The sequence below is a fragment of the Hyperolius riggenbachi genome, chromosome 5 (genome assembly GCF_040937935.1).
Source record: "Hyperolius riggenbachi isolate aHypRig1 chromosome 5, aHypRig1.pri, whole genome shotgun sequence".
NCBI classification, from domain to species: Eukaryota; Metazoa; Chordata; class Amphibia; order Anura; family Hyperoliidae; genus Hyperolius; species Hyperolius riggenbachi.
Genome location: NC_090650.1, coordinates 292,843,303 through 292,987,481, shown reverse-complemented (window position 1 = coordinate 292,987,481; position 144,179 = coordinate 292,843,303). Strand labels below are relative to the sequence as shown.

General features: G+C 44.1%; 2 protein-coding genes across 5 annotated transcripts; both read left to right on the top strand.

The window, feature by feature from the left end:
• Positions 1–1,789: 1,789 nt before the first annotated feature.
• On the top strand, positions 1,790–45,112 carry CNDP2 (carnosine dipeptidase 2). The gene is made up of 11 exons (XM_068237079.1): positions 1,790–1,968; positions 6,441–6,584; positions 12,424–12,586; positions 20,378–20,466; positions 24,833–25,033; positions 25,277–25,361; positions 27,723–27,883; positions 28,643–28,807; positions 31,559–31,700; positions 39,429–39,576; positions 44,930–45,112. The coding sequence occupies exons 1-11, from the start codon at positions 1,906–1,908 to the stop codon at positions 44,994–44,996; spliced, it is 1,428 nt and encodes a 475-aa protein (XP_068093180.1). The 5' UTR covers positions 1,790–1,905; the 3' UTR covers positions 44,997–45,112.
• A 36,016-nt stretch (positions 45,113–81,128) lies between these two features.
• On the top strand, positions 81,129–143,347 carry CNDP1 (carnosine dipeptidase 1). 4 transcript variants are annotated; one of them, XM_068237075.1, is made up of 14 exons: positions 81,129–81,216; positions 98,240–98,381; positions 100,481–100,642; positions 118,104–118,211; positions 119,196–119,339; positions 121,524–121,686; positions 122,236–122,324; positions 128,328–128,522; positions 131,081–131,165; positions 131,762–131,922; positions 132,385–132,549; positions 134,869–135,010; positions 141,653–141,800; positions 142,157–143,347. In XM_068237075.1, exons 3-14 carry the CDS (start codon positions 100,550–100,552, stop codon positions 142,281–142,283), a joined length of 1,620 nt encoding a protein of 539 aa, XP_068093176.1. In that variant the 5' UTR covers positions 81,129–81,216; positions 98,240–98,381; positions 100,481–100,549; the 3' UTR covers positions 142,284–143,347. The 4 variants fall into 4 exon arrangements, with proteins under 4 accessions (XP_068093176.1, XP_068093177.1, XP_068093179.1 ...); XM_068237076.1 differs by having other exon boundaries at positions 81,149–81,216; positions 98,237–98,381; XM_068237078.1 differs by lacking the exons at positions 81,129–81,216; positions 98,240–98,381; positions 100,481–100,642 and adding an exon at positions 117,488–117,498.
• Positions 143,348–144,179: the final 832 nt, after the last annotated feature.

Here is a 144,179-nt window from a genome sequence, read left to right as displayed (position 1 = left end):
GCAACGTCCCACTGTGAAAGAGGCCTGAGCCAACAACAACGATAATTAAACACACTTAAAATCAAGGAAGATGGCCCCCAAGCCCATAAATCCCAGATAATATAGTATAATGTATAAAAGCCCACACCGTTCTCACACAATAGTCACAAACAACATATGCTGCAAACAATTTATATATGCAAAAATAACTTAGCACAAGGCAATGTGAAAAACTAGTGCAAAAAGACAGATTACCACCAGATCAAGAAATCAGTGAAATATAGAGACCAGCAAGTTCATAGTAGTATTATAGACCAAAAGACAGATTTATAGCCAGCCACAAGGATAAAAGTCCAAAGGTTAACAAGTAAGGGCCCGTTTCCACTAGCGCGGAAACCGGGCCAAATCCGCAGAGTTTCCCCGCAGGCAAATCGCTCGGGGAAACTCTGCCATAGGATATAATGGCGGTGCCGGGCGAATCGCCTGCCCTAGCGATTTGGCTGACATTGCCATCAGTTTTCGTGCAGGAGGCAGTGAATCCCAAAGCTGTGCATGGCACGGCTTCTGGGATTCGTCTGCGTACCCGCAGACCTGGAAGTGCCGCCGCGCATCTCTTAGCCATGCGCACCAGCTAGTGGGAACGGGCCCTAAAAGTCTAGGGAGACAAAACAGCAAGTCACAGTGAGCGGTGCAGCGCTTACCAGTATCAATAATAGTAGGGCCCAGGTGGTCAATCAATCCAATGGTAAGCACTGCACCGCTCACTGTGACTTGCCGTTTGGTCCATAACACTGACTATTGTGTGAGAACAGTGTGCGCTTTTTTACATTATACTACATTATATGGGATTTATGGGCTCGGGGCCATCGTCCTTGAATTTAAGTGTTTTTAATCATTGTTGCTATTGACTCAATAAAAATTGTTTATGGTTATGTTGAAGTATTAGTCCTTGATTTAATACTAGAAGGAACTACTTTCTCTATTTGTTTGTAAATCAGCACCCAAATTACTGTCTGAGCACCGCTATAGCTGTAAATCCACATTAGGCCTATATGGGCATACATTTGAAAGCGGCGCCTGTAGACTTGGGTGCAGGTCACAGCCGGTATATGGCTTATCCTGCTCTTGCCCAAGTCCCGGCCGTGTTAATTACTATTCCCGCTCCAGGCCGCCATGGATGGTGGGTAATGATATAATTTGGCTTCCAGCTATTGCTGAAGGCTGAATTATTGTGTTTTAAAAGCAACTTCAGCACCGTCTTCTGACGGCGCCAGCGTTACTCACTAAGTACCACTATAGTTATAATTCTTATTACAGTCTATTGTGGCGCCGGCTGCGTCCAAATCTTCCTGCGCTGAAGGGCACTGCTCCGCTATATGGTGGCGCCCAAACGTCCTCGGCCGTGCGGCCCTCTCTTTACCTCACTCGCTGCCAAGACACCATAAACTTTTGATAATGCCAAGCAAACTGCGCGTAACTAAGGCCGAAACAAACACAGTTTTCCACTCACTTTCAAAGTCAGTTGGAAACGAAAGAAAAACTGTTAAAAACTGGACTGGTTTGATTCACCCTGTCCAAGTCCAATGAATGGACATAAGAGAAAGGAAAAAGGTTATTTGATAGATCATGGCTGTGCATTGCAATATGGTAGACTGCATACAGTTATAGAGAATATTACTGAGGGATAAGTATCAGCAAATCACAGGCCGTTTGGAAGAGTTGCATAGACTATAGCATACTGTCTGGGAGAAGCAAGGAGCACGCACAGCTAAAGGGATGCCGAGATTCCTTCTATTACATTCTTAGCGGCTGTGGGCGGAGCCTCGGTCCAGCTTTAGAAGTGTCACTGGTAATATAGGCAGAGTACGGTACCGGCCGGCTGCACATAGGCTTCCTTCCTGCTGCACAGCCACACGTGGTTTCATCATGGGGGACGTTCTGCCTCAGCTGTTCGCTCACATTGACAAGAATCAGGACACCTATGTCAAGGTATTGCATAGGGCTACATGCCTGTGTATTTATGTATGTATGGTGTGAGCTCTTCCTAGTCTCTTGTGCTGGGAAGCTTTCTGCCTCATCACTGCCTCTGCCCTCTGATGAACAGATCTGGCACTTGTTTTGCATTAGGACAGCTGGTGCTTCTTATAAATCTCAGAACCTGTGTGTCATCAATGGAGTGAAGGCAAAACACAGAATGGCCTCTGGTCAGTTTTGAGTCGCCTTCAGTTAAAACACCAATGCTAGATACACATGATGCAATTTCCTGTCAGATTAAGTCAAATCAATCTCCGATCTGCTCCTGATCAATGACAGGACTGATTTTCAGATCACTGCTGCACAAAATTGATCCCATTATTAATTGAGCAGTTTGAATGTGTCAGAAATGATCGATTTGACCTGTCGATCTGCTGGGAAATTGCATTGTGTGTATTTAGCATTAGGCTACGTTCACAGTGATGTGACATTAACAGTGTGGCTGGTGCAGTTTAACGGAGTGTGGGATCACTGCAAAACATGCTTGTTAACAATGAGGGTGAAGCATACTTTTATTGACTGTATGCTTCACTGTGTATGATGCAACACGTGGATAATGTGGGGTTTGATTGTGTTGCGTTTCTGCTTTCGCAGGGAACACAACTGAAGTGAGATCTAAACTATTTGTCTGCAGTAGTGTCTGAATAACACAGGGAACAAGCATGCAGCTAACCTTGTCAGACAATAATGTTGGAAACTCCTGATCTGCAGCATGCTTGTTAAGGGTCTATGGCTGAAGGTAGTAGAGGCATAGGAGCAGCAGGATTGCCAGGCAACTGGTATTGGTTAAACAGAAATATGGCAGCCTCCAAATCCCTGTCCTTTCAGAGCTCTTTCACACTCACCTGCATTGCAGTTAGATCGCAAAGTAGCTGAAAATTTGCACTGGAAGTAACCACTGCAGTGTGAGGCATACAGTACAATGAAAGTATGCTTCACTGCCACTGAAAACGCATGTGGTTAACCCAGTCAATGCACAGCATGCGTTGAAACTCACTACACCCTGCTATATGGGGGGGGGGGGGGGGGGGAAATGGTTGTTTCGGATGATTTTCCATCCAATTGATTTCTGATGTAATTTTCTGATCAATATTTGATTCTGTTATCTTTTCTTATCTATTTCCATTCACTTCTATGAGAAATCGATCAGAAAAACGATCGAAAATAAAATCGGACGTGTCGGAAATTATCGAACCATCTATCTAACACAAAATTGTATGGTGTGTACCTAGCATTAGAGGCAGGGATAAGCAGGATAGCCAGGCAACTGGTATTGCTTATAAGGAAATATGTCAGCATCCATATCCCTCTCACTTCAGTTGTCCTTTAGGTGTGCTGGTGTCTTATCCTTCAACTATCCTGCTACTGATCATCATGTAGCAATTAATATAGGAATTTAATGGGTAAGGCCTCATTTCCACAAGTGCACTTCTGCCTGCTTTTCAGCAACATGTATCAATCTGTAACATTGATGTGCTGATAAAAAGCGGAGAGAAGTGCACTGTGAAAATCGGGCCTTTTAGTCTGGGTGCTTAAGGGCTGGTTCAGACGGACGTTTGGAGGCGTCGCGTTCGTTGGCGTTGCGTTCGTGATGCGTTCAGGCTTTCAGCAGCGTTCGCATTTCGTTCGGATGCGGTCGCGTTTTTTCTTCCCCTAGAGGGACATTACCCGTCGCGGTTAACCGCCCCTGGAAGCAACATGTAGCTTCCAGGGGCTCCTTGAACGCCAGTGAAAATCGGGACCCGAACGCCGCGTTTGTGCAAACGCGCGTAAAAGCTTGGTACAAACGCTCCCATTCACTTGAATGGGAGCGTTTAACGCCAAGCCCCGAACGCTGGCAGTAAACGCTCTGCAAACGTCCGTCTGAACCAGCCCTAAAGCCAATGGGTACCGGATTACAAAAGAAAAAGTCATATACTCACCTAAGGAGAGGGAAGGCTCGGTCCTAATGAGCCTTCCCTCTCCTCTCCCGATGCCCTCAGTGCTGCGCTGGCTCCCCCGTTCGCGGCCGCCGCCGCAGGGACTTCGGAGGTCTTCGGGAGCACTCGGGCTTCCGAAGACGGGCCGCTCCATACTACGTACGCGCGAGTGCGTCATAGAGGGCGTATGCGCATGCGTAGTATGGAGCGGCCGCGTCATTGGGAGCCCGAGTGCTCCCGAAGGCTTCCGAAAGCTCCCGAAGGCATGCGGAAGTGGCAGTATTTGACCGAGCTGGTCGAATACTGCCACGGGGGACCCTGCGTGGGACCGGGCACCGGGAGAGGAGGGGGAAGGCTCATTAGGACCGAGCCTTCCCTCTCCTTAGTTGAGTATCTGACTTTTTCTTTTTTAATTCGGTAAACATTCACTTTAAGGTGTTTCAGCCATGATCTACTACATAGTAGCAGTTTGGTAAACATAGTATCAATTACTAATCACAAAGTATCAGGGAGTAGCAATCATTAAACCATGTTGAACCACTTGACCTTAACGGGTACCTGAAGCGAGAAGTATATGGATACTGCCATATTTATTTACATTTATGCAACACCAGTTGCCTGGCAGCCCTGCTGATCCTCTGTGTAATACTTTTAGCCATAGACCCTGAACATGCATGCAGCAGATCTGGTGGTTCTAAAGGTGGCCATACACTTATAGATTCGACCATCAGATAGATTTCTGGCAGATGCCTGTCAAGTCCAATCTGACAGGAATCTACCTGATGTGTGCCACACGCTAGGAACAGATTTCCAATACATTTCATAATGAAATCTATTGGAAATCGATCTAAATGCATTATTGGACCATTAGATCCAATGCAACTCTATGGGCCATCAATCTGCTGCCAGCAGCAGATCGACCTAGATCTTCCATCCTGTCAGATCAAATCGATTGAAATTGGCCGCAAATCGATGGAATGGGGAATTTGATAGAATCGAATGATGGCTGAAATCGACCAGTGTATGGGCCCCTTAACAGCGCTGCGTAATATGTTGGCGCTATATAAATACAATAAATAATAATAATAATAGATCTGACAAGATTAGCTGCACACTTGTTTCTGGAGTTATTCAGACACTACTGCAGCCAAATAGACCATCAGGGCTGTCCGGCAACTGGTGTTGTTTAAAAGGAAATATAGCAGCCTCCATATACTTCTCTCTTCAGGTTCCCTTTAAAGCGAATATAAAGCCATTTTGACAAAAGTTAGATTACCTATGGTGAGGGAAGGTTCTGGAACCTTCCTGGCCAGTCCTCTCTCCATGCCCTCTGTGCACCCTATGGAATCCAGAACCATCCGTCTACATAGGTGAGTACTGTATTTAAAGGACAATTGAAGTGAAAGGATATATAGGCTGCCATATTTATTTCCTTTTCAGCAATACCAGTTGCCTGGCAACCCTACTGGTCTGTTTGGCTGCAGCAGGGTCTGAATCACACCAGTAACAAACATGCAGCTAATCTTGTCAAATCTGACAATAATGTCAGAAGCACCTGATCTGCTGCTGCAGCCAGGAGGGGGAGGGTCGGCCCCCAGGTCGGCGCCCCCCCCCCCCACCCACAGACAGAACTGGGGGCACGTTTTTTAAAAATGCAAACAGACCTGGAAACGTATGCTGCAAAAGGGCAGCACGGATCTATTTGCGTTCTATTTTTTTTGAAAACTGGAGCCCGGACCACGGATTGCGTTCTGCAATCGTACGTAGTGTGGACGATCCTTATGGTGCCCATACACGATACAATAAAAATGTTCGATTTTCCCGTTTATTCGATCTAAGTAATCGAATGAAAGTTGAAAATACTTTTTTTTTTTTGTTTTTTTGTTTTTGTTTCTGATCAAGAAATTTGAACGATTATCCTGTTTTTTTTTTTTTGTTTTGTTTTTCGAGAAAAATCTGATCGGACATGCTGGAAAAATCTTTATATTCGATCTAATGGAATAATCGAACTAAATTATCTAATCGCAAAAAATAAAAAATTGTACCATGTATGGGCACCTTAGAGTGGCAGTGTAACAGGAGGAATGAAGCTATGTTCACAGTGGGAAGTTATAAGACTTTATTAACACAGGATAATACCGCAGTTTACTGCACTGCAATGTTTACAGTGCAATGTTAAAGTCACGCTGTAAATGTTGCGTTATGGTAACGCACTTCTGCAGTGCATTGCCTCTAAACGCAGATGTTAACTGCTACAGAGAAGTATAAAAATGTCATTGCCTGTATGCGCCACTGTATCTACTGTATGCGCCAGTAACGCAGCGTTAAGCTGAGATGCAACAATTGTGTTGCGTTGTAATTTTGTGTTGCGACTTTAACATCGCTTTGCAACGCATCGTCCCACTGCAAACCTAGCCTGAAACTGTATTCACAATACCTTCGCAGCTGCAATTACAGTAGAGTTTTTTTGTGTGACACAACATCCTGATGCATTGAATGATCCTGCAGAGACTGGCAGAATGGGTCGCCATCCAAAGCGTGTCAGCCTGGCCCGAGAAAAGAGGGGAAATCAAGAGGATGATGGAGGTGGCCGCCAAGGAGATCGAGCGGCTGGGCGGCAGTGCTGAGCTGGTGGACATCGGAACACAAAAGGTAAACTACTGGAGACAAACTCCATTTCTTCTTGTGGCTAGGTTTTGAAATAGACTTGTTAGTTTTACGACCTGAAGACCTCCATATACACATATATACAGAGTTCTTATGTAGATTACAGCTGTATCTCCATAAAAAGGAAATCCATTTGAATGTTTTAAGAACCACTCAAGCAAAAAAAAAAAGTAAGCCGTTAAAATCTGACAGAACCAAATGGCTTTGGACTAGTCTATCTCCTCATGGGGGAATTCTCAGGGTTTTCTTTTTATTTCAAAAGCATTTCCTGAACGGCGGTTGCTAAGTCTAACTGACAAAACAGTGTACATGTGAGTAAGGAGGCTGGCTGGTATCTTACTATTTTGGCAGTTAAACTGCCGTTCAGGAATTGCTTTGGAAAACAAAGAAAACCCTGAGATTCCCCCCATGAGGAGATGGACTAGTCGAAAACTTGTCGGTTCTGTCAGATTTTTAGCTGGAAGCTTGTAAACCTGTTCATTTTGAAACTGACCTTCCAGCACTGAATAAGCAGTGTTTGAAGGACAGCCATAGAAACCAGATCACCCGATACAGCCAAACATGCAGGATTGTGCAACTGTCAACTGGAACTTTTTGAATGGAAATTATTGCCCAACTGTTCTGTGAATAAGCTGTTACCCTTCTTATCCATTGCAAATCCTCAGCTGTGAGTAATTTACAAGACCAAAGTTTTGCACAGACTTTTGATGGAATCTAGCATGTGTATAGTTGCCCCCAACACCAATCGATACATTGATTCGACCGTGGACATTGTTCTCTCCCTGCCTGCTCCCTCATACATGGCTCCTTCAGCCCTCCTCCATAGCAACAGAACACATCAGTATCCTGTAGGCTGGCGACACGTCTGTACAGAATTCGGCCCAAATTGTTGCCTGAGGAATCGCGTCCCAATCACTGCAGAGCGACATTCATTGTATGTGTGTACTCAGCAAAAAACAAAGTAGATTAAACTAAGCTGTGGAGGCTGATAAAGTCTGCCTAAAATCTAGCTTGAATCCAGCATGTGTACAGATGCCTTCTTAAGATCCGGCAGATTATTTTTCTTCTCCATGACCTACAACTTGCGTACATTTTTCTGATAGTTTTTGTTTCACTTTTGCAAATCTCTCCTGGAGACACAGGCCTTTGTGTATTGTATAATCCAAACTCATTGATCACATTTTTTATTCTTTTCAATGTTGATGTGTAACCTATTTATTTCGGCTGTGTGCCACGTAAAACCTGTTTAATGCTGGACATGCAACATAAGATTTTATATTCCCTTCTGAGTGTGTAATTATCACAGTAACCTAATTACAATGGGTTGTCATACATTTACTCACTTTTTATTTCATTATTTCTTCTTGTTAAAGGAAATGTTTACAATTACCCTATACTGTATAAGATGATGCTAATGATGCCAAAGTGAATCTTGACTCATGTTATTGCTGGGAGCCAAACTACTGGGAGAAACAACTAGTTTGTAAAACCTACAGGCAGGGCCACATTTATCATAAGGCACTGTAGGCATGTGCCTACAGGCGCCTGATGAAGGAAAGGAGGTGCACTCCCTGAATGCCTCCCTTCCTCCTTCCCTTTTGTAGAGTCCTGATAAGTGTAGATTAGAGGTTACTCACCCAGCTCTCGGCATTCCACTGATGAGATCTCAATTCAGCCAGGGGCACTCTACCTAATACTTGGAAGGCACCTCTAGCGTCTTTAATATTGAGGGTACTTCTGGCTACCTAATACTGAGCGACATCTGTAGCTACCTATGACAGGAAAGTGAAGTAAGGGAGAAGCCAGCACACTTGTGGGTGTTTGTAGCCTCATGGAGGGTGAAGTCTAAGGTGCCAGGACACCTGTGCCTATAGGCTCCTGTGATGTAAATCCAAGCCTGCCTACAGTTTATTTACAAATAAATAAATATATATATATTTTTTTTTTTATTTAGCTTGCTTACTCTGGGGTTACATTCAGTAAAAGTTGGTAAAGTGTGTGTGTAAAACACACACACACACACACACACACACACACACACACACACACACACACACACACACACACACACACACACACACACACACACACACACACACACACACACACACACACACACACACACACACACACACACACACACACACACACACACACACACACACACACACACACACACACACACACACACACACACACACACACACACACACACACGTGCAATTAGCACAACCCGCATTACCTGGGTAACACTCGCTTTTCTACAGTAATGTGCATAATGTAAGTAGAGCGATGTGAGTGCTACCCAGGTAATGTGGTTTGTGCTAATTATACAACATGCACTACTCTACCAGTAAGTATCAGAAAATTGTAGTGTGCTGTCTGCACACCGGCAGCTTGCTCTCTGTGCGTCAGAAAATAGAGAGCGAGATGCGGCTGCTAAAGGACAAAGGAGACCTAGTGCAGTGTCTGGATCAGGTGAGACTATTCTTGAATCACCTTTGCTGCCACTACTCTATTAGGGGATGCAGGGAGGGAAGGGACCACTAGATCTCATCGCTGGTATGAAGGAGGGAGGACTGCTAGACACTAGAAGCAGTGGAAGGGGGTGGGGTGGGTGACACTAGACACCAGGTAATGCTATATGGGGGAGTGGAGAGCAGTATACCACCAGGGAATTTATATGGGGGACAGAGGGGGAAATCACCAGAGTACCAGGAAAGTTATGATTTGGTTCAAATATTTTGGGGGGTTTCCTCCTCTAAGCCTACAGGGTTGCCACCTCATCCCTTTAAATACCGGCACATCTAAGTTATACAGGTTCTGGGGCTACTCACACATAATCAGTGCCTAAACTGCATCTAACTAGCCACAAGACAGGTATAATTCATATGTGCCGGTATTTAAAGGGATGAGGTGGCAACCCTCTGCATCTTCTGGTCAGGTGTCTTGTAGTGCAGAAAATATGGTATCATTTCTAAATTTTTATAACCAGATTGAAATGTACTTTTTAGTTGCAAGACTTGGTCGCCTTTATTTGGCAAGATGGGGTAGAACTACACTTTGGTGCACATAACAATCAAAGTCACGGCGTTAGAAAGATCAGTGTAGTCTGCCTTCTTAAAACAGAAGATATCTGTAATAATTCAGCTTTAAGTGAGTGACGGTGGCTTCCCACAATGCATCACTACTGAATATGCAAATCTTCTCTTTATGCCACTGAAGCCAGGCTTATATCCAGAACCAGTGGTGTATAGCAAGCCTATAAATTTAAAGTTACAGCGCCACATCAACCCAACATGCCGACAGCCTGCTGCAGACTGTTGGTCCTCCTCAGTGCATAGCAGGCATTACAGTATAGGGCTTGGACCAGAACAACAGAATACTATTGCATTAGAAAGCTAATTGTCATCAGATCAGTAAGGCCTGGGACCCACTGGAGCATTCAGGATAGTATCCGCATGGGGTTTGTGTGGTGCTCCTCTGAGTGTTCCTATTTCTTCCCACATCCCAAAACATAACTCAATGAGATGCAAATAATTGCAGCTTGCATGCAAATTATATGTGCCTCTGAAAAGCAACAGAAAGTGCATTAAATTGATCCAGTTCCAAGCTGCATTCAGTTTGCATGCAAACTGGAATGATTGGCGTTTCTGTAAAAAAAAAAAAAAAAAAAAAAAGTGTCCATAGAGTGGGGTACCATATAAATATACATTTGTAATGGTAATAATTAGTCTGCCAATATGTGAGAACCCTTTCCAGCCCTCACCTATGTCATATCAGTCCATAGTGAGGATTACCGCAAGGTTAGTGAATAAGCGATTTCCTGTCATCTACATGCTCTTGTCTTTATTAAACCTCCCTAAAAAGCACACACAAATAAAAGTAATAATAAAATAAGATCTGTCAGGCAAGCATTGAGAAAGCAGGAAACTGTGTGTACTGTTTCACAATCCTTTACTTTTTATTATGCTCCAAATAAGCAGTTCTGTTGCAATCCCAGACTCAGTGGTTTGAGTTTCACAATCTTACAGTTACATTGCAAACAGGAAAATGGATATTGTAGATAGAGCACAGATTTTTGGCACATTGTATATATTGTTTCCTCCATAGATTGTAATGCTTATTGGCACAGGTGCTAGGGCTAGGCAATGACTTGTTTTAACTTTTATACATCTAACGAATGTTAGACATACCCAATAAATCCTCCGTTTATAGATCTTGTCCAGTCTGACCACACCATTCCTATATAATATGTACAGGGAGTGCAGAATTATTAGGCAATTGAGTATTTTGACCACATCATCCTCTTTATGCATGTTGTCTTACTCCAAGCTGTATAGGCTCGAAAGCCTACTACCAATTAAGCATATTAGGTGATGTACATCTCTGTAATGAGAAGGGGTGTGGTCTAATGACATCAACACCCTATATCAGGTGTACATAATTATTAGGCAACTTCCTTTCCTTTGGCAAAATGGGTCAAAAGAAGGACTTGACAGGCTCAGAAAAGTCAAAAATAGTGAGATATCTTGCAAAGGGATGCAGCACTCTTAAAATTGCAAAGCTTCTGAAGCGTGATCATCGTACAATCAAGCGTTTCATTCAAAACGGTCAACCGGGTCGCAAGAAGCGTGTGAAAAAAACAAGGTGCAAAATAACTGCCCATGAACTGAGAAAAGTCAAGCGTGCAGCTGAGCTGCCAAGATGCCACTTGCCACCAGTTTGGCCATATTTCAGAGCTGCAACATCACTAGAGTGTCCAAAAGCACAAGGTGTGCAGTACTCGGAGACATGGCCAAGGTAAGAAAGGCTGAAAGACGACCACCACTAAACAAGACACACAAGCTGAAACGTCAAGACTGGGCCAAGAAATATCTCAAGACTGATTTTTCTAAGGTTTAATGGACTGATGAAATGAGAGTGAGTCTTGATGGGCCAGATGGATGCGCCCGTGGCTGGATTGGTAAAGGGCAGAGGTGGAGTACTGGTTTGGGCTGGTATCATCAAATATGAGCTTGTGGGGCCTTTTCGGGTTGAGGATGGAGTCAAGCTCAACTCCCAGTCCTACTGCCAGTTTCTGGAAGACACCTTCTTCAAGCAGTGGTACAGGAAGAAGTCTGCATCCTTCAAGAAAAACATGATTTTCGTGCAGGACAATGCTCCATCACACGCATCCAAGTACTCCACAGCGTGGCTGGCAAGAAAGGGTATAAAAGAAGAAAAACTAATGAAATGGCCTCCTTGTTCACCTGATCTGAACCCCATTGAAAACCTGTAGTCCATCATAAAATGTGAGATTTGCAAAGGAGGGAAAACAGTACACCTCTCTGAACAGTGTCTGGGAGGCTGTGGTTGCTGCGGCACGCAATGTTGATGGTGAACAGATCAAAACACTGACAGAATCCTAGGATGGCAGGCTTTTGAGTGTCCTTGCTATATTGGTCACTGATTTGTTTTTTCTTTTTGTTTTTGAATGTCAGAAATGTATATTTGTGAATGTTGAGATGTTATATTGGTTTCACTGGTAAAAATAAATAATTGAAATGGGTATATATTTGTTTTTTTGTTGCCTAATAATTATGCACAGTAATAGTCACCTGCACACACAGATATCCCCCCTAAAATAGCTAAAACTAAAAACTACTTTCAAAAATATTCAGCTTTGATATTAATGAGTTTTTTTGGGTTCATTGAGAACATGGTTGTTCAATAATAAAATTATTTCTCAAAAATACCACTTGCCTAATAATTCTGCACTCCTTGTATATAAGGAGTAAGGAGACTTTTCTGACCACTTTTTTTTTTTTTTTTTTTTTCTCAGCTCCCAGATGGTTCAGAGATTCCTCTTCCTCCCATTATTCTGGGTAAACTGGGCTCAGATCCTGGCAAGAAGACTGTGTGTGTTTATGGGCATCTGGATGTTCAGCCAGCAGCTCTGGAAGATGGATGGGACAGTGAGCCCTTTGTCCTGGAGGAAAGAGATGGTAAGTAGCCTAGCATGGGCATCAGTGGGGCATCACCTAGCCAGCAGCTAAAGATGCTTTCTCATATGTTGCCCTATATGTGTACCATGGAGGATAGTGTTGGCACTAGAGCAGAACATTGTGGTACCTATATCTGAGGATCAGTCTGCTCCAAAGCAATTATACAAACCAGCAGATCAGTGTGCAAGTGCACTGACCTGCTGGCAATGGCTCTATTCCTCTAAATGCCACAGAGGTTGGCTAGCTATCACCACAGAACAGTTTACTTTCCTTCTGACTAGAACTGTCGTGTGACTCTAGTTTCACTTTACTGGGTTGTTTGGTATGAAGTAAATTAGCTGCACAGGGACAACTAGGAGGGGAAGGAGACTGTGGTCCCTCACCCAGCTAGTGTTGTATGTTTACATCCTATCACACTAGAACAGATGTTTAAGGGCCCGTTTCCACTCTCGCGGAAACGGCCGCGAATCCGCAGAGTTTCCCCGCAGGCAAATCGCGCGGGGAAACTCTGCCATAGGGGACAACGGCGCCGCCGGCCGAATCGCTTGCAGTAGCGATTCGGCCGGAAACCCCCACAGAATTCGCGGCGGAGGCTGCGATTCCCATAGCCGTGCATGGCACGGCTGATGGGAATCGCCTGCGATCCCGCCCACCCGCTCAGTGCCGGCGTGCGTCTACGAGACGCACGCCGCACTAGTGGAAACGAGCCCTCAAGCACAGCTAAAAACCCAAATTGTTTGTTTTAATGGAGATGGGTTAGAACCCTTCTCAATGTGTTATTGCTACCAGAGTCTAGAAATTAAGCATTTTTTTTGTGTTGGTGGGGGGCGGGGGGTATTGGGGGTGATGTGCATCTTCAAAAACAGGGATAACAGAGAAGAGAGGAAAAAAGTACCATGTATCTTTTTTTTTTTTTTTTTTTTTTTTTTATAAAAGTTTACCTTATGTATAAGCCGATCCCATTATTTGACACTCCAGAAGCAATTATTGTCTATACTGCATGGAGTGTTGCAGTCATTAACCCCTCCTGGCCCCAAAGTACAGCTAATAACTCCTCCGGACCCCCACATACAGCTATTAACCATCTGATTTGTCCCCATCACCCCTCCCCAGAGTGAACGAGAGAAATCACAGCTGGGAGATTTGGGTGCAGGATACAGCCGATATACAGCTTACCCTGCTCCTGCACAAGCCCCAGCGGTGTTAATTACTATTCCCTCTCCAGGTCAGTGTGGATGGTGGGGAATGATGTAATTTGGCTTGCAGCTATTGCTGGCGGCTGAATTACAGTGTTTTAAAAGTAACTTCAGCTCTGTCTTCTGACTGCGCCGAAGTTACTCACTGTGTGCCGCTATAGCTGTAATTCCTATTACGGACTATGGGGGAGTTGGCTGCGCCCAAATCTCCTGCACTCTAATTGATGTGCTCGTTCCCAGGTAATGTGTGTGGCCAGTGTTTGTGTCACCCTACCCCAATAATCGGTGCGTCCAGTATCTGGCCCCCTGCTTTCCACCCCTAATTAGTGGGGCCAATATCTGTCCTGTTTCCACTCCCTAACGCAGGTAATTAGTGTGACCAGAATCTGCCCTCCCCTTTCAATGTGGTGATCAGTGTGCCCTCTGCCCAACCCCCCCGCTGTCCCAGGCCTTTCAGTGTGGCTAGTATCAGTGTCTTCCTCTTCCCCTTATCAGCAAACCTAGGAAAAGAAAACTTCATACCAATAATAATAATAATAATAATAATAATAGTGAATTTATTTGAAGGCTCCTCCCTCTGGATCCTGCTGTCTTTCTGTTCCGAGCAGTCAAGCTGAAATGCCATGGGGACTACTTTCCCTGACCACTCTACCCCGCCCACCCACCAGACTCTATTCACATCCTTCCCATTCATTCACTGGATATGGGCAGCACGGCCTACAACCCGGCAGCTTCCAAGTATACATGCAAACTCAGAGGGATGCATGGGGAGAGCGGCCGTGGGGGATCCCTGAAGGTAGGCAAATGGTGTAAGATAGCAGAGAGTAATAGGCTGCTCAGATGCCACCTTTATTGTTACTCAGGGGTGGTGGGATTAAAGGGGGGAGTGAGTACATTTAAATTGGAGCTGCATGTTACTAACGGGAAAAGCCGCATATAGAGTAAGTGCCTGTTTACTCCAAATGTGGTGCAGACTTCTTCTCTGTCTCTGTCCAGGCCATTAACTGCAGTGACAATATTGACACAACCAGTAGCTTAATGCAATGGCATGTAGAAAATTACTCCTGGTGAGTTTTTTTTTTTTTTTGTGGCAGAGATGAGGAAGCTTCAAGGATGTTGTAGAGATGTATTTTAGTCCAAGGTACAGAACACAAGCCAAAGAAGTCTAAGGTCCCTCCTCATATGCCTGAAAATGTCTAAATATTATTTGTAGACTTGTAGAATTTGCCAGTCAGATTACACAGTGCAATTTGGTGGGCAGTGTGTAACCCCTGGTAACTAGCTGCAGTATCCGTAGCAACCCCAGTTTGTGCAGTTATGCCTGAAATGTGCCCACCTAGGTGGAACCGAAAATATTCCTCTTTTTCTTCACCAGAGGCATAAACTTGCATATTCAGCTACGCTCAAATCAGCTGCATTCATTCTTCTATAGCTTTGCACCTTCCCCCCCCCCCCCCCCACCCTCTTTGACATGTTATATAGCAGTTCTCTTTTTCAGGATCTTTTTGATGATACAGTAATTGCAGAGATGCTGCTTCCTTATGATGCATTGCAGGGAGCACTTTGACACTAACGTGCACATAACATGTATGCTCAGCACTTTCTGCAGCCGCCACTTGAGCAATGACTGGTGTAAAACAAAGGTTAGCTAGAACTTATACCGCTATCTGAGCAGATAGCAGAAAGTGACTTCTTGCCCCGATTGTCTCATCGGAGGATGATTGTAGTTATTCTGCTGACACTTCTCAATTTTTGCTTGCCGTATTATGTTAAACTGCAACTTGGCTATTTCAAGGCAATGTTTATCTGCCCGGTCATATCTGTGTATGACTGATGGACTATTGAATGTGTAAGTTTATCTTAAGATACTCATAAGTAGGAGAGTTGTTAGTTCACTGATGAATAGGTAAGCTATTTACTGGCTACAGGTTCAGAGTGTCCCGTCAGCTCTACAACCTCTCCCGCTATCTAATAAGTAAACTACAAGCGGGGAAATGTCACATACAGAGGTCTTGCTCATTTCACACATGGAGTTAAGATGTTATCAGAAGTGAAGTCCTTGTTTCAGAGCTCTTTGTACACAAGCATTCAACGGTCCCTCTCGTCTCTCAAAAAAAGTCTTTCTTTTTGTTTTCTTTCCCTACTGCGCATTTCACGAACACAAGTGAGCTTTTAAAGAAAAAAACAATTTTTTTTTTTTTTTTTTTTTAATAAAACCCTTGAATTAATTGTAACTACATAGCAACTAAGAATGTGCATTGGGGTGATTAATCATTCGCCAAAGCAGGGGCTGAGGTGGCATTTTAGCCTTAAAGAGAACCTGACCGAGAATTTAAACTTCATCCCAATCTGTAGCGGATACTGCCCCCCCCCCCCCCCCCCTCTTTCCCATGAGAAATATTTTTTCCTTTTCACAAACTGATCATCCAGGGACTCTGTATGGCTGATATTGTGGTAAAACTCCTCCCACAGTGTGATGTCATGACCATGGTCCTGACAGTTTCCTGTCTGTGAACCTCATTGCATTGTGGGAGATAACAGCTGTTTAGAGCTGGGTCCAACTGCCAAAAAAGCAAGCAGCATCTCCTTCCACCGACATCACCTACCAGCAGTAAAAAAAAAGTCACCATGTGATAAATGTCAGAATGTAAATCAGGGAGAGGAAAGATTTTACAATCGGCAAACACTGACTTAATCATTTATACATAATAATTGTAAAAATTAAGCACTTTTTTTTTATTACATTTTCACCGGCGTTCCTCTTTAAGGCTGGTACACACTATGCAGTTTTACTTGAGATTCTATGTCCAGTCAAGAAAAGATAGGATCCGGCAAAAAATAATAATAAAATCTCTCTCCAGATATATAGGTTTCATAAGCTGTAAGCCATAATTGCCAAAATTAAGAGGAAGTCTCAGAATATCTTGGGCAGCATGGTGGCATAATGGTTAGCGCTCTCGCCTTGCAGCACTGGGTCCCTGGTTCGAATCCCAGCCAGGTCAACATCTGCAAGGAGTTTGTATGTTCTCCCTATGTCTGGGTTTCCTCCGGGCACTCAGATTTCCTCCCACATCCCAAAAAACATACAGATAAATTAACTGCCCCCCCCTCCCCCCCTCTAAAGTTTCCCTAGACTACAATACATACACTACTCAATATAGACATATGACTTTGGTACGGACTAGATTGTGAGCTCCTCCAAGGGACATTTGGCAACAAGACTATATACTCTGTACAGCAAAGAACAAAACTGAGCCAAGCAATAATACCAAAAAGTGCCATGGATGATTTAGATAAACTGTTCACAACAAGAAAAAGCCATCCATAAAGCAATAAATTAATACTCATGACAAAATGAAGTCCATGACATAAGGACAATTTATTAGGGACATATCCCTCTTAAAAAACAATTAAAACATGATAAGTGGTGTGGCTAGATGATAAAATGACATATACAATAATAGTCATAAATAACATATACAAAAATAGTACAAATAATTACATGATGGGTGCACTGGAGGTTTGTACAATAATACTAATATACAGCCAATGCGCTGATTCAAATCCACTAATCTAGCAAGCCTGTTACTGCATGGTTTTAGAGTAAAGCTGAGAAACAGCACCTGATAATAGAAAGCTAGATAAGGAAAGATGAAGCAATGCTTACCACCAAAGGCACCACCATAAATGTTCTAGCCAGCACCCCTCAGACCATCTCACATGTATCGCAGACCCCCTCTGCTTCCTCAGAGATCCCTGCTTGATCTCTGAGGAAGCAGAGGGGGTCTGCGATACATGTGAGATGGTCTGAGGGGTGCTGGCTAGAACATTTATGGTGGTGCCTTTGGTGGTAAGCATTGCTTCATCTTTCCTTATCTAGCTTTCTATTATCAGGTGCTGTTTCTCAGCTTTACTCTAAAACCATGCAGTAACAGGCTTGCTAGATTAGTGGATTTGAATCAGCGCATTGGCTGTATATTAGTATTATTGTACAAACCTCGAGTGCACCCATCATGTAATTATTTGTACTATTTTTGTATATGTTATTTATGACTATTATTGTATATGTCATTTTATCATCTAGCCACACCACTTATCATGTTTTAATTGTTTTTTAAGAGGGATATGTCCCTAATAAATTGTCTTTATTTCATGGACTTCATTTTGTCATGAGTATTAATTTATTGCTATATGGATGGCTTTTTCTTGTTGTGAACACTATATACTCTGTACAGCGCTACGGAAGATGTCGGCGCTATATAAATACATATCTTGCTTTGTATGTAATGAGTCTATTTCATATATTAGCGTCAACTTTTTAAGTTTGAATTACTGAAATAAATGGACTTTTGAGATATACACACTCACACATACATACTGCATTTACTGATCCCACAGGACATGCTAGAAATGATTAAAATACTGACTAACGTGTTTTTTGTTGTGTGTTTTTTTTTTATATATAGAACATCATTGCAGAAATATGATCAGTTTAAAAAAAATAGCATATGTATATATACTAGCAAGCTTTTTATATCCAATCCATGTCAGAACTGAATAACTATCTGATAAAAATCAGATCTGAAGTAAAAAATTGCATGGTGTGCACCAGCCTTGAGTTGATTAGCAGCATGCAGTCCTCATTTTTGGCACACTCCGTAGGGCTGGGGTAACATGGACAGCTTCCGGTTGCATCACGGCTACGACGCTTTCGGTGGCTTCCCAGCATGATCAGCATTTTTCGTCCCCACAGGAGGACATTAGACGTGGCGGTTAATTGACCCTGGACGCTACATGTAGTGTTCGAGGTCACCTGAAATGATGGGGAAAATCTGGATCGGAATGCGGTAAAAGCCTGGTACAAATGCTCCCATTCACTTGAATGTGAGCGTTTAACGAAGATTGCCGGATGCTGGTGGTAAACTCACCTCTTGGCATTACTCAGCTTATTTGCTGCTATTATGAAACCAAACAAGAGAGACTAAACCACATGGCGTGTATTTCTGCACATGAGGAACGGTTAATGACAAGACTATGTGCTCTGTAAAGAGGACAACATAATATAAATACAAAATAATATGTATTCACTTTGTTTCTTTCTGTCAGCGCTATGCAAACATACACAGTACAGTAGTATTAATACCAGTAGAGGGTAACTATGTATGACGGTTTCACGTTGGTGCCATTTACAGTGTTACAGCCACAGCTTTTGTATAGCAGCTTTTGATCTTCATGCATTGTGCACTTCTCTGCAACAGCCGGAAAGGCCGGTATTTCATGTTTCCTGGTAAAAGAAAACCTTGTCTGGTCGTGTCTGTTCCTCATGTGTAAATGAGCATTGCTGCTGTCTGCCCACACTTCCTTTCTTTCATATGTTATAGACCTATACTTGTACATGTAGGGAGTTTATACAACCGTTCGCTGTGCCTTGTAGTGGCTGCATCATGTTTTTATGCGACTCTTCCTCTTTCCTACACATCAGGATTGATTTTGTGTTGTAGACAGACTCACTGCCATAGGCCAGAATGCTTATGTGTCCATCTACCTTTGGAGAGTTCCTGGACAGATCATGAAAGGTGGAACCACCTCTTACAAAGGGCTATTATGTAAACAACCAGGTGAGGTCTTGATGTGCCTCTAACCTGCTCCCCACAAGTAGTAGTCAGGCTCAGGTAATCCTGGACTTGTATATGGCAGTTGTGGATATTTGTTTCAGGATCTAATAAATACAATTACTTGATAGGCTACTAGATTTCACATTACCCACATTGAAGATTGAATTTTCCCAACTGTGTGACTACAGTTGAGGTTCTAATAGATGTGGTAATTTGCTTGCTATTTTAGTGATCGTTTACAGTTGGAATGATTGTTTCCACAGCAGATAAAACTGCTAAGAATTTTTGGCCAAAAATATCAGGCCATAGGAGAGATTCTTTCAGCTGGGCATCAGCTTAGTGCTCAATATCTACGACTCATCCACCATGTCACTGAATGTTTGGCTGAAGTTTGATAAAACAATGCTGCTAGCTATTATGTCTGCAGTGCATAATGCCTGGTGCACACCATGCAATGTCCTGTCAGATAGACGGGTCGAATCGCTTATATCCGACAGGAACTGAGGATCGGTCCAGGACTGCAGTTAGGTTGGCTGCAGGGGGCTGGCAGAAGCCCCAGGTAAGTGAAACTCTTTATTTATTTATTTTTTAAATCCGTTTTCAGTTCCGCTTTACATCTGTACAATCTGTCATCAAGTGCCTATGGCTGGGATCATTGACCAGCCTGGATTTCCTTTCTGCTAGACCAGTTTATGAAATCACAGCTTCATACAGAAGTATCAGACTGGCCAACTTAAAATGCATGAGTGCTGCCAATATTAGCTGTGTAAAAATAAAATATTAGTGAATGCAACAAAGTGTTCTAGTAAGTGATGGTTTGATCTGTACCTTTGCACCTAGCTGGGTGCTGACGGCTCAGATCACACATCCCCAGATAACACATTTGCCGAATGAGTCTATTACACAATCATTACTACTGGACATAAGTGATTTTCTGCATCTGAGAACCTTATCTTAATTACTGCCTTGTTTATTTCTAGGTAAACTCTATGGGAGAGGCTCCACAGATGACAAAGGTCCCGTTCTTGCATGGCTTAATTGCATTGAAGCTTATCAGCAAACAAAGCAGGTAAAAATTACAGGTATATGGTTATCAAGCAGTGATCAAAGGTCATTTTGGTTTTCTTCTAGCATAAATACATCTTACTTTCATGGCTGACAATAAAAGGCATATTACATTACTGCTGTGCATTAATTTTAAGCAAATAACTAAGAGGATGCAATTGTGTTCAGGACATGCACTAATAGCTAAAACTAAACCTCATATCTACTTCACCAAACTATATAGATATTCACCATACAGAGAATGTTTACTACATACCATAACTTTGTTTATTATCTTCTACCAGCAACCATTACACACATTTGTGGATCTGATCTGATTGTAACCAGTCCTCTTTATTTTTCAAGGGGAATGGCCCTCCCTTTCTTCCTTGTATTGTTTCGAGTGGCTGCTCAGTTGATCTTCTGAAAGCTGTTGGCATGTTTTCAGCACTATGCTGACAGGTTGGACTTAGAGCCAAGCTAAACACAAACTGAATAGTGCAAATTCTCAAAGCAATCTTCCTGATTAGTGTAAATTATAAGTAATCTTTTTTTTTTTTTTTTTTAACTGATCTCTCCAAATACAGACACCTTGGGCCGTATGCAATTAACTTTTTCTCCTAGGTAATATTTTCACAACTTGACAATTAAATGTCTTTTTAAACCACCTTGCTGGTTTAAAGGGGACCTTAACTGAACAGGGGGTAAAGAGTTTCACTTACCTGGGGCTATTACCAGCCCCCTGCAGCAGTCTGTGCCCTCGGAGCCGCTCTGGAATCCTCTGGTCCCCCGCTGTCACTTAGTTTAGTTTTTGACGACTCACCTGTCGGCCGGCCGCCATGCCTATTATTGGATGCATTCCCTACTGCAATTAGCGCTGTTGCGGACCGCAATGCGTACAAAAATACGCATTGCCGCACATCTACGCTTGCGTAATGCGGTCCGCAACAGCGCTAATTGCAGTAGGACTGCTGCAGGGGGCTGGTAATAGCCCCAGGTAAGTGAAACTCTTTACCCCCCCCCCCCCCCCCCCCGTTCAGTTAAGGTTCCCTTTAAAAGGCATTTAATTGTCTCAAAAAAAATTAGTTCCATGGAACTTTTTCACTTAGGCTGTATTCACAGTGGTACGTTGCATTCTAATGCAACATTAAAGTCGCAACGTGTCTGCGTTAACAGGTAACGCACTGAAAGCAGTGAGTTACCACATTGCCACAACGCAACTTTTTTTTTTTTTTACTCGACTTTAACATCACACTGTGAACGGCTCATAGGTTTAGCATTGCATTGCTGTAAGCTGCGTTATAAGACTTTATAACGTGCGACCATAACATCCCACTGTGAATGCGACCTTAACCACTTAACAACCGCCTAACGCCGATAGGCGGCGGCTGGTCGTAAGTGGTTTTACATGGAGCCGGTTCCATGTCAGTTCACGGAGGGCTAAATGTAAACACGTGTGGAAGAAATCTCCGCTGTTTACATCAGATCGGCGATCCCCGGCCTCTGATAGGCTGAAGCCTATCCTAGATGGCGCAGGACTGATATCCGTCCTGCGCAGCCCATAGCCTGCGGGAGAAGCAGGTAAGGGCAGAGAGGGCGGAAATCGCTGAAGAGGGGGGCTTTGAAGAGCCCCCCCCCCCCGCAAATCACAGGCAGCCGGCGGCGATCAGACCCCCCCAGCAGGACATCCCCCTAGTGGGGAAAAAGATGACAGCCTGACGCGTATGCACGCACACACACACACTCCTTTTTAGCTGCATTAGAACCTGCATTGATGGAATGAGACAGTAATCAGAAATAATTACTGTATGTCTGGCATATGTTCTACTTAGGAAATACCTGTAAACCTAATTCTGTAATTAGCATGCCAATAGATCAGAGGGATGGAGAGCTGAAAATGTTCCTGCCACTATGGCAGGTTTAGTTTTGTCCTACCTTTTTGGCTTTAAAGTAAAAATTACAGAATAAATGATAATGGAACGGAGCAGAAAAACCCTGAGCAGGAGGACTGCTGTACTTGCATTAGATTTTTCTCCCTGAGATAATTGGGAATGAACATTTCAAGGGACAAATATGTAAACTGTGTACATAGCATAAAATGGCAGCACAAGTTGCATTAGCTGTTTATCCTTCATGCATACCTTGGCCACAATGAAGGCTCTTTTAAAGCTGGGTGTTGCAAAACATCTAAACACTGACTAGGAGCAATAGTTGAATCCATCTACAAATACTGGACTGTCATCTTGTGTAAGGGCTGGTTCAGACGGACGTCTGCGTAGCGTCGCGTCTGGGGGCGTTGCGGCGGCTGAGCGGTCAGGCTTTCAGTAGCCTTCGGTCGCGTCGTGATGCTGTTGCGGTTTTTTTTTCCCGTAGGGGAACATTAGCCGTCGCGGTTGGCCGCTCCCTGGAAGCTACATGTTGCTTCCAGGGGCAGCCCGAACGCTCGCGAAAATCGGGACCCGAACGCCGCGTTCGGGTAAAAGCGCGCAAAAGCTTGGTGTAAACGCTCTCATTCACTTGAATGGGAGCGTTTACCGCGACGGTCCGAACGCTTGCGGTAAACGCTCCGCAAGCGTCCGTCTGAACCAGCCCTAAAGCTGACATGGGGAATGTTTCAAGAACAAATACTGTACAAATAAACATATGAGATGTGTGCCTAGAAGTGCAACAAAGCTGTCTCATATGACAGTATAGAAAAAAAGCATTGCATCTCTGCATATGGAATTCAGTACTGTATTTATCAGTTCAGAGTGGTGAATGCCATAAGCTTGCATATTTGCTGTGAATGAATATTTATTTCCAACTACAAGAAATGTTACACATTAGCAACTCACATGAAAACCATAATAAACCTAATGGTGGAAAATGTTTGTCAGAGTGGTAAATGTGTCTATGAACTATGACCTGACAATGCAAGTTAGATAAATGATCTATCTGTAGTGAACCAGCTCTGAATCACACTCCCTTTGACTGAGGAAGTCAACGGAATTCGATGTCTCAGCCCCATTAAAAAAACTGCATCAGTTAACCTTGCATGTTAGAATTACAATCGTTTTTTCTCATTGTTACATTTGCAAAATCTGACCAATGTACCACAAACGTGTTTATTTTTTTTTATAATTAGGGAAAAATTGAAAACTCTACCCTACACCATTTAATTTTCAGAAAAATCCACCACTCTTGATCGACTTGTACAGAAAAAAAGGGAAATTTGATATTTTTCGAATGAATAAATAAAGCTTTCGATTTTTCTGTACAACCAATTGTTTTTTTTAATTGCGGTAAAATTGGATCATTTTATTGTATCATGTCTCGCTACCTTATGAGTGTGCCCAATCTTGACTGGTCAGTTTTACCACTTCCATTCCATGTAGTATAAGGGACAACAGATTATGAATTGTGTAGGTAAACTCTCCTACTACATAGAAGAGGTAATAATGGACAATAAAATCATTCTTTAGAGAAGATGTGAGACCCTACGTAAAGCAGTCTTCTGATCACAGTGCAGGGATTTTAATAGATATTAGTTACTGAGACCACGGGGAGCCCAGGTGAATTGGCCATACTTCTTTATTGATTTTTCTAAATGGATCTTGCATGTATTTTCCAGCATTTCCGATAATTACTTCACTTAGGCCTGGTGCACACCAGAGGAGTTTTTTCTGAGCGTTTTGAGGTTTTAAATCTGCTGCTAATGTTATCCTATGTGTCTGTGCACACTGGAGCAATGAGGTTTTGTAAAAAACCCCATAGCATTACATTGGGGAGAGCTTTTGAAACCTCTAAAAGCTCTTCCCAATGTAATGCTATGGGTTTTTTTACAAAACCTCATTGCTCCAGTGTGCACAGACACATAGGATAACATTAGCAGCAGATTTAAAAACTCAAAACGCTCAGAAAAACTCCTCTGGTGTGCACCAGGCCTTAGTGTGGACCAGTATGTAGAATGATTCATCTGCTAAAATCTTAATGCTTCCCTAACTCATTAGACAATCTCTATAGAGTCACTGTTGTCAGGCTACTTACACACTAAGACGTTGCGTTAGGTGCTACGTTAAGGTCGCATAACGTGCACCTAACGCAACGCATGGTGGTGGTGGCAGAGGACGTTAGCAAAGAGACGCGTTAAGCGGCAAAGCCTCTGTAAAGCTATAGCATGCTGCACTCTAAGATTGACGTGCAGCCTTACAATGTAACGCAACGTGGGCACTGTGAACAGCCCATTGCAGTTACATTGCTGTGCGTTGGGGAGCGTTACACTAACGTGCGCCTGTAACGTCTTACTGTGAAAGCAGCCTCAGTTATGGATGATGACTTTAGGTCTGCTTTAAGTTCTTGAAATTCCCGTTTTAGAATTGTTTTGCATACAATTGTCTGTTTTTTGTTTTAAGGAACTTCCTGTCAACCTGAAATTCTGCTTTGAGGGAATGGAAGAGTCGGGATCTGAGGGCCTGGATGACTTAATTATAAAAAAGAAAGACACATTTTTCAAAGACGTGGACTTTGTTTGCATTTCTGACAACTACTGGCTCGGGAAGAATAAGCCATGCATCACCTACGGGCTTCGCGGCATCTGCTACTTTTTTATTGAGGTAATGGAAGAATTAAACTTTCTTCTTTAAGGGTTGCCAAAAGTGCATACTTAATTGAATACCAGGTAAGACCACAATTGTTTGATTAAAAATTTACTAATATGTTGCTATATTCTGTAAACCTGCTTCTTAGTTTAATAAGAGTCGTTTTTTTCAAGTACTGCTGTACAAGAAGTGTGTTGGGAACTTATTTGGGCTATGAGGACATGCCTAAGTTGAAGTTCTTTTCTGGTCTATTTGCAGGTGGAATGCAGCAACAAAGATCTTCACTCGGGGGTATATGGAGGGTCTGTCCATGAAGCCATGACTGATCTTATTTTTCTAATGGGTAAGTAAAACAGTTTTCCCAGTTCAGGTGTCCTCTAGTCCCTTGCACTGCAGCTGTGGAAATGTGAGTAGGCCACCAGAGGCATCAAAAGTGAAGGTCCACCTGCTTGCTGATGTGGGGAATCCCTTTTTCAAGACATCATTCTTGTATTCTCATGTGTTATCCCCACCTCTTTGTTGGGTTTAAAGGTAGTTACCACAACATTTTTTTTCCCACTTTTTTTTTGTTTTGTAGTGTCACATTGGCGTTTAAATATTCTCTTGGGGCCTGAGCCCACTGCTGTGTTTTTAAAAACGCATAGAAATGCATGCGCTTTTCACGCGTTTTTGAAATGTGTTTTAGGATGTTTTAATGTATCAAAATGTGTTTAAACACATTTTAAACGTATTAAACTCGTTTCAAAAACACTTGAAAAAGCATGCGTTTTTATGTGTTTTGTGGGCTCAGGTCTTTACTTTGGAAATTCGAGACTACCTAGATCATATTAGTCACAAAACCTCTCATTTCAGTATGAACTATGGTGCCAAGGAAATGGTAGATGGTCAGCGTGTGCTTCCTTTTTTTTTTTACCATACCATGCAATTTTGCATTTAAAAATGGAGGTGAGAGGAGACAAAAAGCCCTCACCCATTGGCAGACAGGAGTATTCAGTTGTTACGAGTCGGCTATACCGAATTTGAACACTATTCTGCTCTACTCATTGTGCAGTAAAACTTTGCATACGTATTCTTAACGCAGTTTATTGCACACACCCATAGGGCTTAATTCCCTAAACCGTGATTACTCATATCACGGCCGCGCTATAGTTTTCACATTTTGCATGTGTTTTCATGCGCAATTGCGAATTTCAGCAAAAACGTGCACAAAACGCTAGCGCAGCTGTGATATGAGTTATCAAAGGTTTAGTGAATCAAGCCCATAGTGTGAAAGGAGCCTGAGGCAGGGAGCACACTTGACTATTTTTGTATGTGTTTTTTTGCACAGAAAAACTGAGCACTCATGTTTAATAAATGGGCTAGTTCACACTTAACCACTTTACCCCCATGCGTACGAATTTCTCCGTCCCTTTTTCCATCCTTTCACCCCCAGGGACGGAGAAATCCGTACTTTCCCCGCTGCCCGCGCTCCCGCTCGCTCTAGCGCGCGCTCACGGTGAACACGCCGCCCACCGCTCGCCCGGAGATCAATGAACGGGAAAATCCATTCCCGTTCGTTGATCTAAGCCCCGTAATGATCCACTGCTTCTCCGCTAAGCAGCGCGATCGTTGTGAAAAAAAACTTTCTCAGCCTCCTAGTACTTCCTGTAAGCGTCCGGAAGGGTGCATTAAACAAAAAGTTACTGTTACCATCTTGTGGCCAAATAGTAAAACTACACCCTAAAGCATTTTTTACATACAAATAAATTAGTTTTACACAAAAAATTAACTCCTTACCTCCCACACTCCCCAATTTTTTTTTATTTTTATATTTTTTTGTAATAAAAAAAAAAAATTACAATTAAAAAAAAATACATAAATAGTTACCTTAGGGACTGAACATTTTAAAATATTTATGTCAAGAGGGTATAACACTGTTACTTTATAAACTATGGGCTTGTAATTAGGGATGGACGCAAAACTGAAAAAAATGCACCTTTATTTCCAATTAAAACGCCAAACATTGTGATAGGGACCTAATTTAAACGGTTTTATAACCGGGACAAATGGGCAAATGCATTTCGTGGGTTAATTACAGTAGCATGCATTATTTGAAAACTCTAAAGGCCGAAAACTGAAAAAAAAATAAAAAAAAAATTCCCACATTTTTTCCTATTTTAAATACATTTAGAATAAAATAATTCTTGGCATAATGTCCCACCTAAAGAAAGCCTAATTGGTGGCAAAAAAAACAAGATATAGTTAATTTCATTGTGATAAGTAATGATAAAGTTATAGACTATTGAATGGAAGGAGCGCTGAAAGGTGAAAATTGCTTTGGTGGTCAAGGGGTAAAACCCCTCAGTTGGGAAGTGGTTAATGCATTTTTCGCACGCAAAAAAAAATGACATTCTGCATCATGATTCTGCACATTTTGTCAGGTTTCTGTATCACTTACTTTAGTTGCTGTGAAAAATGCGTGTGTTTTCCTGCATAGAAACACACTTGGTGTGCAGAAAACGTACGCAGAAAAACGCGCTCAGAAAACTGAAAGACAAGTGTGGGCCAGCAATGCAAATCCTATGAACTAATTGCATTGTACTGACCACTGTCTGACTTGGTGTAAAACTGTTTTGATTACACTTGTTTTTTGTAAGAGATGCTTCACTGAACTTGGTTCTTTTTTTTTTTTTTTTTTTTTTTTTTTTTTTTTTTTAACCTTTAGGCAGTTTGTTGGACAAGAAAGGTAAAATTCTCATTCCTGGAATAAATGAAGCTGTAGCGCCTCTCACAGATGAGGAGAAACAGATTTATGACAAAATCGACTTTGATCTTGAAGATTTTGCAAACGACATTGGCGCCAGTAAACTTCTGCACGATTCAAAGGTAATGGAGCGCTCCAGAAATGCAGCAAGCTCTCTTAGTGTTGAAGGATAACAAGTAGTGTAAAGGGCACTGTATTACACCGCTCCAGCACTTCCAATGCCAATGACATGCCTTACCATATCATTTAATGGTATTTAAAATAGTCTTTTCCCTTCAGTCTGCAGATAGTTATGCTTTTCTGGACACGCAAGTGATGCAAATTCTGCTTCTTTGCAGCCATGGTCGTGGCATTATTAGGTGAACAGAACAACCCCAAATGCCTTTTTTATTTTTTCTTTTCTTTGCCTAAAAGCTTGGCTCGGTTTTTACTGTCAGTAGCCAGGGATGTAACTAGAGGGGAGCAGCTCCTGTAACTGCAGGGGGACCCCAACTACTAACCTTCCCTTTCTCTGATACTCTAGATCAGGTGTTTTTGTGGCTACTCATATTATGGATGTGGAGATCCTGATGGCCACACTTGTTTTATGAGCCGTGAAAGATGGGCCCTCGGGCAGTGAGGGTCACCTAGAAGAGGAAAAAGGGTAGTGAAGATTAAGGGGCCCCTTTAAAGTTTTTTGCTGGGGGCCCTAGGATTTGTAGTGACAGCCCTGTCAGTAGCCAAAGGACTGCCGAGCAACTGGACTGGTTTATAAGGAAACAAATATGGCAGCCTCCATGTCCCCCTCAGTTCAGGCGACCTGTAAGCAATATTATCTGCTGTTACTTGTACATGTATGGAAGCCTTGAGGTAACCCTGCCTTACGGACCCCTGTCTTCCAGGACAAGATACTGATGAACAGGTGGAGATTCCCCTCCCTCTCTCTGCACGGCATCGAAGGAGCTTTCTCTGCAGGTGGAGCCAAAACTGTCATTCCCAGAAAAGTCATAGGGAAATTCTCCATAAGGCTGGTGCCAGACATGAATCCAGAAGATGTAAACAAACAGGTAGGTTTTGGTAAGACGGGGATAATAAAAGGGAAAACAGTATACATCATCAAGAAAACTATAGGAATAACTGTACCTAACTGCTTTTATTTTGAGTAGAATGTTTTGCCCACATTAGATTTGGGTCATATCAGAGCACAGTGGGGATTTAAAAAAAAAAAAAAAAAAAAAAAAAAAAAGTTAGTCAATTGGTAGTTGTGTGATTTATTTACATGAATGCACATGCATAAGTAACAGGTTGTATTGCATTATTAAAATCGTTCCTACTGTGGGTGTGTACATCTGACTGTAATAGTACCTATATGCCCATTTTCTAATATTGCAGCAGTTTTCAGGAAGGTTTAATATGGCCTATGGAGCAGCATGATGAAACAGTGTTCCTTTATTAAGATAGAAAAAACAAGTATACAACAATGCAACATTGCAGCTGCAGCAGCAGGTAAACACAACAACCACATTACAGGTAATGGAGCAAAACTGTGATCAGCTGAAACATCAACATAGCAAAGAGTAGTTAAGCCATAACATCTGTAGTTTGGAACAATATTAACCACCATTGAGAGTGAGAATCCTGATGAAGCATTTTACCCGAAATTAAATATCCTATTAATTACCATATCCCTATCAGGAAGACCAGGAGTGTCTTTTGCTCCTTAACCCTCTGGCTTTGTCTTATTCCTCAAGAACAATATGAAGTGTACATTGCATGAGAATTTCAATTGCCCAATTTACTCCTCCATACAGTAAGGGCAGGTGACATTTCACAAGAGCATCTGCCTGCATCTGATAGCCCCATGAAAGTATTGCCATGTGGCCCCATAATCTCTAGCTATGCCACTGGTGGGATGTGTTAGGGGTGGTTGCCTGGGTTCCTTTACTTTCTGCTATTTGTAGAGGTTATTGCATTGGTAAATTGTGTAAAGATATGCAGTATGCAACAGTGGTATTTCGTATTAAATGTAAATAGATCGCATTTGAGACCACAATATGGAACAAAGTGGCCTGTTTATATACCCTGCAGCAGGCTTGATGGAATTTTAAAGGAGCCACAGGAGGGCGCTAAGACACTACTTTTTGATCATAATGAAACATGTTGACCTAATTTGACTATTGGAGGCTTCCATCCACCTACCTAGGCAAGTATGGGTGGGCACTTGGTCTAGAGTTTGGATGGCTTGGCGGAAAACTTTGTGCATCACACAAGCGGTCAGTGTTAGATGGAGCCTTTGAACATTCTACCCAGGGATGCGAGTCAAAAGCTAGCCAGCTTTAAATATGTATGTAGTTTTATGGAAATACTGCATGTAAGGAATTACATCATCCGCATGTTGCCATTCGACGGTACATGAGTGGCTTATATCATCCATCATACTTTGTACAGCGCCACTGAATATTTTGGCGCTTTATAAATCCATAATAATCCATGTTGGATTGCTATATGACAGCAGGCATTAGCCTGCTGTCATATGGCAATCCAACATGGATTATGATTTATAAAGCGCCAAAATATTCAGTGGCGCTGTACAGTACCTATTATTATGATATCTCAACCACTTTGAGCACGTGGGTTTTTTTTTGTTTGTTTGTTTGTTTTTCCATCCCACTAGCAAGCATGGACTGTAATACATCTGTGCAGTCACTGTGGCATGGATACTGTGTGGGGCATCTCAGTCCTGGATCTGCAGCAGCTTATTGTGCTGAATGTTCTGGATGGAAGACGCTGTAATTTTATACACTTGTTTGTAATCAAACGCTTATTACATTATTTTCCCATTCCTGTCCTTTGCTGCGTTCACCCTTCACTCCCAACGCTATAACATAAACTTACGATCTGTCAGAGCGAGCGCTGTAAAAGCACAGGAGATTTGGCCACAGCCAGCGCCACCATAGGCTGTAATAGGTATTACGGCTATAGCGGCGCTCAGTGAGTAATTTGGGCGCCGTCAAGTCTGAGCACAAGTTACCATAAAAACAGCATAATTCGGCCGCCAGCAATAGCTGGAAGCCGGATTACATGTTTCCTTCACTATCCATGGCGGCCTGGAGGGGGAATAGTAATTAATACCGCCGGGACTTGTGCAGGAGCAGAGTGAGCCGTTTATCGGCTTTACCCTGCGCCCAAATCTCCCGGACGCATGTTCATAGGTACGCATGTCAGAGCTCCAGATAGCAAGAGAATGTAACACTGCTGGGTATTCAGCATTTCCAGTGTTTCTGAAGCACTTCAGATGTTATAAGCAACTGTTTGGAGCAGGTAGGCATTGAAATGCACACTGTAAATCTAGCTGAGATTTTGGTTGCATGTTCATCTTAACTTTTTTTTTTTTTCCCCATTTTGCGTATTTTTAGGTTCACGGTTCACAGTGAGATGTTTCTGTGTGACTTTATGGGGGCATCTTAATGCAGAAAGTCACACTGCAATGGGAAGTCTATGGAACATTCACATTCAGTGCATACGTTGGGTTGGGATCTAACGCACTATAGTATCCGAGCACACTACATACAGCGCATTACTGCATAACTTGTGCATTAAGAGGCAGTGAAGCATATTTTTTCATTGACTACGCTTCACTGTATGCCACCTAAAGGTCACATAATATTTGGTGCAACTTTTTCATCCCATTGCATTTCTGTTATACAGGCATCGCAATGTCCCACTGAGGACCTAGCCTAAAAGTAAAACCATTGTGGAGTCGTTTTTTGTTTTTGTTTTGATCTTCTAACTGTGCATATTATTGTAATATATTATAGGTGAATGACTACTTAACCAAGCAATTTGAATCCCTGGGCAGCCCCAATAAGTTCAAGGTGACCATGGGCCATGGAGGAAAACCCTGGGTCTCTGACTTCAATCACCCTCACTACCTTGCTGGAAGAAAAGCCATGAAAACTGGTAAGGAAGCCAAAAGCCTCTTTCTATGGTTGAGGCAGGGGTCACACTTCTGTCAGTTTGTATGCAGAAAAATGTTTGCTTTTTTTTTTTTTTAACAGCGAATGTAATTGATAGAGAAAATGCACACGGCTTCCAGAAATATGCGGCAGGATGACAGGTTTATTTATTTATTTTTTGCAAGCGAAAAGCGCATGCAAATGTGAACTAGCCCATTGATTAAGGCCCCATTTACACTTAGTCAGTTGCTCAGTTATAACTGAAAGGGCAACTGATTTTCAAAGTAATGCCCATGTTTTCCAATGGCTCAGTTTACACTATACCCGTTTTAACTGAAATATTTTCTTTTATAATGCACTGCTATGGAGTGAGGGGAAAAAAAAAAAAAAAAAAAAAAAAAAACCTGATTAAGTGTAAATGGGGCCTAACATGAGTTCTCAGTTTAAATGCGTTTTTGTGCAGAAAATACACACAAACATACAAGTTTGACCCCTGCCTGAAAGTTTTTAGGACACACAACAGTAATAATTATCTGACAGGAACAGCCAATTCCTTTGCTGTTTTCTGCATATAAGTGCATTGAAATGTATATTGCAAAATGTGAATTTTTACAACATAAAAATCCCTCCATCTTGTATCCCAAAGAAATCCTGTCTCCTCACTGAGTCATCCGCAGGGATGTTGTCTGCATTATTGGCTGTCTGTTACTATGGAGGCATGGTACACCAAAGATCACTGCCCCATCCCCATGTAAAAGGACAAGGTCACTGCTGTACCACATATGACTGCTAGGCCATTGCTGGATATTTTTTATTTTTAAGAATTGCTTTACCACAGGGACAAAATGAAGTGCTGACAATGCAATTTATGTACATCCACAGGCCTCCTCCCAACACTAGGGAGTCCCACACATCTGCATTGTTGATCCATTGGATCAATGTGCACATGCATGGTATTCTAAGTGATCAGCCTGAACCACATCTAGAACATTACATCCAAAAAGCAGATTAGAAAGCTATGCTAAATAGAATGTTGAAAGAAATATTTCCCAGAACGTCTCAGGACAGCAACCCTGAGACATGTCTCCCTCCACATTCACTGGACAGGAACTAGATTAAACAATTTGCATAATTAGGTAGGCAGGGCACACACATGTATATATATATCGTTATGTCCTTACCCCCTCAGTTGTTTTCCTGTCCAGCAGGATGCTAGATGTAGGGGGTAAGGCTGGCCACCCATGTGAGTCCACAGGAGCCGCGGCTGGTGTGATCCCCTTTGTCGGCGCTGGCTAGTTGTCTCAGCGCGGGGTCATGCTACACGCACTGGCCTCTCCCCCTGTGCTGTGTTCGGAGGACAAGCGGCGTCTGAATCCGGAAGTTGCCCGCCCCAGGGTCACGTGACAGGCGCCTCACGTGACCGGAAGTCGGAAAGCCGGAAGCAGGAAGTTCCTGACCCGGCGTGCGTTCCAGCGGCCATTGCAGCATGGAAGTCAGCGTCTGCTGACACATCACACTCAGCTGCAGGGGATTGCCTGGAGGAACGCTAAGGGGATTACTACAGCAGGTAGGAATTAACGTTTGCATAATGCAAGAAGGGTTGGGCATTAAGCAATTATTTAAATCAGCTATTAAGCTGATGTCCTAGTCTCACTTTGTGTTTGACTATGGAGGCTGCCGGTGGATCTTCCTCCCAGGGCTCTGTGGAGACAAGTTCCGTACCCTCTCTGGTATGTAACATTGTGGTAATTGTTTACATATCCCTTAGGAGGGTTATTAGGCTTGGCTGAGCTAATGGCTGGTATTTATTTGTTTTATTACAGCCTAAAATGGAAAGATCAGATTCCAAATCTGGGTCAAGACAAGACAAAGCTGATAAGCCTGACAAGCCTGATAAACCTGATAAAACTGACAAGACTACACCACATGCTGGTTCTAAAGCAACACATAAATCGGGGAAAAAATGTGCTATATGTGGAAATTATATGTCATCCTCTTCAAAAGTATTATGCCAAGATTGTACTAAAAAGGTGGTTAGAGAAGAAACCCCCACTATGTTAAAGGAATTAAAAGGATGGATTAGATCTGAAATTTCGTCTGCTGTGCAGACTATCAAGGTTCCAGAGGTTGCAGTATCTAATGTACAAATGCCTTCAGTGCCTGCAGCAGTCTCTGCAGCCCCGGCAGTATCAGATATCCCAGGTCCTTCAGGTTCAGTTCCTATAGGGGACCCTACTTTAAAAAGGAAAAGGAGAGATGACGATTCTGAAGATTCAGAAATGTCAGAAGGGGAATTGGATATTTCATCTCTGGAAGAGATACCCTCAGAGACTGAAAAATCTGCTGAAAAAACTGTAAAGAATCAGAAATTTGCTTTTTCCACTGACTTTATGAAGGAGTTATTGGCAGCCATGCATGAAGCCATGGGTATTACTATAGAGCAAAAGACTTTATCTCCATTAGATCAGATGTATGAAACATTGTCAGAACCCCAAGTGACTTTCATTCCAGTGCATAGTAGTCTTAAGGGGATTATCAGTAAAGAGTGGGATAATCCAGATAGGAGGGCTTTCTGGCCTAAATCACTAAATAAAAGATATCCTTATAGCCCTGAAGACCAAAGGTTTTGGGGGACTGCACCCAAACTAGACCCATCTCTTTCTAAAGTATCCAGGAGATCAGATCTTCAATTCGAAGATTTTGGTAGTTTAAAAGACCCTATCGATAAGAAAATGGACAATATTTTGCGGAGGGCATGGGAAGCAGCATCTTTAAATTTCAAACCCTCTATTGCATCTACAGCGGTAGCAAGATCTTTAAAAATTTGGTTAGTAGAAGTCCAGTCTCAGATAGCCTCAGGGGTATCTAGGGAGGAACTTTTGAATTTTTTCCCAAAAATTTTACATGCAACAAACTATCTATCAGATGCAGCTGATGATTCAGTCAGACTCACAGCAAGAACCACAGCCCTAGTTAATTCTGCCAGAAGAGGAATCTGGGTGAAAACATGGCAGGGAGATACCTCGTCTAAATCAAAATTGTGTAGTATTCCATGTGAAGGGGGCTTGTTATTTGGAACCAAGTTAGAAGAAACACTTGAGAGGTCCGCTGATAAAAAGAAAAATTTCCCATATAAAAGAAAGATTTTCCGCCCTAACCGTTCCTTTCGTGTTTCAGGGAAAAGCGAACAGGAAAACAAGGGGAACCAGAGAAGAAGATGGATTCCCAACAAGTCCCAGCGTTCCAAACCCAGTACTCCATATACCTCTACAGGTCAACCAACAAAACAATGACGCCAGAATTCCAGTGGGGGGCAGACTAGCTCATTTTTTCGAACAGTGGCAGTTAAAGTTCGAAAACAAGTGGTTACTGAACATTATTCTCCAGGGGTACAAGATAGAGTTTATAGCCCCACCACCATCTCAATTCTGGGTGACCCCTTCCCCAAGAGCTCCAGTTCAGGCCCAGGCCCTCCAGTCAGAAGTAAGCTTACTATTGGAAAAAAGAGTTATACGGAGAGTCCCAAAATGTCAAGAAACACTGGGGTTTTACTCCCCAGTCTTTCTAATAAAGAAACCTCAAGGGAGTTACAGGTTCATCTTAAACCTAAAAAGGCTAAACACCGCAGTAAGATACAGAAAGTTTCGGATGGACAACATCCGCTCAGTATTGAACCTACTACAAGACAGCTCCTATCTGACATCATTGGATCTAAAAGATGCGTATTTGCATGTGCCGATTCATCTGGAATCACAACAATTCCTGAGATTTGCGGTGGTGTTAGAAGGAGAGGTAAGACACTTTCAGTTTGTCGCCCTTCCCTTTGGGTTATCATCGGCTCCATGGCTATTCACAAAAATCATGGCAGAAGTCTTGGCAGGGCTTAGGCTTCAGTCTGTTCAAGTAATATCTTACCTGGATGATTTACTTATCTGGGGACCTTCTGCTGAGTTAGTGGGATCCCAGACTCAGTCCACCATAGACTTCCTTCAGACATTGGGGTGGTTAATTAATTGGGAAAAATCGTCTTTTCAGCCTCTCCAAAAGATGGAATTTTTGGGGTTTGAGATATGTACTACAAATAAGAGACTTTTTCTACCTGACAAAAAATCTTCCTTGTTGTTAAAGTCTGTTTTCTCTTTTCAGAGTCTGAAGACAATATCCTTGAGGAAAGCGATGGCCTTATTGGGCACAATAACCTCATCTTTCCCTGCAATACAGTGGGGTCAACTCCACTCCAGAAGTCTCCAGAGTTGGATCCTATCAAAGTGGGACAAGCATCTCTCCTCCCTGGACAAGAGAGTGATGATTCCTTGGAGTGTCAAGCAGTCACTACTGTGGTGGATGGAGCCACAACATCTGTCAACAGGGAATCTTTGGGAGTTTCCAACCCAGTGCATCATAACAACGGATGCGAGCTCTTGGGGATGGGGAGCGCATCTGGACTCTCTGACAGCTCAGGGACAATGGTCAAGCCGGATCAGCAACAGGTCTTCGAACAGCAGAGAGCTGCAAGCAGTCTGGGAAGCCATACTAGCATTCAAGATACAGATATGGAAAACCCACGTGACGATACGTACAGACAACAGTACAGTGGTGGCATACATAAATCACCAGGGAGGCACAAGAAGCAAGTCACTGCAACAACAGGCATCAAGAATTCTGCATTGGGCAGAGCGCAGTCTCAAGTCTATAAAAGCGGTTCACCTGAAGGGGACACTAAATTGCCTAGCAGATTACCTGAGCAGATGCAGTCTGTCCCAGGACGAATGGAGTCTCAACGACCGGGTGTTTCATCAGTTGACAGAACACTGGATTGTTCCTCAAGTGGACTTATTCGCCAGAAAGAGCAATGCGAAATGCCGGATGTTTTGCTCTCTTTGTCCCCAAGACGAACCATGGGTAGTAGATGCCTTCTCGATCAGCTGGAGCCATCACAGAATGTACATTTTTCCGCCTCTACATTTGATTTCCAGAGTACTGAACAAAATCTATCGAGACCAGGCGGAAGCAATCTTGATTGTCCCGTTTTGGCCAAAAAGACCGTGGTTTGCTCTGCTACAACGATTAGCTACGGATCATCTGATCCTTCCAGATCAAGAGGACCTGTTAACTCAGGGACCAGCGGTGCATCCCAATCTGAGCCTTCTTCATCTTTCAGCATGGAGCCTGAATGGCGAATACTGAAAAGTAAGGGATTTTCTAATAAGTTATCGGAAACACTGTTACAAAGCAGGAAGAAGGTGACGCGCCAAATATACTCTAAAGCCTGGAGGGTATACAACAATTGGTGTGAGGCGAATTCTAGAGATACTGGTCATTCCAATTCAGTTTTAGAATTTCTTCAAGATGGATTCCAGAAAGGTCTAAGTAGTAGTACATTGAAGGTACAAGTTTCAGCATTAACAGTCTTTCTTGACAGAAAATTGGCAGAGGAAGAAGATATCATCAGATTCTTCAAAGCACTCAGGAGGATTCGACCTACAATCCATAGTAGAGTGCCATCTTGGGATCTGAACACTGTGCTACAGGGGCTATGTGAGCCACCCTTTGAACCATTAGTGGATAGTTCTGATAAACTTTTAACTATCAAAACTGCTTTTCTTCTAGCAATAACGTCAGCCAGAAGAGTGGGGGAATTGCAGGCATTGTCAATTCTCGAACCATATTGTGTTATAAGTGACGACAGAATTACACTTCGTCTAGATACCTCCTTCCTACCTAAGGTTGTTTCGAAATTCCACAGATCTCAAGAAATTTTTCTGCCTTCCTTTTGTAATAACCCTTCCAATCAGAAGGAACAGAAGTTACATTGCCTAGATGTTAGAAGATGTGTTCTGGAGTATCTTCAGCGCACTAAGTCCTGGAGGACTTCCAATGCATTATTAGTATTATTTGCCGGAAAGTTCAGGGGTAAACAGGCCTCAAAATCAACCATAGCCAGATGGATCAAGCAGGCTATATCTCTATCTTATGCTCAACAAGGCAAACAGCTGACTTCGGCGGTCAGGGCTCATTCTACCAGAGCAGTATCAACTTCCTGGGCAGAGAGGGCAGGAGCATCAGTTGAGCAAATTTGCAAGGCAGCCACCTGGTCAAGTCAGAACACCTTTGTGAGGCATTATAGGCTAGATGTATTGTCTAGTGCCGACTTAACGTTCGGCAGAAAAGTGTTGCAGGCTGTAATCCCTCCCTAAATATTATTTCTTGTTTTTCATCTCAGGGTTGCTGTCCTGAGACGTTCTGGGAAAGCCCAAAATTACTTACGGTAATTTCTTTTCCAGAAGTCGGAAGGACAGCACCCTTACTACCCACCGCTATTCTTAGTAAAAGTTATTGGAAGCATCATTATGTGCGGAGTCTTTTTTATTAACTGAGGGGGTAAGGACATAACGATATATATATACATGTGTGTGCCCTGCCTACCTAATTATGCAAATTGTTTAATCTAGTTCCTGTCCAGTGAATGTGGAGGGAGACATGTCTCAGGGTTGCTGTCCTTCCGACTTCTGGAAAAGAAATTACCGTAAGTAATTTTGGGCTTTTTGCCACTAGGCAATGTGTCATATTGAAATGTGTGAATTTGCCACTTGAACCGGTTTAATGCTGGGAATACACAGTGCATTTTTGTGGCTCGATTCTGCCGCCCGATCGATTTTGCGCCCGATTCTTTCATCTTCCATTCGTTTTTCTTATCTTTTCCCATTGTTCCCTATGCGAAATCAAGCACTGAATCGATCGGGCGGGAGATCGGACATGTCGGAAATTATCAATCGAGCCATCTAAATGGCTCAAAAATGTACCGTGTATTCCCAGCATAAAGCACTGAGACCTCGTGCTACAGCAGCAGCAGAAGAATGAGGCAGTACCAAAGCATAATGTTAACAATGTGCTTTTGCTTTTTAGATACATTTTCCACTTTGGTCATTGGAATGTATACATATAATGGAATGTATGTTGGCTGATGGAGGTGATCTGACATTGCTGTGGAGAGCAGCTGCTTTGTAGACCAATGGAATTTAAGTGAGCCAAGCATCAGTTTCAGCACTCAGTACATCTCAATAGCACATTGAACTGCATGCAAACAATGTGGCTCATTGTTAAAAAAACACAACTTTAATTGTACCGCTTCTTTTTTACATTCAAAACTTTAGCAGAGGCCTTTATTACCCTACTTCCAAGGCCTGCCTGACCCGCAGAAATTTCAGGCAGATAGGAACTGATGTAGTTATTTTATTGCGCACACATTAGCAGAGAGCAAACAAAAGCTTTATTTGGGAGGGGGGATGGAGAGTAGATAGAGCACTATGCTTCTAAAGTAACATTGCCAAAGTCAGCACTACCCTGTACTATACCTTCCACTTGTAATCTACACGATTATTGAGAGCCAACCTTGGTGTGGGAAAAAATAGGAAAAGAAAAAGGAGCGATAGAAAAAGAGAGAAGCAAGAGAAAAGTATCTCAGGTCTACTCATATATGTGAAACCATACATCTATTGCCTTTAGCACCCTACTATGCAAGTAAGCATGGTTTTATTTTAACTGCCACTTTTTGGAGAGAAAAAAATCATTGCAGACTGAAATGCAGAGGCAAACTTTTAATAGACTTAAATTACAGAACAGCTTATGTAACATTTTTATTTGTGTTGCTGTTTGATCAAAGGCTTTCCTTTTTATATCAGAACCATTATAGGCCTCAGCTGTGGATTAACACTTCTTTTTTCCCTTACAGTCTTTAATGTTGAACCTGACCTAACCCGAGAAGGTGGAAGCATCCCTGTGACTCTTACCTTCCAAGAGGCTACAGGCAAGAATGTCATGCTGCTGCCTGTGGGCTCCTCAGATGATGGGGCACATTCCCAAAACGAGAAACTCAACAGGTAACCATGGGGATATCAGAGTGTCACATAGATTGACAGCTTGAGACTAAACTTCAGATCTGAGACTAAACTTCAGGTCTCATGAGAAAGGGTTCTCAGGAGATTGCCAGGCAAGTGTCTGCAGACCACACGCATTTATAAAAGAGGTGATCTGCTTAAATGATCATTCCGTTTAGAGGAGACCACTACTTTTAATATGATGCTCCACACATATGAGTGAAGATCATCATGCTTATAAAGGGGCAATCCTTTAGCCCGCTAGATGGCGTTTGCCACTTTCATAGTAGGCGTACTATAGGCTGCACTGGAGAACAGTGGTTTGTTTCAGTCACCCTCCCAATTTATCACAGATCACCACTTTGAGGTGGTGGTACACAGCCACTATGCAAGTCAATGGGACATGTACTGCTACTTTTTCTGGCTAGAAGCTATGGTCATGGCTGGCAGAGCTGGGACAAGGTCCTCCAGCACCCAAGGCTGAGACCCCAAAGTGCGCCCATCCATCCCTGCCACCCCAGCCATCACACACTGATTGCTACTAGACTAAGAGGCGCCACAGGGCCCACAACCTCCCCAACACCTTAATATCTAGTTATCTGGCTTGCCGTCACTGCCATGTATCCCCTTTTCTTATTTCTTTCTGCTTCAAACACAATTAGGAATGAAAGCTGAATGAATTGTGCGCCCCCTCCTACACTGCGCCCTGAGGCTGGAGCCTCTCCAGCCTATGCCTCGGCCCGGCCCTGATGGCTGGTCACCATTATTAAAGTGAAAGGAGCTGCCAATTGCCACTTTAGTAAAATTATTATTATGATCTAAGCACTGATCGGCACATGAAAAGATAAAAATGTATTGGAAGGGGGGGGGGGGGTGTTGTAGGAAAGAAGCTAGTGGCTGCTGCCTAATCCATTATCCAAGAACAGATTTAAAGTGGACCCAAATTAAAAATACAAGATTTCAGAAATAAAATCTATTTTCTAAATTATAATAATAAATAGCAGCCTTTTTTCAGCTGCATGATGACCAATATAAAATATTTTACAGTTATTGGAGGAACCCCTCCCTTCCTTTCAAATTGCCGGGATTTTTCCGGCAAACTGGTGGAGTAGATGGTGTCCGGCAATGGAGGAATTGCTAATGGCTGCCCCCAGTATAACCCTAGCTATGAAAAGAGAAGGGTAAAAAGCATGCACTGAAATGCTCATGAGCTTGAAGGAGTGTTTATTTATCTTTGTATGTGTCAGAGTGGTGCAACTAAATATTTTTAATTAAAAAAATGTTTGGTTTGGGTCCGCTTTAAAGAGAATCTGTATTGTTAAAATCGCACAAAAGTAAACATACCAGTGCGTTAGGGGACATCTCCTATTACCCTCTGACACAATTTCGCCGCTCCCCGCCGCATTAAAAGTGGTTAAAAACAGTTTTAAAAAGTTTGTTTATAAACAAACAAAATGGCCACCAAAACAGGAAGTAGGTTGATGTACAGTATGTCCACACATAGAAAATACATCCATACACAAGCAGGCTGTATACAGCCTTCCTTTTGAATCTCAAGAGATCATTTGTGTGTTTCTTTCCCCCTGTTCTCATGCACTGAAGTTTCAGGCTGCTCGTTTCTTCCTGCAAACAGCTTTGCCCTTGTCTGTAATTCTTCAGTATGTGAAAGCCCAGCCAGCTCAGAGGACGATTTATCCAGCTTGTAAAAGATAAGAGAGAAGAGAGAAGCTGCTCTAATCCTAAATAACACACAGGCAGTGTGCATAGAGGGGCCTGGAAGGGGGAGATCATAGCAGAACCACAACACTGAAGAACTTGGCAGCCTTCCAGACACAGGCCGACAAGTCTGACAGGGGAAAGATACATTGATTTATTACAGAGACAGTGATAGTATAAAGTGCTGCAAGAAGCCAGAACACATTAGAATAGCTTTTTGAACTTGTAGGATGATAAAAAACAGGATGCAATTTTTGTTACGGAGTCTCTTTAAGCCTGCCATGCACTGGTAGACTTTTTTTCCCCGACGTGCCAAAAAGATAGATCCCTCTCCAATTGACATTAGAGGGGGATCTATTGCTGCCACACACTGCACATCAAAGTGATTTTTAATAGATATCATGCTGAAATCTATTTTTTAAAAAAATTTGTTTCCTTAGGTGCCCCCCACCCCATTTTATAATTCTGCTCTCCAGGGCCCCTGCAGAGTATTAGCGGAGCTAAGCCACACTCTCCTCTCCTGTAGGCGCACTCCTTCCTGTGTGCTTCTGTCATCTCCCGGTGCCTGTATCCCATAACCTGACATCATGTACGGGTCACTGGAAGTTGAAAGCAAGCGGGCTGGCCAAATAGGCGAGTGTGACTTTACTCTGCTGTGCAAATACTCTACACGGGCACTCGGGAGCGGAGCAGTGCTTTTGAGCGCTGCTAGATTTGGGAGCAGCTAGCGCCGCCATAGACTGTAATCAGTCTATAGCGGCGCTCAGTGAGTAACTTCGGCTCCGTCAGAAGACGGAGCTGAAGTTGCTTAAATAATAATTCGGCCTCCAGCAATCGCTGGAAGCCGAATTATTTCAATCCCCCACTATCCATGGCGGCCTGGAGGGGGGAATAGTAATTAATATGGGCCAGACTTGTGCAGAAGCAGGATCAGCCATATACCGGCACCTATTTCAAATGTACGCCCCAGGAGAGCAGCATGAGCAGGGGTGACGCCTGGAGATCACTGGCTCTAGTGCCCCTGCATGGATACCGACACGCCCCAGCACACCTCCTTTTTATCACCACAAAAACTGTCCTGTCTGATTTGTGATGTTGGTCAATTTCAGCCAGAACTTGATTGAAATTATGATCAGGCGACATGGTGGGGCATCAGTTCTCGACAGATTTGATCAGTGGTCAAACCTGCTGCAGAATATGGCACAGTGTATGCACCCCTTTACAGTCATATGCCTGTACCCAGTCTGCTGATGCTTATACGCTGCAGGACATTCTCCAATATTTACCAAAATGGAACCAAGAAGATGATTGTGAAAACACATGCAAATCTGTTACATTCCATAGACCACTTGTAGCTTGTTTGTCATGATGTAAGTTTCGCTTCCGTGTTTGGTCTACTGTAATGACCTAAGATGATCTTTAGCTGCTACAGTAATAGGCTTATATCACAAGGCAGTGCAAAGCCCGGTGATGCATGGAAACAAACAATCTATCGTTGAAAGATTTAGTACTTGTGTTTTTATATGTATTTGTCTCACATTTTATTCTATTATTACCTTTGGTTTAAAAATGTCTTGACAATTTCATTGTTAGGATGCATGCATAAAAGCATGACAAAAGCATGATATGTAAGCAGGGCTGTGGAGTACAAAAATCATCTGACTCCTCAGTTGTATGAAACATCTGTCTCCAGGTACCCACAATTGTTCAGACTCCACAGCCCTGTATATGATACAGAGGGTTTTTTTTGTTTGTGTTAAAATGTCATGAACTGCCATTCACTTGTGTAAGACGCAGAAAAATTACTCGTGAACAAATCAGAGAGATTCATATATTATAGGGGGAATAGCAGGAGCTCAAATCATTAGTACATTGTGTAGAACTGCAGGGAAGGGCAAATCAGTAATTGAAAACCAGTATGCTTTTTAAAATAAGAGACCCTGCTGTGCAAAGGCTGACACTTTTGCAAGTTGGCAGCCCTTCCAGAAATTGAAAAGTACCGGGTTATATTAAAGTGAACCTGAGATGGTTCACTAGTCCCTATTTATACTTACCTGGGGCTTCCGCCTGCCCCATGAGCACTGGCCTCCCTTGCGGTCCTCTACAGGCCCTCCGTTCTACCGATATGACTCCCGGTAATCCGGGCAGTTGCGGGCTTCTGCGCATGCGCATCTTGGCCACACGCACATGCCTCATTGTACTCAGCAGCCTGGAGCATTCTGAACCTGTGCAGTAGTACTGTGCAGGTGCAGGATGCTCCAGGAGACGGAAGCACGGTGCAGGCGCGCAGCCGATCATGCGCAGAAGCCCACAACTGCCGGCGACTAACCGGGAGTCGTAGCGCCAGAACAGAGAGGCCAAAGGGAGGAGGAAGCCCCAGGTTAAGTATAATTATCCTCTCAGGTTCACTTGAAGGGATCTGAACAGCTCTTGGATGACTACAGAAATGCTTTTGTTTTGACTGGAATCTAAAACTAGTTTCAGTACAGGTAGCTACAGCTACTCGAAATAGGTTGATGACAGAAGATTATCCAAAATTAAAATACAGTTCATTTCATAGCCCAGTGCAGCCTTGTATTCTGATTACATTTCAGCCAAAATCTGATCAGAATCAAACTGCCACTCTGCAGAGTTGTATTATTCGTATTGTGGAAACCATGTACCTTATGCCTGACAGCCCATCATTGAATAATTCCCTTCTCTTTTCATGACCATGACTCATTCCACAGCTCAAAAAAAAAAAAAAAAAAAAAAAGTGGCATCAAACTGATGGATCTTGGTGACATTGGTTATTTCAAGTGTTTTTGGCCAGCTTACATTGTGACTTCTATTAGTAGTTATGGCTTGGCATGTGAATAGCAATCCCTCAGAAGGGACCCAGAGGAACCATGTTCAGTTAATGTTAGGAAACTCCCCATAGATGCACAGCAAATAATGAGCTGTAATGGATACAAGATGATACAATGATAAAAGATACCACTGGTAACCTGGCTGCATCCATCCATAAGTCATACTGCTAACGTAACTGCAGCTGGAGGGGTTTCAATGCTCCTCTCTGTTGGTGACAAATCTTCCCTCTGTTGGTGAGCAATCTTCAGCCTCGCTGAGGTTTGAGACTGCTTACTGCAGCCAAGAGCGGTAATCCTGACCTCTGCTCGGGGTAATCGACAGAGGCTGTGTGCAGAGTATAGCACGCAGTGGGTTTCTACATACCTCCCAGGGGATCCCGACGTCTGCAGCCATTTCTTCTTCCTCTCCTCTGGGGCCCAGCTTCCTGCTGGTGAGTTCGCTGGCTGTTATCATGACAGCCGGCAATTTCACTTTAGAGTTGGAGCGCCACCAGGAGGATGGAAGCATAACTGCAGTGCTGGAGCAAGGGAGGTGAGTAATTGAAAAACTGCTGCAGATCTCCCTGGCAGCATGATTTTTTTTCCAGGTTTTAGGGTCTGAAATGGTGCAAAAAAATTTGCACCGCTTTTAGACCCTAAAATCCGGAAATAATCAATGCCAAGGGGGTTAAGTGACTGTTAAATAAACTTGCAGATGTATTTGTATATCCTTTTTTTTATTTTTTTTTTTTATTTTTATTTTTTTTATTATGAAAAAAAGTGCCATATCTAATCTCTATGCTTTTTTCCAGGTATAATTATGTCCAGGGTGTGAAGCTTCTGGGGGCTTACCTGTATGAGGTGTCTCAACTGAAATAATCAGTCCAACAACCCATTGCCAATGTAACTGCACAAACAGAATGAGTGACTTTTTATACATCTAAGTACATCAAAAATTGGAAGAAACAAAATAAAAGTAAAAAAGAAATTGAAAAGCTGTGTTTGAGCCTTTTATGCTTTTTTTTTTTTTTGCAAGGATTTAAACACAAACTGCATAGTCCCATAGGCTTCTCCGATCCACTTGAAGCCCACTGTTCCAGTGCTAGGTCCCTCCAATTCCACTTTTCCCATCTGTTTTTTGTTGTTATCCTGCTTTTGCTGGTTGTGTAATGCAATGCCCTAGTGTGAAAGTAGCAAACTGATCAGCCATACTAATTGAATCCATAAATGACAGAGTAAAGCTCATTTCACACTGCCTTGTTGCTTTCCATCCCAGTGAATTATATTTATATGGTAGGTTCACATTGGTGCATTTGTGGCAGGTTCCATCAGAATAAAGTGCAGTATGCTGTGTGTGTTTATAGTGGCAGTGAAGGATGCTTTCAATGTACTGCATGCATTGCATCACACTCCTCATGCGCGATGCAACTTTTCAGCACCGTTGTCATCCTATCAAAGTACATGTATAGTGTGAAAGTAGCCTAAGTAATCCCCTTCAAAGTATCATACAGTAAAGGAATGTAACAACACTTGCTTCTGGCTGTTGGAGCCCTTTCACACTGTGTGGTAATCCAATCACAACGCAATGGAGCCGATAAATCGCACCTTGCAGTGCCACCATACATAGAAACATACAGTACAAGACGAGTGGGCCGCACCCCACTGTAAAACATACGCATTGCTCTGTTAACGCACAGCATGCTGCACATACCCAGTTAAATAAAACACTGCAGGGCCCACCTCATGCCTGGATATCATATGTCTCATCTTTCCGACAAGCTGGATGACCTGCCCCATCTTCCAGCCTTCTGTTCCCACTTTTTGTTGTGTTGTGTTGTGCTGTGCAGTTACAGAGAAAGGACTGCTTCCTGAAGTCCCTTCTCTGCCCCATGCTGCTCCTGCAGAGTCCAGGTGCATGTAGCATCCGTGCAACAGCAACTCCACAATGAAAGGATGCAGTGTGTGTGTATGTGCTCTCACCATTAGTTAGCGCCTTAGGCAATTGCCTGGAGGTCTATGCCAAGAAACCGTCCTGCTCTTGGAAATCAACCTGTCTACCCACCCTACTTCAAACAGTTCAATGTAATATTTATATCTCTTCTCCCCCGCACCCCCCCCCCTCAAAAAAAAAAATCACTACCCCATCCCACTCAGTAATTCACACTCCCTTCCTGCAGTAATCTGTATAAAGTGTTATACTAAATATGATATTACAAAAAGACAACAAACAATGTTCAAAGCAAGTGGCGGGGTTCACACTACTACATATTGCTGGCCAGCATAGCTGGATGTCAACAATCCCACATACACACTCCAGTCACACTACACATGCATCTAATTAGACATCTGGCTATGCTGGCCAGCAATACGTAGTAGTGTGAACCCCGCCACTTGCTTTTAACATTGTTGTCTCCTTTTTGTAATATTAAAATCATATTTAGTATAACACTTTATACAGATTACTGCAGGAAGGGAGTGTGAATTACTGAGTGGGATGGGGTAGTGATTTTTTTTTTTTTGGGGGGGGGGGGGCAAGCGTAGAGATTCTAATCAATAGTTCTAGCAGCAGCAATAGTAATTCACTGGGGCCCTTTAGATACAAGATAGTTCATACTCCTGAAGCAGATATTTGATTATCATGTCCATCCAGGATCTGAATAGCAGCGATGTTGTGCAGCATGGTTTGAAATACAGTGAACAGACTGAGACCAGAGATTGGTGGCACGGCTCCCGGGAATGTGACATATGTGCAGTCACCCTCCAATTCCTGTTCCCTTTGCCACAGTTTACCATTCAGCCTCAGACCCTGAGGGAATCCTGAAGGCCATCAGCACTGCATTCAAAGTAACCTTTTGGATGGGAGTCCACACACAGTCCAATTTCGATTGTATATACAATCGATATTGTCACACGCCCCCTAGTGGCCAGACTGCACAATGCCTTCCAATTGGTTTCAGCACACAGATCACCCAATCTCGGGGATGCAATCGGTGTGCAGAAATCGCTGGAATTCGGCTGCAGACAGACCAGAGGGAGGCGTGTGATCTATTAAACACAAAATACTAGGCTGCCACCAGCTCTGTTCAAATGGGACAGAGGAGCCCACCGACTGGCTGATTCTAGACCTGCAAACTAAACGGTTAAACACACTATTTTATCTAGCTAACAGTAGAAGCGACTCTTCAGAAGCTAGGGTCTTTCTGTGTGTGGCTGATTAGCAGGGTTAGCTGAACAAGTAAATGACTTTTAGAAGTCTTTTATTATGAATGCAATATAAATCATTAATATCTACAGAAAATCATTAAAATAGCGCAGTATGAAAATAAAAAGGGAAGAAAAATACGTATACTTAAAGTGGATCCGAGATGAACTTTTACTCATTGCATAACTGTTTCTTTCCTATTGTTTATAGGGCATTCCTCAAGCCAAATACTTTGTTTTTGTTTTAATACTTTAATTCCCTATAAACTAAACAAGCCACACCTACAGGTTTTCAGAGAGCCTTGGCACTTTCAGACAGTAGCAAGGGCTCATGGGAGCTTAGTCTGGGCAGGAGGAGGGGGAGGTATTACTAGCCAGAGATTTGAGAGGGAGGAGGAGGGGGGATATGTTTTTTTTTTTGCTCAAGATGCAGATAAGCCTGCCTCTGTGTAATGTTTACAAACAACATGGCCGCTGTCATTGTATCACAGGAAGAAACAATCATCTATTAAAGCTGTGTGCAGCTAGATTTGCTGTGTAAACTTATCTAAACTTTAGATAAGATATATAGACAAGTTACTTGTTATAGTAAGTTTTTCATCTCGGATCCGCTGGTCTGAGTTGTGACAGGTACGGGTGAAAGGGGCTTCTGGGTTCCCTGCATTTCTAAAGTGCGGTAGGCCAAATGGTACTGAAACACACTCAGCTGTAAGTTTCTTTTGAACAAGTTAATTACACAAACATTAACTTCACTGGTTAACAAACATACTTCATGACAAGTTCTGCTAATGGCTATGAAGAAGACAGAGACACCCCAAGCTGACTGCAGGGACCTATACATAAGATTTTGATCTGTCACGTCAACGACAATCGGTGAAGCAAGCCGATTGCGTTCTCACGGCTCCTCCGTGACAGATATAATCAGTGATCTCGTGTAGAGACCAGGTTGCTGCCACCAATCTGCAATAAAGCGTGCGAATAAGTCTAACTAGCTAAATCCTGTAGGAAAAAGGGTTAATACACAACCTTTCTAGAGATATTAATATTGATATTTTTCTATCAAAACGGTGTCTCAGGAAACGTGAACTCTTTGCACAGATTTTTCAGAACAGCACTTAGACGAACGATTTTTAATTCTTTATTTAAAGAAATAATGCAGAACTAAATATAACAATAGAAACAAATCGATACAGTAAAAATAAGGATTAAATGTGAAAATAACTATTGATAGTATGCGCAATGTGTCAAGTTTGTGGTAAGTCCAACAGAAGATATGAAGTCCAGTTATGAAAAGTCCTGTGGAATGGATAGAAGTCCATTGATAACAAACCAATCCTAGATGTTGTATAGATGGCTTGGCTCTCCAACTCCTATCTTGTGTGCATTTTTGCACGATTGCGCAGATGGCATGTTTCTGCCGGTGAACCTGACCGTCACACCCCCTATCTATGAACGGGCATAATTTACACTTTCCAAACCTATGGGTCCCATTGGGAATCCACTTATTTAACCAAGTAGTATTGTCCTTTTAGTATTCACTATGCACTAGTTTATCTTTTAAATTTTGCAGTCAACAAAGGCTTTGGTCCCACAATCTTTAAAATGTCTGGTGAGGCCGTTAATATGCCCCAATTTTTTTGTTAAAATTTGTTGAAAATCTGGGGGCGTGACTTCCACTCAAGTAAGACTGACGCCTGACAACAGAGCTCTGTAGCCAGTACCTTCAAACCTGCCTTCACAAATGTCACCACTGCTACAACCCACCTCCAATATGTAGGACATGAACATGACGTGAAAGCCGACTCCACCAAACAAAGAAAGAAGAAACCGCAAAGATTGCAGAAACTCACAGATTACTTCTGCGAGAAGACATCCCGCTTTGCATCCTTCTTCACAGATGGTGCCCGCTCAGCAGAAAAGGACATACCGCTGCCTCCCGCTGACCCAAATACAGCTACTGTAAACCTTCAGCCCTGCTCCAAAGGCTCCTCATCTTTTCCAGAAGGCTTCCCCTCCGCACACCATGGAGCCCATTAAAAACAAAACCTGCACAATTCTAACGTGGGAGACCACAGGCCTCAGCACACGTGGGGCAGCAATATCTGACACTATTTCAGGCTCCATATCCCACAGTACACACATTGGGCTTGATTTACTAAGACAAATAGCACACTTTATCAAATGTAACACGCCTTATCAGAGTAGCATAGCAAACGTATGGCTGCTAATTGGCAATGACGAGAGCTCCATTCATCCTGCCCTGAGCCCCTGCGGGTTCGTAGCGCTCGCTATGCTACTCTGATATGGCGCGTTAACTTTGATAAGGCAATGGGCAGGACATGATACATGATACAACTTTGAAAAGGCATGCTATTTGTCTTATGCCTAGTACATACCATACAATTTTCTGTTAGATTTTTCTTTTAGATTTTCTATAACATTTTCTGTAATTAGATTATTTTCTGTAACATGCTGGTAGAGACTGGTCATTATCTCTGGTGCATTGTCTTCTGGTTATCTCCTGATAAGAACAATGCTTAATTGCTAGGCAGATACTGTAGATAATTTCCAACATGGAAATTATCTATCTGGCAGGTAAATCTAAAGACAGCCTACACTGGTCGATTGCCACCAGAAAAATCGTATGGTGTGTACTAGGCATTATGCTTAGTATACACCATGCAATTTGCTAAGTAACAGTTCCACACTTTTGCTCACCTTTATGGTCAAGGAAGCTTAGACCAGTTGCCGGTGCCTGAACTCCTGCAGGTACACCACTCCTGCACACACATGTACAATTAAGGCCCATACACACGTCGGATTTCCGCGAACGACTTGTCGTTTGAACGTCCCGTCGTTCCGTCGTTCGCCCGCTAAATCGGGCGTGTGTACAGGCTGTCGTTCGCTTGATAAGGGCGAGTTTGAGCGATCCGCCAGGAAGTGACATCACTGCCTAAAGGGGCTCCCTGGCACTCACTGACTGCCTATAGGGGCTCCCTGGCACTCACTCACTCCCTAAAGGGGCTCCCTGGCACTCACTCCCTAAAGGGGCTCCCTGGCACTCACTCATTCCCTAAAGGGGCTCCCTGGCACTCACTCACTGCCTGAAGGGGCTCCCTGGCACTCACTCACTCCCTAAAGGGGCTCCCTGTCACTCACTATCGGGGTCCCTGTCACTACCTAACTGGAGGCGCCTGTCACTCACTAGCTAACCTGGGGGTCCCTGTCACTCACTACCTAACTTGGGGGGCTACCATATTAAGGGGGCATTCTGCCTATTTATGTGAAATGCTGTCTATTTATGTGCCTCATGACTGCTGAATTTGTCTTGTTGGGAGCCTTATGATTTGTTGGGGGCCTCGATTGCTGAATTTGTCTTGTTGGGGGCCTCATGATTTGTTGGGGGCCTCATGATTGCTGAATTTGTCTTGTTGGAGGCCTCATGATTTGTTGGAGGCCTCATGATTGCTGAATTTGTCTTGTTGGGGGCCTCATGATTGCTGAAATTGTCTTGTTGGGGGTCACATGATTGCTAACTGCGAGACTATGGGAAAAGCTGAATCCTTATCATATGAGACAATAGCATTAAACCTACTTTTTTAGCTTTTTAAAACCGAAAATAAAACTGGGAGGTTCTAAAAAATTGAATACATTTTTCAGGAGTAGGATGGATGAAATTGTTTATCTTCACAGTTTATTTTCAACTTGGATTTTCCATAATGTTCATGTATGAGTTAAAACGTTTGTACAGTATTTAGTTTAAATTGCTGTTGCCACTTTGCGATAGATAAGTGACTTTTGGGATGCAGTTTGGGCACTCGGCCTCCAAAAGGTTAGCCACCACTGTCATGATCTGATGTCCCACCATTGCTAGGTTCATGTAAATTTGTCTCCACCCGTTACCACACCTATATTCTGGTCCATGGCCCACCCATTTTTCGGTGCGGCGCGATAAGCACGCCGCACAACGTGATCCTCATATTTTTGGCACGCTAGCTGCAGTGTGCTGAATTCTGCTGCCTACAGTATGTACAGTATACGCTGTTCTCTAGTGCCTGCATTGTGTGCTGATTTACCTCCAGTGTGTACAGTGTAAGGCGTTACTCTGTGCCTTTACTGATTGTAAACCAGCTATATTGTATGCTGATCCCTGCTACTTTCAGTATGTACAGTATTAGCTGTAAAGCCTGGTACACACATACAATTTTGATTAGCCAATTTTAGCTCTGTTCATAAAATTCATTGTCTGTTGGCCCACTTACTGCACGGGGGTGGTAAAATTGGGGGTCAGTGATTGACCAATCAAAATTGTATGTGCGTATACATCTTTGATCTATGCCTATACTGATTGTAAATTATCTAAATAAAGGACAGGGGGCTCCATCCAATATTTCGATGGGCAGGCCCGTTATCTGTAGCTTACACCGCTGCTAAGTTCATGTACATTTGGCCCCACCCATGGCCACGCCCTCTCACCTCATAGCCACGCCCATTTTTGACGTACCTCCCCGCCTGGTGCCCACAGGTGCCCCCGATCTCCAAGGACTCTAGAAACGCCCCTGGCCGTCACCATACAATTTGCTGTAAGATTTTCTGTAAGATTTACCTGCCAGATAGATAATTTCCAACATGTTGGAAATTATCTGTTTAACCATCTACAGTATCTGCCTAGCAATTAAGCATTGTTCTACTCAGCAGGAGATAACCAAAAGACAATGCACCAGAGATAATGACCAGCCTCTACCAGTACTTTACAGATAATAATCTAGTTACAGAAAATCTTACAGAAAATCTAACAGAAAAATCTTACAGAAAATTGTATGGTGTGTACTAGGCATTAGTGAATCAAGCCCCTTATCAGTTATGCTAACAAGGACAAGCAACAAGTAGCCGTAACCCTCCATAGAGCAGCCACAGCCACTTGTCTCTACCCCCTATATTTCTCTATGACACCAGCCTGCACATTTCACTTCACAACACCTGCCTGAATAGCTTCTCCCCCCTTCCCCCAAGTATATCACTTTACTATATGACCCTAGTCTACACACTCACACGCCCCCCCCCCCCCCCCTTCCCCAAATATTTCTCTTCACTAAATGAACCCCAGAACCTATGTTTAATTCCATGGCTGCAGAAATCCGTATTAGGCAGTCTTTGTCGTCGTCCCCATTTTCTTGATAGCGGCATCAGGCAGACTGTGGAGCCAGATGAATGTGCAGCCTCACCTATCATGACTGTGACCTCTGTCCCTCTTGACCAGCACCCAGATGATGCTAAACAGTAGTGGGTTCCATGTGAATGCTAATTGGTGTAGGGTGTCATGCGTGTGCTGGGTACAGGCCAAGGATCGGTACTGAGTGCATGTAGGTGCAACGAGCAGGACATGAGTGGGTAGTGAGTGCCATGTGGGTTCTGGATGTGTGCCATGGGTGGATAAGGGGTGTCATATGAATGCAGGCAATGAAAGGGTACTAGGTGCATATAATGGCTAGGTACTGGGTACCATGTGGTTACAGACCCTGGTTGGGTACTGGGTCTGGGCCACGAAGGGCATTTGATGTCATGTGACTGCCAGCATAGGTGGGTACTGAGTGCCATGTGCTGGCTATGGGGGGGAACTTAGTGCTGTGTTAGTACTGGATGCCATGGGTGCACATGCTGGTTACGGGGGTATTGGGTCCTAGGTGCAAGTATTGGGTGCCCAGTGGTTATTAGGAGTGATTACAGGGTGCCATGTGGGTGATGGGTGCTGGCTAAGGAGGTTTTGTTTGTCACGTGGGTGCTAAGTGGGGATGAGCTTCGCAGAGCTCCAGCATTACGATTCCAAATTCAGATTAAAACTACCCTCTATGTCTCGCTCTATGTCTCTCCACAACTTCCACCTTCTGGCACGATGGAATACGAAGTGGAGCGCATCGACTATATGCGGCAGCAAGAATAATTTAACTGTCCTCCTGCTGTGGTCCATAAGTTTTAATCAGAATTTGGAATCTGAATCCCGGGGCCCTGCAGAGCTCATACCTGGTGCTGAGTGCAGATACTCTGTGCTATGTGGATTCTGAGTGCAGGTACAAGGTGTCATGCGGGTGCTGGCTATGGGTGGGTATTAGGTGTCATATGGGTGTTGAGTGCATGTACAAATGTGTGTACAGCTGTCATGTGGGTGCTAGTTATGGATACTGGGTGAGGTCACTAAAGGTGCTGCTGGGGACAGGAGAGTAGTGATGACACCAACTGTTCGCTAGCGAACAGTTCACTATCTGGCTACTTCTGGATGGGCCAGCTGTAGCAGTAGCATGCAGGCATTTACAAACTAGCTACTTCCAGTCCTGGAATGCGAGTTGCGGCAGTAGTGTGCAGGCGCTGGCCTGGTGGTGCTTGTCCTTGATCAGAAGCCTACGGCTGGGAGTGCTCTGTGCATGTGCACTATGTAGTTGTAGTGCGACTGCAGAACGCTCCCAGATGCGTGATCAAGGAGGTGTGCCGCTGGGCCAGTGCCTGCACACTACTGCCGCAACTCGCTCGCCTGGAAGTAGCTAGTTTGTAGATGCCTGCACACTACTGCTACAGCTCACCCCTACAGGAGTAGCTAAATGGTGAACAGTTTACTGGGGGACAGTTTGTGCCATCACTACAGGAGAGGTGCTGTTGGAGGAGTAAAATATGAGGTCAGTATGGGTGCTGGAGAAGGGAGCCCATTCCAAATCGTCCAGGGGCAGAGCTTCAGGGTGGTGGGTGGAGCTTAGCATGAACAGAAGTGGGGCGCTGAAAGTGCACTTTTATTGAAATAAAAAGGAGGGTGTCTGGAGCCCCCCCATCTCTGCATGTGCCTGCCAGCCTGCAAATCAATATCAATCACATACACACACTGGCAGGGGGCAGGCAGAAAAGAGAATGTTTCATGAATCCCCACAGTCCAGAAGTTCTCACCCAGTGAAAGTCCTCCCTCTGTCATCCCAGGCAGGCTGAGCCAGGCTCTCTGTAGATATTTCCTCCAGCCTCCTTTACTCTCAGTTGTCCTCAGCGTGGTCTCCTCTGTGCATCCGCTGCAGTGCAGGAAGAAGGCTCCTAGTTGGGGGGTGAAGCTGGTGCTCAGTGTGCACTGTGTGTGGCAGCCAGAGCCAGCTGTGTGGATCATTCATGATAGCCAGGAGACTGGGGGCGGGGCTTAGATTCAGGTGGCCACGGACATCTATTGCACAGGCTGACACGCTAGAGCTCCCACCCTGAATCGTGCAGGAGAGGCGGCCCGGGGTAAATATCCCCCCTTCCCCCAGCCAAGTCTGTGCCTGTCTCCAAATTAGACACATCCACTAAGAACATTAGATCCATCCCTCTTCTTCAATCCCTTCTTAGTTAGAATGACCTTTATGATCTATGGAGGACTACTTATAGCTCTCAATGTGATTATACATTTTTTTCAGTGGTCCATGATTCCTAGTCAAGAATAGATTTCTTTCTAGTGGACGGAGATTTACTAAGGAGGGGCGTAGCAATAGAGGGTGCAAAGGTAGCGACCGCATCAAGGCCCTTGGGCCAGAGGGGCCCTGAGGGGCCCTCCCTCAACTTCAGTATTAGCTCTCTATTGGTCCTGTGCTCATAATAATCACTTCTATAGATAATTTGAATAGTGGTAATCATTGCCAAAGTGCTCCCCATCCCCTTCTTGCACCTCTGACACTGTAGTTGCCTTTGGCAGGTTTTGCGCCGTATCAAAGGTTCTGTATATAGTGCATGGGGGGCCCATTGTAACACTTGCATCGGGGCCCACAGCTCCTTAGCTACGCCACTGTTACTAAGAATGATCGTAATGTCTGGCATCGGATCCATTACGTGGTCAGACCATGCACCGATACAAATCAAAATTGCCTCCTCTATCCCTAGAGCTCCCTTCCATCAATGGAAACTTAAAGAGAACCTGAACTGAAAATTAAAAGACAAAATAAACATACACACGTCATACTTACCTCCTGTGTAGTCTACTCATTAATCTATTTCTCCTCTCCTGTGTCCTGTTTGTCCACTGTGATCAATGGAATTCTCTGTCCTCTATTTTGAAAACGGCCATTACCCCATAACAGCTTCCTGGCCAGCACACTGGTAAACTGTAATATCGCCCTCTTGAGTCATAGGGAAACATGGATATTACCGTGCACATTCAGTTGTAACTGACAGCAACTGGTATATTTCAGTTCTGACAAAATATTGTCAATAAAAGCCAATAAAAATAGCACTTTTTATTTACCACTCCTCTTCTGAAATATCAGCTAAGATGATTCGTCGCCTTCCCGCAACATAACGAGGTCTTTAGCCCCCTATAATCCCCGGGGCAAAAATCACCCGTTACTTCCTGGAGGAGGCAGAGCTTTTTGCTGTAGCTTTGCCTCCAGTTTAGTCAATCAGCACTGATCTTTGCCTCTCCCTGCCCCTCTCAGTGAAAGAAGACTGAGAGGGGCGGGGAGAGGCGGCGATCAGCGCTGATTGTACTGGAGGCAGAGTTACAGCCCAGAGCTCTGTAGAAGAGGTGAGGAGGCACCCAATGCGTGTGCACAGTTAGGATCAGTTCTATATACTGTACTATATGGTGTATTTGGAGGTAAGTAGTAGATGGTCCTACCTGAAAGAAGTAGTCCATCCGTAAATGTTTTAAAATTAGGTACTTTATTTGACACTTAACTGACAACGCCTCTCGCAGTTAGAACCGCAAAACGCGTTGTCAGTTAAGTTTCATATAAAGTACCTACTTTTAAAACCTTTACGGATGGACTACTTCTTTCAGGTAGGACCATCTACTACTTACCTCCAAACATACCATATCTAAGTATACAGAACAGATCCTAACTGTGCACACGCATCGGGCGCCTCCTCACCTCTTCTATGGACGTTTCACCCCTATTTTGGGGTTACCACTGTGTGGACCTTTTGAAGGAGCTGCGACCACCAGGCGACAAGGCCGAGTGGGGACGGTACTTCCCCACATGCGATTTCAATGGTTGCTTATCTTGCAACCCACTTTTGTGAGTATAACAGCTTTTATATATTTTAGAAGCCCATCTATACTCACAGTACTACACCAAATTTGGCTCCCGGCCTCCCTCCTGCCCTTTTTTTCTGCCCTCCCAAACCCCAGCCCAAAGCTCTGCCTCCCCAAGCAGCAAAATATTTGCCCCGGGAGTTCGGGGGGTTACAGACCTCGTTTTGTTGTGGGAATGCGGCGATTCATCTTAGCTGATATTGCAGAAGTGGAATGGTAAATAAGAAGCGCTTTTTTTATTGGCTTCAGAGTCTCTTTAATGAATGAACTAACTTCTTTAAAATCAATAACACCCAAAACATTAAAACCACTACATTATGGACTTCTCACAAAACTTTCATCAGAGGTCTTCTCATTAAATTAAATGTTACCCATAAGTGGAAAAACACTGTCTGTCTACAACTATCTTCTTGATAGCATCAACAAACTAGAAAAATTCATAACCAATATCCCAATTATGATATAGGTAAAAATCTTTCTCCTCAAACAAAAACTGAAAAATTTGCTCTCTCAAGATTATGATGAGTTATTACATAAAGCCAAACAGTCGCATTACTCACAATGTATTAAAGCAGGGAAAAAATAGCCAATGAAATAAAACACAAAATCATTAACTCCAGAATCCCCTCAATTATAAATCCATTCACCAAAGGAAGACTAACGGACCCAATGAAAATCGCAAATGCTTTTAAAGATTTTTATAGTCAGTTATACAACTTAAAAGAAGATGCACAAACCACTCAACCTAGCTCCCAATTGATATCCTCCTTCCTAGATTCAATTAACTTACCAACATTGACTCCTTCCCAACTAGATGATCTAAATAAACCATTCCTCATTGAAGAAATTACTAAAACTATTTTGAATCTCAAAAACAACAAAGCCCTGGGCCCAGGTGGCTTCAACAACGAGTACTTTAAAACTTTCTCCACGACATTAGCTTCAATACTGTCTGACCTTTTTAACAGCTTCTCAGATAACACCCCAATCCCCTCTGAATTCTTGTCAGCCAACATCACAATTGTACCGAAATTTTAGCCACCAGAATCATGAAAATCTCACCCACATTATTAGAAAGTGACCAAGTAGGCTTCACTATTGGATGTCAAGGCCCTAGGGCATAATTATCCTGGGGGCCCCCCAACAGACACCCCTGCAACCAAAAAGCGTCATTAGGGGCCCTTTGTTGCAGCCACATTTCCCTCCTGGGCCCCTGAGCTGGCTGCTGACCCAATCACCTCCCAACTTAACTGTGCTCCCTAGGACCTCTGCAATGTCAATGTCAGTGTAGTGTCTCACCTGCCCGCCAGCAGAGATGAGACGCTACTCTGCCAAAGACTGCAGAGTCCCTGGGGAGCAACAGTTAAGATGGGGGGAGGGACACCTTGGGGGCCCCTACAGGCTCTGGGGCCCTGGGGCAATTGCCCATTTTTTTCTATGGTAGCTCCGGCCCTGCCCCGGATGGCACTCGAAGGATGATCAATATAATAAAACATGCAGAACTCTCAAAAAGTCCTTCTCTGCTTCTTTCTTTAGATGCAGAAAAGGCCTTTGACAGAGTTCACTGGGGCTTCTTAAAAGCAGTTGTATCAAAATTCGTTTTTACAGGAAGAATTAAACAAGCTATTATAGCCCTGTACACTATCCCTTCTGCCAGAGTCATCATAACAGGTTTTTCCTCTGAAAGTTTCATTATAACAAATGGCACCCGCCAAGGGTGCCCTTTGTCACTGGTTATATTTACTTTGCTTATGGAAACAATGGCAGAAAAATTCAGAAAAGATCCTGTAATAATATGCTTATCAATAGGAAAAGCTTTATTAACAATAAACATGTTTGCTGATGATGTAATTCTTTCCCTTGAAAATCCAGTAAAATCTTTACATGGTACAATGGATACTCTCCAAGAATTTTCGGCAGCCTCCCTATACAAACTGAACAAATCCAAATCAAATATTATGGGTATAAATGTATCTCAATCTATTATTAATGACATTGTCAGCAAACATTATTTTGCCTGTACTGACAAGGCACTGCAGTTCTTAGGAATTCAACTTCCCCCTAAAACAGTCAATCTTTTTTTGATGCAACTATCTTCCATTACTTTCCAAAATCAAAGATGATTGCTCCAATTTAGCCAACACAACTCTATCATGGACAGGCAGAATAGCCCCCTTAAAATGTTTATCATCCCCTCAACCTTATATTTATTTAGGAAAGTCCAGATCCGTATAAAAAAAGCTTCTTCATTGAACTAACAAAAATAATAAACTAATATATATGGCAAAAGAAAAAAAAAGGATCTCTTATAAAATGATGATCTTACCCAGAAAAAAGGTGGTTTAGGCGTTCCCTGCCTTAGATCCTATTACTTAGCTGCAAACCTAGAACCGCTCAAATTTTTGGGGAATAATGACCAACAAAAAACATGGGTTAAAAGTGAAACAGAACATTTAAAGACTCATCCAAAATACATTTTACTAGCTATTTTGTTAGGATATAAACCCTCACCCTATCCCACCACCAACGCCATGTTAATAGCTTGGGAACATTTTCTGAAATTTCCCTCCAACTCAGCTAGACTATCTTTACCCAGATTCCCAATATCTTTACTGTCATTATTTAGTAAGGATCTAAATACTCACTCATGGAGCACTAAAGGAATCTCCTGGCTCAATGACTTATTTCAGGGGAAAAAAAATGATGTGGTTCGAGCAACTGCAACTCAAATATAATATTCCAAATTCTCACCTTTTTCTACATTACAGTATTAAGCACATTATATCTCATTCTATATCCACATGGACTAAAATCCCTGATCAGATTTTAACTTACCTAAATAGTAAAATGTCATATAAAGAAGCAATATCCTTATTCTATAACGAATTGCTTCCAGACCAAAACAAAATACTCAACAAATACGCCCTAACCTGGACATGTGATCTTAAAATTAGCATAAGCTCTAAGTTGTCCCAGACCACTAGGTGCTTATTAAAATACTCTAGGTGTAATTCGCACTGGGAAACATTAACAAATCATCACTAGGTGGTATATTACCCCGAGACAAATGGCAGCGTTCCCCTAACATATCCCCAACCTGCTGGAGATGTAACAGCCAAATTGGCACCCTGCTCCACATGTTGTAGGAATGCCAGATAGTAAGACAGCTTTGGAAGAAAGTAAACAATATGCCGAAATCTTTATTAAACTCGCAATTCGACCTATCCCATCAACTAGCCCTCCTACTCTATGGTGTTGACAACCTGGTACTTCCAATCAAACTCCTTGTTTGCCATATTTTAATCTCTGCTCTCCAACTCATCACAAACTTATGGCAATCCACAACTACCGGTATGATCTCTTTCAATTAACTTCTTTCTACGATCTCCAACAATCTATCTAGAAAAGTGTATAAGAGGTAGATCCCTTCAAAATGCTGAGGCTTACAATATCTCCCATGATTGGATAAAGAATTTTATAGAGGCCTCCACATAAAAACATAATTACATAACCAAACCAAGAAAAATCAATACAAAACAAAATAGATTCATTTACACCCCCTCTTAAATACCTTGCTCCCTATTATGCCCACTCCTCGCCAAATGTTAATACTCAACTTTCCTCACCCTACTCACTCCCCACCTGATGTACAAGAGCTCAATGTCTTTGGTCTGCCCATTACATTTTTAACTATGTCTTTCCCTACATTATCCTCAGATTTGCTTAAACTTGTAATGCCTTGTTCTACTTTCCTTAGGGTATTTCTGCTGCTCTACCCCCAAGCCCAGAGTGGCCATGAAAATTGGGAATTGAGAACAGAAAGGACCTTGATCCATTTTTCTTGTTGATCTGGTTGTTTGTTTCTTAACACATTCTGCGCGTATGTTCTTAGTTTTAGTGTATTTAGAGACATTTTGCTAAAACCTTATACTGGCAAACGGAGGGGGCTATTCCGGGTGTCTGGAACACCCCCCCTGCACTGAGCTGTGTATTCAGCCAGGGAAGCCCGCATATAAACAGCCTCATTCTCCCTCCCTTCTTACTTCTGGTGCCTCCCTCCAGCTAATAGAATGAGAGAGGCAGCCGAGCTTCCCCCACAAGAAGATGCAGCCTGCAGTGAGAGAATGTTGATTCTGGAGTCCCGGACTCTCCACAGCACAGAAGTGTCAGACATGATGCAATTAGAGGGCAGGCAAGCTGGTAAATATGCACAGCATGATGCAGAGCTTGCCTTGCTTGACTCAGGGTCCGTGGGCAAACATCTGTCTGGTCTCTCCCCATTGTTATAATGACTGCATGTGTGGATAAGGTGTTAAACAAGTTGAAAAGTTTTTGACAGTCCCTAGACTCCAGGAGGGCTTCTTTCGGACTTGTGTGGGAGACTGGCAGGGACAGGAGTCCGATTACAGGCAAGTATCCTGTCTGATGTGGGACTGCAATACAGATAAGTTCTCTGCTCCATCTCAGGCTATTCTCAATTTGTCCACTCCTATCTCTGGGCTAGTGCAACGCCAAAATGACAATAGCAATCGCTAGCAATTTGTGAGTGTGATTTTGTGAAGCGATTTTCAGAGCGATTTTTGAATGAATCGCTCAAAAACATGCTACATGCAGTATACATGCGATTTTGAAAAAGTCACAATGCTGCTGTGGGAACACTGTCATAGGGTAACATTAGCCAAGCGCTTATCAAATCACTGTTGATTTGAAAAACGCTCAGAAGCACTCTTGGTGTGCAGCAGCCTCCTTCATTCACCTTTGTTTCCCTCTTCCCCTAGAGCTGGCTGTGTCTTCTTGTCATACAGGAAAGCTAAATAAAAGTGCAATTCTGGTGAGGCAAAATATTATTATTTAGTATTTATATAGCGCCGCCATCTTCCGCAGATGCATATATTCCTGCATCATATGGGTATCGCTTGCGCTATGTGACACTAAGTGGCATATTCCACTGAATTGTCCAAACTAAGTCTATCTCCCGTTCCTCTCTCGGGGAGTTGTTCCAGCGCTGTCCCCTGTTCAAATTTGCTGCTACCAGAAGCCCTCAGAAACACTCGTGTCCTTGAGTACTTCCAAAGATAGGCAGCTCCGTAATACGCCAGCGCACTTTTGTGCATGGGCAGTATGGAGCCACTTGTATTCGGAAGCACTCGAGGACATAAGTGCTTCTGGACCTTTCAGGAATCCCCCCCTTAAAAATCCTGCATTTGCCCCTGCCTTACCACGTTAATAGCTAATGACGTACACCTGGATCTATTGAGAAAACAATATTTTTCATCAGATTTTCCTCAGATTACAAGCCTATGATCACTCCATGATGGATCTATGACTTTTTTGTATGTCTTTCTTGCATTACTACAACATGTTGGATGTACTATAGTGTATCGGACATGACTGTCTTTTATTGTTCTCTATTTGACAATAAAAAAAACGATTGAAATAAAAGAACGTGCAATAAAAAAAAAGAATGGTTGAAAATCTTCCCAATGGGACCCATACCTGGAAATCAACCGTACATGTTGCTCTTCCATATTTATTGTATCTGTAGTAGCATTAATTTGCTCAAGAGTCTGCATAGATATAAGGCCTGAGTGATTTAAACTCCAGGCCTTTTTAAGGGCTCAACACAATACCCCGTGTGAATACCCCCTGGCAACGAATGTTTCATACATTTCACAAGCTTCTTGCAAAATTTTTGGTCTGAAGAACAATTGCTGCGAAGGTAAACAAACTGGCTATACGGTATTCCCCTAATCAATGAGGGGGGGAAGGGTGATGACTGGAAGCATGAAGCAAGCTATTGCCAGCTGTAGGTTCACGGTATGTTGAACTTATTAAAGCACTTCTTTTAATATCTAACTGTAAATCTAAAAAGGTCTGAATCTCACTTTTTTCTCCCTGCAAAGGAGGCCTTGCAATGGCTAGATCTTAACGAACAGCATATAAAGTAAAGTCCTGTTCAAGATTCGCAAGACCGATTTGCTTTGATATACGCTGTAATAGTTAACCTGACCCCACCAGCTAACTTTCTGCATTAAGGGCATCCAAACGGTTCTCAAATCCTTTCTTTAAAAAATGAAACGTTCTATTTTTTTCTGGAGCTACTTTATCCTATTTTTACATAAGCATCCTTTTTATTGCCACAAGAGGGAGACGTAAATCTAAAAAGGTCAGTGTTGTAGGACTGACTGTATAGGTCAATTTTATATTTCTTGTATTGTTGTTTAGCTCGCCAATAAAAGAATGCAGTTCTAACTCAGTACCAGTCCAGACCAGGAGCACGTCATCTATGTAACAAAGCCAGAGCCGCGTGCGCCTGGAAACCAACATTGCGATATACCTCCTCATACTCCCAAAACTCGAGATGGAGGCATGCATAAGCCGGTGTGCACGCTGCTCCCCGTGACGTGCCCCTGGTCTGCCTGTAATAGACTCCATCAAAAACAAAGAAATTATAATTAAAGAGGAACTTCAGCCTAAACAAACATACTTTCATTAAGTTACATTACTTATGTTATTAAAAATAGATAGGTAATCTAATCTCTTACCCACCCTGTTTTAAAAGAACAGGTAAATGTTTGTGATTCATGGGGGCTGCCATCTTTGTCATGGGGGTAGCCATCTTTTTGGTTGAAAGGAGGTGACAGGGAGCAGGAGACACAGTTCCAACTGTCCTGTGTCCTGATTACCCCTCCCAGCTGCACATGCTAGGCTTCAAATGTCAAATTCACAATGTAAAAAAAAAAAAAAAATTGCACCAAAACAGCAGAACGAGAACAACAACATCAGAAATCCCATCATGCTTTGCACAGCATCAGGGGGAAAAAGCCCGGGCAGTTTTCTTCTGTGCAGCTAAAAATGAGGCTTGTATCAGAGAAACAAAGTTCTGACGCTGTGAAACTGTTAAAGAAACACCAGGCCTTTTCAGTGCTGCTGAGTCGATTTTTAGTCCGGAGGTTTACTTTAAGTGAACAGATTGGCCACAACTGCATTTGGATAGTATGCATCTAGGAAAAATGGGACAGCCCTGCGTCCCTCCCCATGGGGAATTGAGAAGTGCACCTGTCTTTTGTTGTGTTTTTTTGTTGGTTATTTTTTTTTTTTTTTTAAGCTTTGCAGACTGCAAATGTGTCATTAGTTATCTTCATATCCTTCTGGACTGTCTGATAAAAGGGTTAAGTAACACTTTGAACACTCAAAACTCAATTCTGAATCAATAGTACATGTTGACCTAGCCACCCATTAACTATGTTCTATGTCTCCCAGTTGCTACACACTTTCGTTCCAACGGACACAGCATGTATGATGTTCATGTCACTGCCCTGAAGGGTGGTTTCAAAACGTCAAATGATCAATTAATAGCAGAAACAAAATGTATAAATTGGTTCAAAGTGGTGGACGAAGGCTTGAATAATGACAACAACTTTTTATATTGGTATAAGGCTGATGATATTTAAACTCTTTCTCAGCCTATATAGCTAAACTTGTGAACTCAGAATTTACGATACCTCTGTGTCAATCCAACTCCCAGGTCTGTGAGCATGGTGTAAACAAGGATTCTTATCTCAGCTAACAACCTCCCACCCCATTTAGGGCTCTTTTCCACTATGAAATGCGATCGCGATTCCGATCGTGATCGCAATCGCGTTTCAATTTCCACCATGCGATTGCGATTGCGATTGAGCTACTATACTCATTATAGTCCAGCTCAATCGCATACAAAACGCGGCAGGACGACGATTGCGCTTTGACCAAAATCGCATCGCAATCGGATCGCACTAATGGAAATTGCTGCTGCAGTTTCCATTAGTTTAATGTACCTTGCGATTTGCGATCAGAAGCAAATCGCAAATCGCAGGCTAGTGGAAAAAGGCCCTTAGATGTTCTGTTTCACTTAAGGCATCTTAATGACATGTGTTTATGCTTGAAAAAAATCTATGTTTTCCCTTTTGATGTTGCATGTATAAAGCTGTCTGTACCATCAGCCTGCAAGCAAACAGGATATAAGCCCGACGAAGGCTGCAAGGCCAAAAGCTTGCTTATTCTTTCCAATAAATAAATAAATGGTATAATCCTGATTTAAAACTTCTTGCTTTTACTGATGGCTAACACGGTACAATACCCTACTGCTACTACTATGTTGTAGCTTGTGTAAAGTACAATTTTAAAGCCTCAGTTCAAAGACAATCTTCCAAGTTTAAAGGACGACTGTAGCAAGAGGGCTATGAAGGCTGCCATATTTACTTCCTGCAAAACAATACCAGTTGCCTGGCAGCCCTGCTGAACTATGTGGCTACAGTAGTGTCAGCAGCTAATCTTGTCAGAACTGACAATGTCAGAAACACCTGATCTGCTGCATGCCTGTCCAGGGTCTATGGCTAAAAGTATTTATTAGAGGCAAAGGATCAGCAAGATTGCCAGATAACTGGCATTGCTTAAAAGGAAATAAATATGGTAGCCTTCATATCCCTCTTGCTACAGTTGTCTTTTAAAAGTCACTGGAAAATTCTCACTCACTTACATAGCAATTTTTGCTTTTATTTAGATTAGTATGTTTTGCTTACATGGTAACAAATGGTGTCTAAGAAGTGTGTTCTCTGTCCCCTGTATCAGTAGCCTGATATTAACTTCTTAGTGCAGTTTATATTAAATCACACTGTACAGCTTGACTCTACAATGAGAACCCATCCATAGTAGAGTTGTTTAAAATGTCACACGTGTCCACATTTGCAGATGATCCATTATTTTAAAAGGGGATTATACTCCCAAAACTAAGATTTTGGTAATACTCTTACATAAAAGAACATTTGAAAGCATTCCATCAGTAAAAAAGTTACTTTTACTGCAGAGAGCAGTACATGTTTGCTTTTCTCTGGCTAATCAGAAAATGTATGGTAATCATTGCCAGCCAGGAGATACACTCTGCCTATGTCTTCATTCTGCTCCCTCCCTCTGCTGAATAGACCTTGCCTTGGCAACAGCTGAGTCACTTCAACAGAAAAGGAAAGGGGGAAGAGTGAAGACACAGGCAGAGAGATTCTTGCCGGCAATTATTACGTTTGCCAATTAGCCAGGGATGAGCAAGCCTGCACTGCTCTCTTCAGTGAAAGTAAATATTTTTACATTTTCAAATGATCTTTGTGTTCCTAAAGGTGGCGACACACGGGGCGATTTTTTACCTACATCGATTATTATAACAACCGATAAATGAATTGAATAGATCAAAATTGAAGTTGTCATTTTGATGCAGAATCAATTCTTATTGGCCGATATTCAATCAAATTCTTAAAATGAATCAATTGAGTATGTCAGGTTATTTCAATCAATGGAACAAGAATCGAGAGCTTTTCATTATGTATTCGATTGAACTTTACTCAATCTGATTCATCAGGGTGCTTATTTTGTGATCAAAAATAGTCTCCAATCGATTAAAGGTGGAAAAATTTAACAAAAATCAACCCTAGTGTATGGGCAAAAAATCAATTCATGTTAAATTGATTCATTTATTGTGAATCAATAGGTCAATTGATTGTCCCCTAATCGACCAGTGTATGGCCAGCCTAAGAGTGGTTACTGAAATTTTAGCTTTGGAAGCACAATCCCATTTCAAAGAGATAATGTCCATTTGCATTTCTTTTTTCTTAGTCTGGTTTGATTTCTTAAAACAGAAGGTATTTGCGATAATTCCAATTTAAGTGTGTAGCTGTGGTTACCCACAATGCACCATGAATATGCAAATTATCTCTTTATGCTCCTGCAGCTAGGCTTACATCCAGAACCACTGGTGTATAGCAAGCTTATAAGCTCTAAAGTTTACAGAGCCACATCAACCCAACAAGCAACGTCCCCTATGCTTTCCTAGTGGTTTTGGGCCACCCCGAGCTGCTTGGGTATTCTGTATCTTCTTTGTTGTGTTTGTTGGAGTTTACTGTATTTCTGTATGTTTCTGTGTGCATGAATGACTTGGCATGTCAAACTGAATAAAATCATATTATCAATATAAATTAAATTATTCTATTCTTCTTAACGCTTCTCTTCATAAATTATTCTCTTCCAGTCTCTTCAGTGTACCTTGAACGTATGTGTGCATTTTTCATGCTAATGTCTTCCTTTGTGAGATTTCTTTAAGCAAAGCAACTGGACTTCACCACTCCCTTAGTGCTGGGGAATTGTCTTGCACCATAGTTTACAAAACTTTATTATCCTTCCTGTCTTCACTAGCCGCCCTTTTATTTACAAACTACCCTTGTTTTGTTTTGGTATCCTTTTCTCCCCTTTTCCATGTTCTGTCTCCCTCTCTCCAGACCTCCCCTACCCTTTGGTTGTGGTCTTTGTTTGGCATCTTCAAACTGCAAAACAGGAGGAGAAAGAAAGGCCTACATTATTCATTGCAATCTCGTATACTTGCTTGTCTCTTTTTTATATATATATCATATATTTTCTCTTATACTTGTTGACATTCCTGTTGCCCTTTCACCCTCATTTTATTTGTTATGCTACATTCATCTGCCCTTTGTATGAAGGTTGAAAAATGAATCTCCCATTTTACAGTTGTGGAGAATGATCAAAAGCCACCCTAAGATCAAGTTGGGGGGGTGGTGCCTGACATGGAACTGTGAGGGAGCGTTTCTTCGGAGCTCCGGGCTTTTTGCTGCAATTTATCAGTTATGCATAAGAAAGGCGATTCTACTACACCCCCGGAGCCTTCTAACGTCAAGGGGAGCAAGAGGAACACCAAACAAAATCCGAACTCAGCTCCTCCCGCGGCGAATACGGTCTCAAGGTATTTCATCGGGCCTGTGCTGCGTAGTGACAAGATGGCTGACCGTTCCGGACCTGCAGAATCCTCGTGCAGCCCCACCGCAACTACATCAAATAAGAACCTAGACGACATCTGGGCTTTCTTACGAGGGCTTCCAACCAAACAAGATATAGAGGCCCAGACTAACCTTATTCTCTCCACAACGAGAAGTGAAGTGGCCGCCATCAGAGAGACAGTGACGGGCATTGCAGACAGGGTCACATCAGCAGAAACGGACATCCAGCAGCTCCGTAAGGAAATGGACGACCTGAAGAAGAAGTCAAACCAGCAAGCCACTCTAAACGGGGTATATCGCTCCTGCCTGGAAGACCTCCAGAACAGGAGCCGCCGCAACAATGTGAGACTTAGAGGAATACCGGAGGCCATTAGTACCGAGGACTTACAAGACACCAGAATCTGTACAAGTAATCCTGCGCTCACATGTATCTCCTCCACTCCATGTTAAGAAATATTTTATATCAAAGGGGGATGCTATTAACAGGAATAATGTGGCGACGGAGTATGTACATACAGGCCTGCGTAATAGGTCACTGTTTAACCCAGGAGGTAGCAGTACTGGAAGTACTGTTGAAACTTTTAAACGTCTCATAGTAGCAGATTTAGAAAAATTAGAGGACCAGAGAAAAGATGGTGAACTCGTGACAGCTCTTAAATTGGCAGAGAGGAAAGATTTATTGGTGAGACCAGCAGATAAGGGGGGTGGGGTGGTCGTTATGAGGAAAGAACAATATGTGGAAGAATTAGATAGAATAGTTGGCGATGTATCAACTTATGAGAAACTGAAAGGGGACCCCACAAAAAAGTACACAGATAAATTAAGAACTATTTTAAGAGGAGGTTTGGAGGCCAATATAATTAATGATGCAGAGTTTAAATACCTTATGATTGACACCCCAAGAATTCCGGTTATCTATCAAAATCCGAAAATTCATAAAAATTTAGAGAAACCCCCGGGTAGACCCATAATCAGTGGGATAGAATCCCTCAATCAACGGGTGGGGGAGTATATTGACAAATTTTTGCAGCCAATAGTACGAAAACTACCACATTTGATTGACGACACAAAGCAGATGATCCAGGAGGTAGAGAAGCTGCGGTTAAGAGAGGGTGACCTATTAGTGACCGCTGACGTGGCATCTTTGTACACAATAATACCCCATGACTTAGGGTTACAGGCGGTTGAACATGCCTTGGTGGATGAGGGAATTCTCAAAAGGGAGCAAATTCTATTTATTCTGCGTCTTTTGGAATTCGTTTTGTTTCATAATTATTTTTGGTATGCGGGTGACTATTATAGACAGATCACGGGATGTGCTATGGGGGCCAAATTCGCCCCCAGTCTAGCGAATATTTTTATGGACAAATGGGAAAGAGAGGTACTAAGACATAATAGGAGTGACCCAGTAAGAAACTGGTTTCGGTACATTGATGACCTCTGCATTGTCTGGGGTGATAGTGCAGAGGAATTTGAGAAGTATTTGCGCTGGCTTAACTCTAATGATAGAGGTATTAGGCTCACGGCGGAATACAGTCAAGATAGAATTTGCTTCCTAGACCTGGATCTCTATAGGAAACAGGATAGACTGCAGATGAGAACACATTTTAAAAAAACAGATAGAAATGGCTACATTCCATACTCCAGCTGCCATCACAGAAATTGGCTCACCAATATACCCAAAGGCCAAATGTATAGAATTAGAAGGAACTGCTCAGAGATCACTGACTTTAGGGAGCAGACAGACATGTTAATTGACAGGTTTGTTGAAAAAGGCTACGACAGAGAAAAATTAGTACAGATTAGGGAAGCGACTGAGAGTATTGATAGGGGACAGATGTTACAAAATGGGAGGAGCAGAACACAAGATGGGACCAATTTTGAATATGCCATATTATTGGATTACAATTCTAGGTATGACGAGGTGGAACGAGTGTTTAAGAGACACTGGAATATATTGAGGGCTGATAATGTTTTGGGATCGAAAATACCAGCACAACCACGTTTTATATATAGGAAGGCACAGAATTTGCAACAGTTGTTAGTCCCTAGCTTTATAGATGGCCCAAATGTCCATAGGGGAGACTTACTGGGTAATAAAGGTTTTTTTCCCTGCCGTGACTGTGTGGGATGTAGGGAAGCGCAGGGCTTTAGGGGACAGCAATTTGTGGGATGGAGTAATGGCAAAGGATATAAAATAAGGGATTGTATCACGTGTAACACGCACCATGTGGTGTACTTGTGTTGGTGTCCATGTGGATTCCAATACATAGGTAGGACTACAAGGAAACTGAGGGAACGTATAGGGGAACATGTTAGGAATATCAAAAAGGGTAATGAGGCACATAATTTATCTAAGCATTTTTCTGAGAAACATGCAAGGGACCCAACGGGGTTACGGTTCTGTGGGATAGAGAAGCTAACATGGAAATGGAGGGGTTGCAATAGGATGAGGGAACTATCCAAGTTGGAATCACGATGGATATTTGAAATGCAGACCATGCATCCAAGGGGTCTTAATATTGAGTTTGATCTCAATTGTTTTATATCAGATGACTAAATTGGAAGGTGTAGGGGCGTATAACTCCCCCCTTTTTCCTGCAGGTGCATTGCATATCCCTTCCCCCCTCCTTTTCCTTCCCCCTCCCCCCCCCCCCCCCCCCTTCTCCCCCTTTGCCCCTTACCCGTAGTATATGCAGTTGTGCCTGCGGAGTACGGTATGACTACCTTGTGCGCACTGAGTAGGAATATACTGTACCATTAGGAGTTGTTATATATCAATGTTGTCTGGATAATAGGTAGGTAGTTGTTCTATGTATTAGTTATGCTACTATGTGATCTGTATAGCCTGTCATGGAGTGGGTGTGTTCGTCGGGGTTTGAGGCGAGGGTCTGTATATTTATACATTAATTATACTATCCCCCCTTTTCACCTCGCTTTGGTGGACACATGAAAAATAACTAAGTCACGTAGTTGTAGTACCGGCTCCTTTTTGTTTAACTATGAGCCGATCCCGTATTTGTATTTCATATATATCCTTTTTGAGTATGTTTACTAAATGATGCCGGGGGCGGAATCTCATGACGTCCGAGGTGGGACGGACCGGAGCTCTGCTGCTGAAGGCAGGTGATGGGACTAGAGATACGCCTGGTCTGACGTGGACATTCTCTATTGGGTAACATTACGCAGGGACAGGAAGCAGTGAGAGTCTGCTGGGAAATGTTGAGGGCGGAAGCATTCTAGCGGCCATCTTGTTGGTGGGCATAACGCCGGTAGGTTAACAAATGCAGGATGGTGGATATAAAAACACCGATTACCCATACGCCTCCAGCCCCTGATGAGTACGGAGGTACGAAACGCGTTGGGCGGAGCTTAGAGGCGTGGGCGAGTCGGCATGCTGGATTACATTGTTTAATTGCGCTGTTTTTACTTGGGAGATGTGAGTGCACTACTTTTTAACTTTTAATAAATGTTACAGTTTTACACTATGTTGAGCTCCTTCAGTCATTAGGTTGGATGGATTTTATTCTGGGAGATTTTTTATACCGCTGAAGAAACGCTGAGGAGAGTGCCGGGGATAAAAACCTAAGTGTGGTTGCTGTCTTATAATTTGGACAGCGGCCTGAAAGGTGAGAGGCTAGTGGTGGTGGTTAAGAACCGACACACAGGAGGAGGTGACTCGAGCTCGTGGGTCTGTGCTTTTGCTGCTGTCTGTGCTTGGGCAGCCACAGTGGAGGGTGAGGACCTGTGAGACCCTATGAGTGGAGTGATCATTGTGGAAGTGCCTGTTTGTACCACGTTCTGCCAGGGTTGACTGAGTGCTTACTGCACGGGGTCTTTTCTGTGGGTTGTGGTGCGGCAGATGGTGTCACACGGTGGAGGCCTACGACAACTGACTGCTGGTGGAATTAGGAGTGCATGCAAGGCATTGGGGACTGTATAAAATATATAGATCATTGAAACAGTATTATGCTATGTTTTGTGTGTTTCTCTTTCTTTTATATATAATACTACCACGGAGTGGAGGAGATACATGTGAGCGCAGGATTACTTGTACAGATTCTGGATTACACACTATATGCTTGGTGACTGATTCTGCGACCCATGGACATGTAAAATGATGGACTGAGTTGTTCATATCTTGCTAAATACTGTATATATCTTGCTAAATACTGTATATTTTGTATCTGGGTATACCAGGAGTGAGTGAGCGCATTTTTTTGTAGTTTGTCACTTACAAGACACCGTCCAGGCCATATTTGATAAGCTCCTCGACCAAGTTCATACTCCACCAATCTGGCTAGACCGAGTTCATCGAGCGCTTCGTCCCGCTCCGCAAGGTGAGGCACCCCCTAGAGACGTAATTTGCAGGGTCCACCATTTCCCAATCAAGGAAGCTATAATGGCGGCTGCTCGTCAGCACGGCTCTGTAGATTTCAAGGGGGCCCAAATCTCACTCTATCAAGACCTAGCTCCTTATACATTAGCCCAACGGAGAGCTCTTAAACCCCTTATACAGGTCCTCCAAGAGGAAGGAGCTACATACCGCTGGGGCTTTCCTTTTTATCTGCAGGCAAAGCTAGGATCGAATACAGCCATGCTTCGTACACCAGCAGACATCGGGCCGTTCTGCACCACCTTAGGAATAGACACAGTGTCCTTACCGGAATGGAATCCTGATAAGTTGATCATTGGAGCCCCTCGCAAGCAAAACATTCATATACCTCTGCAGTCTACGATGGTAAGCATACCCTACGATATATGGGTCTTTGATCCACACATTTAACTATTTTTGAACTGCCCACGCATATTTGAAAGCTTCTTGTGCCCCTTCTGGCAAAACCTTTTGGACTTCCCTATCTGGTTTATACTGTTTACCACCAAGACTTTTGTGCTTTCAGTCTTTGTTTTTTGTTTTTTTTTGGCACTGAAGCCCTGACTGGTTACCCTACAGATACGCTGTTTAGTTATCAGGGATCTTTCCTGCACAGAAGTGTCGAATGAGCTTTCGATTCATTAACACTACTCAATGGGACCTTTTCTCCATCTGGTCCAGCTCGGAATGCAACATTTATGTTATGATTGAACTTTGATTTATGATAAGGTTATATCACTAGATAGAGGTTCCGTTACGGTGTATCATACTGTTCATATTGTTAGCTTTTTCGGGCATATACATGTTCCTTCCTCTCTCTGTAATAATCAAGTCATTTGCATGTTACTTATAACCAATCCCCATCTATTATAACATACCAATTGAACTCCTTGGAAATAAGGAAAATCAAAACCGACATATCGCCGAAAATTTCCCCATAACTTAAAAGACATTCTTAATATCGGAAGATACATATGCCCGGGGCTCTGATTCACTCCCTTCAGGCAACCTGTTTCTCTGTCCTTCACCCATTTTGGCCACACAGGCCTTAACCACTTGCCGACCGCACGCTTATACCGTGTGTCACAAGAGCCCTCGTGGCTGACCGCACTTAGCCTTCTAAACGGTGCCAGCGCACAGATCGTGCGAACTCTGGTCGCAGTCAATGCGCAGGAACCGTTAAGAATTAGCCGCGGACAACTCAGAAGGGAGCCCGTGAGACACGGGTGATTACCACTTCACCCACTGGTTCAGAGTAAACTGCCACCACCGCGGTTATCATGGGACCGTGGGGCCCACTAACTGACTGACTAATCCTGCGAATAAAACGGTTAAACACACGATATTCTGTCTAGCCAACAACAAACAAACAGTAGCGTATCTTCAGAGACCCGGGATCATTTCTGTGTGTGCTGATAAGCAGGGTAGCGGAAAGTGAATGACTTGGAGAAAGTCGTTTATTCACGCAATATAAATAATTAATATATACAGACAATTATTAAACAGTAATAGCCAGTATGAAAAATAAAAGAAGGGAGAAAAATACTTAGTTCCTGGAAAGATGTCCTTATTGTGGGAAGAATCATAAAGTCCTTGGTTTCAAAGTCCAGAGTTCAGAGTTCAGACCAGGTGGATACCAGCATATCCTCAAGCTGGCATCTGATGAGTGCAAGATGGTTCAGTGTGGAGGACCCTGAGTTTGGGTCCTCAGCCATTCTTATGCCCCTGCTTCAGTAGGAGGGAGTGAGGGCGGGGAGCTATACACCTCCTTCAAAGATGAGATGAGCCCTCCTCTTGTACTGGGGCTAGAAATCATATCTACCCATATATGGGCTCTATCTCACAGAACCGTACAGGTCAGGGCAGATTTACTAATATTTTCAGATCTGCCTCGATGTACCCAGCAGTCTGATACCAAACATGAGGGGTGGGACCCCTGTGGTACCATTAGGGCACTGTTGGACTGCCTAACGGGCAGTCTTTACCTCAGAAGGTTCTGAAATGTTCTCAGAACCAACGCCAGGCAGGGCCCTACCTGCTCTGTTAGTTTGGAGGGTCTGCCAGCCTGGCAACACAGAAAATATGATACATATAGCAATTTATGGAATATGAGAGACCCCTGGGATTTATACCAGGTCATTCCCAGGTAAAGGTTCTTTGAAGTTGGCAGCAGCAAGCCACATGTCGGCTCCCTGCTGGGAAAAGGAGTCGGAGTGTCTGAGTTTCCTCACTCTAAATTGGTTCTGTCATGGTGTTTGTCACCTTATACCTGATGGATGGGCCATCAGCACAGCTTGAAGCCAGGGACTCTCTGGGCCCAGGCTCATTAGCATATCAAAAGAGCCATCCTGCAGTTAAGGTGATGCTATTCCTCTGCTAAGAAAGGACTGCAGACCTCCTACACAATAAATCCAGATTCTATCGATTTGAAGCGCAATCGACGCAGAGAATCGAGTGCGATCGCTTTTCTTCACGGGCGGTTACAGGACGCGCCTGCGGCCCCGCAACCGTCCATGACACCGTGCGTCGGCAAAGTGGCAGCTGCAGGACCAGCGACGCAGTACTGCGTCGCCAGCTGCAGGCTGATTAATCAGGAAGCAGCCGCTCGCGCGAGCGGCTGCTTCCTGTCAATTCACGGCGGGGGGCTCCGTGAATAGCCTGCGGGCCGCCGCAGGCTAAATGTAAACACAAGCGGAAATAATCCGCTTTGTTTACATTGTACGGCGCTGCTGCGCAGCAGCGCCATAAGGCAGATCGGCGATCCCCGGCCAATCAGCGGCCGGGGATCGCCGCCATGTGACAGGGGACGTCCTGTCACTGGCTGCACAGGACGGATAGCGTCCTGTGCAGCCCGGATCACCGGAGGGAGAGGTAGGAGAGGGAGGGGGGTGAATGTCGCCGCGGAGGGGGGCTTTGAGGTTCCCCCCCCCCCGCAACTAGCCTGCACGCAGGAGCGATCAGACCCCCCCTGCACATCATCCCCATAGGGGGGAAAAAAGGGAGGCGATCTGATCGCTCTGCGTGCACCCTGATCTGTGCTGGGGGCTGCAGAGCCCACCCAGCACAGATCACAACAAACAGCGCTGGTCCTTAAGGGGGGGTAAAGGGTGGGTCCTCAAGTGGTTAATAATGTTTCTCAATTTAATTTTGTACCTTTTCATTGGATGGTTTTATGCATGCCGGACAAGGTATTATACCTGTCCATTCTCCTCTCTTCTACCTATTCTTTTCTATGCTATTCTTTCTTCTTTTTTGGCCACTCTTTCTCCTTTCTGTGGATTCTCGCTGGGTCCGCCCGGATCTCACTCATAGGAATTTACTTGATGTATAATGTTCATTAACATTCAGACCCTAAATGCGAAGGGCCTCAATATTCCTGAAAAGCGAAGGGCACTACTAAGACAACTACACAAACAAAAGGCTGAAATTGTTTTCCTGCAGGAAACCCATTTTAAAGGTGATTCAACTCTGAGATTAATAGATAAATTCTATACTCAAGCTTACTTTAGTAACTCACCAGACACCAAATCTAAAGGTGTTGCAATTTTGATCTCAAAAGATATCGCCTTTACTTTCTTGCAGGAACACAAAGACACATCTGGACGTTTTCTTTTTGTCAAGGGTACCTATCTCTCTCGCCCCATAACCTTGGGCACCTACTATGCTCTACTATGCTCCAAACAGTGGCCAGACCACCTTCTTAACTAGAACCCTTGAAGCTCTCGATAGCTTTGCAGAAGGTAGTCTAAAACTAGGAGGTGATCTTAATATGGTCCTCGACCCCTTAATAGACACATCTTCCGGGAGAAGCTCCTTACCCCACAAATCATTAGCCGCTTGTAAGCGAGAACTTTCTCGACGACAGTTATTAGATATATGGAGGATTCAACACCCAACTGAACGTAACTACACTTTTTATTCTCACGTCCATGACTCCTATACCCGCATAGACCATATCTTCATTTCACAAAACTTGTTATCGGAGCAACTTCGTGCGAATATGGGGGTCATGACCCTTTCTGATCATTCCCCTGTCTCTCTGAGGATTGGCATTAGACCGAAACAACAACTTACCAGGCAGTGGCGAATGAACGTGTCTTTGCTACAAGATAATGAATTCAAGCAAGCCATAACGGTCGCACTGGAATCATATTTTGCTTCTAACGCTACTGGGGAGGTCTCATCGCCTATTCTCTGGGAGGCTCACAAATGTGTGATAAGGGGTAAAATGATCCAGGAAGCCTCTATTAGACATAAACAAAAGCAGGCAGAAATAGCAGACAGCCTAGCTACTATTAGGCGCTTGGAAAATCGTCATAAGCTCTCATTGTCCTTCTCTGATTTACAGACTCTTAATGCTGAAAGAGAAAAATTACGCAAACTTCTTTTTTCGAAAGAAAAATATATAGCTTTGAAATGCAAAAATGCTTTCTATGAATATGGAAACAAATGCAGTAAGATGCTGGCAAAAGCTTTGAGGGAAAAACACTCCCTCACTAATGTGACACGTATACAGGATAAAGCTGGCAATAAAAAGATCAGATCAGAATCTATTGCAAGAATCTTTAAAGAATACTATGAATCCCTATATAACTTACCTAGTAACCCCTCTGAGTCATCTAGAGAGGACAGATCCCAGCACATCAGGTCATATCTCCAGGCTTCCGGTCTTCCTAATTTAACGGAACAGCTCCGTCTAGACTTAGACTCCCCCATTTCCGATTTAGAGCTTCGTCAAGCCATTAAAGAATCGGCTATCGGGAAAGCTCCGGGTCCGGACGGTCTTCCCTTAGACTATTATAAAGCTTACAAGGATATACTGATCCCCCATTTATTGGCTTCTTTTAATGCATTAATTGAAGATGAATCCTGGTCATTACACTGAACCAGAGACATGCTAGCAGCGCAAATCGCAGTTATCCCTAAACCAGGCAAGGATGCCACCTTGTGCTCTAACTACCGCCCAATTTCTTTACTAAATACTGATCTAAAGCTATTCGCTAAAGTCTTGGTGAATAGACTAAGCCCCCTTATGGACTCCTTAGTCCACCCTGACCAAGCAGGATTTATCCCATGCCGTGAAGCAAGAGACAACACCATTCGTACCATTGACATTATTCAGTGGACCCATAAATCTCATGTCCCTCTACTACTATTATCGACCGATGCTGAAAAAGCATTCGATAGAGTGGACTGGGGTTTTTTGGAAGCCACACTAAGACATCTAGGTCTTGGGCCTCATATGCTTAGATGGATTTTAGCACTCTATTCAGCCCCTACAGCACAGGTCAGAGTAAATGGTGTTGTCTCTGCCCCTTTTTCCATCAAAAATGGAACCAGGCAGGGATGTCCTTTATCCCCATTAATATTTGCCCTAACCCTTGAACCATTCCTCCGTTCTGTCCGGAATAACCCCGATATCAAAGGACCTCAATTCCCAAGCTCCGAACACAAGGTGGCAGCCTATGCGGATGACCTCCTCTTTTATTTGATTAATCCCCATATTTCCCTACCATCACTCGTCACTGAACTGGAACGTTTCCAGGCTCTCTCAAATTTTAAAATAAATCCCAATAAGTGTCAAGCCATGGGAGTCTCTATGCCACCTTCTCTTTGCTCTATGATACAACATAATTTCCCATACAAATGGTCCCCACAGGCCATCACTTATCTAGGAGTCCGTATACCATCTACTCTAACCAATCTATACAACCTTAATTTTCCCACCTTAATTAAGACCTTACAAGATGACCTGCTGCGCTGGGGTAGACCTCATTTCTCCTGGTTAGGTCGAATCAATATCATAAAAATGAACGTGCTCCCACGCTTATTGTATCTCTATCAAGCCATCCCAATAACTCTCCCTGTAGAACACTTTAAATATCTCAGGAAAATGTTCGCACATTTAATTTGGAAGAAAAAGCCCCCTCGGATCAGACACACAGCACTTATACTACCCAAAAATGTAGGTGGTCTTGCAGTCCCCGACCTGGGAAAATACCATACAGCGGCTTCTTTAGTACGCCTTGTTGACTGGCACAGACACCTCTCCAGGAAACGATGGGTCCAACTTGAACAAGACATAGTTGGTTCTAACTTGTGTACATACCCATGGTCCTCAGCTAAAATTAATCATGAATTTCTTTCTGTTAATTCCACATTAACCGCCCTCGCAAGAGTTAGGAAGCTACCAGAAATTTCCCCTTGGCCCTCGCCACTGATTCCTCTGTTAGACAACCCCTTATTTCCCATGGGGTGCACACCACATAGCTATATTAGTTGGAGAATGGGAGAACCCATACGTGGGAAAGACATTATCACTGAGGGAGTATGGAAAACTTTGGACCAGCTTAAAGCGACTCGTTCTTGCCCCTTTCTAGATGACTGGAGCCGCATACAATTTATACACTTCCTCAGATCATTAGGCACCAGAGAACAGCTATCCCGACCTCTTACACAATTCGAAAAATTTTGCATCTCATCAGGCACCTCTAAGGGCACACTATCATTTATATATCAACTGCTAGTGTCGGATGCCACTTGGTCACAGGAACTAAAACATAAATGGGAAAAGGATTTGCAATGCCATTTTTCAGATGAGCAGTGGCAAAAAATCCTACATCTCAACCAGAAAGCTTCTGTCGCTTCCAGAGTAAAAGAATCTAATTATAATATCCTGGCCAGGTGGTATCTTACACCGGACAGACTACACAGAATGTATCCGACTACAAGCCAAGTATGTTGGAGATGCAACAAGGTAACTGGCACATTACTGCATATTTTTTGGCACTGTGATGCAATACGGCCATTTTGGATGAACGTCCAGAAATATATTAAGACCCTCACAGATGGAGAACCATCCAATGACCCATCTTACTACTTAATCCACAACACTCCCAAACCATATAAGAAATTTAAGCGTTCATTAACTAAACACCTGATCCAAGCAGCTCGAGTCTTGATTGCTAGACATTGGAAAACTACAATAGCACCATCCATACATGAATGGATATCTGAACTGAAACATATATATCAAATGGTATCCATGATGCATACCCTACATGGCAGAGAGGAGATTTTCTCCAATACATGGATACACTGGAACATATTTTTAGAATCTGATGAGTATAAGCAAATGCTTAAGGAATCTCCTGTTTGACTCTGGCCACCGTGCTGTGGGGCTCCTTCATACCAGACCCTTCGCAGGGGGTCTCCACCTTGTGAATTATTTTTTCTATAATCTTGTAGGATGATGTGAGATCTCTGGGTATGGATCCAGAGGGAATTTCCTCTCTTTCCTGGCCTCTTTTCTCTCTCTTTTCTTCTTCTCTTTCTCTTCCCTTTTGTGGGTTCCCTGGGGACCGGGGCTCCAGGGGATCAACTCAACATTCTTCTTCTCACTTAACATCAGGTCTGATGTGAGCTTTAACGTTATATATCCCTCTACGCGAACATCTACCACCAACCATTTAGCGCCAATAAGAAGTATATCACATCCCCATGTTCTCTTATACTGCCGCAGATCTTTACACATAGATATGACATACGGCTTGGGGAACCCAATAGCTGTGCACCCATATTGGTCAGTCATATTTTCAATATATACTATCCCCAAGCCACTGTCTTTTCTCTCCTTCTATATGCTACGGCATTTCTCTGCATAATTTTATTGTCGTGATATTTACTGTTATTCTGAATTTTTCCCATGTTAAAAGCACCTTCTCTTGTTTTTTAAAAAAAATGAAAATAAAGAATCTTTAAAAAAAAAAGCCACCCTAAACAAAACAAAGAGACAACGGGAGCCCCGACAGTGCAGTAAGTCACAACAGGTGGGTGTAAATACAATCAAAGTTTGTACTCACAATGGGAGGTTGTAGAAGGGCAACCAACCACTGCAGGCAGGTGGAGATGTATAATTCCGACTCCACTTGGGTATCCGGGCAAGATGGGTATGGTTGCATTCTTGCTAAAAAGACAGCCAAATGGTATACCCCTCCAGAGGAGGGTGAGAAGCACAGAGGGGAAATAGTCGCCCAGGATATTATAAAACTGTGGTAAAAAACAAAAGGAAAAAAAGGGGAGGAGGGTTACCTCAATTAATACAAATTCATAAGATATAATGAATTTTAATATGCACTGGTCAATACTATTGAAATCCATAGGTCCATATGCAATTCAATTTTTCACCTGCATTATATCCTAGGAGATCATTTTTATTTCGCCTTTAAACTAACTTTTCAGCATTTTACAATTGAAAAAATATCCCAAAGTTGGTAACAAAAAGTACTATCTAACATATTTTGAGTATTTTCTTGCTTGCTGATGGCTTAACCCCCCTGGCCAGGGCCAGGCAGAGGCGAGGGAGGCTCCAGCCTCAGGGCGAAGTGTAGGAGGGGGCGCACATCTCACTCAGATATCATTCCCCTATTGTGTCAGAAGCAGAGAGAACTAATAAAAGTGTATACATGGCAGTGACTGCAAGCCAGAAAACCAGAGATTAAGGTGTTGGGGGGGGGGGGGGGGAGGGGAGGGCGGTTTTGAGGGCCTGGGGTGCCTCTTAGTCTAATAGCAATCAATGTGTGAGGGCTGGGGTGGGAGGGCACACTTTGGTGTCTCAGATGGAGGACCTTGTCCCGGCTCTGCCCCTGGCGGTCTGATTTTCCAGATCTTGCTTGCTGGTGGTTTGAAAAGCATTTTACTGATAAGGTGTGAAAATATTACCTAGGAGAAAACTTAAGAGAAAAAGTGAATTGAATAAGGCCCCCTTTTCTTTTCTTCCTCTTTCTCTGACTTCCCTTCCTACATCATCTTTCACTTTGAGTTTAATTAGTTACATTTCACCCTAGATTTCTTACGCCAGATACACAAATGACAAATCCAATTTTGATTGGCCAATGACTACCACCTCCAGTATTGGGGGTGGTATGAGGGCCAAGAGATTTTGAACACTGTACTATGAACAAATGTGTGGGCAACCTCTCATACTACAGGAAAGAGGAACATTTAGATGTGTGTACCAGGCTTTATAGACTAGGCCAAAGATAGATGGAGAACATGTTTTTCTAACATTTTATTTTAAACAGAAAAGGAAGCAAATAGTTCTAATAATGATAGCAATGTTAATAATTACTATCACTATATCTATTATTATTTTCTTTTAAATTGGGTGGAATATGTTATTCAGTGTGGCATATTTTTCTCAAGTGTATGTGCATTTTGATACACATCTTGTGGGTTTCTTGCCAACATGGGGTTATTAAACACACACACAGCACTGCACATGTGAATAAAAGTTTCGGGGACTTTAATATTTCATCTAAAATGATTATGTTGTTATGTTTCCCAGCAGCCTGGATGTAACCAGCGATGAAGTTGTTTTTGGATAGCTTTTAGTTAGTTCCAAACATCTGGTTTACAGAACAGCACAAACATACTCTTTGTCCAGTCTCCTATCTCCTCAGCCTGACAGGGGGCTGAGATAGTCTGCGTGACTGCAGGTCAGGAGGCTCAGCCAATAGTGGCATGACTAACGGATTGGGGGGAGGAGAGGGGGGGTCAGAATTGGCTGCATCATGTTCTAGCCTCTGTTTAGAGTTCTGTGACAGTATTGTAGCCAAATAAGAAGATTGCTGAGCTACTCCTGTCTGAGCAGGCTGAGTGAACTACAGGACACAGGTATCTGTCTTCTTCTTTACTCCAAGCATGAGTTGGGCTGTCAGCAGTGCAATAACATTGCATCATTCAGCCCTGCAGTGCTGGGATTTGGCAGGTTTTATCTTCCCCTGTTAATTCCAGTTCTTGTAGAGAGAAAAAAGTCAGCAGTGCACTGCTTATCCCAAGAATGGGAATACTTTTATAATAAAAAAAATATGTATTGGAGATCAAGAAATATGAATGATAAAATCCAGGTAACTTTGCCTACAATAAACAACTTTCAGCTCTTGTTTATTCTGCTGAAACTAAGGCCCGGTTCACATTAGCGTTCCCTGTCCGGATCCGCCTGATCGGATCCGGACCGTATACTGTACAAACGGAACATACGTTCCGCATAGCAATGCAAAGGCTATGCGGACGTTTACACGCGTACGTTCCGTACAGTACGGAGCCGGACCGGATCCGGACTCCGGACACTTTTCACACATGCGCTATTTTTTGGTCCGGCTCATCCGGCCCACGCACCCGGACCGGAGCCTGACTGCACCATCCGGAAACAGAAAAACAAATGGGAAACGGAAGCACAGAACACACTGGCTACAAACACCTGACGTTCAACCCCACTTCCTATGCGTATTCTAGCGGCGATTTTGGATGGGGACACATGGGCAAGCATTTTGGAGTGGAGCAGCAGTGACTTTTAACGTGCTGGAGCTGTTGGCAGTATGTCGGAGGTGGAGGTGAGGCCTATACAGCGGAGGACCTGATTCCACAGGTGCACCTTCTGCTGACCTCCCAGACCCCAAAATTTTTATTTATTTCTACTCTCTTTTGCCAAACGGATCCGGATCGCATCCTGATGTACACCTGATGCAACCTGACCGGATCTGGATCAGAACCGTACGGTTCCGATCCGGATCTGATCCGGATCCAGTCAGGTCATCCGGTCCGTTTGGCAGAAAAACGCAAGTTTCTTAGAGAGGAGGCTGGTTTATATTAGGCTCCTTTTCCACCAAAAATCGTGATCAGCATAGCAAATGCGCTGCAATGTGATTTTTATTTTCACTGTTTACACCAAGTGTGTTTGCTACTGCGATTTGTGACGGGATTTCCCCAGGAGTTTACAAAAACTACTTATAGGCTAATCGAAACACAGGAAAAATGAAGCATGTTAATTACGGAGCTGTTGCAATCAGCAAATCCTCTGCGATCCCAAAATGTGATAGAAATGTGGCTGGAAAAACATCCTACACTTTCCAGGGAGTGTGCAATATTCTAGAAGCCTTCAAGGAGAAAACACAAGTAGACACAAAGCTTAAAAGTGTAGTAAAATTGTTGTGACTGCTAGAAATGGTCAATAATTCTATCTCGCATGCAAATTTTTTTGCAAAATTCATGCAAATTATATGCAGCTTGAAATTGGACCTGTCAGATTCTACAGGAAGTAAATCTGATTGGCCCAATTTCAAGCCACATACAGTTTGGATGCAGACTGCAGTTATTTGCATTTCAGTCACCATGTCTAGTGGCTATATAATGTGGGCAACCAACAGATTAGGCTTGTGGATAAAAATGACCCCTCTCCAATCAGGTTAATGGGTCTCTCACAGGTCCCAAAGAATGGTCATACTCCTGTAGTAGTGCCATAAGCAATTTCTATGGGCACTATAGATTAAACAATTTGGCATTTGTATGAGGAGGCAGTCTGGGGTATAAAATGTTTGAAAGCTACAGAACATATCACTGATAAGAGCAACCAACAGTTAATGGAAGTTATTTTGATTTAGTGCAGAAAACCATGTGATCACAAGCCCACTTTATTAGGTATTGGTGTCTAGTGACTGCCCATGCTCAAGTTTTTTCGGCCATAAGGCACGGACACCTGACCTACAAGATGCGTTGTTCTATGCTGATTGAAAATTTCCAGTAGTCATTAGTTGTACTTATCAAAAGGTGAGTAATATGCTTACACTTCTATGTTCAAATTTAAGTATCCTACGGCTCAACAAATTGCAACAAATCAGAAAAATCTGCAATTTATTGAGCATTTCTAAAATTATTATATATTAATATAGTGCTGACAGCTTCTACAGCTTCATAGTCATGTCACTGACTGTCCCTCAGAGAAGCTCACAATCTAATCCTTACAATAGTCATAGCCTATTGTTCCTCTAAAGGGGCCCATACATCTAACGATTTTCCAGCCGAAATACGGCCGTTTCGATCACAGTGATCGAAACGGCCGTGAAATCGCAGAGCACATCGCTGACAGAACGATCCCGTCGACTACCGTCGACTACCGTCGATCCATCCGTGCAGAAGATTTTCCTCAGTCACCGGCGGGTCGGGGGTGCGTCGATAGCGGCGTTCGAATGCCCGACGCCCTACGCAATACAGCGGGTATACATTGCCGCGAGTCCCCTGGTCCACCGCTGTCTTCTACGCCTGGTCCCTGCATCAGCTTCCGCATCCCGGCATCCGGCATAACTTCCTGTGTCACTTCAGTGACAGTGGAAGTACAAATAGAGGGCGCTCTATTTGAACTTCCGCTGTCACTGGAGTGACAGAAAGTTATACGTGGATGCCAGCCGGGAGCCGATGCAGAGAAGATGCCGGGACCAGGCGGAGAAGACAACGGTGGACCAGGGGACTCACGCCGGTGGAGCAGGTAATGTATGCAGGGGCGGCGGCAGCGGCAGCTCCACAGATTGTGATCGGTTTCAGGCTGAAATCGATTCACAATCTGTTTGCAGTAAAGGTGGCCATACGATCCCTCTCTGATCCCTCTATCAGATTCGATCAGAGAGGGATCTATCTTTTGGTCGAATCTGATGGCAAATCGATCAGTGAGCAGACACTCATTTAGGTGAAATCAACAATTTATCCTGCACTATTCAATTTACCAAACAATTGGTCAGAAAATCCACCAGATTTTTCAAACGAATACAATTTTTAGATTTTTCTGCACAACCGATCCTTTTTATTGAATTGCTGTGATATTGGATCATTTATTGTATCCTGTGTAAGAGTAACTGCCTTGTTGAATTTCAGATCACATCATTACTATTATTTGTAACGATCGGTGTCAGCACACAGAGAGAATCTGATTATTGGTGATGTGCAGTATCACCAAGAATACAGATCTATACCTGATTATGGATGATCTGCAGAATCACCAATAATACAGATATAGTACTAACCTCTGGACACCTCTGAATATATATATATATTGAGTGTTTGGTGTAACAGTATGACTTTGAGCAATCCACCTGATGAGCAGGTGGCTTTTGGCAGTATAGGAGGTACTGCTATTAGGAGTACAGATACCCTCTAGCAGCCTGAGACTCTCCAAGGGGTGGAGTCAGGCTGAAGGTAGGAAGGGCCAGAGAGTGAGTGACACCTGAAGGTGGATGTCACTGACTGATCTGGAGACTATCTCTTTAGTGGAGAGAGATAGCTCTCGAGGTCGGGCAAGCCAGGTCGGCAACACAGGGACAGACAAAGTACAAAGACAGAAGGCTGATTCAGTACCCAAGGCAGGCAGGGTTTGGCAACAGAATATCAGATATGCGTGGTACCGAATCAGAGAGCAGAGGGATAGTCAGGAAAGCAACAGGTCATAACAAATATCAAACAATGCCTAGTCTTGGGTGTGAGGTCCGTGGTCTCTACACCCTGGAACTAGTCTGACGTATAACAGAATGATAACACAAGTTCCCTAGTCTTGGGTGTGAGGTCCGTGGTCTCTACACCCTGGAACTAGTCTGAAGTATAACAGAATGATAACACAAGTTCCCTAGTCTTGGGTGTGAGGTCTGTGGTCTCTACACCCTGGAACTAGTCTGAAGTATAACAGAATGATAACACAAGTTCCGTAGTCTTGGGTGTGAGGTCCGTGGTCTCTACACCCTGGAACTAGTCTGAAGTATAACAGAATGATAACACAAGTAATCTGGCTCAGTGTGAATTCCCAGGTCCTCCTGGTTCAAACACACTGTTGGATCTGACTAAGGTCTGAGTGCTTCCACGTAGTGTTCGCAACGGCAGACAGTTTGAGAGTGGCCAGCAGTAACCATATATAGAGCAGCGCTCTCTGGCGCCACCCTGAAGTGATCAACCAATGGTTACCAGCTCTGAGGTCAGCTGATCAGCCTGGTCAGCTGACCCCCCCTTGGCCATCATAAAAGTTCTGCCTTTCAGTGCGCACGCGCGCGCATGCATATTCCTAAGCCTGTGTGAACTAACAGACTCAGCCAGACCAGATGCCGCCACGCTGGACGCGGAACCAGCTGCCTTGCTGTCAGTACATGCGGCGGCTTTTCCGCGTTCTGCCAAATTACCAGACGCACGCTTCCGCGTGCAGACCGCCGCATTGGACGCGGCGGCTTTTCCGCGTTCTCTCACAGTACACCCCCGAGGAGTGGACTCCGGACATCTCCTACCCGGCTTCTCAGGATGCAAGTCATGGAACTCCTTTTTTAACTCCTCTGCGTGCATACGACAGTCTGGCACCCAAGTTCTCTCCTCTATGCCATACCCCTTCCAGTGAACCAAATACTGCACGGAGTTCTGCACAAGCCGTGAGTCCAGAATCTTCTCAATTTCATACTCAGGTTGGTCATCAATCAACACAGGGGGGGGGGGAGCGGAATCCACCGCCGGCTTGAGCAAGGACACATGAAATGATCTCACACCACGCATGCTGGTAGGGAGATCAATGGCATAAGTGACATTGTTGATTTTCCTGGTCACCGGAAAAGGACCCACAAATCTGGGACCTAACTTGGGTGACAGTTGCTTTAGAGCCAAATGTCGTGTGGACACCCAGACCAAGTCTCCTGGAAGAAACTCCCATTCCATGGAACGTTTCTTGTCAGTCTGTTTCTTCTGGTTCTGAAAGGCCCTCCCCAGATTTCTTTTAACCATTCCCCAAATCTGTTTCAGAGACCTCTGCCAACTCTCCAGGGCTGGAAATGGAGTGGAAGACACTGGCAATGGGGTGAATTTAGGTAACCTTCCTGTCACCACCTGAAATGGGGAAAATCCTGAGGAGGAACTCTTCAGGTTGTTGTGTGCAAATTCCGCAAACAGCAAAAATTTGACCCAGTCAGTTTGGGCATCTGCAACATAACACCTCAGAAATTGTTCCAGAGACTGATTCGTTCTTTCGGTCTGGCCATTGGTCAGTGGGTGGTAGCCCGATGAGAAAGAAAGCTCCATGTCTAACTGATGGCAGAATGCCCTCCAAAACTTGGAAACAAATTGGACTCCCCGATCTGACACTATATTTTCCGGAATGCCATGCAGCCTGAAAATATGCTGGATGAAGAGATCGGCCAATTCCTGGGCCGAAGGGAGTCCTTTAAGGGGAACAAAATGGGCCATCTTACTGAATCGATCGACTACCACCCAAATGACCGTCATGCCCTCAGACCTGGGGAGCTCGCCCACAAAATCCATGGACAAATGGGTCCATGGTTCACTCGGGACTGGCAGGGGCTGCAATGTTCCAACAGGTGCCTGGATAGAGGGTTTGCTCCTAGCACACACTGCACATTCCCTCACATACTCCTTGCAGGCAGTTGCCAATGACGGCCACCAAGCACATCTAGCAATGAGATCCTGAGTTCTGGTGGCCCCAGAATGCCCAGCATTCTTGTGGGAATGGAACAGCTGCAATATTTGTAAGCGGAAAGGCAGTGGTACAAACATAACCCCCTCAGGCTTCCCCTCTGGTACATCTTGTTGGAATGGACCCAACGTGACTGTCCAGTCTTTCCAGGTCTCAGTGGCTGCTAGAACCATCTTCTGAGGAATAATGGTCTCTGGGTCTGAGGGCTGTGCTGTCTCGGGCTCAAAACATCTGGATAAGGCATCAGCCTTGATGTTCTTACTACCAGAGGTATACGTGATTACGAATCTGAATCGTGAGAAAAATAATGACCACCGGGCCTGTCGGAGGCTAATTCTCTTAGCGCCTTTAATGTACTCCAAATTCTTGTGGTCAGTGTAAACAGTAATGGTATGTTCTGCTCCTTCTAGCCAATGCCGCCATTCCTCAAAAGCCAATTTGATGGCTAGAAGCTCTCTATTGCCTATATCGTAGTTTTTCTCCGCGGGTGAAAACCTACGGGAGAAATAGGCACAAGGATGCAGTTTTCCCTGCAACCCAGAACACTGAGACAGCACAGCCCCTACCCCTACCTCTGAGGCATCTACCTCCACGATAAAGGGAAAGGTAGTATCAACATGTCTCAGTATGGGGGCAGAACAGAACAGAACAGTTTCTTCAGGGTGGAGAAAGCAGCATGGGCCTCAGGGGACCAGTGGTGAGTATCTGCCCCTTTCTTGGTGAGACTGGTGAGAGGTGAAATCACCGTAGAGTACCCCTTTATGAACCTCCTATAGTAGTTGGCGAACCCCAGGGATTTCTGGAGCGCTTTCAGTCCTACCGGTTGGGGCCACTCCAAGACAGCTGAAACTTTTCCAGGGTCCATAGAGAGGCCAGAGGTCAAAATTATGTACCCCAGAAAGGCGACAGAGGTCACTTCGAAAATGCACTTCTCCAATTTAGCATACAACAGATTTTGTCTTAACTTACGTAACACAAACTTAACATGTTTCCTGCGTTCTGAGAGGTTGGACGAGAAAATGAGTATGTCGTCTAAATACACCAAGACGAATTTGCCCAATACCTCTCTGAAAACCTCATTGATCAGCTCTTGGAAGACGGCCGGAGCGTTACACAACCCGAAGGGCATCACTAGGTACTCGTAATGCCCATCGGGCGTGTTAAAGGCCGTCTTCCATTCATCACCGTCCCTGATACGCACAAGGTTGTACGCACCCCTTAAATCCAGCTTAGAGAAAATTTTAGCATTGGTGACCTGGGTAAACAAATCGTCTATCAAGGGCAGAGGGTAACGATTTTTTACTGTAATTTTATTTAAGTCCCGATAATCAATGCATGGACAAAGGCCTCCATCCTTCTTTTTCACAAAAAAGAACCCGGCCCCTGCTGGGGACCGAGAAGGACGAATAAAACCCTTAGCTAAATTTTCTCGGATGTATTTCTGCATGGCCAATTTCTCTGGCCCAGATAAATTATAGAGATGACCTCTAGGGGGCATACAACCAGACCTGAGATCAATGGGGCAATCAAATGGGCGGTGTGGAGGAAGTTTATCAGCTGACTTAGGACAAAATACGTCCACAAATTCTGAATACTGATCTGGCAATCCCTCCATGTGAATCTTGGTTTTACCCAAGGTTACCTTCGCTAGACAATGATGATAACAATGGGTAGACCAGCTCGTTAGCTGACCTGTAGCCCAATCGATCTGAGGCGAGTGAAGTTGTAACCATGGCATACCAAGAATGATCGTGGAGGTTGTCATTCGCAACACCAGAAACTGTAAATTCTCTTTATGTAACACCCCTACCGTAACCCTTAATTCTGGGGTCTGAGACAGAGGGTGGTTACTCTGCAGGGGGGAGTCATCCACTGCAGTGACCAGAATCTGTTGCTTCAATGGGGAAATTGGAATCCCCAATTTCTCAGCAAATTCAGAATCCATAAAGTTGGCTGCTGAGCCAGAGTCAATGAAGGCTTCAGTGGTCTCTGTCTTATCCTTCCAAGATATGGTACATGGGAGGATCATACGTTTATCATCTAGAGGTAACGACTGCGCGCCTTGGGTATTACCTCCGACTACACCTAGGCGGCAGCATTTCCCGACTTTTTGGGACAATTTTGCACTCTATGACCCCCCTCTGCACAGTACAGACAGAGCTGCTCTGTTTCTCTGCGCCTCCTTTCCACCCGGGACAATCTCGACCAACCAATCTGCATTGGTTCTGGTGGAGGCGAAGCGGGTGGAGATGACTCAGATGGCGGCGCGGCGTAGGACACATATCTCACATTGTTCCTACCCCGGGTCTGTCTTTGGTAACGTAAGCGACGGTCAACCCTGATGGCCAATGAAATGGCCTCATCGATAGACTTTGGCTCAGGATGACCTAACATTAGCTCTGAGACCGTGTCTGACAGCCCTGACAAAAAACGGTCTAGAAGCGCAAATAAGCCCCATCTAGCTGAAACTGCCCATTTTCTGAACTAAGCTGCGTAAACTTCTACCGGATCCCTGCCCTGCCGCAAAGTCTTGAGCTTCCGCTCTGCGGTAGAGGCAATGTCCGGATCATCATAAATTATAGCCATGGCTTTAAAAAAATGCCTCAACTGAGGCTAGAGCCTCATTTCCTGGATGGAGATTATATGCCCAGCTCTGGGAATCCCCTGACAATAGGGTCCTAATAAACGTAGTTCTTTGTGCTACGGTTCCTGAAGAATTAGGTCTCAACTCAAAGTATGATAACACTCGATTTCTGAAGTTCTGAAAGTCAGATCTATGGCCAGAAAACCTTTCAAGTAGGGATGCTCGGATACCCCTTTTTATTATTCGAGTTAGGTCGAATTCAAATAGTAAATTATTCGAGGTCGGTCGAATATTCGAGTCGAATATTTTTTACTATTCTATTCGACCTCGAAATTCGAGCTCACTATTCGAGTCGGTATTCGAGCTCATTATTCGAGCTGACTATTCGAATTGGCCTTAAATAGCTTCCAACACTTGTTTTGGGGGTGAATGATGCAAGAAACATCTTTTTTTCCAAGTAACAACAGCAAGTTATTATGTCGGGATGTTCCTTTAAAAAAAAAAGGTGGAAAGAGAAGTTGTGTCCAAAATTCTGTTCAGTACTGTATACTTCTTCTTCTTATTCTTCTTCTTCTATATCTTCTTCTTCTATATCTTCTTCTTCTATATCTTCTTCTTCTTCTTCTATATCTTCTTCTTCTATATCTTCTTCTTCTTCTTCTATATCTTCTTCTTCTATATCTTCTTCTTCTATATCATCTTCTTCTTCTATATCTTCTTCTTCTTTTTCTTCTTCTTTTTCTTCTTCTTTTTCTTCTTCTTCATCTTCTTTTTCTATATCTTCTTTTTCTATATCTTCTTTTTCTATATCTTCTTCTTATTATTATTTTTCTATTTCTTCTTCTTCTTTTTCTATATCTTCTTCTTCTTCTCCTTCTTCTTCTTCTTCTTTTTCTATATCTTCTTCTTCTTCTATATCGTCTTCTTCTTCTTCACTTTTTTCTCTTCTATTTTTTTTTTAAAGAAATGCAGCTATTTTTGAGCGTCATAAATAGCTGGTGGCGCATGATGGAAGCGCCATTGTATGTGCTCCCTGGCAGTGGAAACACACAGACAGCAGGAGGTAAATTCAGCAGCAGCAGCAGGAGGAGGATGATTGTGTGGCAGCAGGCAGTCAATGAGGCAGGCAGCGAGACATAATAGGCTGTGGTACCTAGCGGTGGTACCAGGCCATAAATACACAGCATGAGGTTCCAGACAGCGGTCGTGAAGCCCACATCGTGTCCAATACACAACTGGGACAACACAGTTTTCAACCCGGACACCTCTAAAAATAATATCACAAAGTATTAAAAAGTATATATATTTGTTTCGTTTTTTTAAAGAAATGCAGCTATTTTTGAGCGTAATAAATAGCTGGTGGCGCATGGTGGAAGCGCCATTGTATGTGCTCCCTGGCAGTGGAAACACACAGACAGCAGGAGGTAGATTCAGCAGCAGCAGCAGGAGGAGGATGATTGTGTGGCAGCAGGCAGTCAATGAGGCAGGCAGCGAGACATAATAGGCTGTGGTACCTAGCGGTGGTACCAGGCCATAAATACACAGCATGAGGTTCCAGACAGCGGTCGTGAAGCCCACATCGTGTCCAATACACAACTGGGACAACACAGTTTTCAACCCGGACACCTCTAAAAATAATATCACAAAGTATTAAAAAGTATATATATTTGTTTCGTTTTTTTAAAGAAATGCAGCTATTTTTGAGCGTAATAAATAGCTGGTGGCGCATGGTGAAAGCGCCATTGTATGTGCTCCCTGGCAGTGGAAACACACAGACAGCAGGAGGTAGATTCAGCAGCAGCAGCAGGAGGAGGATGATTGTGTGGCAGCAGGCAGTCAATGAGGCAGGCAGCGAGACATAATAGGCTGTGGTGCCTAGCGGTGGTACCAGGCCGTAAATACACAGCATGAGGTTCCAGACATCGGTCGTGAAGCCCACATCGTGTCCAATACACAACTGGGACAACACAGTTTTCAACCCGGGCACCTCAGAAAAATTTAAACTTTTTTTTTAATGGTTTACTTTTTTTTTTTTTTACAGCAAATTTAACATATAGCTATTGTTGGACGTAATAGCTTGTGGCAGAGTGGCAGCAGAAGGTAAAATCTGTGTACCCTGGCAGTGGGAAACACAGACAGACAGCAGAAGGGCAGTACACAGCAGCCCACTGTAGGTGTAAAATGTGTGGCTACAGGCGAGGCGACGTAATATTCAAACTGAACCAGGCTGGCTTAGTAGTGAGCAGGAGCCAGGAGGTGGTAAAGGGTGGTAAGGCATATTAACGATGGTTCCGGCAGCCAGTTCATGTCCCCCTCTCGCCGACAACAGGGGCCAGGAACTCGCCTTCCACCCACGCCTGGTTCATCTTGAGAAACGTCAGTCTGTCCACAGACTTGTGAGACAGACGTGAGCGTTTCTCGGTGACCACGCCACCAGCTGCACTGAAGCAGCGCTCGGACAGCACGCTGGAAGGGGGACAGGACAGCACTTCCAGGGCGTACTGCGCCAGCTCGCTCCAGATCTCCAGGCGCTTTACCCAATACTCCATGGGATCAACAGGGGCATCGCTGTCAAGCCCGCTGTAGGACCCCATGTAGTCAGCCACCATGCGGGTCAGGCGCTGGCTGTGACCGGAGGAGGATGCTGCTGCATGCACCTCCTCTCTAGTCACTGCTGGAGCCTCTACAGTCCTGTAGAGCTCGTTGCTGAGAGACAGCAGGTCTGTGGGGCGCTTGATACTGGATGCAGGCACCTGCTGCTGCCTCTGTGCTGGCTGGACAGTGGGGGTGGAAGGCTGGGGGAAGGCTTCCTCCAAGCGCTCAACAAGGGCCTGCTGCAAGCTCCTTATTTGTTGCGCTGGGTCTCCTCCTGCAGGAGGCAGGAACTGGCTCAACTTCCCCTTGAGGCGCGGGTCCAACATCATGCTGATCCAGATGTCCTCCCTCTGCTTCATCTGGATCACCCTGGGGTCCTTGCGCAGGCACGTCAGCATGTGCGCTGCCATTGGGAAGAGGCGGGCCACGTCTGCTGGCACATCGACAGCAGTGCTGTCCTCATCCTCCTCCTCTGCCGCCTCATCCTCTCTCCACCCCCGCACCAACTCAGCTGCACTGTGCTGATCCCCCTCATCAGCAGCAAGGTCAGGGACCTCCACCAAGTCCTCCTCCTCCTCCCCCTCAGAGGTAGACTGTGCAGCTGCATGCCGCTCCTGCTGGGCCAAGGCTGCCGCTCCCTGTTCCAGCAAAGCATCGAGGGCCCTGTTCAGCAGACAAACCAGGGGCACCCACTCGCACACCATAGCATGGTCCCTGCTCACCATGTTGGTGGCCTGCAGAAAGGGAGCCAGCACTAAGCACACCTGCTGCATGTGCCCCCAGTCGTCATCGGGGACGATGGACGGGATGTTGCTGGTCTTGTCCCTTTTCTGAGCGGCGGACACAGTGGCCAGGGCAAGGTACTGGTTGACAGCGTGCTTCTGTTCAACCAGACGCTCCAACATCGCCAGGGTGGAGTTCCAGCGAGTTGAAACGTCAAGGATCAGCCGATGGCGTGGCAGCTCCAGCTCCTTTTGCACGTCTTCCAGGCTCGCAGAGGCTGCAGGCGAGCGCCGGAAGTGACGCACAACATTCCTTGCCGTTTCCAGCAGTTCGCCCATTCCCTGGTAGGTGCGCAAGAACTTCTGCACCACCAGGTTCAGCACGTGGGCAAGACAGGGGATGTGGGTCAGGTTTCTCCTGTCGATCGCGGCATCCAGATTGGCCCCATTGTCGGCCACCACCTCTCCGACTCTGAGGCCTCTGGGGGTCAGCCAAATCCTCTCCTGCTCCTGGAGTTTGGCCAACACACGGGTTGCCGTCAGTTTGGTCTTCCCAAGGCTGACCAACTGCAGCAGCGCTTGGCAGTGGCGTGGCTTCACGCTGCTGCTGAGGCGGGGGGTTTGGCCAGGTGTGCCGGAGGATGGCAGAGGATCGGAGGAACCTGCTGCAGTTCCCCTGACCCTGCGGGGTGGCACCACCCACTGTGTTGCTGGCACTTGCTGCTGCTGCTGTGCCCGCTGCTGCTCTCCCATCCTCACCCCCTTCCACCAAGCTGACCCAGTGGACAGTGAAGGACAGGTAGCGGCCTGTCCCGAAGCGGCTGCTCCAGGAGTCCATGGTGACGTAGACCCTTTCACCAACCGCATGCTCCAGCCCTCGCTCCACATTGGCCATGACAAAGTAGTGCAGTGCAGGCATGACCTGGCGGGCGAAGAAGTGTCTGCTGGGGAGCTGCCAGTCTGGGGCTGCACAAGCAAGCAGCGCACGCATGTCGCTCCCCTCCTGCACGAGCGTGTACGGCAAGAGTTGGGAGCACATGGCCCGTGCCAGCAAGCCGTTCAGCTGCCGCACGCGACGGCTGCTGGGAGGCAGAGCCCTAACCACCCCCTGGAAGGACTCGCTCAAAAGGCTCTGGCGTTGCCTTTCGCTAGCACGGGAATCAGCGGAGACAGCAGAGGAGGCCACTGAGGACTGGCTGCCAGAACAGGCCTCAGTGTCGGCGGCAGGAGTTGCAGAGGGGGGAGGAGCAGTGCGTTTCCGCACTCCTGCTGGTGCTGCTGGAGGAGCAGGAGGGCGGGTGGCTGCTGTTGCTGCTGCTGCTGCTGAAGGCTGTGCAGTGATGGGTGTGGTGCCACTGCCAGCACCAGATGCCTTCAGCCTCTGGGACTCCTCATGCTGGTGGTAATGTTTAGCAGCAAGATGGTTGATCAGAGAGCTGGTGCTGAACTTTAAGGGGTCTGCACATCTGCTCAACTTCCGCTGACAGTGGTTGCAAGTGGCGTACTTGCTGTCAACTGTGGGCATAGTGAAAAATTGCCAGATTGGTGACAAGAAAAAACCCCTATGGCCTGGAGCCATGGCTGCCTGTCTCCCTGTGGTGGTTGGGGGGGGGGGGGGCTTGGGTGCGGCTGGTGGTGGTACTGGCAGATGCTGCTGCTGCTGCTGCTAACCCTGAGACACCAGCAGGCTGTGGGACCTGCCTACTGCTGCCACTGCTTGCAATGATGCGCCTCATTGCAAGGCCCACAAGCGCATCCTCCTCCTCCTCCTCAGAGCTGCTGATGATGACATCCCCAGGTGCTGGGGGTGGCGGCACCCAGTCTTTGTCTGTCACCACGTCATCATCATCATCATCCTCCCCCTCCGTGAAACATGTCCTGCTCGGATGATGACCCCCTAAACTCCTCTCCTGATGCATGGATGGGCTGCTTGACTGTCGCCACAGTCTTGCTGTCCAATCCCTCCTCCCCCAAAGTGCCCATCAGCATCTCCTCCTCAAAATCGCCAACAACAGCAGACAATTGACTAATGATGCCTGGGGTCAAAAGACTGCTGAATGACAGATCGCCAACTGACGGTGAACTGGCCTCCTCCCCAGGCCCTGCTGGGCGGCTGCTGCGAACAGGGGTGGTGGTGATGGTAGGGTGGAGGCCTCGGATGCAGAGCTGATGGCGGGCTGCTCATCCTCCGTCATCAGTTGCACCACAGTGGCTGCATCCTTTTCCTCAATGGGACGTTTCCGACCCAGCTGGAGGAAAATAGGAGCAGGTACTACACGCTGCTGCTGCTGTGTCTCTGCAGCGTGAGTTGCTCCTGCTGGGCGGCGCCCAAGGCGTCCACGGCCAGTGGCTATAGGCGGAATGTTAGCCACTGACGCAGCTGCTGCTGCTGCGGAACTGTGCATGGTGGCGCGGCCGCGGCTTGCCACAATGCTGCTCCCTCTCCTCCTGATTCCCTTGCTGCCCTTCCCCTTGCCCAAACCGCGCTGGCTGCCACTTCCAGACATCTTAGATGTTTTGGGCGTAAACAAAAAAGTTTTTTAAAAGGGCGGGTGAAAAAGTGGGGTACTTTAATGGAGTGGGTTGGTGGGTGAGGTGACACTAATCACTAAGTGATTAGATCGCTAAGTGATTACTAGTACAGTACAAATACAAAATACAATAATTCAGTAATCAGTAAGTGTGAACAGTGAACAGTGAGTGTGTCCCCTAGTACACTAACTAGAAAATACAATATTCAGTAGTAATCAGATTCAGTAGAAGGAAATAGAGTGTGTGTACACTACAGACAGTGCACGCACACACACACGCAGGAGCTAGCCTATGAACAGTGACTGAGTGTCCCTCTAGTACAGTAAGTACAACTAGAAAATACAATAATCTGATTCAGTAGTAATCAGATGAATCAGTAGAAGGGAATACTGTGTACTGTGTACACTACAGACAGTGCACGCACACACACACACGCAGGAGCTATGAACAGTAACAGTGAGTGTCCCTAGTACAGTATTCAAAATACAATAATCAATCAGTAAGTAAAGGACAAGACAGGGTAGAATAAACAGCAGAAACACTGGTATAGATGAGAAATAAACTAGCAGAGGACAGGAGGACAGCTGCCCACACAGGCAAGGCCCTGAGGCCTAAATCTGTGTAAGCTTGCCTGCAGCAGCAGCTGTCTCTATGTAACACACAAGCTACTAACTAAAATACAATCTCTATCTAGCTAACAACAATATAGGTGTATATAGCAGGTGTATGTGAGCAAAAACGGTAGGTAATTGACCACTATAGAGCACTTGCTAAGCCAAAGCACAAAGGAGCAGATCTCTCTCTGTACAAAGTCAGGCAAGGACGGAAAAACCGAACATGGCGGCCGCTATTTATAGGGTAGGGGCTGGCCAGGGTCCCCCTCTGTGATTGGCTGCCGTCAGAGGGCCTGGGAGCCCTCTGATTGGCTCTAAGGACATCAATCTGGGCTATGACGCTATTCGAGCTCGGTATTCGAGCTCGAATAGCGCTGTTTGCTCAAATAGCTCGAATAGTGAGTGGGCTATTCGAGTTCACTCGAATAGCCCATTCGAATAGCTGTAGCTATTCGAGCTCGGTATTCAAGCTCGAATAGCTGAAAAAGAGCTTGAATATTCGAGCTACTCGAATATTCGAGCTCTGCTGAGCATCCCTGTCTGTGCTAGGAGGAGATCGCACTGCATCCACAGCCGTCTGTAAGGTTTTTGCAGACCCAGACAAGGCATTGTTCTGGGTCTGATGATTGTCCAGCACTTGGAGGAAATTTTCCACCGAGGTGGTGAGTGCATTCAGACGGCTGTTGAGTGCGTCCATTTGGGTTTGGTCTGCCATTCTGTAACGATCGGTGTCAGCACACAGAGAGAATCTGATTATTGGTGATCGGCAGTGTCACCAAGAATACAGATCTATACCTGATTATGGATGATCTGCAGAATCACCAATAATACAGATATAATACTAACCTCTGGACACCTCTCAATATATATATATATATTGAGTGTTTGGTGTAACAGTATGACTTTGAGCAATCCACCTGATGAGCAGGTGGCTTTTGGCAGTACAGGAGGTACTGCTATAGAGAGTACAGATACCCTCCAGCAGCCTGAGACTTTTCCAAGGGGTGGAGTCAGGCTGAAGGTAGGAAGGGCCAGAGAGTGAGTGACCCCTGAAGGTGGATGTCACTGACTGATCTGGAGACTATCTCTTTAGTGGAGAGAGATAGCTCTCGAGGTCGGGCAAGCCAGGTCGGCAACACACGGACAGACAAAGTACAAAGACAGAAGGCTGATTCTGTACCCATGGCAGGCAGGGTTTGGCAACAGAATATCAGATATGCGTGGTACCAAATCAGAGAGCAGAGGGATAGTCAGGAAAGCAACAGGTCATAACAAATATCAAACAATGCCTAGTCTTGGGTGTGAGGTCCGTGGTCTCTACACCCTGGAACTAGTCTGAAGTATAACAGAATGATAACACAAGTTCCCTAGTCTTGGGTGTGAGGTCCGTGGTCTCTACACCCTGGAACTAGTCTGAAGTATAACTGAATGATAACACAAGTTCCCTAGTCTTGGGTGTGAGGTCCGTGGTCTCTACACCCTGGAACTAGTCTGAAGTATAACAGAATGATAACACAAGTGATCTGGCTCAGTGTGAATTCCCAGGTCCTCCTGGTTCAAACACACTGTTGGATCTGACTAAGGTCTGAGTGCTTCCACGTAGTGTTCACAACGGCAGACAGTTTGAGAGTGGCCAGCAGTAACCATATATAGAGCAGCGCTCTCTGGCGCCACCCTGAAGTGATCAACCAATGGTTACCAGCTCTGAGGTCAGCTGATCGGCCTGGTCAGCTGACCCCCCCCTTGGCCATCATAAAAGTTCTGCCTTTCAGCGCGCGCGCGTATTCCTAAGCCTGTGTGAACTAACAGACTCAGCCAGACCAGATGCACGCTGCTGCGTGTAAACCGCTGCGCTGGACGCGGAACCAGCCGCCCTGCTGTCAGTACATGCGGCGGCTTTTCCGCGTTCTGCCAAATTACCAGACGCACGCTTCCGCGTGCAGACCGTCGCGTTGGACGCGGAATCAGCCGCCTTGCTGTCAGTACACGCGGCGGCTTTTCCGCGTTCTCTCACATTATTTTGTTGAATAGAGGAGCCAAAATAAATTTTGGAATAAATGGTTCTAAAATGGTTCCAAAAAGTGTGAATAATCTTTTTAGATTACTTGGCAATAATTTAAAAAAAAAAATCAATAGATTAAGACTGCATTAATTTCTGCATGTGGAGTCAGCATTATGCCACACAAAATTTACCAGTGCTGCAGGTGAGCAGTGAGGAGAACGTACAGCAGGGAATAGTGTACTGTAGTCTCACTGCTCTCATGGGTGACAGACATCCTAAGTACAGGGACTAGAGTTGTTTGAATTTTTGTATATGTCCCCACTCATCAAATCTGTTTTTACTCTGTCTGTTCCTGGGAAGTAGTTGAGCTCCGTTCATAGAGCTGGAGAATGCAAAGCGCTGGAGGTGCAGGAGAAATCTGATACAGGCAGCTGCTTTTTAAGAACCACACTGACAAGACAGGAAAATGATGCAACTCTCTCTACAGCATTGCTCTATCTCTATGGTAAGGATTTACAACCTTTCTTTATCATATACAGTACTTATATATGTTCTGTTTTATTATTCTTTTGTTTTTGTCTTCTGTTATATTTGCTGCTTCCTGTGGTAGATTTCCTGCTACTGCAGTGACCTCACCTGGTGTAAAGTAAGATTGCCATATTGAATGCAATAACGTAATATTTAGCCAGGTGTAGCCAAACATTAATCACCCTAGGAGTATAACAAATAAGAGTTTCTGTAACAAAACTGGAAACTCATAAAGCAAGGATCAACACCTGTCCAGAAATCAGCAAGCCAGAACTTGTCTGATCACCACTTCTGGATCTCCACAAAGGTATACTTTCTACTTTATTGTACCATATAAACAGTAAAGGTGGCCACACACCATACAATAAAAAGATTTTACGGCAGTTAGATAAAAATGAAAGATTGTGCAGAAAAATTGAAAGCTTTTTTTTTTCCATTCGTTTGAGAAATCTGATTGTATTTCCCATTTTATTTGTTAAAAGAAAATCGGGGGTGTTGGATTTTTCTGATCAATTTATTTGAAAACTGAAAAGTGTAGTAGGGCAGATTGACAATTTCTTGATGTACAGACTAAAGCAATTTTTTTCTGAGTTTTTAATCTTTTTTTTTTTTTTTTTTTTTAATAATTGGGGAAACATTGAACGTGTGTGTTACACTGGTCAGATTTCTGAAATGTTATAATCAGTAAGAAAAATTGATTTCAATTCTTCAATTGAAAAGATATTTAAAAACTTGTATGATGTGTGGCCACGTTTAGGCTTTTGGTGTGCCATCTCAGCTGTTCCATTGTAACAGACAATACATTCTCACTGCAACACAATGCAATGATATTTCTATGGTACGTTCACATCAGTGCACAGTACACTGTGGTACAGTGGTTTCTTCTAGAATGGCGTGCAACATGCTATATGTTTACCGAAAACCATGCACTTTTACAGTGGCAGTGAAGCATACTTCTATGGACTGTATGTTTCACCTGATTGCAACGTTTTATCACTGTGCAGACTGTGAAAGTAGCATTATGGATGGCGTGGAGGTTAGACAGATATTGAGTAAAACCTCCAGCAGTTGCCTAGATAGGGGGATAAGCAGGGGGCTGCTTGACTATAGCACTCCACAGCCATGTTCATTTCAACAATGACTTTCCTATGCTTAATCTTACCAGACAGTGGGCCTCATTCACTAACCTTTACCTTGTGCTGCTACTGCATGTAAAGGTGTGCAGGTGTCTTGCGCAAACTGCATAACATGTTTATCCAAATGGTATAAACTTGCAATACATACAATAGAAGCAAAGTATGCATTGTATCCATTGTGCGTTTACACAATTTGCATATTGTATGCTAATTTTTAAATGCACTATCAGTTTGACCTAAAGGTTAGTTAATCAGTCCCTGTGGGTTCTCAGATGAATGGTGCTGTGGGGAGGTTTGTGCAGCTAGAGAACCTGCAAAGAAAGGCTCTCTATTACTGTTACACAAATCGGTGGGTGGTAGGGTTGACCATTACCCACTCTCGAATAATTCATTAATGTCAGAAAGTCCTTCCCCTTCCTCGACAAAGCTGCAGTACAGAGTGTTTTCAAAGACTTTACAAGCTGTAGCCACCCCTTCCTGTGTAGCCTTGGCCCGTCCCCAGCTCGGCAGCCACGACCTTGTGGCTGCCAAGTTGGAGTGCGGCATGGAAACCCAAGTGGGAGTGGCAGAGACACTGATAGTGTATGTATGCACCTTTACACTCCCTATATTTAGGCAACATTTCAAGTTTTCATTTGGAGATTATAGCTGTGTTGAACAAAAAGTGGCCTTACACAGCTCAAATCCGTATCTGTCGATTGATTTTATAACTGATCATAAAAACAAGGAACACCAAGAGCCCCAATAGTGTAATATGTACTGGTAAATGGTTACTAGATACAGTAAATATTAATACTCACAAACCAGGGTTACCATTAGGCAACCACTGTAAAGGCAGGTGGGGAGATTTTCCTGACCCCACTGTCCACTGTCTGACTTGGAGTAAAACGTTTTTTGTAAGAGATGCTTCACTGAACTTGGTTCTTTTTTCATCCTTTAGGCAGTTTGTTGGACAAGAAAGGTAAAATTCTCATTCCTGGAATAAATGAAGCTGTAGCACCTCTCACGGATGAGGAGAAACAGATTTATGACAAAAATCGACTTTGATCTTGAAGATTTTGCAAACGACATTGGCGCCAGTAAACTTCTGCACGATTCAAAGGTAATGGAGCGCTCCAGAAATGCAGCAAGCTCTCTCACAGTGTTAAAGGATAACAAGTAGTGTAAAGAGGTGCCTGGCTCTTCTACTGACCACATATGCTATTGCTCCGTTGTTATTGCCTGATGAAGCGGGATCAAACCTGCGAAACGCGTTGCATATTTGAAGTTCATAAATAAAATATATTGACTGTCTTTAATACAGTCGTTGTGTGTCTACTTGGAGGAGGTAAGTCCACCACTACCTCCTCTGTTTACCAAGAATTTGGTTTTTAAGCTCATTTAGCTTCCTTTTATCCTTTTGGCGCCTCTGTTCTCCTGCATTATAACTGATCATATCAGAGGAACATTTAATTAATATACCGCACATACAGTATATGTTCATATACAGTATCAGTAAAACGGAAAGTAAAATGATCAAATAAACTGAAAATATTGTTCTAAATTACAATTTATGAACCTCTTGAGGACCGGAGGCTTACACCCCCTAGTGACCAGGCTATTTTTTTACAATTAGGGCCACTGCAGCTTTAAGACCTCACTGCAGGGACATACAGCTCAGCACACAAGTGACCCCCCCCCCCCTTTTTCTTTTTGGGCTCTGATTGCTCCCAGGATGTTTATTTATTTATTTTTATACATATTTATTTCTTGCCTTAGATTGCAGCACTGTACAGTGTAAATAATGGCGGTTTCGCCGTCTAACAGTCTCCTAGCGGTGATCACTCAGTCATTCAAGCGAAGATGCACGAGCATCGGTGTGCGCGATCTCCTGCAAATCCCCGCCCCAGGACTTGACGCCAAGGCGGTCCTGGGGCTGCTGCTGTGTTCACGCCAATTGGCGTGACGCGGTTGTTAGGTAGCTAACAAAAAACACGATCTTATGGAAAGCTGATTATTCAAGCTATCATCCACAATTAAACATTGTCACCATGGAGGCAAATTCTTATCCAAAGTGTTGTTAGTGTTTCCTTTGAATGCCGCCATTCAGTTGCATTGTACCACAATTGAATGGCGATGACATATGGTTGTAGCTATGCTATCAGCCAAGATGATCCAAAGTGTGATTTTTGTATGTTGCTTGAGTACACGGTCTCAAAGAGAAAAGAGACAGTTAAAACCGTGAGAGTGATATCTGACCAGGATACAGAGTCAACTAAGTTGGAATACAAGTTTGGCAACATCACTAAAATTGGAGCTTATTCAGCCTAAAAGTTAAAGTGCACTTAAAGAGAGTTCTATTGTAGGAGGGTGGTATAGCTGGGTGCCCCGGTTACTTTTGTATTTTATTTTGTTTTCTTAATCCTTTTTGTGAGGAAACGCGGAAAAGCCGCCGCTAGTACTCAAAGTAAGGCGGCTGATTCCGCGTTCAACATGGCAGCTAGCATGCAGTCGGAGCGCGGAGAAACCGCCGCATGCCCAGACAACAGGGCGGCGGATTCCGCGTCTGACGCGGCAGGTAGCACGCATAGGCCTACTCTTGTCAGTGATGCTGTATGCGGTGCGGCGGATTCCGCATTCAACACAGCAGGAACATTACAACACATGTCTGGTGTGGCTGGAACTGATAATCCACACTGGCTCAGGAGGACGCGCGTGTGCGCAGAGAGGCAGGGCCTTTATGACAGTCAGAGGGGAGTCAGCTGACCAAGCCGGTCAGCTGACAATTTCAGCAAATTCAGAATCAGAATCAGAAGAATCAACTTTATTCGCCAAGTGCGGCGGGAGCCGCACCCGGAATTTTTTGTGGACACACGGCAATTGGCATAACAAGCAACAAAACAATTGGCATAAAAAGCAACATCAACATGGTACAGATAGTGGCTACATATTTGACAGACAGTAACAGCAATTGGCAAACAACACATGGTACAGATTCTTAGCTACAGAGACACCCAGACGTCAGTTTAACAGACAGTTTAACAGACAACAGCAGCTCATAGTTCAGGTGGGCAGGACTATCTTATGCAAAGCAGACATATTGTACGGTGACATGTGGTTCTGTGTGGCCAGCTGGAGACAGTTCCTTCTGTGCGCGTATTCCGCGGGGGGGGGGGGGGGGGTGGCTGAGGGAGATTAGGGGGTGGCAGTTGGGAGAGTGCATGAGTTAAGTAGAGCAACCGCTTGGGGAAAGAAGGTGTTTTTATGCCTCGTGGTTTTGGTGAGAATGGTCCTATAACAGCGACCTAGAGGAAGGTCGCCGTTATAGGACCAGTACTTAGGGGAGGCGCTGGAGAGCGCTGGGGTATATATACTGGGTGCTGGTCATTTCTCTGGTGTCTGGCGTTGCGATCACTACGTGGTAGCACTCAGACCTTGTCAGTATCTGTGTTTATTAGACAGTTTCGTAGGTGTTGATGATCACGGAGCTCACACCTTAGCCTAGGAATTGTATTGTTATCTGTGTTATTATCTAGACCAGTTTCCAAGATGTTGATGGCCAAGGAACTCAAACCTTAGTCTAGGAATTCTGTACCATCTGTATCATTGTTATTATCTAGTCTAGTTCCAGGAGTGTTGAGAATCTAGGAGCTCACACTCAAGCCTAGGCACTGTTGATTATCTGTTATGCCCTTCTGCTTTCCTGACCATTCTTCTGATCTCTGATTCTGTACCTTTGTTATTCTGTTACTCTGTTGCCAAACTCTGCTGGTCTTAGGATTCTGCCCCTGTATTCTGTCTCTGTACCTTATCTGTCCGTGTGTTAACGACCTGGCCTGTCCGACCTCGAGAACTCTCTCTCCTGTTAAGAGATAGTTCGCAGATCTGTCAGTGACACTTCCTCATTGGTGTTACTCACGTTCTGTCCTTCCCACTCTCAACCTAGCTCCGCCCCTTGGGGAGCTTCAGACCTGTGGAAGGAACCTGATCTCAAGCATTATCTCCCACTGCTTAGCACCCTTCTCTCGGGTTCTTTCCTCAAAGTATTACTGTTGCACCAAACACTCTTATCACTCAGGTATCCAGAGGTTAGAGATATATCTGATTATCGGTGATACTGCAGATCATCAATAATTGGGTATATATCTGTATTCTCGGTGATACTGCAGATCACCGGTAATCAGACCCTCTCTGTGTTACACCGATCGCTACACTTTTTGATTATTTGATTTCTATTTTATTTCGTTTGTGATTTTGGGAGGCCCTTTCCAGACAGGTGTGTTGAGAGTAAAGTGGGTTGAGCGATACAATGCAAGAGAGTAAAGAGTCGAGATCTTTGAGCAAGGTGAACATCCTTTTGGGATCAACCAACGAACTGTGGAAACTGTTCAGTACCATCTTGAAGACTGTCACGAGTTCCCCCAAGGTTTTGCTGAGCAATATAGCTTGGACTTGGTTGCAAGGGACTGAGAACTGTTTAGGAACTGAAATTGCTCAGTAGACCACCCCCTTTCCCTGGCCCACGCCCCAAGGGAACTGAGATTGATACATACTGTAAAGTGTTTGATTATTGTACAAGAAGACCTTTGTAGCTCAACTTTCATATATAATTTGTATGTAACTTAACCTTTTTTATTTTTATTGGTGCACCGGCTGTGAAGACTAGAGGATTGTGTATTTTGACCTGTGATGTGCAAGGGAGGTGTATTGTGTAGTTGAAGTGTTACTGGTTGATTGAAGCTACCAGTGACCACCATTAGGTCACAAATAAGTCAGTGTCTGGTGGATTCCCCTCAGCCGTGGCCCGGTGCTAACGGATAAATCGGGTTAAAACACCACCGCTGATCTTGATATGCGGTGTAAAGCAGTGCAGCTCGAATTTTTTTCCATGCCTTGCCGCACCACTGTCGGTGTGAATGAGAACATTGTTTTAAAGAGAGAGCATGAGCAAGATCAGTAAAGGGGTAGTGCATAGTGATGTGAATGGGCCAATAGTAATTAGCTATTTAATTTTAGCATTGACACATGGGAAACAACACTGTCACTGTCAGTAAAGGTGAATATGGCACTATATATGCTGTTACTTACAATATTCATGCTATGGTGCAGCTGGTCCAGAGAATTCCCTTTGGAAAAGTCAGCCAGACAATCCAGCAGAGTTGGGCCTCTTTCAGATGAATGGCTGAACTGCGAACTTGTCAAGCAGTTTAGTGTCTTGTCTGCCACCCACAAGAGGCATTCGAGTGCAAATTAACTGCATCCAAATGGCATTAGTTGTAACACTATGCGTTTCAGAATAGCATAACAATGAAACGTGATGGCAGGTACTATTACTCATCTAATAAAGCTGCGATTGTCTTATAACAATTGTAGGAGGTATTTTGTATGTGGATTTCATGATTTTGGCCCAACGAGGTATATCCTATCAAATAAGGTGCCTTGCCTGGAGCATCAAAATGGCTAGATACCGTCCTGCAGACTGCTATTCAGTCTAGCCATGCTGCATATAACATTCACTCAGGAAGTCAGCATTGCAAACCCAGCCACCCAGGTAACAAAATAAAATATTAATGCAAAATAGTTTGATGCAAACCTGAAGCTAAAGTAAACTTATGAGCAGGGCCGGCCTTAGGTTTTACAGCGCCCTGAGCGTAACCAGATTTTTGCGCCCCCCCCCATTCATCCACTTCGCGTTGCGTGCATATAATAGGCAGATCCCCCCTTAGTGTATATAGGCTACTAGTCTTGCATATGTAGGCAGATCCCCCTTTAATGTATATATAGGCAGATCCCCCTTAGTGCATATAGGCTTAGGCTACTAATCTTGCAGTTGCAGATCCCCTTTTAGTGTATTTAGGCAGCCGATCCCCCCCTCCCCTCTTAGTGTATCTAGTATAGGCATATTCCCCCTTTAGCGTAGGGAGGTTGGGGATGGGAAGCCTTACTTTTTGCTGGCCAGTCTTCTCTTCTTACTGTCTACAGACTTAGTGCCAGTGTAGATGCCAGGATTCTGGGAACAGGAGAGGAGAAGGACTCGTCGTCACTCAGGACATTGTCACAGGGCTGAGTGGCACACGTGCTGCATGCTTCTCTGCAGCAGCCTGAGGCTCAGCCCATGCTGATTCCTGACATATCGCAGGGCCGGGCGGAGTCTCATACTCCAAGAGGCATCTGGGTAATACGGCGCCTATGGCAAACACTAAAACTGCTCTACCCCCCCCCCCCCCCCCAACACATCACTGTCACATGCCATCAGATAATTCATCAAGTAATCCCATGCCATTAGATAATTCATCAAGTAGTCACATGCCATCAGATAATTCATCAAGTAGTCACATGCCATCAGATAATTCATCAAGCAGTCTCATGCCATCAGATAATTCATCAAGTAGTCATATGCCATCGGATAATTCATCAAGTAGTCACATACCATCAGATAATTCATCAAGTAGTCACATGCTGCCCAATAAAAATAACGTTGCAACAGTCAACCAGATAAAATAATTAAGTAGCCAGGTACCTCACAATAAACAAATTACATAGACAGATGCCTCAAGATAAAACAATTTAGTAGCCAAGTCCACCCTGGATACATAAATTAAACAGCCATGTTCACCAAATAAAATAATTAGATAGCTATGTGCCCATACATATCAGTAGGTAGAAAAATGTGCCCCTAGATGTTAGGTAACCATAGCGGACCCCCAATTGCTAGCTGGGTGCAGGGTGTTTGCTGGGTGCAGGTTAGGGCAGTGTGCAGGCTGGTGGCTGGTTGCAGGGCAGGGTGCAGGTAGGGCAGTGTGCAGGATGGGTGGAGGGACAGGGTGCTGGTTAGAGCGGTGTGCAGGTTGGTGGCTGGGTGCAGAGTTAGGGCAGTTGTGGCTGGGGCAGGGTGGGCAGTTGTGGCAAGGTGGGCAGTTGTGGCTGGGGTAGGGTGGGCAATTGTGGCTGAGACAGGGCGGGCAGTTGTGGCTGGGGTAGGGTGGGCAGTTGTGGCTGAGGCTGGGGCAGGGTGGGCAGTTGTGGCTGAGGCAGGGTGGGCAGTTGTGGCTGGGTGGGCAATTGTGGCTAAGGCTGGGGCAGGGTGGGCAGTTGTGGCTGGGTGGGCAGTTGTGGCTGGTGCAGGGTGGGCAGTTGTGGCTGGGTGGGCAGTTGTGGCTGAGGCAAGGTGGTAAGTTGTGGCTGGGTGGGCAGTTGTGGCTGAGGCAGGGTGGGCAGTTGTGGCTGAGTGTGCAGTCGTGGCTGGGTGGGCAGCTGGGGCAGGGTGGGCAGTTGAGGCTGGATGGGCAGTTGAGGCTAGGGCAGGGTGGGCAGTTGTGGCTGGGGCAGGGTGGGCAGTTGTGGCTGGGGCAGGGTGGGCAGTTGTGGCTGGGGCAGGGTGGGCAGTTGTGGCTGAGGCAGGGTGGGCAGTTGTGGCTGAGGCAGGGTGGGCAGCTTTGGATGGAGCAGGGTGGGCAGTTTTGGCTGGGTGGGCAGTTGTGGCTGAGGCAGGGTGGGCAGTTATGGCTGGGTGTGCAGTTGTGGCTGGGTGGGCAGCTGGGGCAGGGTGGCCAGTTGAGGCTGGGTGGGCAGTTGAGGCTGGGTGGGCAGTTGAGGCTAGGGCAGGGTGGGCAGTTGTGCCTGGGGCAGGTTGGGCAGTTGTGGCTGAGGCAGGGTGGGCAGTTGTGGCTGAGGCAGGGTGGGCAGTTGTGACTGAGGCAGGGTGGGCAGTTTTGGATGGCGCAGGGTGGGCAGTTGTGGCTGGAGCAGGGTGGGCAGTTATGGCTGGAGCAGGGTGGGCAGTTGTGGCTGGAGCAGGGTGGGCAGTTGTGGCTGGGGCAGGGTGGGCAGTTGTGGCTGGGTGGGCAGCTGGGGCAGGGTGGGCAGTTGAGGCTGGGTGGGCAGTTGAGGCAGGGTGGGCAGTTGTGGCTGGGGCAGGGTGGGCAGTTGTGGCTTGGTGGGCAGCTGGGGCAGGGTGGGCAGTTGAGGCTGGGTGGGCAGTTGTGGCTGGGTGGGCAGCTGGGGCAGGGTGGGCAGTTGTGGCTGGGGCAGGATGGGCAGTTGTGGCTGGGGTAGGGTGGGCAGTTGTGGCTGGGGCAGGGTGGGCAGTTGTGCCTGGAGAAGGGTGAGCAGTTGTGGCTGTGGCTGGGGCAGGGTGGGCAGTTGTGACTGGGGCAGGGTGGGCAGTTGTGGCTGGAGAAGAGTGGGCAGTTGTGGCTGGGGCAGGGTGGGCAGTTGTGTCTGGGGCAGTTGTGACTGGGGCAGGGTGGGCAGTGTGGCTGGAGCAGGGTGGGCAGTTGTGGCTGGAGCAGGGTGGGCAGTTGTGGCTGGGGCAGGGTGGGCCATTGTGGCTGGGGCAGGGTGGGCCGTTGTGGCTGGAGCAGGGTGGGCAGTTGTGGCTGGAGCAGGGTGGGCAGTTGTGGCTGGGGCAGGGTGGGCAGTTTTGGCTGGGGCAGGGTGGGCAGTTGTGGCTGGGGCAGGGTGGGCAGTTGTGGCTGGGGCAGGGTGGGCAGTTGTGGCTGGAGCAGGGTGGGCAGTTGTGGCTGGGGCAGGGTGGGCAGTTGTGGCTGGGGCAGTTGTGGCTGGGGCAGCGTGGGCAGTTGTGGCTGGAGCAGGGTGGGCAGTTGTGGCTGGAGCAGGGTGGGCCGTTGTGGCTGGGGCAGGGTGGGCCATTGTGGCTGGCGCAGGGTGGGCTGTTGTGGCTGGGTGGGCAGTTGTGGCTGGGTGGGCAGCTGGGGCAGGGTGGGCAGTTGAGGCTGGGTGGGCAGTTGTGGCAGGGTGGGCAGTTGGGGCAGGGTGGGCATCTGGGGCAGGGTGGGCAGTTGTGGCTGGAGCAGGGTGGGTAGTTGTGGCTGTTACAGACCTCAGATCTCGCGGCGACTGGTCCCCGCAGCCTGTCCCCGATGCACTTCTCATGGTGACTGACAGACCTCAGATGGCAGCGACAGCAGAGTCACAGGCCGTGCACGCTACCCGCGCTCAATGTACTCCAAATGTGGAAGTGACGTCAGAGGTCAATAACGTCACTTCCACATTTGGTATATATTTAGCCTGGATAGCCTGCACAACCAGCAACTCTGTTGTCGCCGCGATCTGAGGTCTGTCGCGGGCGGACAGACAGGCGGCGGGGGCAGAGGCGGCACCGGGAGGGGAGGCTCAGTGGAATGGGGGCAGGCATGGCATGCGCTGAAACCCCCAGCGGCACCAAGGGGCGGAGCAAGACGCTCAGCGAGACGGACCCCATCTGGAGCCCGCAGCAGCAGCCAGATAATGTATGCGGCCAGGCGGCAGGAGCGCCCCCCTGGAATCCGGCTCCCTGAGCTCCGGTCGCTCAGGTCAAAGGCCGGCCCTGCTTATGAGATAATGGACACCAAAATACTGCGCTGGTACACACAGGTGTGTTAATACTGGTGGTGCGCTGCTTAAAAACAAATACAATACACACAAAGGTAAAGCTGCGCTCAAATGTCCTAATACACAGTCCTTCCAATTAAAAGGATGCTCAGCAATGTGCAAGTCTACACAAATCTATGTTCTCTTCTACCGCAGGTGCAGTAAGCTCCACTTCAGTGAGATAACCACCACCACACCCCAAGCAGTGGCCACTCACCGTTAGAATAAGACCCTCTGTCAGATGGGTCTTTAGCGCCTATGGGGTCATCTGGCCGCCCCCTGCCATATACGAACAAGTAGATCTTTTGCTTCCTCTGTGTATAGTCCACATCACCTCAGATAAAACAAGGCAAAGCTTCCATAGCGTAAAACCATAAAATCAATTTTAATAAGTAAAAGATGTACACTTACAAACCAAGCCGTGGAGATGCGTACAGAGTTTTAATGGGCTCCACCCCAAACGTTGGCCGCCGGGTCGGCTGGATGGCGCTATCTCCTAAGCCTCCCTCCTGGCTCTCACGTCCCTCTCCACGGTGGATACAGTAACCGCGTGTGCTTGACTAGTTTCGTCGTATAAAACGACTCATCAGAAGCTAGCGCGGCCCCCAGATGTCTAAAACTTTATACCCGTTGCGGTGGATCTTCCTCCCACCCCCCACTCTTTACCCCGGAAGTGAGCTAGGTGGCACACCCTCGCTCCTTGGTTGCCGCTCACCACCCGGAAGTGATGTTATGCAGCCACTTCTGCCTCTGATAGGCTGCCTCCCACCGCCCGTGAACATCACTCTTTCCGAGCGGAATGGCTTCCCAGTTGCTAAGCAACCTTATACCTACGTTATCCTATCCCCTACTCACACAAATGTAAATTGTGCCCAACCTTTTAGCCTCCCCGGATGTCAACGTGTGCGGGACCCTTACAGTCAATCTCACCCCTGCCCATTGTCCGGACAAGACTACAGCCAATGCATGATAATATATACTCTCATTTAACCCCATCACCACCTCCCACCGTTTCCATATGTAACATATATCCCTGCACACTGCACATTAATGTGGAGCGCGCAGTGCGTGACGTGAAGCCCATACAATTAGCTTCTTCTTATCCACTTAACATATATTTTCTTAAAGCTATCCAGGCACAAATATTTTCTTCATTCTCTATATATATAAATCAGATCTACTTGTCTCTATTTCTTCTAGTCATACTTATTCAAAATTGTGGCTGGCCTCCAACCCCTCCTAACCCTAAAATAGGGCTAAATTTCTGAGATTATTATTATCTCCACTACGTGATCCCCAACCCTCTCAAAAATCCAATAAATGTTAACCCTACAAACCCCCAAAACTGATCATAAACTAAACACCCCCCACCCTTATTCAATATAAATTCCAAAAAATATTCAATCTAATGCACATTTGTGTGCCATCACACAAATACGCTTGTGCTAAGATGGTTGTAATAAACCAAAATACCAAAAAGTTGTGCATCCCTTATACACTCTACTATATACAGGATGAATTGGAGACCAGTCCCTCCCCTCCATCAATCGTTACTCAGAAAACATATCAGATCAATATCTGCATTTAATCCCCTTGGTTTTAATGTATTCAGAAGATATATCCACTTTGTCTCTCTTTGTGATACTTCCCTAATCATATCACCACCTCTCCATGGCCTACGTACTTTCTCTACACCGCAGAAGGACAACAGTGTTGTCCTTCTGCGGTGTAGAGAAAGTACGTAGGCCATGGAGAGGTGGTGATATGATTAGGGAAGTATCACAAAGAGAGACAAAGTGGATATATCTTCTGAATACATTAAAACCAAGGGGATTAAATGCAGATATTGATCTGATATGTTTTCTGAGTAACGATTGATGGAGGGGAGGGACTGGTCTCCAATTCATCCTGTATATAGTAGAGTGTATAAGGGATGCACAACTTTTTGGTATTTTGGTTTATTACAACCATCTTAGCACAAGCGTATTTGTGTGATGGCACACAAATGTGCATTAGATTGAATATTTTTTGGAATTTATATTGAATAAGGGTGGGGGGTGTTTAGTTTATGATCAGTTTTGGGGGTTTGTAGGGTTAACATTTATTGGATTTTTGAGAGGGTTGGGGATCACGTAGTGGAGATAATAATAATCTCAGAAATTTAGCCCTATTTTAGGGTTAGGAGGGGTTGGAGGCCAGCCACAATTTTGAATAAGTATGACTAGAAGAAATAGAGACAAGTAGATCTGATTTATATATATAGAGAATGAAGAAAATATTTGTGCCTGGATAGCTTTAAGAAAATATATGTTAAGTGGATAAGAAGAAGCTAATTGTATGGGCTTCACGTCACGCACTGCGCGCTCCACATTAATGTGCAGTGTGCAGGGATATATGTTACATATGGAAACGGTGGGAGGTGGTGATGGGGTTAAATGAGAGTATATATTATCATGCATTGGCTGTAGTCTTGTCCGGACAATGGGCAGGGGTGAGATTGACTGTAAGGGTCCCGCACACGTTGACATCCGGGGAGGCTAAAAGGTTGGGCACAATTTACATTTGTGTGAGTAGGGGATAGGATAACGTAGGTATAAGGTTGCTTAGCAACTGGGAAGCCATTCCGCTCGGAAAGAGTGATGTTCACGGGCGGTGGGAGGCAGCCTATCAGAGGCAGAAGTGGCTGCATAACATCACTTCCGGGTGGTGAGCGGCAACCAAGGAGCGAGGGTGTGCCACCTAGCTCACTTCCGGGGTAAAGAGTGGGGGGTGGGAGGAAGATCCACCGCAACGGGTATAAAGTTTTAGACATCTGGGGGCCGCGCTAGCTTCTGATGAGTCGTTTTATACGACGAAACTAGTCAAGCACACGCGGTTACTGTATCCACCGTGGAGAGGGACGTGAGAGCCAGGAGGGAGGCTTAGGAGATAGCGCCATCCAGCCGACCCGGCGGCCAACGTTTGGGGTGGAGCCCATTAAAACTCTGTATGCATCTCCACGGCTTGGTTTGTAAGTGTACATCTTTTACTTATTAAAATTGATTTTATGGTTTTACGCTATGGAAGCTTTGCCTTGTTTTATCTGAGGTGATGTGGACTATACACAGAGGAAGCAAAAGATCTACTTGTTCGTATATGGCAGGGGGCGGCCAGATGACCCCATAGGCGCTAAAGACCCATCTGACAGAGGGTCTTATTCTAACGGTGAGTGGCCACTGCTTGGGGTGTGGTGGTGGTTATCTCACTGAAGTGGAGCTTACTGCACCTGCGGTAGAAGAGAACATAGATTTGTGTAGACTTGCACATTGCTGAGCATCCTTTTAATTGGAAGGACTGTGTATTAGGACATTTGAGCGCAGCTTTACCTTTGTGTGTTATGAGATAATGGGCCTGATTCACAAAGCGGTGCTAACCCAGTTAGAGACTTTAGGCATGATAACCATTGCACCACGCTTGTGAAAAGCCCGTTTAGGCGTGATAAGTTTAGGCGTGATAAGTTTAGATAAGTTTAGATCGGGCGCAAAGTCCCGCACGAAAAGCAGGGCAATTAAACTCTATGCGCTAAGTGCACCAGACTTTGCTAGCTCAAAACTTTTGATCAGCTGTGCACTGTGGTGCTAACCCAGTTGGTGCTTAAACTTATCATGCCTAAACTTATCACACCTAAACTTATCACACCTAAACTTATCACGCCTAAACTTATCACGTCTAAACTTATCACACCTAAACTTATCACACCTAAACTTATCACGCCTATTCTTATCACGCCTAAACTCAGTTTAGGCGTGATAAAGGGCTTTTCACCAGTGTGCTAACTGTTAGCACCGCTTTGTGAATCAAGCCCAATGTATTGTATGTGTAGTACATCTAGGAAATAGAATATTAGTAGCAAAGAAAAGAGTCTCATATTGTTGTAACGATCGGTGTCAGCACACAGAGAGAATCTGATTATTGGTGATCTGCAGTGTCACCAAGAATACAGATCTATACCTGATTATGGATGATCTGCAGAATCACCAATAATACAGATATAGTACTAACCTCTGGACACCTCTGAATATATATATATTGAGTGTTTGGTGTAACAGTATGACTTTGAGCAATCCACCTGATGAGCAGGTGGCTTTTGGCAGTACAGGAGGTACTGCTATAGAGAGTACAGAAACCCTCCAGCAGCCTGAGACTCTCCAAAGGGTGGAGTCAGGCTGAAGGTAGGAAGGGCCAGAGAGTGAGTGACACCTGAAGGTGGATGTCACTGACTGATCTGGAGACTATCTCTTTAGTGGAGAGAGATAGCTCTCGAGGTCGGGCAAGCCAGGTCGGCAACACACGGACAGACAAAGTACAAAGACAGAAGGCTGATTCGGTATCCAAGGCAGGCAGGGTTTGGCAACAGAATATCGGATATGCGTGGTACCGAATCAGAGAGCAGAGGGATAGTCAGGAAAGGAACAGGTCATAACAAATATCAAACAATGCCTAGTCTTGGGTGTGAGGTCCGTGGTCTCTACACCCTGGAACTAGTCTGAGGTATAACAGAATGATAACACAAGTTCCCTAGTCTTGGGTGTGATGTCCGTGGTCTCTACACCCTGGAACTAGTCTGAAGTATAACAGAATGATAACACAAGTTCCCTAGTCTTGGGTGTGAGGTCCGTGGTCTCTACACCCTGGAACTAGTCTGAAGTATAACAGAATGATAACACAAGTTCCCTAGCCTTGGGTGTGAGTTCTGTGGTCTCTACACCCTGGAACTAGTCTGAAGTATAACCGAATGATAACACAAGTTCCCTAGTCTTGGGTGTGAGGTCCGTGGTCTCAACACCCTGGAACTAGTCTGAAGTATAACACAATAATACACAGAGGTAATCTGGCTCAGTGTGAATTCCCAGGTCCTCCTGGTTCTAACACACTGTTGGATCTGACTAAGGTCTGAGTGCTTCCACATAAGTGTTCGCAACGGCAGACAACCAGCAACTGGCAAGCAACCTGAATATATAGTTGCAGGACTCTGCCGCCCCGCCCGAGCCACTCAGCGAATCAGGAGTCCAGCAGGAATCAGCTGATCGTCCTGATCAGCTGATACACCTCCTGCTGGTATAAAAGGTCTGACTTCTGGCGCGCGCGCGTAGCTCCTCAGCCTGTGTGAATTAACAGACCCAGCCACACCATACGCACGCTGCTGCGGACAAACCGCTGCGCTGGACGCGGAATCAGCCGCCTTTCCGCCAGTACACGCGGCGGCTTTTACATGAAGAGTTAAGAAACTTCAGTTGTTATACAGTATATGAAAAAGAGCTTTGTTGAGACACAACTTGGGTCAAATACAGTCCTGTTTTCTGAAGCACTTAAAGGGATACTGTAGGGAGTCGGGGGAAAATTAGTTGAACTTACCCGGGGCTTCTAATGGTCCCCCGCAGACATCCTGTGCCCGCGCAGCCACTCCCCAATGCTCCGACCCCGCCTCCAATTCACTCCTGAAATGTCAGACTTTAAAGTCTGAAAACCACTGCGCCTGCGTTGCCGTGTCTTCGCTCCCGCTGATGTCACCATGAGCGTACTGCGCAGGCACAGACTATACTGGGCCTGCGCAGTACTCTCCAGGTGACATCAGCGGGATCTGAAATTCCAGAAGTGAACCGGAGGCGGGGCCAGAGCATCGGTGAGTGGCTAGGCGGGCACAGGATGTCTGCGGGGGACCATTAGAAGCCCCGGGTAAGTTCAACTCATTTTCCCCCGACCCCCCTACAGTGTCCCTTTAAACAACCAAGAAATAGTGAGAGACAACTTAAGAAGGTGTTACTGCAGAAACATTCAAATGGTCAATATTTCTGCTTTGTTTTATATCTTAAAAGACAGTGTGGTTTTAAAACTGCAACTGTGACAGTATGATGCAATGTTCTAAAAAAAAAAAAAAAAATACAGTATATAGCTGAAAATAAAAATATGTGACTATCTTGTATTTTTTTCATTTCAGGTTTGTTTTAAGTGCATGCACAAAACGTGTGCATTGGCAGTTATTATATATTATACACAATATGCATTACAACATGCAAGCCTAAACAAAGACTTTAATGATCATAGGAAGTACATTGTGCCCCCAGATTATTAGTCTGTATAGAGAGAATATGCTCAGGCCTATTGTGTCAGTTTTACACAGTTTGCTTTTTTAGCTTGACTCCTGACAAGTGCTCTGATATGATACACAGCATGGGACCACAAGCACTACTTAATAACAGAGGCTTATAATTGCCAAACCAAGAACATATCATTCTGCTATTTCCCTCATTATTAAACGCTTTACTGTATCTACCTGTACTCTATCTACCTTGGAGCTATATAATGAGATTCTATCACCTTGGCTCTCCCATTGAATCCTATGGAGTGGCACATTTTGCAGCCACCAGAGGTGAAAGGATGACCGAGGCTGAGTTTGCAGGGGGCGTTCCCTGCAGAGGAGGCTGTGTTATGTAAACTGTAATAAAAATAATAAAAGCTGTTGCAGTTCAAAAGGTCACATAACAGAAAATCTTCCATAAGCACACCGGCTGCTCACAATTTAAATCAACAATAGACAATGGATAAATACACACATCTCCCCCACAAACATCAGCATGAGATCGGATTATAAATGTTTAAATAGGTGTAAACTGCAATTGTAGTTAAAGAACAAAAGGAGCTGCCTGTAGTTCTTAAAGTGGTAGTGTCTGTGGTTACCAACTTCCATATACAAACCAAAAGCAATGCTCCAAGAAAATGAGGCTAATGAATTAAGCACCATTGTATATATCACAAACATATCATCTTATTGTACATAATATAACAAAACAATTACTTTTATCTGGTTAAGCAAACACTGCTGATGGAAAAAGAGAGCTGGAAAATGTAAATGTTGAATATTTCATTTTGCTGCCAAGTAAATGAACTAGATTGTATGCCATACTGAAATAGCTGATGTGCAAAATACAATGTTTAAATTTACCTCCTTAAACTGACAACAGAACATGGAGTATGTATATTTTCCATAGGTATAAAAAACAAAGTTTTGTAAAAGTAATATACCTTTTAATGGCTAACTGATAAAGTTACATTATGCAAGCTTTCAGGCATCTAGTCCCTATCTTCACGCATATTTCCAGATGTTAGCTGAAGTAAATCACTGTATGAAGGTAAATAGTACACAGTGAAGATGACAGTTGTGCTGGGTACTATTTAGCAGTTAGGTGTCGGGTGGTCAGAAGGCTGGAGCCAGTGAGCTCATGCAAGTATATGTGAAGTCCAGCAGGTTTCTGAAGATTATGAAGTTAAGTCAGTCATGTTAAATAAGGTGTCATAAAGCACATTCCACAATTTGAACATTCTGTTAATGTCTTGAACATTTTCATAAATTTGTACTCCGAAAATGTTCTTGATTGTTCATTTCTAAAGAAGTACTTTCAGATCTTTCATGCTGTGTCCTGGTTTACAGAAGTGTTGGGCCACTGGTGTGTCCATTTTACCCTCATTGATTTTAAAGTGGTGATGGTTTATTCTTGTGTTCAGTTTTTATCCCGTTTCTCCTATATAGATTTCTCTTCAAACTTTTTTGCTACTATAATTTCCTTGTCTTTTCTGGCACTTGAATTAACTCTCGTAGCCTAACAGCACATTGGAAAGTTATGTTTCCCCCCAAAATGCCCTAAGATTATGATAGAGAAATTTAGACTATAACTATAGTAGGGATTAGATTGTATGGTTCTTCTGACGGACAGTGAGGCCTGTTTTCCAAGAGAGGTTGAACTGCATGCTTGCCAGGCAGTTCAGCCTCCTGGCTGCTGGCCACATGTGCTATCCGGGTGCATTTACATGCACCCGAATGGCAGTGTTCGGTAAAGACCCGTTTCCACTACTAAGTGATGCGAATGCAGCTACCTAGCCGCATCGCATCACTTCTGCCGCCGGCCGCATCACTTCTGCATCTCCCGATGCGGAAGTGAATTGAGGAGATTGGACGCGGCTGTGGGCGGATGCGGCTATGTGAGAATATGCAGCATGCTGGATGTTTGATGTTACCCAGTAGCCAAAAACCTCTGAGGATGGCAACCGCTGTGCTCAGACGCAACTTCATTCGGGACCTTCTGTCCACCACCCGTGCTGAGTGCTAGAAAGTGCCTGACCGGTGAATGGGAGCAGCTGTCAGGCGGTGAATTCACCACCTTCAGCTGCTTGTTGAAAAGAAACCTTAGTTGAGCTATCTGATGTGCTGTGGAACGTATCAGCAGTATACATCCTATACAATAAAACTTAACTGTCCCTGCGTCAACCACTTTCCCTGTCAGTCCGTCCAAAGCATTTTTGTACTGCGCATGTGCACAGTACAGGCAGCAGTTGGGAAGGGAGGTCAGGCCAGGGAGCAGGGCGGCCGGGTGCGTGCACGCGTGTCGGTCTGGTGTGCGCACGCTGGGCGGTCAGGTGTGCACGCGTGGCGGGCGGGCGGGTGCGAGCCCTGACTGGCGGTGGTAATTTCTCTACCCAGAGCCTGTTTTTAAACAGGCTTAGGTAGACTAGTTAATAACAGTTTCAAAATAACTGAAAAACTGCTGTAGTGTCATCAACACCAGCACAAGGGTAATAGGAGAAAAACTGATGCAAAAGTCAGATGAAGGATGCTGTCTCTGAACTTCTGTTTCACTTCTGGCCCAATTTCCTTGCACTGGAGTTAATAAATCCCCCCACTGTTTAGAAAATATTACAGAACATGGAGGTGATTGGAATAGGTAGCACTTGGAGGAGTCAAAGAACTGTAGTAACATTGTGCGATCTGTGATCTGCATTCGTTATTGATTCCATAGTCCACATATTATGCATGCTCAGCAAACACACGTGTGAGTGTGTCTTGCACAACATGAAACAAATACAGTGGGAGAGGTGAGACTAATTTAGAAGAGCTTTATTCAGATGATGATGATCACTCAGCATCAGTGCAGCTGCAGTTTCCTATGTTTGTGGTAAGCCTCAGGGGAACCTTAAGGTTGTGCAATCCTTCCCTCATGGAGGAACAAAGGGCTGTTTTGTACAAATAAGCAATTCAGGCACAGCAAGATTTTAATCCTTTGTTTTGGTTTGTGTTCTACCTACATTGTCAGAAAATGTACTCACAAGCAAAAGGTTCAACTACACTTCCACCACTTCACCAGCGTGTTTACTGAATTAGACTGTGTTATTCCCTGCAGATCTTTATCGTTCAGCTTATCATGCTACCTTTTGCAACGGATGCATCTGAGAAACTGGTAGAAGATCTTTTCCAGTATATTGATGCTCATCAGGATGACTTTGTTCAGGTAAAGTACTGATGTCAGCTGAAGTTAGACACCGTGCTTTATTGTGTTCAAATGTTGTGACAGGAAAAGGAAACTGCATGAATGGATGATACGCATACTAATATTTCCTGGGGCCTAGTGTAGCTTAGTGCTTGCTCACATCAAGTGCCGAGTTCATCGTATTGGGCCGTATTTACCGTAACTATGCAGCCAAAATGCAGCACACAAAACTTTAGAAAAGCAGCAATACTACACAAAATAATTTTCTTAATTTTTGTTTACAAATTGAAATATGCATCGAGATAGAGGCCCCCTTCCTGATATATTTGAAAGGCCCACAACCCTCTTTTTTCTTTACTTTTTTAACCCATACTGGGTGGACTGTCAGTAGCGCTATTTGTAGCCATATCTGTGCATATGGATTTTCCAGTTTTTAGTTTAGCAAGTAATCCCTCTATGCCTCAGAGCATGAAGAGCTGGGTGCCTGAGCTTAAATCATTTTTTGTTTTTTTGCATGTAAACAAAGATGTATCAATATATAAAGAGAAAACTCAGCAAATGAACAAAATAATTCATAGTATGTAATAAAAAGGATTAATGATCCATGGTTTGATTCTGTTTGAAAAGTGGAGTTTTTGAAAAGTTGACCTTGCTGCCCCCAGTCTAAATATGGACCTAACTGTATATATATATAATATATATATATATATATATATATATATATATATATATATATATATATATATTTGTCAACATATTCCGTGGCACTGTACAAAGGATAGATAGATAGATAGAAAGATAGATAGATAGATAGATAGATAGATAGATAGATAGATAGATAGATAGATAGATATACAGACAGACAGACAGACAGACAGACAGACAGACAGACACATACATATACACATTGCTAATAGGAAGAATCATCATCTCATTGCATGTTACTTTTACATACTGCATACTGATATATTGCAGGACTTACATATATATTTTATACAAATGCAGAACCTTAAAGAATGGGTAGCTGTCCCCAGTGATTCCAGTGACCCTCAGCTACGGGAAGAATTAATTAGAATGGTGGAAATATCAGCTCAAAGGATCCAAGCTTTGGGAGCTACAGTACAACAAATAGATATGGGCTATGAGATGGTAGGTATCAATTCAATGCAAATGCTTGCACACATTATCACCTTCTTGAATTCTGATTTACAGTATGTTTGAGTGTCTATTTTGTAGGGAAGTCTAGATTTATTTTTCTATAAGTTACAGCTAGATCCCGGAGTTGGCCACATCAGGGTCTGGCCAGCCAATTGGCGAAGTGGCATACTGATGATGCAGAATTCTAAAATGACCGGGTCAGCCAAGTCCAGAAGAAAGCTTTCCCAAAGAGAGTTCAGCAGCATTGTCCCACCTCTCCAGTCATTACCTCTTTTTCCCCATCCAAGATGATTTATAGTGCTGCTGGTGACTAACGTAAGATAAAGTAAGAATGTTTGAAAATTGGCGTAGCTAAGAAGCTGTGGGCCTGATGCAAGTTTTACATTGGGCCCCCCCCCAAGCACTCTATACATAACAATTGATACGGCGCACCAAAACCTGTCAATGGCAACTACAGTGTCAGAGGTGCAAGAAGGGGATGGGGAACAGCTTGTTAATGATTACCACTATTCAAAGCATCTATTATTATGAGCACAGGACCAATAGAGAGCTAATACTACAGTTGAGGGAGGGCCCCTCGGGGCCCCTCTGGCCCAAGGTCCTCGATGCAATTGCTACCTCTGCACCCCCTATTGCTACTCTCCTGCATGCAGCTAATCTAACCAAAGTTCAGTCAGAGTCTCTGATCTGTATGCTTGTTCAGGATCTATGGCTAAAGGTATTAGATGCAGAGGGTCAGCAGGTCAGCATTGCTTACAAAAAAAATAAAGCCTCCATATCCCTCTCACTTTAGGTTCCCTTTAAGGCCCCATCCTCCTGCTCTCCCTCGCTGCAGTGGCCATTAATCTCAATGAGATTGGCCATAGTACCCGCGGTGTGGTATGACTTGGCGTATAATTGCCGGAGCGGCACACATGCGCATAGCACCAAAGTCACATAACACACAGAGCATCTTGTCTGGGAGTGTATAGGTGACTGAGGGGACAGATGCAAGTGACGTCTGATGTCACTTGCGTACACATTTGGGGGAGGGGGGGGGGTGCAGATTTATCTGTCAGTGCTATCTGCAGCAGGGACATATCTGGATGCAATGGTGCGGTGCGCTGTGCTGCGGTAGGCTCTTCTGCCACTCGCACCATGGGCTTGATTCACTAAACTGTGATAACTCATATTACGGCTGCGCTAGCGTTTTTGTGTGCGTTTTTGCACGCAATCGCAAATTTTCACACAAATATTTGGCATTGTGAGTGAAAATTCGTGATTGCGTGTGGAAACGCGAAACCGCTAGCGCGCCCGTGATATGAATTATCACAGTTCAGTGAATCAAGCCCCATGTGTGACACTAGCCTTAAAGGGACTCCGAGCAGTGCAGAAACTATGGAAAGATGCATATCATTTTAAAGCTCTCTTTCTCCTCTTTCCAATGATATATAAATCACCGCCCTACGCCTTTTAGTTGTCGCTATTTTCGCGATTGAAATTGCCGCGGCCACGATTTCAATCGCGAAAAGAAAGAAAACGAAAAGGCGTAGAGCAACAATTTAGGTGTCGCCAGAAAGAGGAGAAAGAGAGCTTTAAAATGATATCCATCTTTCCATAGTTACTTGTATTACACAGGACGACACTTTCCCCAGTGTCAGCAGCTCCATTCAGCAGAAAAAGTCGGCCTGTGTAATACAATGTAACTATGGAAAGATGGATATCATTTTAAAGCTCTCTTTCTCCTCTTTCTGGCGACACCTAAATCGTTGCCCTACGCCTTTTAGTTTTCTTTATTTTCGCGATTGAAATTGCGTCCGCGGCAATTTCAATCGCAAAAATAGCGAAAACTAAAAGGCGTAGGGCAGCGGTTTATATATCATCGGAAAGAGGAGAAAGAGAGCTTTAAAATGATATCCATCTTTCCATAGTTTCTGCACTGCTCGGAGTCCCTTTAAATGCTTTTCCCTTAAAGGCAGAATGGTTTTCCATGTAGCCAGGTTGAGCTCCAATAACCTGTTAATGGTAAAAAAAAAATATTTTATTTCCTAAACTATTCTTACACAAATTGCTGTAGAAGTGTCCATTTTCCACCAAGAATAACCCCTGTTGAAGCAACAATGTAATAACTGATATTGCAATAATTCCCAAATATGATTATACAAATGAACTATTTATCTGATTGTTTATCTACAGATGAATAATAAACAGAGAGTCAAGTTTCCCCCTGCAATCTTGGCTGAGCTGGGCAATGACACCACCAAGGCCACCGTTTGTTTTTATGGACATGTGGATGTGCAGCCTGCTAAAAAGGAGGATGGCTGGACAAACGATCCATTCACATTGACTGAAGTTAATGGTGAGTATACTGAAGATTTTCTTGTACGTCAATGAGACTGTACTGGCAATGAACTATAGACTTAATAGAGATAGCAGTACAAATGTTAGTGTCCCTCACAGTCTTCTATGAAATTTGCTAGACTGATTTGATGGGCGGTGTTTATTTAAGGGCCGATTCAGATGCTTGGGGACGTCTCGCTTACCTGATGCTAAACGGTTTTCTGCAAACCAGCAGTAAAGCGTCAGGCATCGGTTCCCATCGTTCAGTCGTCACGCCACATTTTGAGCACCCTACGGGGTCACAGAAATGCTGAACATTGCCAATCCTGAAGCTACACGTAACCTCCAGGACAAGATGACAGGATCGAGTGCGGTGATGGGAAAAATCGTTACTATCCTTTAAAAAGTGCTCTCCATTCATTTGAATGGACAGCGCTTAAACAACGAATGTTGCTAGCACTGCGATTAAGGCCTGTGTGAACCGTCAGCAAAAATAAAATGTGTTTTTATTAGCCTATATGCCTATAGCATAGTAATGGTTCAGTTTCTAATGTCCCAATATTTTCAGGAAACCTGTATGGACGAGGTGCAACAGACAACAAAGGCCCTGTGTTAGCCTGGATAAATGCCATAGACACATATATATCACTGAAGCAGGTAATGTATGCAATATTTACCAAAGCCACAATCAGCACTTCCATGGATACGACTCTAATCATATATTATTAAGCCACAGCAATAAAACTAAAGAGATTTTGTAACATTTCCTTCCTCACTGCAGCATATTGAGAGCATCTTCAATAATTAAAGGAAACCTAAACTGAAAGGGATATGGATGTTTATCTTTTAAACAATTCTAGTTTCCTGGCAGCCCCTATTTGGCTGCAGTAGTGGCTGAATCACACACCTGAAACAAGCATGCAGCTAATCCAGTCTGACTTCAGTCAGAGCACCTAATCCGTATGCTTGTTCAGGGGCTGTGGCTGAAAGTATTAGAGACACAGGATCAGCAGGAGAGTCTGGCAAATGGTATTATTATTTATTAAAAGGAAAAATCCATATCCTTCTCAGTATAGGTTCCTTTAACACTATATGACCATATATTGTGAAGCATTCCTGCTTTGCAACATTCTATCTCAAGTATATAAAACTTTTGCTCCATACTATGTATATGCTGTAACCCAACTTCTGTAAAAAAAAAAAAATAAAGTATATAATTGCTTTTATGTTCTTGTTGTGGAGATTGCCCCTCATTGCTGGGCTCTAAATGGAGTTTTGTAGCTTAAATATCAAACTAAAACTGGTTATCCAGGGGCACAAGAAATGACAGGCAGCAATGCAAATCTAGACAAGTAATTCTATCTCTTAAGCCACCCCACAAAAAAAAATAATTAAAAAAAAAAAAATATATATATATATATATGTGGTTTCTGTCACTGTCTGATAGATTTCCAGACTTCCTGTCTGGACAGGAAGTGGTGGAGATTCTCACAGATGTGGTACAAAACACAGAATTTATGTCAGGATCCCTTCTGTAGCCTGCCCTGTTGGTTGCAGTTCTGAATTTCCTGTATGCATATTGTTGCATAATATTGCTTGCATTTGTAATGAGAATCCTTTCTTTCTGCTGTCAGCTTGCAGCCTTCAATCAGACTAGCACAGGATTGAGTGATTACCATTCAGCTGTGTGGGAATGTGCATGTCTGCTCTCATTGGCTGATGTCCATAGAAAAGCCTGCTCCTCCTTTCAGATCTTGCCTGTCATAGCTTTCAGCTTTCCCTAAGCTGGTTGCTGTGTCCCTCATGTGAATTGTGTATTGCATTGTTTAACCTTGTCTTTCTTGCTTGGATGTTCACTGTACCCACGGGGGTACAGTGAAGTCCTTCCAATCCTGATAGCTTGGATTCTGCCATCACCACGTTGGTGACTGGTAGTATTCCTGCTAGTCCTGTTCCTGTTGACGTAACTATAAACTGTGATTGCTATTAGTTACACTCCTTCCTGTTTGTCTTGTCCGTGCCAGTGTGGTTGCTTGCTATCGCTGGGGCAGCGATTAGATTGGCATGCATTCCATCTGTCTGTCTGTTCCTGTGGGCTTAACTATAAGCTGTGGTTGCTATTAGTTATGCTCCTTCCTGTTTGTCTTGTTCATGCCAATGTGGATGCTTGCTATCGCTGGGGCAACAATTAGATTGGCAAGCATTCCATCTGTCTGTCTGTTGTCCGTCCTTGTTACTCAGTGTGGTGGACATCAGATGCTCAGTGCTGCGGTCGCACTGTGCAACCATTGTGTCTTGTTTATTTGTGGCGGTTATCGGAAGCTCAGAGTGGCGGTCGCTCTGAGCAGTCTTGCTCCCTGTGTGATCTGTGTAACTTCCTCCACAAGAGCATTCAGCTCTACTACCTAATATCACCCATCTGCATAGTCTTGTTTGCTCTGGTGGTACTCTGGCTTTCTCGGCATCAGCTGCTATATCTTGCATCTACAAGGCCTGGGTGTAACCTAAGTTGAGCAGAAGTTGAGCAGATGCTATTTACTTACCTCCCGTTCAAGCGGGGACACGCCACATCAGCGGAAGAAGGTGGTGATAGATTGGGGTATAGTGGCTGAAAGAAAGCAGGAGATCTGCCAGGCATTACAATGTAATTATTTTCTGGAAGTCAGCTTTGTACTCAACTCCAAGCAAAAAAGCTTACCATGGTGCTAGTCACCTCACCCTTCTGGAGCTTGCAGTTAGTGGGCAAACTTATCTTTCTAGGTGCCAGCATTCTGAGGTTTTTGGGAGAAACCAACTTTCACCCACACTATGCCGTGGTGCACGTTATGCTGGGTACACACAATGCTTTTTTTTTTTTTGGTCGATTTTCCAATTGATCGATTTTTGATTTGTTTTTCCACTCAATTTCCCACTCGATTCACTTATCTTTTCTTATCTATTTCCATTCACTTCTATGATAAATCGAACAGAAATGCTTGGAACATGCAGGCAGAGGACTGCAAACTCCCAAGGCTCTCCATCTGGATCCATGATTGACTCCAATAAAATGAATAGGATTTTTTTTTCACCATGTAGTGCTATTCTCTGTGAACATTTTTGTTGAACCCTGTACACATGCCAACTGGGAGAAAATTAACTAAATAAATAAAAAAGACAGTATAGTGCCCCTGCTAATCATTACCCACTCATTTAGCCATTCAGGTTGAGTAGCCGTGAGAAGTTATTTTGTGGCTCTTTCCCTCAGTCAAAACTCACATGGTGGCTTTCACCTAATTTGTATCTGTGTTTGTCTGGCATGATTGAACAAACAAGTGCCCTACCATAGGTACTATTCCAGATGCTAAATGACAATCCCTTGCTTTCATTACAAGCCAAGAATCCCAGTTTAACTAAGCTAATAGACTAGTCTTTGCTGACAAGTCCAAATTATATCTAGGGCAGTATTTAAATAAGCCAATACTAGGGCTTCACAGTTTGGACAGCTCTTCTTAAAAGAACACAGATGAAAATGACATGATTGATATGGAGCAATGATGCTGGATAGTGTCATTGGTGTGGATGTATGATGCTGGATAGTGTCACTGGTGTGGATGTATGATGCTGGTTAGTCTCACTGGTGTGGATATTTGATGCTGGTTAGTGTCACTTGTGTGGATGTATGATGCTGGATAGTGTCACTGGTGTGGATGTATGATGCTGGATAGTGTCACTGGTGTGGATGTATGATGCTGGTTAGTCTCACTGGTGTGGATATTTGATGCTGGTTAGTGTCACTTGTGTGGATGTATGATGCTGGTTAGTGTCACTGGTGTGGATGTATGATGCTGGATAATGTCACTGGTGTGGATGTATGATGCTGGATAGTGTCATTGGTGTGGATGTATGATGCTGGATAGTGTCACTGGTGTGGATGTATGATGCTGGATAATGTCACTGGTGTGGATGTATGATGCTGGATAGTGTCACTGGTGTGGATGTATGATGCTGGATAGTGTCACTGGTGTGGATGTATGATGCTGGATAATGTCACTGGTGTGGATGTATGATGCTGGATAATGTCACTGGTGTGGATGTATGATGCTGGATAGTGTCACTGGTGTGGATGTATGATGCTGGATAGTGTCACTGGTGTGGATGTATGATGCTGGATAGTGTCACTGGTGTGGATGTATGATGCTGGATTGTGTCACTGGTGTGGATGTATGATGCTGGATAGTGTCACTGATGTGGATGTATGATGCTGGATAGTGTCACTGGTGTGTATGTATGATGCTGGATAGTGTCACTGATGTGGATGTATGATGCTAGATAGTGTCACTGGTGTGGATGTATGATGCTGGATAGTGTCACTGATGTGGATGTATGATGCTGGATAGTGTCACTGGTGTGGATGTATGATGCTGGATAGTGTCACTGATGTGGATGTATGATGCTGGATAGTGTCACTGGTGTGGATGTATGATGCTGGATAATGTCACTGGTGTGGATGTATGGCGCTGGATAGTGTCACTGGTGTGGATGTATGATGCTGGATAGTGTCACTGATGTGGATGTATGATGCTGGATAGTGTCACTGGTGTGGATGTATGATGCTGGATAGTGTCACTGGTGTGGATGGATGATGCTGGATAATGTCACTGGTGTGGATGTATGATGCTGGATAGTGTCACTGGTGTGGATGTATGATGCTGGATAGTGTCACTGGTGTGAATGTATGATGCTGGATAATGTCACTGGTGTGGATGTATGATGCTGGATAGTGTCACTGGTGTGGATGTATGATGCTGGATAGTGTCACTGGTGTGAATGTATGATGCTGGATAATGTCACTGGTGTGGATGTATGATGCTGGATAGTGTCACTGGTGTGGATGTATGATGCTGGATAGTGTCACTGGTGTGGTTGTATGATGCTGGATAGTGTCACTGGTGTGGATGTATGATGCTGGATAGTGTCACTGATGTGGATGTATGATGCTGGATAGTGTCACTGGTGTGGATGTATGATGCTGGATAGTGTCACTGGTGTGGATGTATGATGCTGGATAGTGTCACTGTTGTGGATGTATGATGCTGGATAGTGTCACTGGTGTGGATGTATGATTCTGGATAGTGTCACTGATGTGGATGTATGATGCTGGATAGTGTCACTGGTGTGAATGTATGATGCTGGATAGTGTCACTGGTATGGATGTATGATGCTGGATAGTGTCACTGGTGTGGATGTATGATGCTGGATAATGTCACTGGTGTGGATGTATGATGCTGGATAGTGTCACTGGTGTGGATGTATGATGCTGGATAATGTCACTGGTGTGAATGTATGATGCTGGATAATGTCACTGGTGTGGATGTATGATGCTGGATAATGTCACTGGTGTGGATGTATGATGCTGGATAGTGTCACTGGTGTGGATGTATGATGCTGGATAGTGTCACTGGTGTGGATGTATGATGCTGGATAGTGTCACTGGTGTGGATGTATGATGCTGGATTGTGTCACTGGTGTGGATGTATGATGCTGGATTGTGTCACTGATGTGGATGTATGATGCTGGATAGTGTCACTGGTGTGGATGTATGATGCTGGATAGTGTCACTGGTGTGGATGTATGATGCTGGATTGTGTCACTGGTGTGGATGTATGATGCTGGATAGTGTCACTGATGTGGATATATGATGCTGGATAGTGTCACTGGTGTGGATGTATGATGCTGGATAGTGTCACTGATGTGGATGTATGATGCTGGATAGTGTCACTGGTGTGGATGTATGATGCTGGATAGTGTCACTGGTGTGGATGTATGATGCTGGATATTGTCACTGGTGTGGATGTATGATGCTGGATAGTGTCACTGGTGTGGATGTATGATGCACAGAAACACCCTCAGGGCTCTAAGGCCAGAGGCTGGCCCCTCCTGAGCCTCTGTCTTGGTCAAGCCCTGACTATGGGAACACTTAGCAGATGAGATATATTTTAAAGTGATAACGTTTAATTTTTGATTTTAGATGGGCTGTAAGCTGCTCGCTGAGTACTGTACTGCATTTTTATTTCATAAGTATGGTTTAGGTTTACTGTCCTTAATTTTTCTTTGCATTTGTATATATTGGGTTCAACTTCACTCTTATAGAAAAGTGCAAGCCAGGGAATGGAAACGTACTAGCTACTTAGGGCTTGATGCATCAACCTGCGCTAACTATACCACACACACACAGCGTGGGTTAACATTACCGCGTGCACACAGCGCACGGTTCTGTCAGTGTAGCGCATGCTTGTAACTGCCACTCTATGCGCTCATAGCGCAGGTGCTCCATTGGAAAGGCTGCTACTATGGTAGTTACTGTAGAAGCGGCTGCGCTACTGGGGTACTGTGGCCGCGCTACGAGCGCATCACGCGGCGATTACAAGTGCACTCTACACTGACAGGACCGTGCACTGTGTGTGCATGGTAATGTTAACCCCCACTGTGTGTGTGCGGTATAGTTAGCGCAGGTTGATGCATCAAGCCCATAGACTGGCATTTACCCACTTCGCATCAACTTTCTGTTGTTGTAAGAGCAAGGAGTTTGAAATCAGGATGATACCTGTTATTGTAAGTACGAGATGTATCCCGGGTGTACATTCCTATTACTAATACCTGAACTTTCCTTTGTTATTTTAGGACATTCCTGTAAATCTGAAGTTTATTATAGAAGGGGTGGAAGAAACAGGCTCACCTGGTTTGGAAGAACTTGTTCAGAAACATGATGAGTTCTTCTCGGATGTTGATTATATAGTGATATCTGATAATGTCTGGCTCAGCAGGAAACCTGCCTTGACATATGGAACAAGAGGCAATGCATATTTCTTAGTTGAGGTAATTTTACATTTTGGTCTTTATTCTAGGGAGGAATTGAAAATATCAGTCAGATTAATACTAGGCAATGGCATCACAATGAAAGTAGCTAGATTTTTTTTGTTTTTGTTTTGGGGGGGGGGGGGGCAAGAACCACTGTCAGGATGATGTTATCTTGGTTTCCATTTCAAGAGATTTCTCATTTCCTGTTTTTGTTGGCCAATAAATCTTCAGTGGGGTACCTAAACTGAGGAGGATATGGATTTTTCCTTTTAAAATTATACCAGTTGCCTGACTCTCCTACTGATCCTGTGTCTCTACTACTTTCAGCCACAGCCCCTGAACAAGCATGCAGATTAGGTGCTCTGACTGAATTCAGACTGGATTAGCTGCATGCTTGTTTCAGGTCTGTGATTCAGCGACTAGTGCACCCAAAGAGATCAGTAGGGCTGCCAGGCAACTGGTATTGTTTAAAAGGAAACATCCATATCCCTCTCAGTTTAGGTTCCCTTTAAAGCATCCCTGAACTGGCATGTGACATGATTAGACCAACATGGGTACATACTATATAAAAGCTGGTTCACATTTCAATGGCAAATAGACAATTTTTTGGCTGTTTTGCCCGAACAGAGCAAATGCAAAAACTGAAATGTCAATGGATCCAATGTTAAAGAGACTCCGTAACAAAAATTGCATCCTGTTTTTTATCATCCTACAAGTTCAAAAAGCTATTCTAATGTGTTCTGGCTTACTGCAGCACGTTCTACTATCACCATCTCTGTAATAAATCAACTTGTCTCTCTCTTGTCAGACTTGTCAGCCTGTGTCTGGAAGGCTGCCAAGTTCTTCAGTGTTGTGGTTCTGCTATGAACTCCCCCTTCCAGGCCCCTGTATGCACACTGCTTGTGTGTTATTTAGGATTAGAGCAGCTTCTCTCTTCTCTCTTATCTTTTACAAGCTGGATAAATCGTCCTCTGAGCTGGCTGGGCTTTCACATACTGAAGAATTACAGACAAGGGCAAAGCTGTTTGCAGGAAGAAACGAGCAGCCTGACACTTCAGTGCATGAGAACAGGGGGAAAGAAACACACAAATAATCTCTTGAGATTCAAAAGGAAGGCTGTATACAGCCTGCTTGTGTATGGATGTATTTTGTATGTGTGGACATACTGTACATCAACCTACTTCCTGTTTTGGTGGCCATTTTGTTTGTTTATAAACAAACTTTTTAAAACTGTTTTTAACCACTTTTAATGCAGCGAGGAGCGGCAAAATTGTGTCAGAGGGTAATAGGAGATGTCCCCTAACGCACTGGTATGTTTACTTTTGTGCGATTTTAACAATACAGATTCTCTTTAAACATGGGATTCGTTCACATCTGTCCTTCACCATTGGATCAATTGGATCTTCTCTGGTAATCAGGATGCAATCGAAATGCAAAGTCCTAACCTGCATGATATTTCCAGACTCTGCATACGCTGCCGGTCTAACCTCCACCTTCTTCTGCCTTCATCTGTCACGTTCACCTTCTTCCGTCACCTTCTGCCTTCATAAGTCGTCTTCTCACTGCTGCTGTCCAGTGTCCCCGCTAGACAAGCGCCACATTACCCATGGGACCCCTGGCATAAGCAAAATAAACTGCTGGGACTCCCCATTGGATTGAAACAGACCTATTGGAACACTCATTCCAATTTGTCTGTTTTAATCCAAGAGTATCATGTTGCAAAATACTGTTTTCTTCCTGTCCGATTCTGTGGAACAATGGACCCAGCTAGAAACATTACACTCCTAATAAAAGTGTATGAAGCTGCTTTAGATAGGGGAACTTGAATTGGGATGTTTTTCCTGATGTCAACCAAGGTTACGTAGCTATTAAAGGAGACAAAAAAGAAGGGAGGACATCTATGCATAAATCATTCGGATGGAGGGCAGGGATGAAGCGGTAGTCACCAACTGATTCCATCTTGGATTACTAGGTGGAATCAATTGGTGGTTCTGGCTCTCTTTTGAAAATCTGTTATCCATCCTGACAGGGTGATCCCAATGATATCACTTCAAAGCTTAGGTAAGTCTTCAAAATCCTCAAACTATGTATCATGTGCTTAGCCAGGGAGTTGCCTTCCTTCTGTTGTTTTTGAGTTTCAGTTATCATGAGGTCAGGGGGGTGTCATGTAAAGGTCCCTAAATATTTTTCAATTTTTTTTCCATAGGAGGATTAAGGTGGCCAAGTCTCAGTGCTTTTTACATTCTCAAATGTGTATGCCACTCAGACAATCAAAGAAATATCTCTGCAGCCTCATGTACTCCAAAAATAATCATTCAATTATATGTGAATTTAGGATGCAGAATCGCGCTAAAAGACTTATAATAAAACACTATACATGCTAATTTGTTGCTCTTATGTGCAGCAGTATTACATATAACTAATCGTGCAGTTGCTGACAAGAGCAGTGCAGAGTCCAACTTTACAGAATAACATATGAACAATTAAACTGTGAAAGTGAATATAGGTACAGTCATAGGAAATAGAAACAATGTGATTTGAACCATATGAGTTAACTCCTGTAATTTACTTATTAGGTGAAAAATGGGGAAAAGGACTTGCATTCAGGAACATTTGGAGGCATCATCCATGAGTCAATGAGGGATCTAGTATATATTTTAGGTAATGTATACAGTGGTCATACTAAGATGTGTGTGATGAAAATAGTAAGTCCAACCGTCCTATTGTATGACTGTTAGGCAGCTTGTTTCTGCTAAAATAAAAACTAGTATAATATGTAAAAAAACGTTTGAACCAAACTGTTACCAAGCTTACTCCATGCTTAAACGTAAAGGCTAGTGCCCATGTGTTGCCCTTTTATTTGTAAGGCCATATTCTAGCGATCAAAATAAGTAGAGATTGACTACTACTAAAGCTGCCTTCATGTTTTGTTTTTTTATAGAATATTGGATAGTAGAATATTGGTAACATTGCTATATTCTTACTACCAGCAACATTTTGGTTCCAAATTAATGGACGCCTTTTTTAAATGTGTAAGGGCCCAGACCCTACCCAAGTCGCTTGATATAGTCATGTACATGAGAATATGTTCATTGCAATACCTTGAGGTTCCAAAACTATCATATGAAACATCAGGACCTTTAAGAGCAGCGAAGGAAATTATAAGTCACAGTCAGCACCTTATGTTTGGTGTCAACTGTATTTTTTTATGGCCTAATCAACTAAAAGGGTCATATCTGGCTTCTTTATGCACACAGCGAGCCTCGTGGACTCTACTGGCCATATCCTTATCCCAGGAATTTATGATGATGTTGCACCATTAACAGAAGAAGAGCTTAAATTGTATGAGAATATAGATTTTGATATAGAAGAACTTAAAAATAACACGGAAGTGAACCAATTTTTATATAGCACCAAGGTAAGAAAACATATTTCTATTAACAGTTTAATTTGCAATTTTTTGCACACGCCATATTTTCATTTTAGTCATCTCTTCTAAAAATCCCTCTTTTCTTACAGTACCTATATACTGTTATTATTATTCTGTATTGATATAGCACTGACATTTTATGCAGGGTATTACAGAGTGCATTGAATCATTTGTGTCATTAACTGTCTCCGACAGAAGCTTGCTGCAGCCATATGGAATGTGCATTTTTGTACATTGTGTGTTGTTCGGAAAAGCTGTGCCAGTTGGAATTGTCTGCAACAGACTGCAATGGACAACACTGCAACAAAAATGTGTGAAAGAGCCCATAGGAAAGCATGGGCACTTTCTACATGTCTGTTTGTCAGCTGTATTATAATGCAGAGTAGAATATATAGTAGGAACTGGTCCTTATCGAGTAGGTATAATGATGTGTTGTCCCTCTTCTTGCAGGAGGAAATTCTTCAGCACCTGTGGCGATACCCCTGTCTTTCTATTCATGGAATTGAGGGAGCATTTGCTGCAAGTGGTACCAAAACAGTCATTCCTTCCAAAGTAATTGGAAAATTCTCAATACGACAAGTTCCAAATATGCAAATACCTGTAGTTGCAAAGTTGGTGAGTGATACAAAATTTCAAAGATCCCTCTTGAAAATGTCTGCAATAGAGCATAGTTCTTAGAGGCCACCAGAGGGGGCACATGAGCTGCATGTGCTGAGTGCCATTTGTGATAGCTTTTGCTGCAGTAATAAGAGACTTTAACTAGTTAACCACTAAGGGATTTGTCCCCTCCCCTCATATGATGCAGAGCAATTTTCACATTTCGACACTCCGCCCTTTCATTCCCCAATAACTTTGTCACTACTTATCACAATAAAATGATCTTGTTTTTTTCACTAGTTAGGCTTTCTTTGGGTGGTTAGTTTTGCTAAGAATTATTTTATTCCAAATGCATTTTAATGAGAATAATAAGAAAAAAATTAATTGTTTCTCAGTTTTCGGCCATGAATAGTTTTAAAATAAAACGTGCTACTGTGGATAATACCCACACAATATATTTGTCCAATGTATGGCGATGATATTTTGGTGCATTTTTTCCATTTTGCGTTCATCACTAATTACAAGCCCATATTTGCAAAAATAACAGTAATATACCCTCATGATTTACATATCAAAAAAAGTTGAGTCCCTAAGGAAACTATTTATGTATTCTTTTTTTTAAATGTCACTTTTTTATTTTTTATAAACGTGTTTTATTTTGTTAACTTTGGGATGGGGAGGTAAGGAGTCAATTAATGTGGTATTTTATGTATTTATTTTTTTATTGTAATGTATGTAGGTACAATTTTACTTTTTGGCCACTAGATGTCACCCCACGTTTATTCTTCCTGTGTACTGAACAGCACACAGAGGAAGTAATATGTGTATGCTTTACTTTCACTTTTGTCAATGATCACCAGCATCTCATTGATCACAGTCATTTAGATTGGTGAGTGGGAACTGTGTTCCCATTCACTGATTAGCAGACTAATTGGCGGTGACAAGAATGGGTGCAGGAGCTTGCACAAGCGTACGTGACGGGCGATCGTGGGGGCAGACGAATATCTATGTCCCTGAGACTTTAGATGAAGTCCTGCTGGGCGTAGAAATACTGTCGCCAGGACGATAAATAGTTAAAGGATACCAGAAGTAGGAGAATGAAAAAGTTAAATACTTACATCAGTAGAAGAAGCTTCTAGATAGTCCAGAGGCGTCCCGAATCCTCTTGTGCCCCTCCGTTCCTGCGACACTTTAGTTGACGTTAATGTTGAATAATGCTGACAAACATGCATCCCTACATGTATGAGCAAAGCCGTACTGTGCAGGCAGACAGTACAGCCTGCGCCTGCGCAGTAGAATGCAGCTGCTCGTGCACAGGTTTTTAATCCATGCACTAGTGTCTTGCGCTACTGCACAAAGCACCAATAGTCCGGTCGTACTTCTACAGGAGTGCAGAAGATGGTCCCAGACAGCAGCAAAGCGGCCGAGGAGGATCTGATACTCCAAAGGCTTCCCTCTGGTGATGTAATATTTCATTTTTTGGGTTTTTTTTTTCAGCTGAAATTTGCTTTAATGTTCAGTGACAAATTACATTAGTGATCTGTAATTTGGAAAGGCTTTTGCATACTAGGGTGTGCAGATGCCCTTGCAATGGTTGAGATATTCCTTTGCAGACCTGACATAAAAATTTGGTATTGACCTAAAATTAAGAGAGTGTGTGTGTGTGTGTGTGTGTGTGTGCGCGTGCGTGCGTCGGAAATTATCTAACCATCTTATCAGCTCAGAATCAAACCGTGTATACCCAGCATTAGTTGCAAGGTTTTGTTTCATGAAAGAAGTTCCAAATTTATTTGAACTACTCAAAGGCCCTGTTTTGCTTTTATGTTCGAGAACAGCAGAGAGTCTGTGTAATCAGATTCAGCAGATCTGGAAAAGTATGTTAAAAATTGACTACCACTGGGTAGCATACATTTAACATTAACTATCACATGGGTCATATCAAATCTTTGTAGGGTGGAAGAAAATTGAGTGAAATAGTGGTTGGTTGTGTCACTGAAGTAGTATACAATACATGCACCAGCACTAAGTACATTTGGTAATAAATCCAGGACTACCTGGTTAAGCAGTAATGGTGCAGGTGACTTCAGATTGCATGACTCACTATATTTACTATAATCTAATATGACTCAGGTAAGGCCTTAAATGTTTCATATGTAATGACACACGTTTAAAAGAATCCAGTCCATGTTTGTGAGATCATACAAGCTCTACACTGCCCTCAGCTAGTGTTAATTCTTACTGAATCTGCCTTTCCCCTGCTACATACCACTTCAGTAATGTTCAAAATGTGATATAACATATGACATAATTGAAGCATATATATTAATCTCATTTCAGGTTATAAAATATCTTGAAGATGTATTTGCAAAACTGAACAGTCCAAACAAACTCAGAGTGTCAATGGAAATTGGAGCAATGCCTTGGGTAGCAAACATTAACGACCCGCAGTATGAAGCAGCTAAAATTGCAATAAGAAAAGGTCTGTATTACTTCACTATGCACATAAATTCTTCAGCATTGGGCAATGAGAGCAGCAATCTAAGTGGCAGTCAGTTGAGGGGGATTACAGACAATGGACAGTGTAATTTGTCCGCCTGCAATAGCTGGCAGCCGAATGATGTTTTACCCCAGAGTCCACAGTGACCTGGAGGGAGAATAGTAATTAACGCCGTCAGGACTTTAGCAGGAGTAGGTTGAGCAGTTTTTCGGCGTTACCCTGCGCCCAAATTTCCCGGCGCCTTAATTACATTTACATGTCTGGCTGTAGTTTAGAGGGACTGGCTTTAATAAGTAATCTACAGTAAACCTAGCCAACAAGATGATACATGGGAAGCGGTTTTCCAGGACTCTGACATTGACCTTTTGAAGGCCATAAAATAGGGAGGGTCCCAATTTTCCAGCCAGTCACAAAATGGTGTGGGCTGAGCCAGAGCTGTGCTAACCTGCATGATAACCCTTCCTTTAACACATTCAGTCACTCAACATTTTATCACTAATTATTTTGAATAGCGTGTAAATTGCCTAGACAGCAGCAGGATAATGGAAATTGTGGTGTTCCCTTTTCCAGGAAAGTGATACGATTTTCCCCAGACATGCTGCATTTTTTTTTACTGTGATTGTGTTTGGGTTAAAGTCAATGGGAGTGCAGAACTGTGGTAGCAGGGAAAAGCTGAAAAATAGAAAAATACTATTGGGGACAATGAAAAGTTTGGCCATACTTGCACATGTGTAATTAAAGCACCACTATCGTGAGAAATTGTACAATACTGTACATGGAAACACAAAAAGTAGAAGTACATTTCTTCAAGAGTAATGCTATAAATTTCCTTTCTCGTATGTTACTGCCACTTACAGTGGGTAGTAGAAATCTGACAGACCTGACAGGTTTTCAGACTAGCCCATCTCCACATGGGGGATTTTCAGTTCTTTCTTTATTTTCAAAGGCACTTACTGAACGGCAGTCACTCTGTCCACATGCCAGAATACTGTGCAAACAAGTTTGAGCGCAGGGGCATAACAATGGGGGCTGCAAGGGATGCAGCCGGGGGAGGGCATCTCCGTCCAGGGCCGTTCTGGGGGCAGGAGCCAGAAGGGGACACAGTGCATGAGGGCACACACAGCGCTGGAGAGGGGGACCCACTCCCTCCCTCACCTTTGGCTCCCCGTCAGTGCTTCCTCCTCTGGCATTAATTAGCAGCAGTGGCATGGTAAAGGGAACGCAGACTTACTATCGCGTTCCACATCGGAGGTTCTCTATATCAGCGCCCAATGACGCTACTTCCTGTTTATCAGGAAGTAGCGTCAGGAGCTGATTCAGAGAAGATCGGGCCTCTGGTGTGGAACACAGAAGTAACTCTGCATCCCCTTTACCATGCCACTGCTGCTGCTAATTAATGCCGGAGGAAGAAGCGCTGATGGGGGAGCCCAAGGTGAGGGAGGGAGGGAGTGGGCCCCCCTCCCCGCTGATGTGTGTGGGCATCGCTCCACCCTCATGCGCTGCATCCCCTCCTGGCTATACTGTGTGCACCCATGCTTAGCTAGACTGATGGCACTAATATCTAGCTATACTGTGGGCACCCATGCCTGGCTATACTGGGAGCACCTATGCCTGGCTATACTGGGGGCACCCATGCCTGGCTATACTATTGGCAGCCATGCCTAGCTATACTGAGGGCACCTATACCTAAATATACTGTGGGTACCCATGCCTGGCTATACTGTAGGCACCCATGTCTAGTTGTACTGAGGGCACCTATACCTAGCTATACTGAGGGCACCTATGCCTGGCTTTACTGGTGGCACCCATGCCTGACTAAACTGTGGGCACCTATACCTAGCTATACTGAGGGGACCTATACCTGGCTATACTAGGGGCACCTATACCTAGCTATACTGAGGGCACCTATACCTGGCTATACTGGGGGCAGGCACTTATACCTGGCTATCTATACTGGGGGCACCTATACCGGTGGTAGGGGGGCCCCATCCAAAGTTTTGCAGGGGGGCCCAGTGATTTCTAGTTACGCCCCTGTTTCAGGGGGTGGCCTGCATTTGTGTATAGGTCCTTTCCTGGGAGTGATTTTATAAAGAATAAATGAAATACTGAGAATCCCCCATGAACAGATAGAATAGTCAAAAACCTGTCAGTTCCATTGGATTTCTACTAACTACTATAAGTGACCGCAACATAGGAGATAAGTAATTTATAGCCCATTTTACTCTGGAAGAAACATACTAAATGTTACATTTATTGTGATAGTGGTCATTTTAGTTTTTCTCCTGAGTTTTCCCTAGGAGATCATTTTTCATCTTCTTTTTAAAATAATTTTCAGCATTTGGCAATTGAAAAAGCACCAAAAAGAAGTTGAAAAAATATTATCAAAGCTATTTGCAGTGTTTTCTTGCTTGATGGTCGGTTTAAAAGGCATTTGACAAGTTGTGAAAATATCGCCTAGGAGAAAACTCAGGAGAAAAAGTTAATTGCATATTATTATTTAGCATTTATATAGCGCTCACATCACATGGGCCAGTATAGGGAAACCGTGGAATATGGGTGACACTACACTACTGATTCTGGAAATGTAACATGCATGAAATGTATACATGGTGACATTATCCTTTTTTGGGCCACATGCCCATTTTCACCCACTGTCTAGTTTTCATGGAACAAAAAGGTGACCACCCTAATGTGCACTGACAAATAACTGCATGTGGTTTAAGGATTAATTTTAAGCAGTTCTAGTTGCTGTTCAGCAAACACATAATGCAATAATCTCAGTAGCTGAGAGTGCATATAACTGCAGAAACATTCCAGTATAAAGAAATGTTGCCTTCTTATAAAGTAAGCTTCTTTAATCAAGTATAAGCATGAGCTGAATTGCTGATTTGCATTCTTGGCAAGGTGCTGTTATTTGGTTATTTAAATCCATTCCCTTCATTAGTGTTCAGGAGAATTATATCAAGTTAAAAGACCAATAATCCCACCAGTAATTAAAATATAAGAAGTCAGATGCTTTTATTCAATGTAAAATATAATTGTACATGGGGATGCTGCTGGATGCGTTGCACAGAGAGGCACATTGCTCACAATCTGGGTGAACCAGAGCGTCTTGCTTCCTGGCGCAGTCTACTCTAATCAGATGTGAGCAAATTCACACTGAGCAGCATAAAGCGGTGAATTCACAAAGAATGTGCTATTAGGTGTGCTTTATTTCCTTACAGGCGTTATTTTAGAAACTGTCTAATAACCCATTTTTTGGCTCCCCAATGGCCCGGACAACAATCAACTCAGTGCATGAATGACAGAGTGCCGGTTGAGAGAGTTGCTCTCCCATGTTCAGAGCTGGTGCCTGGGGCCTAGTGAGTGTCAGTGGGCCCAACTGCCACTTTCTCTGACCTCTCTTCTATCTCAGATTACCAAAAGGACCATAAGGTGAGCCAAAGCTAAAACTTAGCCTAGGGCCCAATTTTATCTTAATCAGTCTCTGGCCCTGTGACATCCCGTCTGTGTCACTCTGTTGAAACCCTGCCTCCCGCAAAGCAACAGAACAAGTTTCTACTTTTGGCCCTACAGTGTCACCCGGTGGATTGGGTGCTGATCACTGCTGGGCAACTTGCCTTATACAGTTTTGCAAAGCTTAAAGAGGAACTGTCGCGAAAATCTTAAAATTTAAAGCACATACAAATAAGAAGTACATTTCTTCCTGAGTAAAATGAGCCATGCATTACTTTCCTCCTATATTGCTGTCACTTATAGTAGGCAGTAGAAATCTGACATTACCGACAGATTTTGGACTAGTCCATCCCTCCATAGGGGATTCTCAGCAGGGCCTTTATTCTTTATAAATACATACCCTGAAACATCTGTATACAAAGATGCTGGACAGCCTCCCTGCACGCTGCACACTATTTTGGCAGTTGGACGGAGCAACTGCCATTCACTAACTGCTTTTAAAAATCAGGAAAACCCTGAGAACCCCCCTATGAGAAGATGGGCTAGTCCAAAATCTGTCGGTAATGTCAGATTTCTATTACCCACTGTAAGTGACAGCAACTAATTTTACTCGCACACGCCCGCTGCATGCTCCCGCCGCGCGGCATGCACCCGCCGCACTCGGCCGCCCTCTCACACGCCCGCCCATGCCCGTGCTTCTGTCTGTGTGAGGCTGGGTCCGTGCTGCACACATGCGCAGTAGCAAAAAGCACGGACCCAGCTACACAGAGACAATTGTCCCTGCTGTACGCAGGGACAGTTGCCTATTATTATATAGGGTTATTATTGATTTATAAAGCACCAACATATTCCGTGGTGCTGTACAAAGTAAGAAACTAACATGGGGTACATAATAATACAGAGAATAGTGTACACCAATATACAATATACATAATTGGTGACAAAATACAAAAAATGGTACATAATACAGAATACAAAATACAGAATTGGTAATGACAGTGATAAAAGTAACATGATAAATAAAATGTATAATAATTTTCAAGACACAAAAGGGGGAGAGAGCCCTGCCTTGCGAGCTTACAATCTAATACATTACAAATGTATTAAACAACTTGCTGGGCTTGCAAAACTGAAATCAATTGCGTAAATGCTGTGGGAGAAGGTGGGAGGAAGAACTCTCACTCCGTGGCAGTAAGGACTGACCGGATGTTGTGCAACAGAAGTCAGACGGGTGCTTTCAATATACCTATTGCAAAAAGTAAAGATGTTCAATGTACAGACGTGTGTATTGCAAATTTACTAACGCATGCATTAAAAAAAACTGGTGGCAGAACCAGGGGATTCAAACACAAACGAAGTCAGAGGGATAGATAGGCTGCCTTATTTATTTAGTTTTTAAACAATACCAATTGCCCGACAGTCATGATGATGTCTCTCACTGCAGTAGTGTCTAAATCACACACCTGAAACAAGCATGAGGCTAATCCAGTCAGCCTTCAGTCAGAGCACCTGATCTGCATGCTTGTTTTGGGTCTATAAGTGTAATTATTAAAAGCAGATGATGAGCAGGACAGCCAAGCAATTTGCATTGTTTAAAAGTACATAATATTGCAGCCTCCATATGTCTCTCATCTCAAGTGTTCTTTAGGGTAGGACATCAGCCAAATGTTTACTTTTTTTTTTACATTTTGGAGTTGATTGTTTCTGTTTTCCTTTTCTGTTTACCTCATAACCTCCTCTATATGACAGCAGTCATTGTAATGAGAAAGTGAAGCAAATTGGAGATTGGGATACATTTAAAGGCACCTATGCTAGTGACAACTCTGATTCCTTTTGGAGATATTTTACGTTTTGTCACTAATGCTGGGAATACACGGTAAATTTGTGCCGCTCGATTGAGCCATTTAGATGGCTCGATTGATAATTTCCGACATGACCAATCACCCGCCCGATCGATTCCGCGCTCGATACGGACAATGGAAAGAGATAAAGAAAAATAGCAGAAGATAAGAGAATCGTCCACGGTATCGAGCGGGGAATCGATCGGGTGGCAGGATCGAGCCGCAAAAACGCACCGTGTATTCCCAGCACAATAGAAGTTAGAGGAAAGTATGTGAAAAAGAGGCACAAACAGGAGTAGATATGTGACAGACGTTCTAACGCTCCCCCAAGCTATATGAAAGTAAGAAAAACGTGTATGAGGTTTCCCTTTAACAATGGATTAAATGGATCCTGTCGTGACAGAAGTATGAATGTGTTGGAGGCCTGTATCAAAGTTAATGGGAAGCCAACAAGAAATCAAACAGATACTCGCCTAAGGAAAGGGAAGGCTCTGGGTCCTGTAGAGCCTTGCCGCTACTCTCATGGTCCTAGCGTTTCAGCACTGGCTCCCCCGGTAGCAGTATTCAACCGATCGTTGGATACTGCTCTTTGCCAGGAGGAGGCGTAGGAGGCCTGCGTAGAAGGCTTCAGAAGTTTTTGGGAGCCCATGTGAGATGGGTGGCTCCGTACAGTACCTGTGCTAGTGCGCACTCTCTGGTGCTTATGCATGCGCAGTACAGAGCTGCTGTCTTTGGAAGCACTCAGGCTCCCGAAGACTTCCGATGCCTCCTGCGGCGGGGGATTCAAAGGAGGAACCAGCGATTAAATGTATGGACCGTGAGAGGAGTTAGAAGGCTCTATAGGACCCAGAGCCTTGCCTCTCCCTAGTTAAGTATCTGGTGGTTTTTTTTTGTTGCCTCCTATTAGCTTTACGCCTGTTAGCACTACTGTAATTACTGGTTGGAGCTTTGTTCCATATCAGTAGAGTAAACCAATAAGATGAGCAACACAGGGAACAAGCACTTCCTAATAGTATGTCAGCATTGGCAGCTGCAATATTGCAATAGCAGGCTAATTTTAAGAAGCAAACTTATGAGTTAGGCTGGTTCACACTACAAGTGCTTCTCTAAGCTCCAACGATTTGAAAAGCGCTTTGCTAATGTCATACTATGTGTGTGTTCTCACTTGAGTGATGCAATAAAAAAAAATCACATATAGCATTACATTAGCAAGAGATTTTTTAAATCACTGGCGCTTTGAAAAACCTTTGCAGTGTGAAGCAGTCCTTGGTGTAGTAATATTTAATGTATACATTTCTTGTTTTCATGTCCTCCTCTCACTTTGCAGTGTTCGGTGTGGAGCCAGATATGATCAGGGATGGCTCAACAATACCATTAGCCAAAACTTTCCAAGATCTGACCAAAAAAAGTGTAATGATGCTTCCAATTGGGGGAGCAGATGATGGGGAACATTCACAGAATGAGAAGATAAGCAGGTAAATACTACTATCTACAGGCCCACCCTGTAGATACATGGGTCTTCTCTGGGGATTCTGTTGCCCTCTCTCCCAGATCCCAGATTAAGCAACTCAGCATGTCTGTCCTTTCAGCCACTGAGCTCCTCCGAGCACACACAAATGAAAGAGGACAATCACGTGGCAAATGGTTGCAGTGGCTGAAGCTTTCTAAAAATTACTGCAAAGAGGGTTTTTTGTAAAAAAAAAAAAAAAAAAAAAATTCTTAGCACAGTTAGAATGTTTTCTAAACATAACTCTCCATTGATTTTTTTTAACTGTTGTTTTACTTTTGTTTTTGTTTTTTTAAGTTGTTCTTGCATCTTTCTCATTTTCAGGTCGAACTACATTCAGGGTACCAAACTGTTTGCATCCTTTTTCTTAGAGTTGGCAAAAATACACGAAGATTTGAAGGCCAAGACAAACCTTAAGACATTACAGATCTCTCAGCTAATCGAAACCTAAAAATAGCTATACATGAACAGAGAAGATCTAAGTACATCCTCCTGGCTCCTTATGTAATTACAAATTTTGTTACACTGTCAGTATAGATTATCCTTGTATTACATGCCATTCAACTCACATAATGCTGGAGACGAGTTCTATGTTAACGGCCCTGAGTAATATAACTTTATTCCCTTTTCATAAGTCCTGCGGTGACATAGTCAGGGTAGGCCGTTCATTGGCTTAAAACAACCGGAACAGAAAACCTGGTTTATGATTGGCTGTTTTACTATATTTTTATTTGCTTCTTTATTTTTATTATTCACTTAAAAAGGCTGAACTCCAGCAAAGAATAAAAATCTGTTAACTTCCGCCCTGCAATACTTTCTTTTACCAGTGAGATGATAAAAGCCTTGTTGTAATCTTAAATCAGTTCCTGAGTTAGTGGTCACATGACTACAGTCAAACCTCCTAAATAGCATGATGTCTGCAGTTCCGGTTTACCTACCACCATGCGACCCTATATTTAATGGAAACAATGCCCCACTTCCAGAAATGGGAGAAATGACACCTTGGCCCATATGAAATTCATTTTTTCTCCTGAGGTTTCTCCTAGGAGGTAATTTTTCATCTTCAGTTTAAAATAACTTTTTAGCACTTTGCAATGGAAAAAGTTCCAAAAAGTAGGTGAAAAATTACAGTTCAAATTATTTTGAGTATTTGTTTGCTTGCTGGCGGTTTAAAAGGCATTTTATTTTAAGTTGTGAAAATATTACCTAGGAGGAAACTCAGGTGAAAAGTGAATTGCACAAGGCCCCTTGTGGTTACACATGACAACCATACTAGGACTTCATGTCAAAGGTGCTAATAAGACTTTTTAATTTTCACTGTGGCTATCCAGATACGAAGGTGCAATGCTTCGAGGTGCCTTGTTTTTAGAACATGAGTCATGCAATCATATATTTTTTTACTGGAAATTTCATTAGTTTCACTTTATCTTTCTGATATTTTCTGATATGTCGTATTAAGCAAAACTATGTATTCATCTTGTGAATGGTATTAAAATTAACATTATTTGCTTCTTATGTGTTTTCTTAGACCATACTTTTTTTTACATAGTTATTTGGGGTTGAAAAAAGACATACGTCCATCGAGTTCAACCAGAGAACAAAGTACAACACCAGCCTGCTTCCTCACATATCCCTGTTGATCCAGAGGAAGGCGAAAAAAACCCTTACAAGGCATGGTCCAATTAGCCCCAAAAGGGGAAAAAATCCTTCCCGACTCCAGATGGCAATCAGATAAAATCCCTGGATCAACATCATTAGGCATTACCTAGTAATTGTAGCCATGGATGTCTTTCAACGCAAGGAAAGCATCTAAGCTCCCTTTAAATGCAGGTATAGAGTTTACCATAACTACTTCCTGTGGCAATGCATTCCACATCTTAACCGCTTGCCGACCGCGTCACGCCGACGGGCGTGGCCGCGGCGGCAGCCCCAGACTGCCTACCGCCGATTGGCGTAAAGTCCTTGGGGCTTGCAGTGCAGGAGATCGCGCGCATCTCCTTTTCAGGGGCGGAGCTCCGCCCCTCCTTTAGTCTCCGAGCGGCGATTGCCATTCAGGAGACGGTTAGACGGCGGAATCGCCATCTAAATACATTGTACAGCGCTGCGATCAGCAGCAGCGCTATACTGGGGACAGCCGTGTGACACGGCTGTCCCCCTGGGACACTGGAGAGCGATCGGCTCTCATAGGCAGAAGCCATGATTGGCTGGCTGTGGGGAGGGAGGGAGGGAGGGAAAGGATTTAAAGAAGCAGCAGTTTTTTTTAACAAAAACAATAATAAAAATATTTATGTAAACAAAAATAAACATGGGGGGAGCAATCAGACCCCACCAACAGAGAGCTCTGGTG

Excerpts from the sequence above, each read along its gene's own strand:
- CNDP2 (XM_068237079.1), top strand. The coding sequence starts at position 1,906 with ATGGGGGACGTTCTGCCTCAGCTGTTCGCTCACATTGACAAGAATCAG. Across the intron at positions 25,362-27,722 it reads TGATCTTATTTTTCTAATGG|GCAGTTTGTTGGACAAGAAA; the intron begins GTAAGTAAAACA and ends TTTAACCTTTAG. Across the intron at positions 39,577-44,929 it reads CAAAACGAGAAACTCAACAG|GTATAATTATGTCCAGGGTG; the intron begins GTAACCATGGGG and ends GCTTTTTTCCAG.
- CNDP1 (XM_068237075.1), top strand. The coding sequence starts at position 100,550 with ATGAGGAGAAACAGATTTATGACAAAAATCGACTTTGATCTTGAAGAT. Across the intron at positions 121,687-122,235 it reads CACATTGACTGAAGTTAATG|GAAACCTGTATGGACGAGGT; the intron begins GTGAGTATACTG and ends CAATATTTTCAG. Across the intron at positions 135,011-141,652 it reads TAAAATTGCAATAAGAAAAG|TGTTCGGTGTGGAGCCAGAT; the intron begins GTCTGTATTACT and ends CTCACTTTGCAG.